At 44.2% G+C, this 144,179-nt stretch overlaps 1 protein-coding gene across 4 annotated transcripts; it reads left to right on the top strand.

Annotated features, from left to right (window-relative positions):
- The first annotated feature begins 28,725 nt into the window (after positions 1–28,725).
- On the top strand, positions 28,726–131,207 carry CYRIA (CYFIP related Rac1 interactor A). Of its 4 annotated transcripts, none has more exons than XM_070379145.1 (12): positions 28,726–28,828; positions 72,368–72,519; positions 103,373–103,452; positions 114,615–114,736; positions 115,969–116,074; positions 118,327–118,463; positions 118,931–119,008; positions 119,184–119,300; positions 119,389–119,468; positions 120,886–121,012; positions 125,467–125,537; positions 127,939–131,207. In XM_070379145.1, exons 3-12 carry the CDS (start codon positions 103,383–103,385, stop codon positions 128,000–128,002), a joined length of 972 nt encoding a protein of 323 aa, XP_070235246.1. In that variant the 5' UTR covers positions 28,726–28,828; positions 72,368–72,519; positions 103,373–103,382; the 3' UTR covers positions 128,003–131,207. The 4 variants fall into 4 exon arrangements, with proteins under 4 accessions (XP_070235246.1, XP_070235242.1, XP_070235245.1 ...); XM_070379141.1 differs by lacking the exon at positions 127,939–131,207 and adding an exon at positions 126,947–127,914; XM_070379144.1 differs by lacking the exons at positions 28,726–28,828; positions 127,939–131,207 and adding exons at positions 55,736–55,757; positions 126,947–127,914.
- Positions 131,208–144,179: the final 12,972 nt, after the last annotated feature.

The raw sequence follows: 144,179 nt of genomic DNA, 5'->3' as shown, positions 1-144,179 counted from the left end.
TGTTTGGCTTTTTCTCTACGATATTACAGAAAAACCCAAACGATTTTTTTGGCCAACCCAATAGATTTCTAAGGGACTTCCCTGGAAGCTCAGTTGGTAAAGAATCCACCTGCAATGCAGGAGACACCAGTTTGATCCCTGGATTGGGAAGATCCCCTGGAGAAGGGACCAGCTACCCATTCCAGTATTCTGGCCTGAAGAATTCCATGGACTACATAATCCATGGGGCTGCAAAGAGTCAGAGCAACTTTCACTGTCAATAGATTTCTAAACTGCTAGCATGGTTTGAAAGTGTGCCTGTGACTTCATTTCCTGTCCTGAGGACTCCAGGTGAGTAGGTCTTATCCATTACTTCTTCCACAAAAACTCATGAAAAGGGCCATATTCAGGGAAACATTTTTATGATTTAATTTTCAAATTTTGAAGTATATTTCTGAACTAAAAGTCATTTTTCCCCCCTGAAAATCTGTAGGCTATACAAGATCAAACCAGTCAATCCTAAAGGAAATCAACCCTGAATATTCATTAGAAGGACTGATGCTGAAGCTGAAGCTCCGATACTTTGGCCACCTGATGCGAAGAACTGACTCATTGGAAAAGACCCTGATGCTAGGGAAGATTGAAGGCAGGAGAAGGCGATCACAGAGGATGAGATGGTTGGATGGCATCACTGACTCAACGGACATGAGTCTGAACAAACTCGGAGAGACAGTGGAGGACAGGAAAGCCTGGTGTGCTGTAGTCCCTAGGGTCACAAAGAGTCAGACATGACTTAGTGACTGAACAATACGCATAATGAAAAGAAAAGGTTTAGGATTCTGAACCTAAAGCCTTTAGAACCTTAAAGGTGCCTGAAAAATTGAGAGAAAACTCAGAGCATGTCAGAAAGAAGTTGCCCAGTACCCCAGAGATATTCCCTGGGCAGCACACACTGTACAGAGGAAAAGGCAAGCCCCCTTTACCTTCCCCATGTTCCCTCATTCCCAAATGCCAAGGTTTTGGAAACTGCAGTTATTTCATTGCTCCCTTAATCCAATCCAGTTTGGAAGAAGACAATAAAACATGGAACATATAAAAACCTCCTCTAAAAATACATTATTAGATTAGCCAACATGGGGCAATTTTCTACAAGCTTTTATGCGGTCAGTCCTTTCCCATCCCCAGTTACTTATCACATCCCAACATCTGGCCCTGACTGCAAATGAGTTGGGTTTTGGTCCCCCACCTCTATCCCCCATCAAAGTCAGCCAGCTCCAGACAATAAAAAAAGGAAAAATTACCCAAGTGTGTGTCATATCTTTCAATCAATGCACAAACATTTCATTATTAACATGTAGCTAAAAGGTTCCCAACAAGTTTGGCTTTATAACTGGGTACAGAGAACAGGCCTGTGGTTTGCCTACTGCCAACAAACTGCGGTTTGCCCCAGCCAACCTGCCCTTGGTTTTTCTGAGAATCTCAAAGCCATCTAGCCAACCAATGCACTCCATCCTCAATTTCTGCAACTCTACCTCTGCATTTTTCCAAATCCTCTTCAACTCTTGGGCTGGCCTGCCAAGTCAGGAGGACAACACCTACTGTTTGGTAGATGGAGCTGCACAGCAGCCTCCATCTGAGGGAAGAAGACTGGCTTCTTCTCAAAGTTCTCAGTCTCATCTTTTCCTCCTCTTCTCTCCCATTCACCCTCCACCCTACCCTGTACAAACAAGTTCCCTCTCCAGCATCCTGCAAAGATTCTCCACAGCCTGCAGCTCTTCCCCTCTATCTGCCACAGAGCATCTGTCCAGGGTCTGGTTTTCCAACACCATCCGGGTTATGGTAGACCGGAAGTGAAATGTATAGGGTAGAAGGCTGCTCGTGTGTGTGTGTGTGTGTGTGTGTGTGTGTGTGTGTGTGTAGAGTCTGGTGTGGGTTCTGGCTGAGGAATGAGTGATGGCCACATTGCAGGACCAGTCCTGGTGATAGCACCTGGACACCTGACTGAGAAGCCTGAAGCTAGTATCTATCCCTGACTACCGACCTTTTTTTTTTTTTTTAAACTTCTCTATTTTTGGCTGCTCTGGGTCTTCCCTGCTGCACTTGGGCTTTCTCTAGTTTCACCAAGCGGGGCTACTCTCCAGTCGCGGCGCACAGACCTCTCACTGCAGTGGCCTCTCTTGCTGTGCAGCACAGGCTTTAGGTGTACGGGCCTCAGCAGCCGCGGCACAATGGACTTAGTTGTTCCTTGGTATGTGGAATCTCTCCTGGACCAGGGATCGAACCCATGTCCCCTGCATCAGCAGGCAGATTCTTAACCACTGGACCCTGGAAGTCCCCTACCTACCGTTCTCATCACCACACACCTGAATACTGCTCTCTGTGGGCACCAGTTACTTCCCCATTAGTGACTTCCTAAAGCTTCTTTTGACTTCTCAGTCCTCTTATCACCTCTTTCTGTGGCATCTGACCATGAGGACACCCCCTTCCACTCTCTCTGCCCTCCAGCTTCTATGCCATCACAGCACCTAAGCTCTCCTCCCTTCTTGGCAAGTGCTCCTTTCCATTCTCCCTCAGTGACTTCTCTGCTCTGATATTCCCCTTCCTTTCTTCTCCCGCTCCTTGCATCATCCTATTGCTTCAGTTTCAACTATTACCTTACTATCCCCTCAAACTCAAGGCGCCGCCAATGAGACTAAGCAGTTCCTCCAAGTGAGAGCCTCTGATAAACTCGTGTGGGCCTTCATTGCTCAAACAGTTCACGATAAGCATCCGTCCAGCACTGGGGAGGCAAAGATGGCAGAGCAGGGCCCCAGGTGCTCCAAGTCACCCCCCAGGTCATCCAGGCTCGGACATTAGCAATTACCTGTGACATCAGCCACCCCTTCCCTCCCTCCCTTCCTCCCTCCCTCCTTTCCATCCTTCCATCTACCATCTCTCCAAGCACAAATTCAAGCAACCATGCCAGTCTCCCACATCCTACCCTTCCTTCCCATTCAAATATTCTAAGCCCCTTTCACCTCACCCCTGGACTCCCCTGAGTGTCCCAAGCATTCTAGCTCCTCCAAGGTCCTCTCCCCACGATCACTCTTATCCTTCTAAGCACAAGTACAAGTCACATTGCCTCCCAGCAGAACTTTGGATGGTTCTCTGCTGCTGCTGCTGCTGCTGCTGCTAAGTCGCTTCAGTCGTGTCCGACTCTGTGCGACCCCATAGACGGCAGCCCACCAGGCTCCTCCGTCCATGGGATTTTCCAGGCAAGAACACTGGAGTGGGTTGCCATTTCCTTCTTCGTTGGATGGTTCTCTGCTGCCTCTTAAATAAGACCAGATTCCTTCACTGGCTTTCAAGGTCTGGCCCTTTTTTTTTTTTTTTTTTTTGCTGAGTTTTGTATTTACATGCTGTTTTATATGTTGGTTATATATATAGTTGGAGAAGGCAATGGCACCCCACTCCAGTACTCTTGCCTGGAAAATCCATGGACAGAGGAGCCTGGTGGGCTGCAGTCCGTGGGGTCGCTAAGAGTCGGACACGACTGAGCGACTTCCCTTTCACTTTTCTCTTTCATGCATTGGAGAAGGAAATGGCAACCCACTCCAGTGTTCTTGCCTGGAGAATCCCAGGGACTGGGGAGCCTGGTGGGCTGCCGTCTATGGGGTCACACAGAGTCGGACACGACTGAAGCGACTTAATATAACACATATATATAGAAGTATATACATATACTACTAGTATATACATATACTATATATATGTACATACATATATATAGTAGTATATACATATATACATATACTACTGTATATATAACCAACATATAAAACAGCATGTAAATATAAAACTCAGCAAAAAAAAAAAAAAAGAGTTTCCTAAATAGAGATTTATAGGCCATAGTCTAAGGCAGCATAAGCATACTGAAACAAAGCAGAAGACCTCACAAGGAACTACGTTTGGTATTTTGTAATAACCTATAAGGGCAAAGAATCTGAAAAACAATATATCCATATATATGACCAAATCATTTTACTGTACACCTAAAACTAACTCAATATTGTAAAACCACAGCATTTTATTAAGAGTTCAATCAACAAAGCTTAAAATAACACAGCAAGAATGAAGTCATTGTATCCATTATCCGTAATAAGTGTGAATGGAGTATGAAAACAAAACTATCAAAGGCTTAAAATAAAACAGCAGATTAGATTATACCAGGAAAATGTAAGCAAAATGCTAGTGGCCACATTATAATAATAAAGTGGAATTCAAGGTAAAAGGCAGAAAGTTGGGGCATTACAAAATACTGAAATACATACTTCACAATGCTGCTGAACTTATGAACCCTTAGAAAGAATTTTAACAAAAGTCCCTCAGAATTTGCTGTGACAAGGAGATCATAAACAATAACATAAAATAAAGTGTATATAAATTGAGTTTAATTACACATTTTTTATACTGTGCACAAAATATTGATTATGTGGTGACGTTGATTTAGTCACTCAGTCATGTCCAACTCTTTGCAACCCCATGAACTGTAGCCTACCAGTTTATGACCCAGGAATTGAACCCAGGTCTCCCACATTGTAGGCAGACACTTTACCATCTCAGCCACCAGGGAAGTCACTGATTATTTAAAACTGAGCAAAAAAAAAAGTTTCCTAAATAGAGATTTATAGGCCATAATCACTAACCATGCTACAACAAAACAGGAAATTACTGGCAAAAAAACAGCAGTTTTTTTTTAATTGAAAAATCACTCTTTTAAATAACTTGTTTCTAAGAGAAAATCAAATTTGAAATAAAAATTATTAATAAATTCATAATTGATGACAATAATAACATAGCATTGCAAAATCTATAACTTATATAGGTGAAGGAGATCCCTCATTTTAAAGGTCTTTATTAAGTAAGAAAGACTAATAAAATAAGTGTCAAGCTCAAAAAGTTAAATGAAGGAAAACAAAAACTAGGGATAAGTTCATAAAAATAAAAACAATATATTATGAGTTAGAAAACAACAAAAATTATTATGTTTAGAAAGTTTTCAAAGCAGAATTAATGGAAGAAACCAATAAAATGACAATTTTCTAGTAAATTATATCAGAGAAAAAAGAGAGAGCAGAATTAAAAAGCCACTAAAAGCAGACCTTAAAGGATATTTCAAAAGTATAAGACAACTCTATGTATGGCAGATGTTAAAAAATTTTAAAGTCTCCTTGATTTTAATGAAAAACAAAATTTGAATGGACCAATAACTGAAAAACACTTAAAACTGTTCCAATAGGATGGCACTAGTGTAAAATATTTTTTAAAATAGACTTTTAAAGATTAAATAACTTTTATGTTATCACATTTTTAGAGCACAGAAAGATAAGGAGCATTTCCTGATAATTTTTACTGCCAAATATGATCGTCAAAATGTTACAAATGTACTGAAAATAAAACCAAAGACCTAATAAATTTGAAAACAAGTGTGTATCTCAATAAATTACATATTAGCAAACCAAAGCCTATATTTCATGATTTAAAAACAAAACTGTGCAGTAAGGTCATATTTGTTTTCAATTCCATACAAATATTTGAATCCACTTGTTACGTACTATAAAAAAAAGTCTTGTTGGGATTCTAAACAGGGCTTCATTTAGTTTGTAAATTACCTGTGGCAAAGTGATTTTTAAAAATAATATTAGATCTATTCTATTCAAGTGTTCTTTTCATATCCTTCAATAGTTTTCTAATTTACTTCACATGGGCTATGCAAATTTTTGTTAGAATTTTCCCCAGGTATTTTAAAGTCATTTTGTATTTGTAATTCATTCATTTTAATTCATTTTCCCCTTATGATTTCCGAGTAATAGTTACTATTACTGGAATTTATTGAGGTTTTTATGTTAGAGTTCGGCCACCTAACAAAATTTGCTATTCTTGTATGGTAGTTTTATCATCTAAATTAAGAACACACAAATATGTATTTTTGTTGTCTAATATTTATTCCTCTCATTCTTATTTCATTGAGTGAATTGTGTAACTATGTAGATTCATTTTATGGAAGTAAGGATGTTTCCTTCTATTGTTAGCTTACTGAACAGATTGTGTGTGTGTGTGTGTGATTAAAAATGTCTCTGGACTCTATTATAAAGATAATCCCTGTGGTTCTTGTCCTTCTGTGTGCTAAACAGTGAATTTCATTGTTTTCCTGATGGGCAAAAATTATTATACAGCAAGGATAGTAAGGGAGAAACCTTAGTTATCAGAATGCAGGATTCTTTTAATTCACTGCAACATTCAATTTTATAAGTGCTCGACGTCTGGGTTTTGCATATATTTTTGAGATTGGCCAAGATAGGTGAATGTGTGTGTGTATGTATGTGCAAGTGTGTGTGAGTGCTAGCCTCGTTCAGGCTTTTGTATCTGTATATCATTAAATTGGCTTTGAAGTATCCACTCTTTTCTGTGTTCCAGAGTAGTTTATACAACACAGACTTACCTCAGTTGTAAAAGCAGCCTAAGCAAGAAGGACTCTTATAGGGTGAGAGCTTGACTACATTTTCCTATTTCTCTCATTTTAATAGACAGGTGTGTAAACTTCTATTGATTCTATTTTTCTAAATCACATTCTATTAGAAAAATTACCCATGTTTTTCAGCTTCCCTCAAAGCAAATTAGTATTATTCTATAATTTTGATCATTTTCATTTTCTAATATCCACATTTGTTCCTTTTTTTTGGTTGTTTTTTAGATTAATTTTCCAGAGATTTTCTGTTTTATTGATGTTTTCAAAGAAGCATCACTTCATTTAATTTTTCTTTTGGGTCACTTTTTTTCTAATTTCTGTATTTTTGTTTTTATGTTTATTAAAGTGCTCTGTTTTATTTTTATTTGTTTTGATGTTTTTCTGTTACTTAGCTGTATGCTTGCTACATTTTTCTAAATATTTCTTTTTTCTATGAAAATAATATTATATATTTTCCTATGAATACTACTAAATCAATATTCTACTGTTTTAAAATGTAATACACTCAAATTACAAAACAGATATTTTTATTTTCTCTTTAATTCAAAACATTTAAAAATTGTAAATAGCTTTTTATTGAAACATAACATTAAGTTGAAAAAGTACACAACAAGTATCAGGACGGTATATAAATTTTTTTAAATTTGAAACTGTAGTTTTAAATTGAAATGTATTTTTAACATAAGCCAACCTTTTGTTTTCTAATTTTATTACATTATAGCCAGAGAATAAGGCCTAAATGGATATTTCATTTTTATATATTTTATTAAGATTTTCTTTGAGATGTAACACATTGTTAATTTTTGGTTTTATGTTTTTTTTTTTTTTAAAAAAGAATGTGTCCTTCCTCTTTATTGGGCTTCCCTGGTGGCTCAGACTAATGCAATAATTGTGGGCTCGATTCCTGGGTCAGAAAGATACCCTGGAGACTTGAATGTCTACCAATATTCTTGCCTGGAGAATCCCATGAAGAGAAGAACCTGGCAGGCTACAGTCCACAGGGTCACACAAAGAGTCTGACACAACTGAGCGACTAACACTTTCACTTTCCTCTTTATTGATATAGTTTCACAGAAGTTATATGTAAATACATAGAATGCAAATATATGTAAGATATATACACATGTCTCGCCGTATCATGCATTGAATTCTAGTTCATTATGCTGTCATTCCCAAACTGATTCAGATCAGAGCACCACTCACACAGAAATTTGCTCAGATGGCACCTTGGGAAAATGAACAAAGCTGACTGAAATCAGAGGTGACTGAGTGGAGGCTGTGGCTGTCTCAGGTCCCACCAGGCCCTCCATGCTGCAGGGATCAATATCCTAGCACTTGAGTGACCCATCTGTGGCCCACGCTGTGGGGAGGGCTGGAAAGGCTGGCTTTCAATCCCTTTTTATGGTTTCTTCATCTGCTAATTTCAGAACAATGGGTATTAAAATGTCCTACAGGAATGTAAATTTCCTTTATCATGTGTCAGTTTTTCTTCTCATAATTTGAAGCAAGATTGTTAGAGGGCTAAAAATCCTTGGTTCATTAACTACTTAAGGATTATAATTTTTATTAAATATTTCATGTCTCTGTTGTCTTGCTTTGAAATCTTCACTTTAAATTCTCTCTTGCCTAAAATCAACATTTCTACTTTGGCATTTGTATCACAACCATGTGCCTGTTATAGATAAAAGAGTCGCTTTAAATTGTGTGGTTTGTTTCTTTCCATTTCAGGTGTGCTGCGTGCAAGCAGTTCAGAGCTGGCATCCTATCTAAGGATCTCTTCATATTCATATTCTTTGAGATTATATCTGCTGGAATTATTTTTGCACACATATTTTCTATTCAAAGTTTCTTTTTTATTTTTTGTCCTGTTCTTATTTTAATCAATTGAACTTTCTTTTTTCATTTTGTTCTCTAGTATGTTTTTTAATTGAAGTACATTTGACTTACAATATTACATGCAGAGACATTACTTTGTCAACAAAGGTCTGTCTAGTCAAGGCTATGGTTTTTCCAGGGTCATGTATGGATATGAGAGTTGGACTATAAAGAAAGCTGAGCGCCAAAGAATTGATGCTTTTGAACTGTGGTGTTGGAGAAGACTCCTGAGAGTCCCTTGGACTGCAGGGAGATCCAACCAGTCCATCCTAAAGGAGATCAGTCCTGGGTGTTCATTGGAAGGACTGATGTTAAAGCTGAAACTCCAAGTACTTTGGCCACCTGATGCTGAGAGCTGACTCATTGGAAAAGACTCTGATGCTGGGAGGGATTGGGGGTAGGAAGAGAAGGGGATGACAGAGGATGAGATGGTTGGACAGCATCACCAACTCAATGGACATGAGTTTGGGTGACCTCCGGGAGTTGGTGATGGACAGGGAGGCCTGGCCCTGCTGCAGGTCATGGGGTCGCAAAGAGTCGGACACCACTGAATGACTGAATTTTAAACTTTAAAAATTACATTAGTTTTAGATATACAACATAGTGTACAGAAATACACACTTACAAAGATATTATAAAATGTTCATTATATTGCTTTTGACTATTTTATAACTCTTAATTCCCTCTTTATTCCTCTTAATTTATACCTCTTATTTCCCTCCACCCATTTCACCATTTCCCTAACCCTTCCCCTCATCTCTGACCATGAATTAATTCTTTGAATCTATGAGTCTACTTCAGTTTTATTATATTTGTTCATTTGTTTTATTTCTCTCATATATTAATACTTGTACTTCCTATTTACCTTTTGAGAGTGAAAACTCTTAAATCATTGCCTTATATATCAACCTCTGAGCTTGCTGGTATCCATATACTTTACCTCAAAGATTAAAAACCCCAGGAGAGTTTTACTCTCCTCTTCTCTAACCCTAACGTCTTTCTAGCATAAGATCCAGATTGGTGCTTAAATATTTTTAAAATATGCAAAAATGATCACTTCAACTGTAAGCTTCATTGGTTGCTGGTGTTTGTGTGGTATCATTTTGTTTGGTTATTTATTTGTTTGTTGCAAGGCCAATTTTTTAGAAACCTGTATCTTCTTCTTTCCTGAATTTATTACCTATTTTGCCAGAATCCATGCTGGAAGTTTTGCTGAGTGGTAAATTTTATGAATCCTTGCATCGCCCCAAACATCCTTACTTTGTTCTCTCATTTAAATTTTAGTTTGAAACAGTTCTAGGATTCCAGTTTCAAAAAAATTTAGTCTCATAGCTTTGAAACACTGTGTGTGTAGTTTCTTGCATCCAACATTCCCAAGAAGTTAGGTGATAATCTAATTTTCAAGCCACTGAAATGTCCTGATAACTTTTTTTTCCCCTGTCTTTAGAATCTTAGTAGAATTTCTCTTTTCTTTTTAGTCTGAGATTTTACCAGCATGGCTCTGAATGTCCATCATTATTTATTTATTTATTTATTTAAAAATTCATCCCAAGCAGCACCTTTTGGGTCTTTAGATTTGAAGATTCTGTCCTCCTTTAACTTCTAAGGAGTAAGATGTGAACTGTCCCTTTGACATTTCTGCAGCCAACTGCTTAAAGAGCAGTGGTTTCTTAGGTAGGACCAGGTGCAACTTCAAGGAACAGAATAATACTAGGGTCCCCAGCCCTCCCAATGCCAGAGGCCACGTTAATTTCCCCCATCTGCCCAGGCTCTGTCCCAGTGCAGAGGAGCATGGCAGGGAGGGTGGGGTGGGGGTGGGGCGGGGTGGGAGGGAGTTCCCCAAATAATCGAACAGTTTTTATCAAAGAGATTGAATAATGCCTCAAGAATGATTTAAGTTTTAAGATCATACAAAGCTTTATACTAGACTGAAATTTAGGTCTGGAGAGTTTTTGTTTTGTTCTATAAGGTGTGCGTATAAGGAATGAGTTTGGCATGTGAGTGGGTGTGGCTTGCTTTTTTCTAACTAGCCAGCATGTAGAGATTGGGCAGCAAAGCTGTTTAGTTACATGCAAATTTGTTTAAAAAAATACAATTTTGTCTGCAAATCCAAGTTGCTTGTGCCTTCCTCCTATAGTAGCCTTTCAAAATAAATTGTACTGAGGAGAAAGATGAGTAGGAAGAGGAGGAAACAGGGATAAAATCCTGGGAAATGACTTAACCTGATATTTAGCTAACTTCCTGATCTGTCCCAGGGCTTCCCAGGTGGCTCAATGGTAAAGAATCTGCAGGAGACTCGGGCTTGATCCCTGAGTTAGGAAGGTCCCCTGGATAAGAAAATGGCAATCCACTCCAGTGTTCTTGCCTGGAAAATTCCATAGGCAAAGGAGTCTGGTGGGCTACCAGCCATGGTGTCGCAAAGAGTTGGACTTGACTGAGAACAGACACACAATGATATCCCAACCTACCTTCAAGTATTTTCTCATGTCTTCCTTTAATTGACCCAATCCTTTTCCAAGGGTATTTTGTTCTTCCAAAATTAAGAGTCTCTCACAAGATACAATACAGCTTCCTAACCAGGAAATAGCTCTTTTATTGGAAACAGGGGCCTCCTCCTCCTCCCATCTGTCCTAAAGCCTCTTCTCAGCCCATTTGTCTTCCCCTCTTTGTTCAGAGTTCTTAGACCCAGAGTATTGAGGGCTGAGTCTCAGTGCAGACTGAGAATGGGAACTGGAAGTGGAGATGAGTAGAAACTGGAACATCCGCCTGGCAGAGACAGGAGATCAGATAAGAACCAGCAGACAGAAAAAGCAAGAAGGGTCTCAATACAAGGCACACAATGGCTTTTGTGTAGAACTGTCATTACCTGGGGCTGAGGAAATAGCCCCCTGTGGGCTATTTTCAGGAATTCCAGAACATTCCACCAATGGCCTCTGGCCTTGTTTGCTGGTCAACTTTCTCTGTCCAAAGGTGTCAGGCTCCAGGCTCATATGGGCTGGGGCACTCGGCAACAGAGAGAAGAAAAAATCTGGTTATGAAGCAAGTTTCTTTCCGAAAAAAATTTGAGAAACTTCTAAATCTGCATTGAGTGTTGGCTGCTGTGTGTCCGGCACTGTGTGTGCTGGGAGAGTCAGCTGGAAGTCATCTTTACCAGTGGGATTGTGTGTGGTGGGGCTGGAGTGCATTGATAGGCACAGATCAGAATAAACTGGCAATGACATTGTACCACTGTGTGAACAGAAAATTCCTAACCAGAGATGAGTTTTCCTGAACTCTCTTCTGAATTATTATTTATTGTTGTTGTTGCTCAGTCGCTAAGCTGTGTTTGACTCTTTGTGACCCCATGAACTGCAGCATGCCAGGTTCCCTGTCCTTCACCATCTCCTAGAGTTTGTTCAGACTCATATCCACTGAGTCAGTGATGCCATCCAATCTTTTCACCCTCTGTCTCCCCCTTCTCCTCTTGCCCTCAATCGTTCCAGTGAGTCTGCTCTTCACATCAGGTGGCCAAAGTATTGGAGCTTTAGCTTCAGCATCAGTTCTTCCAGTGAACATTCAGGGTTGATTTCCTTTAGGATTGACTGGTTTGGTCTTCTTGCAGTCCAAGGGACTCTCAAGAATCTTCTCCAGCACCCATTAAGGTGAGTCTATCTGGGCTAATGCCTTGCTCAGGCCACCTCCTCTGTTTCTCTCCTCTGTGCCCCTACAGAACCCCATTCCCCCATTCATTCCTCTCCTGCGTCTGTGCTATTTTGTCACGAGGATGACAAGGTAGTTCCTGAGATTCCTGATTATCAGTGTGGTTGCTTTAACACAGCTATTTTGAAAACTAGCGACATTTAAGTTGTTTTCCTACCAAGTAATAGCAGAATATTTTCATCCAATCCCCCAATTTCATGTCTCCCAGATGACTACCTATCCTTGAGCCTCCAGGGAAAATCTGAGGGTTGGCATTGTGATCAAGGCACAGATTTTAAGGCCTCCAGGTCTACAGAAAAGTTGTATCAGATGCATCAACATATCCTGCTTCCATCTTCAGTTTGGGCCTATTCCTTGACTGCTTCTGTGCCAGTTCTGAGTACATGGGCCATCTCTCCTTAGAGGGCTGAGCTGTATGTGTCACAACTGGGTGGGTGGTGTCTGTGCCCTCCCAGTGATGCCCTGAATGGCTTTCTCAGGCCTCTGCAAAGATGCATGAAATTGGATCATAAACCAGAAGTTCCATCCCACCACCCAGTGAACTTGGCAGGGACAGAAACATTCGTTCATCTTGCCTGGATCGTGTTTGCCCACGTGGAGTCTCTCCTCCCATTCTGGGAATGGCTCGGACTTCTTCTCCCTTCCCCTCTACAGTGAATGCTCAGCCAATTGGCTCTGGCCTTCCATCAGAGCCTCATCAGCATCCACCTTCCTCCATCCCTCATCCCTGCTAGCCCAGGCCACTGCAGCCTTCTCTCAGATAACTTTGGCCCCCTGGATCCTCATGTTGCTGCCAACAGTGTGTTTCCAGACCTGTATTCAAGTTCAGGATGACCCAAATCCTCTCCCTACCAGCTCTCCCCACTCTCTGATGCTTTTGAGAACCCAGAGAATCTCAACGACAGAAGGAGCTGACCCAGTGTAGAACCTACCCACAGCCTCCCTGCAACCCGACCCAGCAGCCTTTCCAGGTGGCCAAGCAGCCCTGCCTGAATGTCTCCAGTGAAAGTGAAATTCCTGCCACACTAGCTATTCCTCTCCAATTTGTGTTGCTCTAGCAGAAAGTTCTTCCTCAAAATCAAAAGAGAAGTAAAAAGGACCTTGAAAAGTTCTTAGAACACACATCTATTGTGGTACATGCATGACATGGGGCCAGAAAGCTACAAGGAGCTGCCCGGTTACTCAGCCAGTCAGTGCAGTTCAGGGCTGGAACAGCTATGCTGCTTTCCAAGCCCCAAGTGGAACACTCAAGTCTGCCAAGATCGGCCTGCCTCTAATGTCACCTAGCCATGTTGCTGTCCTCTGGGCCACAGCAAGCCTAGCTTCCTTCCCTCCCTGACAGACCTTGCACAACTGTTCTTTATGGAAATTATTGTCATGGGTTCCTGGCGCCGCCTTCTCTTCCCCAGGCTCAGCTGACAACAGCCCCACCCAGGCTCTTACTCATGCCTTCACCCAACCTGGAATCTTCTTTTTACTGGTTCATAGGCTGTCCTTCTTTTCAGATACGGTTCCCAGGACCTCCCTCTGGAAGCCCTGCCTGGTAACTTCTCCAATTCCTACCTAATTCTGTAGCTGTTCAGTAACGTTAGACAGAAATCCTTCTAGTGTTGTCATTGTCTTGACTGTGTCACTTCTGGTTTTTGTTTTTCTTGAATACACAGATATTCTTAGAGGCAGGGACTCATGGGGGTATTGCCTATGTGTAAAGAAGCCAGGTATGACTTTTTCATTGGTAATTGTTGTCTAACTTCTGAATTTTGTCCAACTTCATGTGAAAGAAGTGAAGCCCAGAGAGGCTGGGTAATTCCCAGTTCTCTTGGCTGAGTGACGTCAAAGCAGACTAAAACCCAGTTCTCCTGACTCTCATTCCAGTATTTTTTTTAAGACATCCCCTGATCTATACAGAATTTCAACACATCAGGTGTTCATGTAAACGATTTACCTGTTAAGGTTTCTGTACAATCTCTGAGTAACATGATCATCTCCTTTTAATAATGACAACAAGTTCATATATCATTGCTAATTGAGCCTTTGTTTATTTCCAGACTTTGTGAAGAACTCTGCATACATGGCCACGTAATAATTGTCTTTTTGGTTACAACAGTGATTTTTACCAAAAATCTTCATTTAGGATAAGTGGGCAAATTGAGAACAAGGCTACAGTTCTTAGTCACATTCCCACATGTACTATAAGCAACTTCAAAGGAGGGCTATAGTTGAAGCAACGCCCCTAATATTGCAATTTAAGCTTTCTGCGCTCAGTTCCCTGAAACCACACTCAAATTTTCAGTTCCCCAAATAGAAATGAACTGAATAGACATTAACAAAGTAATCTCTCCACTTCTTTGAAAGTTGCAAACTCGCAGCAGTTTCTCTTACAGTTGATCATAGCCATAACGAAACTAATCATAATTCCTTCTCCTCAGCCTCTGAAATACGTCATTTGGAGAATCTTTCCTTATTGAGAAATAAAAGGAGGATAAAAATCATATTGGAGACTAATAAACTCACATGGTGGTGTTTTCATTCCTCTGCAGCCTCAGGGAATAGATAATTTTCTTTAAACAAATTTTTTAAATGTGAACTAAAAGGTACATTTTTTTAGTTGAAGACATCAGACATCACACTAGAGTGATAACTTTTCCTTTTGAAGTTTATGAATTTGGGGACAGAAAAAGTCTTCTTTATCTTCAGATATCTTTAGCTACATCACATATTGTAACTAACATCATTAAGTCCAGGGACTGACCCAGATTGAGAAAAAAATACGACATGTGTTCTAAAGGCATAAACATCTGGGACAGCTGTGGCTGCAGCTCAAAGAGGAGGCATCGCGTCCTCCTGTGGGGACAGCCAGGGCTTCACAGGGGCTAAACACACACAGCAGGAGGAGGTATGTCCTTGGAATCAAATAGGGTACCAGACAGAGCAGGCATTTGTTGAATGCATCCTGGAGAGTCAGACATGATCTTCAGTGAATTCTGAAGCCAAAAGAAAACTGCATGGAAGTCTTGGCTGTAGCATCAACAAGGAAGTTGCTGTTTAATTGTTAAGCTATGTCCGACTCTTTGCGACCCTATGGACAATAACCCATTGGGCTCCTCTATCCCTGGGATTTCCCAAGCAAGAATACTGGAGTGCTTTGCCATTTCCTTCTCCAGTGATATTCCTGACCTAGGGATCGAACCTCCATCTCCTGCATTGGCAAGCGGGTTCTTTACCGCTGAGCCACCAGGGCTGACTCTTAGCTAAATAGGTGGCATGATTTGAGAGTCAAGAGTAAGCCACCTTCAGACTAGAGTTTCCAGTGCACCTACAGGTGGTCCAGCTGCCCCCAGGAGAGCCTTCCTCAAGGATCTGCTCAGAGATGTGGTGTATTCCTTTCAGAGGATATATGTCCCCCATCCTCTGACAAGGAAGGCAGGCTGAGCTAAAGAGGAAGACACTCCCTTACTTAAAATATGATAGAAATGTTGGTGTTAAGATGGAAAAATAAATTACCTAGTAATTGTAAATTCATAGCCTGGGACCAAAAGAGAAAAATTTCCGAACTGAAAAAGAAATTAAGAAAGGAATCCCTAAATGGGTAAGTGGCAGTTAAAATGAAAAGTGTTATAGGGAACTTGGAACTCCTTGCATGCCTTAACAGCTGGGACTAGGGATTAATGCCCACACAGAGAGGGAAATTCATCCAGGAGCCCCGTGTGGGTGGGCAGCTGGAACTCAGTGGCCTGAATTGATTCTGCAGCCCTTAACATTGCCGTTTGTAAGAAAATCACTGCCTGCCTAAGCCAAGAAAGAGGTAATAAAGCTCCCTACCCACCTAGGCCAATGGATGGAAACAGACACACCTGCAAGTCATCAGGATACAGGACAGGGTCCAAATTTAAGCCAACTAAGTAGTTCAGGACCCAAAAGGAATAAGTCAGTGTAAACATTAGACCAGTTCACTCAAATCCATAAAGTCCCAGCAAAATGCAAATGAGAGACTGTCACCAGAAGCAAATCACAAGGTTTGTCTACGTAAAATATCCTCATGGACATTGTCTATGTAAAATATCCTCACGGAGGGCAAGATTATAGCCAAAATCATAAACCATATGAGAAGATGAATGAGCCGGAAGACGAGGCAAGAAGAACCATAATCCTAGAGATAAAAAGGCAACTTTTAAGACTGTTTGCAGAAATAGAGAAGTAAATAGAAATCACACTGTAAAGAAAAAGTCAATATGAGAAAAGAAGAACAATAAATTCTAGAAATATAAGTCAATGAAAAACTCATGACACCCCAAACATGGTTTCTCTTCATTCACTTTAGGTACATAAGAACTGTTTCTAAAAACTGACTATGCTGTGATTAAAAATAATAATAATAAAAACAAAACTTTAAAATCTCAGTAGCATAAACAACAAGGATGTATTTAAAACTCACACTGTCTGCCATGCATTGTTGGTGGTGGCAGTGTAGCTTCTCAATGTCATTCTTATTCTAGGACTCAGGATAATGAACATTGTATTTTGCAACAAGAGGATACAACTTGTTGAAAGGTCTCACACTGTGTTAAATGTTCCAATCAAGAAGTGACATGTCTGCCTACAAACCATTGGCCAGAACTGGTGATATGGTGCTACAGGGGGGAGCAAAGAAATGTTAGCCTCCTGATGGCCAGAAGGAGAGAACCAGAAGTGATTTAACATTAGAATTTTTTTTCACCCATGGGAACATAAGAATTTCCAGTTGATCATTAATATCCTACTGTTTTAAAAATATTATAGTGCTAATTACAAAATGCTAATATTCTGGGTGATGGTAACATAGCTATCTGTGACATTATTCTTTGTGTACATGTTCTCTAGAATGGAGTAAGCATGTCTCCATCATGACTCTGATGTAGTGGTGCCCAGCATTTTTGGCAGCAGAGACGGGTTTCATGGAAGACAGTTTTTCCACTGAGGGGAGAGGGTGGTTTCAGGATGATTCAAGCACGTTAACATTTACTGTGCACTTTATTTCTATCATTATTTCATCAGCTCCACTTCAGATCGTCAGACATGAGACCCCGGAGACTGGGGACCCCTGATAGAGTATCAGTGCTTTGGATCAGGATAAAAGATAGGAAAGAAGAAATGGATGCATGGTAAAAGCAAGCTTAAATGAAAATTTCCTGTTCACTTTCAGCAACTGGTATAAGCTCCTTAGAATATCAGAAAACCTCTCTGTAATGACTACTGTAGAAATCTAGTCTCATTTCCCAATCTACTGTCAAACCAAAGTATTCATAATGTTGATGATGCCATCCAGCCATCTCATCCTCTGCCACCCCTTTCTCCTCCTGCCCTCAATTGAATTCATTACAGTATTGTTTCTGTTTTATGTTTTGGTTTTTTGATCACAAGTCATATAGGATCTTAACTTCCCAACCAGGGATCGAACCCCGAGTGCTGGATAGCAAAGTCCTGCAATGCATTTGTTATTACTAACTTTCCCTTTTCTTCCCCGGATCAGTACTACTCAGGAAAAAATACAATTTTTACTGAAAGCCCTTCCCACAGGCTAGGTTAAATGTTAGACCCTAAACTCCTAAACATCCTTCTTATACTAACAGCTAACTTCTTAGGGGTTTTTCATGTCTGCTTCCCCTAAGGGCAGTGAGTTTACAAGAGTATCCTTGTGTCATTGGCATCTATCAAAATGTCTAGTATGTAGTGCTAAATAAATCCTTAAATGTGTGAAAATGTAAAATTTGTAACAAACCTCAGTGATCCTTGGTAGGAGAAAAAGCAAAGGCCAAAGAAAACTTGACCACCTGCAGGAAATCAGCATCAAATTACCATGCATGCCACTTTGGCAATTAACAAAAGCAAAATATTCTACCCTGCTTTCTGTTGCTACATGAGATAATGATGTTTCATTTAACTTTTCTTACAATCTTTCCACATCTGTCATTTCACTGGATTCTCTCAAAATTCCTCCCTGGTAGGCAGACCAAGTGTTTATTTTCCATGATGAACAAAATAAAACATTGAAACAAGAGAAGTCTACTCACCTGCCCTAAATCATACAACAAATAAAGCAGAACTGTTTTTAGAACCTAGAATTTAGGACAACAAGCTCTTCCCACTAGATCACACTGTTTGGTTACAACGGCAGTTTCAGAGTCTTGTCTCCAGAATTGACTTGGGTCTTTCCCTAGGCAGGGCTTCCATGGTAGTTTAGCTGGTAAAGAATCTGCCAGCAATGCAGGAGACCCTGGTTTGATTCTTGGGTCAGGAAGATCCCCTGGAGAAGGGATAGGCTACTCACCTCAGTATTATTGGGCTTCCCTGGTAGCTCAGATGGTAAAGAATCTGCCTGCAATGTGGAAGATCTGGGTTCAATCCCTGGGTTGGAAAGATCCCCTGGAGGAGGGCATGGCAACCCACTACAGTATTCTTGTCCGGAAAATCCCATGGTCTCATGAAGTCAGACATGACTGAAGCGACTAAGCATACACACACAGTCATTTATACACTCTTAAAGGGCTTCCTTGGTGGCTCAGATGGTAAAGAATCCACCCGCAATGCAGGAGACCCAGGTTCGATCTCTGGGTCAAGAAGATCCTCTGGGGAAGGGAATGGCAACACACTACAGTATTCTTGCCTGGAAAATCCCATGGACAGAGGAGCCTTATGGGCTACAGTCCATGGGCTTGCAAGGAGTTGGACAGGACTGAGCGACTAACACTTTCACATTCCCCAGACAGATTCAGCCCTCCTGGGGACAAGATCCAATGCAGCCCAGTAAAATAGCTTTGGGATTTATGAGAAACTGGATCATCTATGTACAGGAGGCCAGCATCCTAGATATATGACAGAGTGAAAACTTCAGTGTTTAAATCAGCATTTGGGTGAAGATTTGTTCAGTTTTAGGGAGAGAAACCAGCCTGGAACCAGCACACTATATTTTAAATCATATCTCTTCCATTCATTTCCCATATGACCTTGGGAAATCACCTTTCCTTCCTGGATCTCCATTTCTCTAAGGCCCTTCTGCTCTGACGTTCTTTGAAGATCCTAAAATGTCTAAATATGTTATAAAAGGTAATGTTCCTTTTATTCTAAAAAGCATTAAATAGATTCAGGAATACCTGGGTATAGATGAAATGTGGAAATCAGAAAACCAATTGCCTTTATGTATATAGCAACATAAAAATCACCATATTTTAAAAACGCTTCCATTTCCTCTCCCATTAACAGATGGGAAGCAGTTTGATGGAGTTTATTGGATGAAGCAGCTGCCATCTGAGCAGTCACACCACATGAGTGACACTAATGAGACCGGTGAAATATTCAAGAGTCCAAGACTCCCCCCCAAGAAATCACTGCATCTCTATCAGGGTCATAGTGGGCATGTTTGTGAGTTAGTCCTCAGCTCTAAAAATAGGCTGTGTAAATAATAAGGCTTATAATGATGATGACTATTATTTATAGCTTGCCCCAGCCTCCCAGGCAAATGTCTGGGGAAGAACAAAAAGATGCTTAGTATAATTAAAACAAAGAAAATACAGAGGTGCAAGCATATGAGGAAATGAAGCATTTGAACATCAGAAGCTGAGAAATATTTGTTGGATTTGATTAATAATCACTAATGTGGATTTTATTTTAAGATCATTCAGCTAAAAAAGCAGATTGCAGGAGTTTTGTTTTATGCATAAAAAAAGCATCCTGAAACTGACTTTTCTATTAAAAAGTTCCTGTATGGCTAAACCTCTTCTGAGCTTGACTATATTTTTATACTTTACTTTTTCAGAAATAACTTGAAAGAGCAAGTTTTTCTAATCTCCAGATCTTGAGGGATTCCATTTGAGATTAACTCAAGAGATACTTACTACTAAGTGTACTAATGTCCACTTTTCAAGCACACAATTTCAAGCACTGAGAATACAGATATTTTATATATATGTAATTTATGGGCTGTCTCATTTAATATGTGATATATTATATATCATATATATTGCATATAACATATATTAAATGAGATAGCTCATAAATATGTATAATTCATAAATTCCAGGGGCTCAGGAAGGGATGGAGAATTAAAATACTCTGAGATAAACTGAGTTACAGGATCTGGGAATGTTGGGGACCAGAGTTCTGAAAAGACTTACTACAGAGTGCTATTGATATTTCTCCCACCTGAAAGGATATCTTGGACTTCATCCATTTAAGGGAGAATGGGGCATTCCAGGAAGAAGAAATAGCAAGGACAAAGGAAGAGAGGAGTGATATAATACTTTAAGAGAAGAAAGAAATGCAACAGAAGGAACAACCAAAGCAAGATTGCAAATGACCACATGAGTCATATGGTGTGACCATATGAGTTCTCCGAAGAATGTCTGACTATCCTGGGGTGATGAGGAACCACTGGGGGTGTGAATAAAGGGGCTGCCATGATCATATGTATCTCTTAGAAAGATCACTGGACAGTGTATTAGATGATCTGTATATGAAGACAGAGAGACCAATCATAATGCTGTCAAAATAACTCAGGCAAGAGCTGATAAGGGGTTGATCTGGGCAGTAGTTCAAGGGAGGATAAAAAAAGAAGATAAATATGAGACCTAAATATATCAAAGTTCCTGCTAGTATCACTACTCTAAGGCATTGCTCAAGTGATTAAAGAGTCAAAAGGCAAACACAATCAGGTGAAACCATTTAAAAAGGCCACTTTTTGTAATTATTATATGTAGTAGCTATGTGCATTTAAACATAAAACATCCATGTACTGCTCTCAGGGCTTGTAAAGAAACTCTGCAGAGTCAACCATTCTGTTTGGTGGGAAGTTTCACTCTAGTGTCCAGCGGTATTCTCAGCTCCCTACATTGAACACAATCTCTGATAACAAGAGAGAGTCCTGGTCTACGTCTGAATCAACCTGTCTGCTTGCTCACTGATAAAGCAAAGAAACTATTTGCCAAGAAAAGGAAGATCTGGTAGTCCAAGGAATTCAAGGTTTGATCTTAAACTGTGATCCATGACACCTGTTTTATTTTCGTGACTGTGGTTAGGACTCAGTTGACGACTTGAACAAGTTACATCAAGCCTTAATTTCCCTGGCTATAAAGTGGGTGTAGTCGGAAGTGATCCCTACTTAACTGTTTGTGATGCTGCATAGATGACTGGGCTATGCCTATTAAATGTTCTAAGCCTTTGCTCAAAGGCCGTCTTACATGTGTCATTACTTTGTTGACAGTGATTGTGGAGTTGGTGTGAGCTTTGTGGGTGGTGAGGTTGAGTCCCCTAGAGGGGCTGACTCATTTGGTCAAAGGTGCCAAAAGATGATGGAATCAGCAAAACCTGGACTTACCTGGTCCATCAAAGATCAAGATCAACTGACCTATGAAAGAGTATTAAAGGGTTTAGGAGAGAATGGTTAGAAGAGAATGGTTTGATGAGAATGGTTTGAAGAGAATGGGTCAAGTCATATATTCTTGCAAATCAGAGAAAGAAGCAAGAATCAAAAGCAGAAATAAGTTTATAATGCAAATAACTAAAATTGTTTTTAAAATTTGCCTAACTATGCACTGTAGCTTCACGTTCAATATCTCATTCATGCTTCCAACTGATACACAGTTCAGTTCAGTTCAGTTTAGTCACTCAGTCGTGTCCAGCTCTTTGTGACCCCATGGACTGCAGCATGCCAGGCCTCCCTATCCATCACCAGCTCCCAGAGTCTATCCAAACTCATGTCCATTGAGTTGGTGATGCCATCCAACCATCTCATCCTCTGTCATCCCCTTCTCTGCCTGCCCTCAATCTTTCCCAGCATCAGGGTCATTTCAAATGAGTCAGCTCTCTGCATCAGGTGGCCAAATTATTGGAGTTTCAGCTTCAACATCAGTCCTTCCAATGAACACCCAGGATTGATCTCCTTTAGGATGGACTGGTTGGATCATCTTGCAGTCCAAGGGACTCTCAAGAGTCTTCTCCAACACCACAATTCAAAAGCATCAATTCTTCGGTGCTCAGCTTTCTTTACAGTCCAACGCTCATATCCATACATGACTACTGGAAAAACCATAGCTTTGACTAGACTGAACTTTGTTGCCAAAGTAATGTCTCTGCTTTTTAATATTCTGTCTGGGTTGGTCATAACTTTTCTTCCAAGGAGTAAGCGTCTTTTAATTTCATGGCTGTAGTCACCATCTGCAGTGATTTTGGAGCCCCAAAAAATAAAGTCAGCCACTGTTTCCACTGTTTCCCCATTTATTTGCCATGAAGTGATGGGACCAGATGCCATGATCTTAGTTTTCTGAATGTTGAGTTTTAAGCCAACTTTTTCACTCTTCTCTTTCACTTTCATCAAGAGGCTCTTTAGTTCTTTTTCACTTTCTGCCATAAGGGTGGTGTCATCTGCATATCTGAGGTTATTGATATTTCTCCTGGCAATCTTGATTCCAGCTTGTGCTTCCTCCAGCCCAGTGTTTCTCATGATGTACTCTGCATATAAGTTAAATAAGCAGGGTGACAATATACAGCCTTGCTGCTGCTGTTGCTGCTGTCGCTTCAGTCGTGTCCAACTGTGTGTGACCCCATAGATGGCAGCCCACCAGGCTCCTCCATCCCTGGGATTCCCCAGGCAAGAATACTGGAATGGGTTGCCAGTTCCTTCTCCAATGCACACATGCATGCTAAGTTGCTTCATTCGTGTCCGACTCTGTGAGACCCCATAGGCAGCTCACCAAGCTCCTCCATCCACAGAACTCCCCAGGCAAGAATACTGGAATGGGTTGCCATTTCCTTCTCCATATACAACCTTGACGTACTCCTTTTCCTATTTGGAACCAGTCTGATACACAGTAGACACCCAGTAAATGTCAGTTGCATAAACGACTTTATGGTAAGTCCTATTGTTCTCATTTTATATACAAGGAAGAGACAAGGGAGAGGGAAGTTCTGCCCAAAGTCATTGTGCCTTAAGTGCAGAAGAGCCCAGATTTAAACCTGACCTCTGCAAAACTCCTACAAGGCCCCCAGGTCTCCCTGCCTCCAGATGTCACTTTCCTTCCCTATTACCACTCTGTGCTTCATTGCTGGGGCTGCCTTTCTATTTCTGAACTAGGTAATTTTTCTCCATTCTTGACCATCGTTTGACACTATTTCTCCAGATCCTGAGAATTTATTGTTCCTTCTTCCTTTCTGGGGGATGGATGGATGGTGCTGTTTATAACCTTTTACCCATTTTGGAAGTCAATGTCTGTATCACCCACACTTGCCACACAAGAGGGATCTACTTCATTAGGAATGTTCTTTACATTCAAAAGGAGGACTCTTCTTAGTAACTGACAGAAACCTAATGAGATCCTCATTCAATGGGAGAAGATCTGAGACATTTTGCTGTTTTATTAACAGAAGTTTATAAATGGTTGGGAAAAATCTCTAAAGAAATACAAGACTGGATTGAATACTTCACTCATTCAATTGTCATTTATTGAGCATCACTTTTTTTCATGTATCAGGAGTTCTTTAAGATTCTGGAAAGATACAAAGACCAATAAGACAGAGATCCTGGAGGCAGAGTTCATAGACTCATTTGGAGGCGCATACAGTCTACATTCATCATTTGTGGATTCTGTATTTGCAAATTTGCCTACTTGCTAACATCAAAATTACTACTCTCAGTGCTTTTGTGTCATTTATCAACATGCACCAAGCAACAAAAACTCGAGCCACCAATGAGCATGTTCCTAGTTGAGGTCAATTGAGAAAGCTCTACCTTCTTGATTCACGGCACACTGTAGACAAGTGCCATGTTTTGTTGTCTATGTATTAATAGTACCGTGTTTTCACATTTTTGTATTTTTTTGTTGATTTCACTCTCTGGTCCTCAAGCATTGCGATGAAGTGCTGCTGGTGTTCCTAAGTGCAAGAAGGTGGTGCTGTGCCTTAAGAAGAAAATGCCTGTGTTAGACAAGCTTCACTCAATCATGAGTTACAGTGCTGTTGACTGTGAGTTCAATGTTAATGCATCAACAGTATATATTAAATCAGTATTTTTGAGCAGATTTTGGGCTCCAAAACCACGGCATATGGTGACTGCAGCCATGAAATTAAAAGATGTGTCTTGGAAGGAAAGCTATGACAACCCTAGACAGAGTATTAAAAGGCAGAGACATCACTTTGCTGACAAAGGTCTGTCTAGTCAAAGCTATGGTTTTTCCAGTAGTCATGTATGGATGTGAGAGTTGGACCATAAAGAAGGCTGAACACCAAACAATTGATGCTTTCAAATCCTGATAAGACTCTTGAGAGTTCATTGGACCATAAGGAGATTGAAACAGTCAATCCTAAAGGAAACCAACCCTGAATATTCATTGGAAAGACTAATGCTGAAGCGGAAGCTCCAATACTTTGGCCATCAATACGAAGAGCCAACTCATTGGAAAAGACCCTGAAGCTGGGAAAGATTCAAGGCAAAAGGAGAAGGAGGAGGCCTAGGATGAGATGGTTAGATAGCTTCACCAACTCAATGGACATGAATTTGAGCAAACTATGGGAGTGAAGGATGAAAATGTTATCACCAGAAGCTCACAGGAGCCTAATCTTGAATTTTTCCTAGGAGCAATGGTTCAATATTTGTTAGGTCAACGTTTGTGGTGATTTCATAGAACACAGTCACTGGGAATAACAAAAATCAACTACATATAAATTTATCAGATTCACACAACTTTTTGAGTGATATGATAAAGTTATGAATGCAATACTATGAAAGCCCACAAGAATGAACATTTGACTTGGCCCTGGAGAGTTGAAGGAAGCTTTTCAGATGGGTTGTTTTTGGACCAGGATGTTTAAAATGAATAGAAACTCAATAAATGGAGCAGGCTGGAAGGTCATTTAAGGGAGAGAACCATGTGCAAAGAAGGGGAGCCTGACACGCTGTGAATTAAAACATGATGATTTCGGCCGTCTTAAGTCATAGGCTCCAATTCAGCCACAGGCAATGATTTTCAGCCATTACCAAGTTTCTGTACATAGTTTGGGCTGTGATTTTTTTTTTTTTTTTTTTTCTACAACAAGGAAGTGTGCAGCGTGTCAGCTGTGAAAATTGGCTCAATATTCATAATCAAATCTATTACGCTCCCTCTGAAGCCAGGGCCATGTTTCCTTAGAAACACTCAGTTACATAAAAGAAGCCTGGCCTGTAATGGGCAAGAAACCCCACCACCCTTGGAAGCCATCATCGTCATACTAGAGGGAAGGAGCGATATAATTCCTGAGGAACTAAGTGAAGTGGGAGGGCAAAATAAAGATTTCTCCCTGTGAAGTAGTAGGCAGAGAGCGCTGCAGGGGTTCAGCCTCCATTCCAAGTTCTAATCTATGAATCAACGCACCAAACACCAAGTCTGAAATGAGCACCTACTGAATGCCCAGTTAGTTAACGCACTAGGAGGAAAAGCACACATACACACACAAAACTATTCTTTCTTTCACAGTTTCAGAGCTGACATCAGCTCTCCCATCTATCTGCTGAGATAAGTTTTATTATTCTAATTTTAGAGATGAGAAAACTGAAATTCCAAAGGATTAAGTAACACAGGTTCGTACAGCCAGTGAATGACAGAATCAGAATGTATGTTCAGCTTTGACTCCAAATAAAGTGAAGGTTTTCTCTGTGTCTCAGATAAGATCCTTGTCCTCAAGAAACTTGCATATGTGATGAAGCAAAGAGTGAGTGGATCAGATTGTCAACTTCACAGAAGTTTAGAAGAAAGAAGTGTGAGCCTATAGTTCACCATTGTCCTGAAGGCATCATTAGCCTTGGAACCAGTGGTCTTTGACAGCTGGAGATGGGGCAGTAAGTCGTTGGAGGTGTGTATATGTTTATATACACAATCAAAAGATCAGAGAAGAAATGTCTTTGGAAGCACCAAGGGGAGCTATGCTGAGAAGTGAAGTGAAGTGAAATTCGCTCAGTCCTGTCCAACTCTTAACGACCCCATGGACTTAGTCCATGGAATTCTTCAGGCCAGAATACTGGAGCAGGTAGCCTTTCCCTTCTCCAGGGGATCTTCCTGACCCAGGAATCAAACCAGGATCTCCTGTGTTGCAGGTGGATTTTTTACCAACTGAGCTATGAGGGAAGCCCATGCTGAGAAGGGAAAATCTTATGTGTCCAGGGATTTAGAAGGAATGTTCCACCTGCCCTAGGATGAATCTCAGTGGATGGAGAGGAGCCCTGGGTGGGATCAGCTCTTGTTGCTTTGTCTCCACAGGGGATCACTTGTACCCATCACTTTCAACCTTATTGCTCGCTCAACAATATTATTGGAGACCAGTTTGTGCCAAGTATTGCTCTCAGCACTGGGGATGCTTCAGAGAATGTGTTTCCAAATGTCAGAGAGTAGAACTGGTCCACGGAGGGCAATGCAGAGCCCCTGGATGATGATGGCACTTCTCTCCTGGTCTTTCTCTTCACTGTCTCCTTTTCTTCCTCCAAACTGCAGTCAGTCTTCTTATTTGAGGTTCCAGTCAAGGCTGCCCAGCCCATGGGAGTTCCCAGAATCAAGTGTAGCCTTCTCAGGTTGATTTTCAGGGTCTCCATTCTCAGCCACACTTTCTCCAGCCCCTGACATTGCAACCACACCAGACCTCTTTGTCCCTCTACCTGGAGGGACCTTATTTCCCTCTACCTTGACCTCATTTCCTGCCTCCTGAAGTCTAGTCATCCTTCAAGGTTCAGCTTAAAAGAATCTGAACCCAATTTTCCCCAATCACAATGAACTCCTTGTCCTGAGCCCACATGAAAATATGTGTTTTAGCCTATTTTCTCTTCTGCCTTGTCATAAACTGGGCTGGCAATCAGTCTGTCTACTTCTCAGGCCAGGGGCGTGTGTTATGTCACCATCATTTGGTTTAGCACAGTGCCTGGCCCTTTGTCAAAGCTCAAGGTATCTCTTTAAAAAAATACATACATGACAAGGATGTCCTTAAAATTAGAACAGTCTGGTTTAAATTTAATTTAATTAAGGTTCATTTTAGAAAATGTATATTTTGAAGAAAGACCACTGAAATTTCATCTCAACCTACCTGCCCCCTCACTGACAGCTTAATTTCACTGTAATCTTTATTATAGTAAACTCTAAACTTGTTATTAGTATTACTGACAAAGTTGAAAGACCATTTCATCCGATTATTGTGTCTTAGGAAACACATAATTATTAAATTCCACACTAATAATTAGAAACCCTATTATTTCACAATGGGCTAGGCAACACCACGCAGGTAGCCCTCAATTACTGAAACAGAAGCCCTCTTTAAGTGTGTGGAAGTGAAATTTCATACATCAAATAGTCTCTTCTCACCAACTTCAGCTGTGTTATTAGAGACAGACGAGTGTAAAGTAAGGAGTCCTCCCGTGGTCTGAAATGACGATGTCGCATGGGGTGAATGGTGTCTGTGGCTGGCTTGTCCTTGCCCTCCTCAGACCCTGACCAGGTTCACGGTGGATTGAATAAGTCAGAAACTTTGCTGTGTATATGTACAGGGGTGGAGCAAGAAGGATTTTCCAGTAGAGCCGCCCAAAGATAATACAGGTCTTTGCAGGGATTGACAACATGGTCTGGTTCAAGTACAGGCAACTTGACTGGCAAAAATAAAAAATGGAGACCTGTGCATTCTGATCCTAAGGTCCCCTACCAATAGGAAGACTATTTCATTCTAACTAGACTGTGCCTTCCTGGCCCCTGTCTGAATTCTTGCCAAAACTCAGAGCAGGAGCTCCCTCAAGAAGAAGAACTTGACCGAGGTCTCCTGAAGCTTTCTAACTCCAGAACCAGGACGGCCTGATGCGCCCAAACCACACATTCCTGGAGCAACTGCTGCAGCCCCCAGCACGTTCGCGGCCTGACCCCTTGTAGGGGTTTAATAAAGTTTCACCGATGCTCTGGCTGATTGACTGGGAAAGGAAGCAGGAGAGGCCTGTGCCTGCAGGAGGGCCCCCCCAACAGGAGCTCTGACTCACAACCTGTTTGGCAACGAGCAGCCCTCTTTGGTTTCCTGAATCTCTCTCTCTTAATGGCAGATGTTTTAAAACAATGATCGTGACAATGACACTGTAATCCCCTACTTTCCCTTGCATCATAGGGTTTTTTCAAGTGTTTTTGCAGACTTGCTCTGAAGGGTAATAACATTTTTTGGACTAAGCATTTGCAAAGACTTTTGAGGGTCCCTTCAGATAAGGGCAGTCCCCAGGGCTGGGAATCTGTTAATAGTCCGTGCCGGGAGGGGCAGGGAGGAGAACTGGATTCAAAATCGAGGGTAATTTGGAAGGGGGTGGTTGAGGCTGGGATGGTCCGGCTGGGTGCATGGGCGCACATTTGGAAGTGCGGCTAGAGATTAATCAAAAGACCGGTCCCCGTCCTTTTTCTTTTTAGAGAAATAGTTGGTATGGTGGAATTCCGTGTGTAGAAGTAGCAGGGGCAGATGCAGACTTCCCCTTGGAGGGCAAAGCCAGAGGCCAAGGCCGAAAAAAAGAGCAGGAATGACCGCGTGTAGAGGTGGTCAGCACTATGGGTCTGGGAAGGGAACCCGGCCGGATGACGGCGGGGGTGGGGCTCCCTGGGGGCCGGGGCGGGGCGGCCGCAGCGGGCGGGGCTGGGGGCGGGGCTGGGGCGGGGCTCGGGGCCGGCTCGCAGGCTGCGGCGGCCGCGGGAGAGGCGTCCACAGCGGCGGCGGCTGGGGCAGAGGCGGACGGGCGGCGGAGCAGGGCGGCGGCGACTCGGGGTGAGCGCGGTGCGGGCGCGGCGGGGTTCGCGGCCGGGGGCCTGCAGGGACGCGGACTCCGGAGGCGCTCGGAGAACCCTGCCATCCTTCCCCAGCTTCCGACGCAGCCTTCGGGGAAGGGCGGGCGGGAGGGCGAGCCGAGGACCCAGTTCTTTTACCACGTCTCCGGCGATCGCCGTCCAGATGTCCGGTTGGAGCCCTTTTGCCCTTCTGCGGAGCACAGCCTCGTGATTGTGCCCCGGATCATCTCTCTCGTCGCTCAACCGCTCAACACCTTTCCCCTTCAACCCCAGCGCCAGGTAGCTTGGGCTCCAAAGCCAATTCTTCCAGAAGACCCCCAACTCTGCTTCCCCGTTCCCACCACCAGAGACCCGGCTCCCCACCACTCCCTACCGCCCCCAGAGGCAGGGACGACCCCCGCTCCCTGGGGCCTGCACACCTGGACGTTTGTGCTGCCACCTGCCAGGGAGATTATTTGCCAGCCAGACGGCCCGCAGCTGTGCGGGGACCCAGACCGCCTTGCCATCACCCTCCCCCTCCCCCGCTTAGAATCCCAGTCTGAAGAAAGGGACTTCACCGGATCCTTAGCTTTGGGAACAATTTGACCCACTTCCCAAAAGACTGGTCCCAAGCCAGCCAGGCTGTTTGGTGGCAACACCTGTCGTGCCTGCCAGCCGAAGGACTGAAGAGCCTCTGTTATACCGGGCCAGAGGGTCCCTGCGTCCTTCTCCAGGCTCCCCTGATTTTGTGACCAGCGTTCCCAGAGACTGGGGCCACGAGCTTTTGTCATTTGCCGACCCCACCCCGCGTTCTCCAGAATTCCCCTCCCCTGTAGGGTCCAGGACTGATGGGCAACAGTACTGGCCCTGGCCTCTCCTCCCTTGCCCCTGTTTCCCCCTCCGCTCCCCCCAGGGAACCCAGGGCAGAGTCCTGGAGCCTGTATGCAGGGCCTTTATCTCCCTACCAGCCCTTTGGCCCTCCTTCCCTTCCCTGTTAGAAACTTTCCCCTTCTCTCCAGTCACCATCACTCTGGTCGGGCCCAGGGCCATCTGCACAGCGCCGTGTCCCCAGGGCACTGAAAGCTGGGCTGGGACCGTGGGCTGGGACGTGTGCTGGGCCAGTGTAAGGAGGGTGGCTGACAGCCAGGTCAGGCTGGGCATCTGGGCCCGAGTGTTGGTGCGGGGGGTGGGGACGGGCAAGGTTTAGGGTGGGCCATTGGCTTTCCCTGAGCACTGAAGGAGGTCCAAGAGCTTGCTTTGCTGTAGAGAGAGAAGGCAGAACAGGGGCTGTTTTTCCTGCGTGCTTCTGACTGTCTTGTGTTGCTATGGTGACAGTTTTGCCTCTCTTCCTTCTTCTGACTCTTCTGGGAGCTGGTTTTTATTGGTCTGTTGTCCTGTCTTTTATGGCTCTAATTTCTCCTTTCTATTTGCTCTGAAATAAACAGTCGTAAACCTGGGCCCCAGGCCGGGGGACTGGCAAAATCTCACCTCCTCCTGGCCCTCAGGCTCCAGTGAGGGGAGGGTAGAGGAGAGAGGTAGAGACAGACCTGGCCACACCATCTCCTGCCCCCAGCTCTGGGATGGGGGCTGTGGCATCACAGCCTGGGGCTCACAGTGGATAGCACCAGGGCCCCAGTGCTAATAATAGACCCAGGTGTGATGCAGAAGCCCGGGATATTATTTCCTTTCATCTTCAAGGCAGTTCTGTGGTGTAGGGTCCGTCTCCACCTTGCAGATGCCAAGACTAAGCTCAGAGTGAGCTATTTCCCTCAGGTCACTCTGCTTTCAGCACATAGTGGGCACTGAGCTTTTGTTGAATGGATGGAAAAGTGATGGAGCTGGTGGGCAAACACCCAGCTCACTCCCTGGCCTCCCCACAGGCTTCCAGGTACTGGTCCCAGGAGAGGGAAAACAGAGTTCCCTAAACCTTCGTGCTGGGAGACTCGAGTGGGAAGGGTGTTCCCTAGTTTCTCTGGTAGACCCCTCCAGAGGCCCCTGCCAGAGAGCTACCTGTAAGGTCCTTTGTGTACCCTTGACTCTTCAGGTTGGGGGAGCTGAAGTTGGGAGGAGAGTCAAGCCACTTGGGACTTCCTGTTTTACTTAGCACCCAGAAGCATTCGGTTTGCTTTTACTCTCAGAGCCGGGTGAGTCGGGGACACGGAGAGCTCAGGAGATCTTCCCAAGCCAACCCTGGGCGAGGAGTTCAGAGCTGTCCAGGCCATGGGTCACCAACTGTCAGCTGTCAGTGACACACTCCCAGAGAAGCTGTTCCCCCCTTTTATTTTTCCCTTCACCACACACTCTTTTCTTCCCCACCCTGCCCCCCCACCCTTTACTTTGCGGGTGTTCTTGGCCTGTTAGTAATGAGCTGGAAAAGCGTCATGGTGGCAGGAAAAAAACAGGGAGTCAGCAGCCCATTGTCAAATTCCAGTCCTGGGGCAGTCACTCATGTGGACCTCAGTTTTAACCTTTAAAATGGGGTTGATAGCATCTCTCCTCCTGGCCACAGTTGGCTTGTTTTTGTAGCTGGAATGCAGTAGCTTACAGGGAGTACATTTTTTTGCAAAATTGAAAGCCTGGGGAGCCCATCATGTCCTCTTCCTGTTGGGAGGTCTCCATGTTAAAGACACCCCCAAACCACTGCTCAGAGATGAAGAATTGATTTAAGAATAATTAATCTGTGAAAGCTTAGAATCAGAGGCATTCTCCAGTCTGCAGGTCCAGACTTGATGCTGGATCAGTCTGTTTCTTTAGTTATGCACCTTCTGTTAACTGAGCATATACTCTGTACCAAATATAGTTTGGGGAACTGGGGATTTTAAAAAGTGAACACTATTTCTGTTTTCAAAGAATGTAGTCTGAGGGTAAAGACAGATGTGAAAGGAGAGCCTTGCAATCCGTAGGAGAGGTGGGTGATCAAGGAAACGGTAGGGTGATGGGGACCCAGAAATGGTGACTTGACTTGGCCCCCATGTTAGGGTGAATCATTCATCCTGTGCTTTGTGACTGAAACACAATTCTCTTACCTCTGCCCACGTGGCAAGCCCTCGGTCCAGCCCTCCCAGCCAGAGGGGATGGTTGCTGAGTCCCTTATTCAGCTCTGTGAGCAGTGTCAGGTTTGTGGCAGGGGCCAGTCCTGCCTTCCTTCCTGACTTTGGACTCATCCACTCACCGTAGCCTCTGGCTCCGAGTTCATCTTGGTCAAATCCTTTCTCCAAGGCTGCAGGAATTACCTGCCAAGGCAGCATGGTGACTGGAAAGAAAGTGGACTTTTGGAGTCACTCATAAATTCAAACTCTCCTACTGCTGTGTCCTAGGGGTGGGCTCCTGAAGAGCATCTGACCTCCCTGAGCCTTGGCTGTTGCACCTGTAAAATGGTAATAATGAGACTTGCCTTCTAGGAAGTGAATGATCTTATGCATTTATAGGGTCTGGCCTGGTGCCCACCTCACACTTGCTGTTATTTAGTTATATTGATTAGAAAGGAGTTCTCAGTTACTGGCCCTCTGGGTCCTTTTAGAGCCACGGTGGGGAGCTTTTTGATCTAATTCTGACCTTCAGAGATTCATTATTGGGGAAAGTTAAAAATCGCCCACACTCCTGTTCTAAGCACTGCTGGTTAATCTTTGAGTTCTCTCTCACCAGATAAACTATGCTGAGCAACATGGTGTTTGATGTCCTCAAAAGGGAACAAATTTGAAACGGCAACAAACACCCTGGGTTTAAGAAACGTGTCACTATGAGAATACTTTGATGTAGTTCCACTGTTTCTTTTTGGTGTCAAGTTCCAAAAAAAAAAAAAAAATCATTGCCATTGAGGAGATTACTGCATATGTTTTCTTCTACAAGTTTTATGATTTTAGGTCTTACATTCAGTCTATTTTTTGAGTTACTTTTTGTGTGCAGTGTAAGATAGTGGTCCAGTTTGGTTCTTTTACACGTGGCTGTCGTTTTCCCAACACGATTTATTGAAGAGACTGTCCTCTCTCCATTGTATACCCTGGCTCCTCTGTCAGACAACACTTTGAAATGAGTGCTTCACATTTTTATTCTGGGCCTGTTTAGTTTCCTTTTATTTTCTTAAGTTACACTACCTATGGAAATACATTTTCTCAAATCATCACTGCAACTCTGTGATATTAGTATTTTTTGTGCCCTTTGGACAGTGAAGGAAATTGGCAAAGGTCTCTGGTGCAGAGTCCAGCAACTAGTAAGTGGCAGGGCCAGAATTTAAAACTGGGTCCTACTTGCTCTTCGTGCCAAGGTACACAGCACTGTCATCTCCTTGGCTGGTGTGTCAGTGACCTAAAATAATTGTGTTTGGAGCATGGGAGCAGATTTTAACAGGGGTGGGACCGGTCAGGACTGTAACTCAGACCCAGGCTCATAGTAAGTATTTAGAGACTTTATTGGGGTTTTGCTGTCATCACAGCATTATCAAGGTTTTTGGCAGTTGGCTGAGGTGTCATTCCTAGAAGTGGTGAAGAGGAGAGGAGTTTGGCATGTGCAAGTTCAGAGAAAATTTTGATGATGCTTGAAATAGCTTTCTTTGCCTAAGAGTGGGTTACCGGTTTGTCATTGACATAAATTGAACTGATTTTCGGACTGAACGTATGAATGGAAAGTATGACAGGCGCATCCCAGGGATAGGGGGACAGAAGCAAGAAGGTCAGAAAACCTGGTCAGCGGCCCAACAAATACAGGGGTGGTTGGGATTCACTCTATTGGTATAACTCATGGCTGGGAGATGGAGGTAGGAAAGTGATTACAGAATGGCCCCCTCCTGGCATTTCTTTCCTGGGTGATTTAGAAATTGAATTTCTTTGGCCCAGGGACCCCATTGTTCTGAAAACGGTGCCATGTTTGCCGGCAACATGCTTCCTGGTCCAGCTTAACTCTGCTGACAGATCCGTTTCTATTTGCAATTATCTCAAGGCCTGAGTCTGGTGTCTGCTTGTTTAATGACTTCACTTTCTAATAAAAATTCTATGTGGCATAGATAATTAGATCTTTAAAATGAAACTGGGGAAATGGGATGCCCCCGAAGAGTTGAATTGCAGTTTTATGATGGATCAAGCGTAAAAAATGGGATCATTCACTCATTCACTTAGCAAATGTGTATGAGACTGGTTCTTGCCCGGTGCTCTGCTAGACAGAACACAAGGATCAGGATGGTTTTGCCGCTGCCCGCAGGTAGTGCTCACTCCAGGACAGGCAGGGAGGAAACACACACCTGAGATGGAGCTTGGAGAATGTCATAAAGAAAAGCAGTGCAAGGGGGTGGGGAGTGGGGAAGTGTCATTGTTTCAACTCTTATTGCAACACAGTCCATTTTGCTCCCCATGGGTGTTGTCTGCAGTACACCTCTATCACACCTGACACTGCAGGGAGAAGAAGCCTGGAAGAGAAAAGTTAAAGCCTGGATGGTGAACGACTCAGCTCTATTCCTAGCTTCCTGCATTGGGGAGGAGGAGCGGTTCTCTGTAGGAGACCGCCCCCCGCCCCCGGCCCATAGCTACAGTTTCCGGCTTCCCAGGTGGCTCAGTGGTAAAGAACCCGCCTGCCAATGCAGAAGCCACAGGAGATGTGGGTTCGATCCCTGGGTCAGGAAGATCCCCTGGAGAAGGAAATGGCAAACCACTCCAGTATTCTTGCCTGGAGAATCCCATGGTCGGAGGAGCCTGGCAGACTCAGGCTGCAGTCCTTGGGGTCTCAGAGAGTCAGACGCGACAGAGTGATTGTGCAGGTGGGCACACAGCCATAGTTTCAATTACCCATTCTCAACCTCAGTCTGAAAATAGTAAATGGAAAATTCCAAAACTAAGCAATTCATAAATTTTATGTTGGGCACCATTCTGAGGAGTGTGATGAAATCTAGCACTTTCCGGCTCAGTCCTACCTGCAATGTGAATCATCCCTTTGTCCAACATATTCCTCCTATTAATCACTTAGTACCCATCTCAGTTATCGGATAGACTCTGGTGGTATCGCATTACTGTTGTTCAAGAAAGTCTTATTTTACTTAATAATGGAACTAATGTGCAAGAGTAGCGATGCTGGCAATTTGGATGGGCCAAAAAAGGAAATTGTAAAGTGTTTCCTTTCAGTGAAAAGGTGAAAATTCTCAACTTAATAAAGAAATAAAAAAAAAATCTTTGCTGAGGTTGATAAGATCTAGAGTAAGAAATTCATGCTAGTTTTGCTGTCACACCTCAAACTGCAAAAGTCACAGCTACATGAAGAGTGTTTAGTTAAGATGGAAAAGGCATTGAATCTGTACAATAAGGTACTTTCATCAGAGAGAGGCCACATTTCCATAACTTTTATTACATCAGATTGTTATAATGGATCTGCTTTTTTATTAGTCATTGGTGTTCATCCCTGACTGTGACCAATTTATAAACTTTATCACTGGCACATGTGTATCGGAAAAATCATGGTATATATAGCGTTCAGTACTATTTGTGGTTTCCACTGGCAGGCTTGGAACAGATGGATCCCCTGAGGATAAAGGAGACTCTCCACTGTACTTTCTGTTGGTAAAACAAGAAGGCTTATTTGGTGACTTAGAAGGGAGCTTCCACATCTAGCCGATGATTTGAGCTTCTGTCCCAAAGTGATAGGTGAAAAAGCAAAGCCTGGCAGCCTTAGTCAGCAAGGTTTCAAAAACAGAGCTGGAGTGGAAAGAACCCTGGGTGTTTTCAAAGAACACAGAAATCTTGCTCTCCTTCGTAGAAAGGGGGCCAAGTCTGATTGAACATCCTGATACATAGTTGAAGGTCAAGGCTGATGACAAAAGGGAGACACAGAAGGGCCCCAGGAGGTCAGTAGAGGTGGGGAGGACCCTTACCAGCTCACTCCCACGTTCCAGAGTGTCCACCAACTGGAACGTGGAGGGTTGACCTCCACATTGTGACCACATTGAATGTGGTCTGTCCTCCATATTCCAGTCAGTAGAGGATGCTTTGGTTCCTGCAGAATGCTCTCTGTTTTAAGTTGATAACCATTTTAAAATCATTTAGTCTGATGATTTCTGGATTTTGGAATGCATTAAAATGCATAATCGCTGTGGGACCTCAGAAGCAGTGACAAGCACACAACTGCCTCAACACACCATCAAACTCTCTCATCCCCAGTGTCATCCAAACTCAGGATCTTCCAGTTGCAGTGATGAGGCCAAATCCCCTGCTTCTGGAGTAAAGAAGCAGAGAAGACCCACTCAGAGCTGCCTGGGCTTTGGCAAGTTATTCCATCTTTCTTGAGTCTCGTGTTTCCCCAGTAAAACACAGGCAGCAGCAGTACCTTCTGAATAATGAGCATTTAATATCCATTTTTTTAGAGGACTTCCCTGGTGGCTCAAATGGTAAGAATCTGCCTGCAATGCAAGAGACCTGAGTTCAATCTCTGAATTGGGAAGATCTCCTGGAGAAGGGAATGGCAACCCACTCCAGTATTCTTGCCTGGAGAAGCCCATGGACAGAAGATCCTGGTGGGCTGTGGTCCATGGGATCACAAAGAGCGACGGTCCATGGGGTCGCATGACTGAATGACTGACACTTCCACAAAGAGCTTTAGAAGCAGATATACCCATTCTATGGATGGGAAAACTGAGGTCCACAGGTGTTAGGAAACTTGCATAATGTCACATCATTCATTAGGAAGATTGCATAGCTGGTACCTGAAACCGTGTCTGTGTGCTTTCAAAGTGTGGTCTGTCTTTACCTTCTACCCTAGAAATGAGATGATGCCAACACTTTGAGGTCCAGAGAGGTGAGATGGGCACATGGACATTACCTGGGAGCATCCCAGGGCTGCAGCATGAGTGCGTCTGAAGTCCACAGACCTGGGTGGAATCCTCCTTTTCCCTTGGGCCGATCCCTTAAGCTTATTGAGTTTTCCAAGTTTTGAACTGAAGTTAATAATATTTGTGGCCCAGAAATATTGCAAAGAATACAGGCATACCTTGTTTTACTACACTTTCCAGATATTGCTTTTTTTTTTTGACAGATTGAAAGTTTGTGGCAACTCTCAGTTAATCAAGTCTGTGCTGTTTTTCCAGCAGCATTTGCTCACTTCCTGTGTCCCTGTTACATCTTGGCAATTATGGCAATATTTCAAGCTTTTTCATTATTATTGAATTTGTTCTGGTCCCCTGTAATCAGTGATCTTTGATGTGACTGCTCCGACTGGCTGAAAGCTCAGATGATGGTTAGCGTTTTTTAGCAATAAAATTTAAATTTTGTCACTAAGATATGTATATTTTTTAGATATAGTACTTTTGCACACTTAATAGTCTACAGTTTAGTGTAAACATAACATTTATATGCACTGGGAACTCAAAAATTTCAGGTGACTCACTTTCTGAGGTGGTCTGAAACCAAACCCACAGTATCTCTGAAGTGTGCCAGAAATAAACATGTCAGTCTTCATTTTGCCTGATCTTTTGAGAAAAGTGTGTTTGAAAAGTTCATCTACCTCCTTGGCTCCTCTTGTTGTTTTTGGTTGGAAACAGGAGGGAACTTCTTTCTCTAAAAGATGCGTTCCTGAATTGCCTTGGCAAAGCCACCCAAGTCCACTCTCCTGGACCTATGTTTCTAGCTCCTAAGCCTTTGTTTTATACTTTAAATGAACCTGACCATGTTCCTTACTGGAGTGTGACAAGGATAAGACTTCCAGTTGACATCCAGCATTACGCCCACTGTATGATCAGGCTTGCATCCTGTCCTTCCTTGATTTTGTAAATGCATATGTATTTTTTCCTTAAAGTGTTGAGGCTTCAAATCTATGCCCTAGAGCACCTTCAGAAGTAATCAATGGAGCTGTAAGCTGTTTTCTTACATTCCCTTATTTGCAAGTCGAAAATCCAAAATGCTCTGAAAATGCAAAGTTTTTTTTTTTTTTTTCATAACTCATGTGGGTGCAAAAGCTGGCTTGATGGTACATGAGACTATTTTTAGTTTGCATTTATCCCACTTGGGATGAATACGTTTTTCATCAGAAGAATGAATGCTCCAGACCCTGCTGGGGGTTCGTGTAACATGGTATCTGTACTCTATTACCTTTCTAAAATATGAAAAATTCTGAATTTGGCAGCACATCTGAGCAAAGGGTTTCAAAGAAGCGTTTATGAATCTCTCTTTCTGAAAGCCCGGAGGAACTCACAGGACCCTTGGTGTTGGGGAGACACCAGAGGGGTCCTCCAACGTCTGCCTGATTCCAGATGCTGTGGTGACATGGTTTGTCGTGTGCTCATCAAAAGCCTTTGTGGCCAGTTTTCTATTTCCTCAATTTAAATAAGAGGATATAAATTAAATGACCAGGCCTGGCACAAAAACAAAACAAAATAAAAAAACAATAACAAAACCTTTTAAAGCACGGGTTCCAAAGTTTCATGGGGACCAAGTATTTTTTTTTTAATTCCATAGAACTAAAATTAAGCTGGGAATTTTTGGTCTAGAGTGGCTTATAATTATTTTGTCATCGGCCTTGGGGGGAAGGTACGAGGGAGTTTTTCAATCCTACTCATCCTTTTAGCCTTGTGAGGAGGAAGCAGGCCTTGGAGAGTGAGCAGGAGGAAGTCAAAAGGCCTGAGTAGGCGTGAGAAGGTCTCCATTCTTATCTTGGTTTCGCTCTTGATTTGTTGAGGGATTTGGGCTCCTTGCCTCCCTTCTCTGGGCCCTCGAAACTCCATTTCAAAGTCAACTAATTCTTTCTTTCTAAGAGTCTAGGAGTTGAAGCTGGGGCCCTCAAAGAGAGTAAAAAGCGTTGATCTGCCTCCTTGACTTCATCCTCCCAGCTTCCATCTGGCTCAAGGTGGACTGGAGGAGGCGAAAGGCTCTGCTTTGGTTTCCTCTGGGCCCGTCCTCTCCGCTTCTCTCACAACACGATCCTTTGATACTGTGGCCTGGCTTGTGTGGGACTCACCTTGACCCCTGCACCTCCCTTGCTGCCTAGGGAGGGCTCGCAGGATGTTTAACCCAGCCGTGCAGGTGACACTGCCCTGCTGGTGATGGTCAGCACCAGGGCTTGCTCTGCATCACTGGGCTACGGTCAAGGCCATGCCGGGCACGAGTGAGGGGGTGTAAGAAAGGAGGGAGGGAGTTCCCTGTTGCAGAGCACAGGACCAGTGCAAGATCTGCCCAGGGAGACGGAGATGGAGTAGGTCCCTGCCATGGCCTGTGTGGGCAAGGGGTTGAAATGTAAAACATTTAGGTAAAGGATGCTGGGGACCCGTCTAATTCCTGTCCTTCTCTCCTTTCTCCCTTTGTTTCCTCCTTCCTACCTTCTCTTCCTTCTTTCTCACTTTCTTTCTCTTTGGAGTTTACACTTAAAGTACCATCATTCTGACTTTTGCCAGGTTGAAAGTTTCCTCCAGAGTCTGACATGGTTTAAAAACTTGGTGTTTCTGTCTCTCAGAGGCCCCACCCTGTTCAGCCAGGAGATACTCACTTGAAAGTAACTCATATTAGGAACTGGGGCCTTGACCTTGCACAGGGGGCTTTCCCCAATGGAGAAGTGATCTTGACTTTGGGGATCCTGAAGTCCTTCAGTTCACACGGACTGTGGGAGCCACTGGGCAGTTGTAAACATCATTGACACCAGGGCATACTGAGAGGAGGGCAGCCCTGGAGTGGCTGATCTTCATAAATTAACAAGGCCTGGGCTCCGGTGGGTGAGCGTGTATGAGTGTGAGTGTATGCCTGGTATGTGGGTGTGTGAGGGTGCATGGTGTGTCATTGTGTGCATGGTATGTGCTATGTATGTGAGTGTGTGTAGATGTGTGTGTGTCAGTGTGAACACGTGTGAGTGCATGGATTTGGAGGTCCTTTCAGATCCCGGGAGATGCTGCCAAGACTTGGGTCTAGCTCCTTTGGACAAGGCTCCCCCTCAGTCTGACTCCTGGCCTTTGTGTAGCTCACAAATGGAACTGACCTCCCAGAGGGTCCCTGGGGCTGAGGGACCCCTGATATTTCAGGGACTAATGACCACTGACAAAAGCAATTCAGAGCTTAACTGGCAGGAAGCAACTAAATTATGTTTTCTTAGGGAGAAATATCTAATCTTTCAGCTTTGGAAACCCAGACCGCTGTCAAAGCTGATTTTATACATGTTTGGAAAGATGCACATTATTTGAGGATGCGACTTTAAAAATAAGAGAAAGGCCTAATACAGGTTTTGAAAATGAAGGACTAGAGAAAATAGAAAGCAATACATCCAGTGTTATTTAGCAATCGGTTGGGGGAAGGTAGGAAAAGATTGTGAAAGCAAAAAGCAAGAGAAGCAGAAAGAGAAACCGAAGAGAAACTGAGCTGCCTTTGCCCTGTGATAGGCGGTGGGCCCGTCTCCTGGTCCAGATTCTTCTGGGCCAAACCCAGGCAGAGCTGAGAGAGTCAGGAGGCTAGAGGCGAAGGTGGGGGAGGAACACGGGGAGAAATGGGTAGAGAATCCTTGCAGAGTTTGCTTCTAAACTTCCGAGGATCAGGAAGACATCTAGGGTGATGGAGAGTGCCCTGTCCAGGGAGTCCCCTAGGGGCCAAGGTCTCCCACTGACCCAGCTGCTGCTACTGCTGCTAAGTCGCTTCAGTAGTGTCCGACTCTGTGCGACCCCATAGACGGCAGCCCAACAGGCTCCCCCATCCCTGGGATTCTCCAGGCAAGAACACTGGAGTGGGTTGCCATTTCCTTCTCCAATGCGTGAAAGTGAAAAGTGAAAGTGAAGTCACTCAGTCGTGTCCAACTCTTCGTGACCCCATGGACTGCAGCCTACCAGGCTCCTCTGCCCATGGAATTTTCCAGGCAAGAGTACTGGAGTGGGGTACCATTGCCTTCTCCGACTGACCCAGCTAACCTTCTGTAACCATCTGTCTCTCGCTGTCCCTCTGTTCCTCAGCCTGCAGCTGCTGAGAACGTTCTTCTCCATGGGTGCAAATTGCAGACTTGCTCCCATGGGACTGGGGGTGAGTGTCGGCATCTGTGGGTGGGAATGAGATGCTCTATGCATCTCCTCCATCTTCCCTCCCTTTGAACCACCTGTCTGAAGGCACTTTTCCCCCTGTCCACTCTGTAACCCGCTAGTAAGGCTGTGGGCTGTGCAAATATATCTGTTCCACCTCAAATTCAGGAAATGATTTGAATACCTCATATCAGCTAAAATAGCAGCAGTGAGCTTGCTATTTCATCGTATATATGCATGAGTTATTTTTTCTACATAGTTATTTACAGGTTACCCTATACCGACATGGCCCTAATGTTTCAAAGTCTACCACATTTTAAATTATATTTGTAACAGTGAGTTGTGATCTTTAGCATGCCTTTAATACCCATCAGTTCTATTTTGCTAGACTATCTGTATACATTCCTCACCCTACAGACAACCTTGCAAGGTAGATATATTTCTGTCTCTTTTACAGATAAAGACTGAAACTAAGACAGTTTTATAAACTTGCTTTAAGACATAGGATTGAAAGTGGGGCACCAGGATTTGGATTCAAGACTGTCTGGCTCTCAGAGTCCTACTCTTTCCCACACCACATACTTCATACTGCTTCCAGGCCACAATTTTATTTTTTTCTTAGGAAAATCAAATCTTTTTTTTTTTCCTGACATGGTTCTACTTAAGCCTCAGAAAATGCAATCATAGCTGGAGTTCTTCGTCTCTTTCCAGTGGAGTCCCATGCTGCCCCCTACCTTAGTGTAAACTTTGCAAATAATGTATTTCCATATAACAAACTTTTGCCATGCATGTGTCAAGTTCTAGAAACTTGCCTGTGTCATTTATTGGGAGAAGATATTGTGACTTTATTTTACAGAGGTCAAAACTAAGTCTCAGAGAGATGCAGTTATTTATTTTATTATTTATTTTGTGGCTTGCTTTGTGAGTTAACATTTTGGAGTATGGCTTTGTAGGGGGCTTGGGATTTTTCCTTTGGCTGAGGACCGAAGTACCCCATGTTGAATCATGAAATGGAGCCCCAACTGACCCACCCATCTCTCAGCCTTGTTGTCTCTGTCTGCTGCGGTCAGAACCCAGTCTGGTGGTTGTGAAGAAAGACCTGGTTCCTCTTGTCTTTCCCCATCTTGCATCAGCCTGCACCATCCTTGCCCATTTGAGCTGGCCCCAACTCCTGTTCTAGTTTCATGGCTCATCACTGACTTGCCAATATTATGCATTAGCTTCATACTATGGAAGGGATCATGGTGATGTGTTTATCCAAGATTGCACATGAGTTACATATGCTCTTTCCTTTCCTGAACAGATCCTCAAAGATTCACTTCCAGTTTTACATTTACCTAAAATTCATCCACCCATCCATCATCCATCCACTTATTCAACAAAAACTTATTGAGTACCCACAGTGAGTCAGGTACTTCTTTAGGTCAGTGCCTGGAGAGTCAACAGTGAACCAAACAGCCAAACCCCCTGCTTCATGGAGTTTACAATCAATCGGGGAAAAATGGATCATAAATAATACAACCAAGTAAAACAGAGGATAATGTAGATGGTTGCAAGTTGATGAAGGAACATGAAGCAGAGAGAGGTGTACACAGTGAGGGGTCAGTGGGGAGAGTTTGAGGGAGAAGAGTTGCTATTTTAAGTTGGATGATCAAGGAACATCTCAGAGAGGGTGATGCTTCAGGGAAGACCTGCAGAGAATGAGAGGGTGAACCACACAGCTCACTTAGAGAAACATGTTCCAGGCAGAGAGTCAAAACCTCAGAACACGGGCAAGTGCAGGACTTTAAAACCTGGAGTGGGTGATGCCGGCTTGGCGATGGAACAGCACAGAGGCCAGGGCTGTGGTTGAGTGGACAAGAGGCAAGTGGGCAGGTTGGGAGGTTGGGGAGACAGCCAAGGGCTGGCCAGCAACTTCAGAGCTTCTCCTTCCAACTGAGAAGCTTTGCTGTCTTTTTACAGCCTGCTTTCCCCACCCAGCCTGTGCATCCTGGAGGGAAGTCGCTTAGCCCCAGGCCTGGGCTGGAAGGAGAGTGCAGCATTAATGATAACTGTGCGCATTTTTTTCTCTTTGTCTTTTTTTTTTTTCAGTTTTGATTTTTTTATTGGCATATAGTTGACATACAACGTTGTATTACTTCTGCTGTACAGCAAAGTGATTCAACCATACATATATATGCATTCTTTTTTATATATTCCTTTCCTTTTTCTAAAAGCCAAGAATGCTAATGAAAAGTGTATTTGCGATTCTCTGGATAACATGGGAATTTTGAATGCATGCCGCTTCTGAACTCCCAATTAGTGAGTTCCTTTTTGGACAACCATCAAAGAGTTGCCAGGGAAAGAAAGAAGGGGCAGGAAAAAGCTGGAAGTGGAAACTGTGGTGAGGAGAGTGTTAACTGGAGTCGAGAGGAAGAGCACTTCACCAGAAAGTCCCGGGATTAGTGGGGCTGCCCAGATCTCTGCTGGGGACCAGTGTTTACAGAGAGTGACCGCAGGCTGAGCAAGGAGCTCTTGAGAAAGCCTCAGAGTGAAACCCTCAGAGCGTGTCGGGAGTCCAGCCAGGACTTTCCACTCATCACTTTGCTGACTCAGAGGGACCTGGAAGGCCTTGTCTCTGGAGACCTTTCAGGAAAGAAAAGAGCATTCTCCCTGGTAGGGAGTTTCCCTTGCAGAGCTCCACGCTGGTCTCTGAGGGGCCTGGGCTGTTTCTGAGGCAGAGAAAGAACACCTAGGAAATCAGCTAAAACAGGGGTGAGAAGAGGGCTGAGCAGAAGCCTTGGGTCTCCCATGGCATGTCAAGGTCAGGGACCTCCCCTCCGCTGGCAGCTCCTTCATGAGTGTGTGCATGCTAAGTCACTTCAGTTGTGTCCAACTCTCAGCGACCCTATGGACTGTAGCCCACCAGGCTCCTCTGTCCATGAGATTCTCCAGGCAAGAATACTGGAGTGGGTGGTCATGCCCCCCTCCAGAGGATCTTCCTGACACAAGGATTGAACCCGCATCTCTTAGATCTCCTGCGTTGGCAGGTGGGGTCTTTACCACTAGCACCACCTGGGAAGCCCTCCCACTTTCATATCTGCTCCTAATTCGAATCTTGCATCTTCAGGATCCTTGTAGGACAAAGCTGTCCCAACTCAGAGCAGTTGGTCCAAGTCACTCACTAGGGTTGGATTCTTGGGGGGATAGGGTTGCAATTCGTGGATATTGAGGCTAGAGGATGTTCTGAAATCACTTGGAAGCTGTTATGGCCTTTCAACAAGGCAGTGATGAAAGAGGGTTTCCAGCCAGATGTGTGTGTGTGTCCAGGTGTGTATGACATAGTTGGAAATGACTGTTCATTCACGAGGGATGCTGGGGGGAGTGATTTTTTCCTCACTGGTGTGTCAGAGGATGGGTTGGTTTAAAAATTTAAAAAAAGAAAAAGCAAAGATTTTTCTTGTTATTTGGATGTCTTATTGTTATTCAGCAACTCTTTTTGGACATTGGGCTATGCTCAGGCATCAAACCAGGTGCTCACGTAGACACAGCATATCAACACATTCCTTATGCGCCTTGCTAGAGAAGCCATACTTCAAAACACAGGGGATAAGACCCTTTGCATGACCTGGCTTCAAATGCATGTTGCAGAGGTATAAAGGTGGGGAAATAAAAAGTCACTGTATCTGATAGTAAAGGGCTGGGGGTTTACTTCTGTACCTGCTAGTGATCTGTGTAAAGTGAGTGACAGCCTTTCAGAGCCTTCATCTCCTCACCCATTGGTGGACTTGATCTTCAGCTTTCCCTCCCAGGGATATTAGGAACATAACAAGCTTTGCCAACAAATGAAAAGGTCTGTACAAATTGCAAGGAGTTACTCACAGGGCTGTGAGAGACCTCTGTTAGTAATGAGGGACCTGGTGAGAGGTTTGGATCACATCTAATATTCATTCACAACTTAATTTTTGTAAACTTTGCTGCTCCTGCCATGTCTCTAACTGCCTGTTTGGGCTTTCTTCCAGCTTTCAGAACTGCTTTTCCTGACGTTTTATTAGCGTCTGGTTTTTGCAATTCAGTGCAATACTTTAGAAGTGTACACATGTATGTATTTACCTAAACACCGTGGGGCCGATTGTTTTTTGACCAACATTATAAAAATGGAAGAAAAGGGTCAGGATTGATGCTCAGAATATGAAAGGACTTGGGTTTTGTATGAAAACAGCACCGGTGGATAAGTAGGGCGTGGGAGGTGTCAGAAGTCAACCTTGCTCTGGTCAGGGTAAGAAACCAAAAGTGTGAATTATTATCTTGTAAAAGCATGTAGGATGCCAGCTCTGTCAGATCCCCCCAAAAATAGCTGTTTAAAATGGAGCTTTCTGGTGAAAAGATCAGTTGCTGCAGAATCTAGAATGCTTTCCTTATATGTCAGAGAGCTGGGACAGAGCATTGAGCCAGCCTGAAATGTGTCTAAATAAATGATTAAGGTGACTCACTCATTCCCCATTGAAAAGAGCTTTGTGAAAAAGGGAAAGTAAGAGGGAAAGAAGAGAATAAAGCAGAGGCAAAGAACAATAGGATTTTAATTTTGAACAATAGGAAAAAGAAAATTGAATTAGTCACTCGTGTCAGATCCTGTGAGCCTCTGTTCTGAATGACCACCACCCTGTGAAGGTTTTAAGGTCAGGGTCTCCTGATGTTGAATTTCCTGGTGAAATAACACACCATTCCTGGGGCTGGTCCAGGGTCTGTGATGGGCATTCTGGGGATATTTGTCATGTAAGCCACTGCAGGGCTACACTGTCCAGTCCAGGAAGCCTTCCCTTAGCCAGAGAACAGTCTCTCAGCCGTGGGCAGAAGGTCTGAGGCTTGCCAGTTTAGTTCAATAAAGATGGAAGCCTTGTCACTCGGTTCTGCATGTCTTTTATTTATGTATCATGTTCTTTGACTACATCATCCCTGATACCAGGACCTGACCCAGAGACCAGTCAGATCTTTATGACTGGCTAGTGTTTGAATTGATCTGCAGTTTGCAAAAGAGATTTTTACACGAAAGGTGAGCCAATCTTGTTTTTGATCATATGCAGCAGTGATAAAACATATAGTTTTGTTCCCATGACTTACATCTCTGCTGTTTAATTCTGGGCCATCACTTAATCACTCTTAAGTCTTTGGGACCTCAGTCATAGAATGGACCTGATTCCTTCTTTGCTGACCTCAACATAATACCTATGAATATGAAATGACTTACTATGCCATCAGGTGGTGTATTAGTCAGTTTTGCTGCAGTAAGAAATAACCCCCAAGTTTCAGTGGCTGGTAGCAACAAGCCTTTCACTTACATCATGCATCAGGGGGCTGCTGTTTGGCTTTCATGGTGCTGACCCACAGTTCTCATTCTGAGACAGAGTCTAACTGGGCAGTTGCTTCTTGGAAAGTGTCCTCCTCTTGACAGGGAAGAGAGTGAGCAAGGTGGCAGAGACCTGATGCTTCTTGAAGCTTCTGCTCCTCACATCCTTTTCCTAAAAAGGGCAAATGGCCATGTCCTGTATCGATTGTGTCCCACTGCCATGGGAGGGAAGGTGGTGTTAATACATGAAGCCATATGGCAACCAGAAAGGGTGTATATTCTTTCTACAACCCCAGACACTGTAAACCTATTAAACCAGATGTGAATGTTATGTTCTTAGTAAAATAATAATTGATGGCCTAGTAGGAACCGAGCTCATATCGGGTGTTGATATTTACGTCAACTGGTCTAGACTGTGCCAGGACATTCAAATGTAGTCTCTCCAGGAGAAGAAATTTGAGGTCATTTACTCCCATCTGCTAGGGGTAAAGCCTAGCAGTGTGCCTGGCAAATAGTAAGTACTGGATACAGACTAGCTGCTCTGAATAATTCGACAGAGTCACAGCTACTCCAGTACTCTGGAGCCAAAGAATCAAGTAGGATTAAGGTTTCCAGCCCATTTAAGATGAGAACATTTGGCAACGCATGAATTTTAACTCTATGCTAGATCAACAGGTTTATCAGTTTAGTTCTTCACTTCAAATATAATCACATTTCTGAAGCCTTGTTGTCCCTTACACTGGAACTCATATCATGACATCAAAGAAGGTTCAGAGTGCAGACATAACCCAAGATCCCCAGCATTGTTCACGATCAGTGTCCTTGTGAGCGACAGTAATAACCACAGTTTTGACTGTTGTCATGTCTCTCTTTGGGGCTTTCCAAAACACTATTATTCTTCATATCTTGTTTAAAGAAATAAAAACCAAGGCCCAAGGATGTGAGGGCGGGCCCAAAGATGTGAGGGCGGGCCCAAAGGCCAAGCAGGAGATGTGGACACCAATCCTCCCCTCCCCAGCTGTGTGACCTTGGGCTAATGACTTGGCCTCTCTGTGCCTCATCGTTCACATCTGCAAGATACATGTGTTAATCCCTGCGTCTTCCTCCTGGGGGTGCTGTGATGATTTAGTGGGGCTGTGCTTGGCACAGAGCCAGTGCTCAGCACACTCGATGGATTTTAGGTTTTGGCCCCGGGCACAGGAGAGAGAGTGGTAGGCAGAGTAGCACAGCGGTCTGGTCTTCCCTGTGACTGGTCTAGTGATGAGGCGTTTGATTGAGGCTGGGGTGTGGGACTCTGTGAACTGTAGAGGAAGGAAGGGATGAGGCCATGCTCCTGTACAAACAGCCCCCTGATGTGGTGCAGAGACTGGAAGATTCCTCAAGGTCCTCGCGTGGGCTAAACCTGAGCCTAAGGGGTCTTGGGGCCCGCTGGGCTTCCCATTTGGGCAGGACTTCTAGTCACTTCCGGTTGGGGGCCTCCAACTGGCACTGCCCCATAGCACAAGGGACGGTCACAAGGATGCTTGTTCTGGGCCCCTGATCGTGTCTTGCTGACAGCCCAGGTCAGGCAGTGTCCGACCAGCTTGTCCAAGGCATGAGGCCTCTACATGTGAAGTGGAGCTCAAGAAGCACGCTCAGAGCCAACCTCAGGCAGGAAGGCTCAGGAGACCCCCGGGGGCCGGTTCAAAGGCAGGTGAGTGCCCTGCAACCCTCTGGGGGTCCTTGTAAATAAACATCACCCTCTATTTCCCCGTCAGACCTTAAGTAGACAACTTCTAAGAGGCCAGCGTAAATTGCATTTTTAACCTGCGAATTATGAAACATTGTTTTGCTTTTTATTCTGTAATTGAGGGTTACCTTTTCTCTAACACCTTTAATTTAAATAATTTCATCCTGAGCATCCAGGAATTTCAAAATCCACTTTAGCATCTAAGCCTTTTGTCACCAGCACTAACAGGTTTTTGCAAGACACAGCAGCTCATTTAGAATGCTGTGTTTTATTAATAGCTGGGAAAATACAGACCTTATTTACATCTTTATCACTTTCCGATCTGTTGACTAGTACGGGAAGACATTCTGTATGTGGCTCTGATGTAGCATTCAAGTTCAAGGACACAGATTTTCAGGAGGATTCCCACCTGCGTGGTCTTCCTTCCTCTTCCCAACAATCCTGGACATCACGCTTTATGATTTAAGCACATTTTATAGAATAGGAAACTAAGGCTCAGGGGCTCATAGGAACATTCGACCCAGGTTATGGTAGCTGCTAAATGGAGCAGCCATATGAGGCTTGAGCTCACTGGCCAGGGCTGTGCCCAGAACCCTAGCTCCCTGTGCATGGACCAGCTTCTCTGGATTTCTGAGACTCTGCTTTTAGACAGTTCAAGACCGCTCCATTTTCAGGGCTACACTCGACCTCTGCTTTATAGGTTGACCAAACAGGCAGGATTCTTTGAGATCATCTAGACCAGGGATTTCCAATGTTCGATGTCATAGCCACTTGGGAAACAGTAATGTGTGTACAGCACACAGAGGAAATGGTGTGCTTGTGGTGAAGCTGCTTGTGGTCATAAGAGAGTGGCCTGGCCACCCTGACCTCATCAGCTATCTTCCTAGACTAAGGACATCTTTGCCACACACGGTTGGGTCTGTTTTACAGATGGTAATACTGACACCTGGGGAGGGAAACACTAGAGCTACCTGGTGGCACTTGCGATTACATTCCATGGCTTGCCTTAACATTTTAGTCACTCCAAATCTCTGAATTATTCATCAGCCATTTGTTACAAATTGTCAGGGACAGCTGACTTGACTGTGTGTATATGTATATTCACATGATCTCTTCCCAATTGGTTTATACATTATCTAGGGACAAGGTCTTGGTCTTGTTCCCTTTCTTTTCTTACTGCCCCCCCACAAAAAAAAGATGCTAAGCATAATGACTTGGACTTTTCTATGTATTAAAGTGTAAATAAACTACCATCCGTCCTTTTCCTTTAAAATAAACTGTGGCATCCTCCTACGTCAAGTATCTCTTCTTCCGGAACACATTCCCAAATGCCCCTGGCTGTAAATAATCTCTGCCTTGTCTCACCCTCCAGCACATTTTCTTGGTGACATCTTGAGCTTTTACTGGTTTTTATCTTATGTTAGAATCGTCGGTGAATGTATTCCATCTCCTTTTCCAGTAATACGACCACTTTGAAATCAGTTTCTGTTACGTGTGGTTCACATAACAGAGTGGCATTTACTTAACAGGCATTCAATTCAGATTCAGTGTTTTCGCAAGCCTCTATTAGATGCTGCACCAGGGCTGTAATATGGGAGCTCACTTAAATTTTAGCAGCCATGTGAGATGGGTGGCGTATATTAGCTTCATTTTATACTGTAAGGAGACTGAGACTGCAAGAGAGGAAGTGCCTATTTAAGGCTGTTTAAGTTGAAGTCAGGACCCTGCACTCCAAATTCCACACCCTTAGCTCCTCGTCCTTGCTCACAATGAATGTTTGCTGAGTAGAAATACAAGCCAAGAAGACGGGACTTCATTAGTTTAGAGGCTGATAAAGGCCCGGCATAAGGCTTGTGTGATTTTTGTTAGTGGCCGGAAGAGTACCCTCGTGTTGGGGAAAAAATGAAAAGAATGTTGGTTCTTATGAATGTTTTCTGCTTGCCTGCCAGTTGTCCCCAGAACATCTGCAAGTTCAGATGAAATATGACTTTCAGATGAAAGAATGTTCTAACTGACCCAAGTCTTTCTTCCCTGCAATGAAAACAATGGGAATTTATACCTTTTTGTTTTGCTGTTAACCAGATTCCTTGAGAATCAGTTTCCTTGATAGATGAGGTAAATCTAATCAGCTGCTGATCTCCAGGAGACTTAATGGTTGTGTCTTTGTGTGTGTGTGTGTGTGTGTGTGTGTGTATGTATGTTTATGTATGCAGCAGAGCTATGAAAATCCTGCTTTATTTTTCTGCTCTACTTTCCCCTTATTTCCCATGGCAATCACTGACCCCATTCCAAGTTAAAGACCACACCCCCAAAGGTAGCAGAAACCATGTACAGTGATGCTGGATTCATCTTCCATGTGATTATCTAAGTGTGGCCTCCAAGGAAGTCATTTCTCCAGCCCTGTTAATTCCTGACTCTAATCAGAGCCCCAAAGCCCCTAATTAAGCTTCTGAGTTTGGTGATGGCAAGTGCCTTCATGACCATCTGCGAAGAAAACATGCCAAGAGGAAGCTTCTGCCAGATGACAGTGGTTAAGCCACAGCACCTGCTGGACAGATGCATCTTGAATAGCAGGATAAGCCCCTTCTCCCTGGGGAACGTGGCAGAGAGTGCCCAGAGGAGAAATGATCATCCATGGCTAGAACTCAGTGAGGCTAGTTTTCCACGGGGTTACCAGTCCTCTTGTGGCCCCCTGGTATGATAATTCTCATTTTAGAGATGCATACACTGAGTCATCTCTGACTCAACCCTTCCACTACAAGGACTGACTGTAGAGTCTTTCTGGGTCCAGTCCTAACCTCCTTTTATGGCAGGGTGGACACCATGACCAAGAGGTTCACACCAACTCTACCTTGGATCAAATCCCAGCAACAGAGTAGAGATGCTGAGATGCTGGCAGGGGGTAACAAAGATGGATGTGCCCTGGTGCCCTTGCCTGCTTCCAGGTCTGCATGTAAATGAATTTGACTTCTAGGCACCAGATCTTTCCAGTGTAAGGTACTGGGTGGAAATGAAGGGTGATATATATTCTGCCTTGAAGACACGTCTCAAGGAGCGTTCTTTCTTAGAGTATATTCTTACATCAAGGAACTGGTCCTGGTGGGAGATGATCAGAAGGCAGTCATTCATTTCCTCATTCATTGAACAAGTCATTTAAAAACACTATGCCTGGGTGGGCCCCAAAGGTATGACAGGGAGCAGGGCTGACATGGGCTAGGTTCTGAACATGCACTTACAGGATGTCTAATTCTGGGTGAATATGGAGAGAACTGGGCTTCCCTGGTGGTTCAGAAGGTAAAGAACCTGCCTGCGGTACAGGAGATACAAGAGACCCGGGTTTGATCCCTGGATTCGGAAGATCCCCTGGAGAAGGAATGGCAACCCACTCCAGTATTCTTGCCTGGAGAAGTCCATGGATAGAAGAGCATGGCGGGCTACAGTCCATGGGGTTGCAAAGAGTTGAACACGACTGAGTGACTAAGCTCATAGCATAGCATGAATAGAACTAGGGATAAAGTCTTTGTAGGGAAAAAGGTGTGTACTGTAAATAAAATTGTACAAGGGATGTTTCTACACAATTATTTATCAACTTTTGTATATCTCGTTTCATTTTTATTGTATGTCTTTTTAAGAAAAGAAGCATGCTGTCCATTGATGTCCCTTGAAAACATCCTTGGCTGGTCTGGTTAAGCTGGAAACTGCTCAAGTCTGCTTCTTTCATGGTTTTGTATCATGCAGGCAGGCTTGCGACACTGTCAAATCCTAAGATGTTGGTGAAGGTTCTATCTCTAGGCCCTGGCTTTTTTGTTCCCCCTGCCTACAGATGCCTTTTGGCTGTGGCTGCCTTTCTCTGGGCTAAATGCTATTTATTGTTTAAGCTGCAGTTCAGAGATGACCAGCTAAAACCATTCATTCATGCATTTGATAAATATTAATTGAATGCCTACTTTGTGCCATGCAGAGTTCCATGTACTGGGCCTGTGAGACATTAGTGAGAAAAAGTAGATAATAAAGTTAGTATCACTCAGGCAAAAGTAATAAAATAATGTTTATTGCCTTCTAGCTTATTAGAAGGTCAAAAGAGCATGGGACAATGTGGAGTAAGGGGATACATTTGGATCTGTGCTGGATGTACTTTAAAGGTAAAGCCAAAAGAACTTCCTGGAAGGTTGGATGTGGGCTGTGAAATATAGAGGAGGCTAAGATGACTCAATGTTTTGTGCTAAGAAACTGGATGGATGGAAATGTCATTAGCTGAGATGAGAAAGACTGGATGAAGTAGGCTAGGGAGCAGGGAGAAGTGAGGAGTTCATTGTGGGGCCACATTAAGTTTGAATTCAGCATCCAGGTGTGGCGTTTGAGCAGACTGTGGTTAGTGCAAGCAAGGAAGAGGTCCAAGATGGAAATACCCATTTAAGATTTATCAAAATATAGACAACTTGAAAGCCGTGAAGCCGGGTGAGGTCACTAAAGGCATGAGTCCTGATAAGGAAGAGGAGGACTAAAGATGTGAGTCCTAGGGAATGCCAATGTCAAGAGTTCTAGAGAAAAAGAAAGGGAACCAACCAAGGAGACAGGGAGAGACAGAGATTAACTAGGAGGAAAAATAAGAGACTGTGATCTCCTAAGATTTTCTAGAAGGAATGATGACTCAATCATGCAGAATTGCTGATGGTCTAGTAAAGATGCAGGCTGAGAATTGACCATTGGATTTATCATCAAGGAGGTCATTAGCGTCATCCACCTCTGACCCCAGCCCACCCAGCTTACTTCCTCTGCATACCACATGGTCCTTTCATGATGCGCCTCTAGGCTGTACTCATTTGATCTCTTTAAATAGCTGTGCCTGCACAAAATAGCTGCATGTTTGCAGTCTTGAGACATCTTCACATGGATGATTCACTTACGTAACATAAATGAGCACCTACTGTGTGCAGGACTGATCGAGATAGAATAAAGCTGCTAAGTCAATCGCGTTGTCCTCTGCCCTCTTCTTCTAGCCTAAGGAGTACAACAAGACTTATACAGAATCTGTTATCACAAAAGAATGTGATTGATACAGTAAAATTATGGGAGCTCGGAGGACAGAGAGATTTTCCCTGGGGGTCAGTGTTGAAACCATGTGCATGTAGCTTTTGAGTTTGGTCTTAAAGGATGAATAGGATTTGGATTTCAGGAGATGGAGTGGAGAGAAGACTATTTTAGATAGAGGGAAATATAAGAGCAAGGGCATGCAGGTGGGACAGCTGGAAGGGTGACACTGAGCCTGACGGCAGGGTACAGGAAAGAAAGAAAAGAAGGTGAGGCTAGAATTTAGGCTGGGACCTGGTGAAGAGGACCTTAAAAATTAGAAGCTGGGCTTTTATTTTTTAGCCCATGGAGAAATCATTAAAGGTCTTTGAGCTGTGGAGTGGCGTAATCATAGCTCTGCTGCTTCAGGAAGAGTCATCTGGCTGCCTGTGCAAAACCATCCAGGAGAAAGATAATAAAGACCTAAATTAGGGCAGCTGCAGTGGGAGGAGGGGGAGGGGCCATGTGAGAATCCACAGAAGCGGAATCCCCAGGACCTGGCGTTGGAGAGTGTGGGCTGCCTGGATTGTAGCTGGGGCTCTGGGCCCTCCCTAAAGACCACATGCATGCGTGTGTGCTTGCTGAGTCGCTTCAGTCATGTCCCTGTAGACTGCAGTCCACCAGGTTCCTCTGTCCATGGGATTCTCCAGGCAAGAATACTGGAGTGGGTTGCCATGCCCTCCTCCAGGAGATCTTCCTGACCCTGGGATCGAACTTCTGTCTCTTATGTTCCCTGCATTAGCAGGCGATCCTTCACACTAGTGACGCCTAGGAAGCCCCCTTCTTCAAGTGCCAGGTGGCCTTGGTGGCTGCTCTTGCTTATCACCTCCACCCCCATCCTCTTCCAAACTGTGGGTGCTCAACCTTCACCTCTTTAATGAAATGAAGCTGGCTTATTTTTGGAACTCTGTGATGCCCATGGTCTCTGCATTTAAGAAACAAATTAACGCTGTGCCTTTTAGGACTCTCCACCTGCATGGTGCCCACTCAAAATAGGTAATTGTGGAGATGTGAGCAATGTGCGCTCTGGCAAGGGCTCCTCTAGGTCACCTCCAACCTCCAATCTCTGATCTGTTTCATCTGATCAGTTGCATACAGCGTTTTCAGCAATAGTTGAGCAAAAGGAGTTCTCAAAGCCTCAAGAGGGTAATCTGCAGTGCCACCCCCACCAGCAATGCCCTAGGAAATGCCAAGTGACCCAGATGGGGTCCAGGCAGCCTGCCTGATTATTCTTCCTCTGAAAATGCAGCCTCAAGAGCGTAGCCTTTGTACCAGAGGATAGAAACCCCCTCTCTGCCCAGTGATTCTTTCAGCATCAGCTAGAGTGGGCTGAGACACGGCAGGTAATAATGCCCAGGGGATCATTACTGAGTTCGGCTGCGAGGATGGAACCCCAGGCTGTAGGGGGAAGGGCCTGGCCTGCAGCCAGTCCCAGGATCCCAAGGCAAGTGGCAGCGACGGTGGGGGAGCAGCCTTTGGGGCAAGGCTGGCTTCCTCCTGAATCTGCCGTAAAAGGATAAAAGTGCTGCTATCTCATCCGCATTGGGTAGCATTGCTGGATGATAAATTTTTTAAAAGTGTGGATTTTCCTCCCTTTTTGCAATGAGTGTGTGTGTGTGTGTGTGTGTGTGTTTATGCGTGTGCACGCTTTCATACAGTTTGCAGCCTATATGTGTTAACAGATGGATTCAGCCTCATCTTTATCTAGTGTTACAGAAGATAAAACTGAAACCGGGTGATATGCTGCCTTTTCAATTTAAGAGGAAAAACACTTTTTAAAATGCCTTTAAGGGAAGCCCTTCTGGTAGAAAAGAGCGGTCCAAAATATGGTCTGGCTTTACCCACAAGGCGGACCACAACAGAACCATTTAAAAGTGATTTTTCTCCTTCTTCCCGCCTTCCACCTGACTTCTCCAAAATATATGATCCCTGTGTCAGAAGTAGGCCAAGCTTTAAGGCTGTCATGAATTATGTATCAAGAGACATCCTTACCCAGGAGTCTTGAACGAATGCCCCATGGTTTAAATTTTATAGACTACCTCACCTCCCCCACAGTAGCAGCATTTTCTGTTGCTGCATTCTTCCTGAGATGGAAATAGAAAGTGTTTTACAAAAGGCAGGACAAAATGTTATGCTAATAAAGGTAATTGTGCAAGGCTTGGAAACGCTCCCCTGTGAAGGCAGCTTTAAGCCCTGCGCTCCAGGTACTCGGGTGAGCAGCCTGCCACGGCTTTGGTCTTTCCTGATTTCAACAGGAGTCAGACATCCCCAGGGTTTCCCTGGTGGCTCAGACGGTAAAGAATCTGCCTGCAATGCAGGAGACCTGGGTTCGATCCCTGGGTCTGGGAATATCCCCTGGAGAAGGAAATGGCAACCCACTCCAGTATTTTTTTTTTTAATTTTATTTTATTTTTAAACTTTACAATATTGTATTAGTTTTGCCAAATATCGAAATGAATCTGCCACAGGTATACCTGTGTTCCCCATCCTGAACCCTCCTCCCTCCTCCCTCCCCATACCCTCCCTCTGGGTCGTCCCAGTGCACCAGCCCCAAGCATCCAGTATCGAGCATCGAACCTGGACTGGCGACTCGTTTCATACATGATATTATACATGTTTCAATGCCATTCTCCCAAATCTCCCCACCCTCTCCCTCTCCCACAGAGTCCATAAGACTGATCTATACATCAGTGTAGAATCCCAAGGACAAAGGAGCCTGGCAGGCTACAGTCCATGATGTCCCAAGAAGTTAGACACGACTGAGTGACTAACACAACAGCCATTCCCAGAGGCAGGACTGGTGGAGAGGAGAAACAGATCCACTGGGCAGGTCTCCCTGCCCACCTTTTCTGGTAAGGACTTTTGCCATTTCATCTGAATAGCAAGTATGTTTTACCCACCTATGTGTTCTGTAAGATTCAAGCTGAGGGTTGTGAAAATAATTATTTTATCTGAAACTGGGGACATTAACTGGATAAACAAAAAAGTTGGGTGTTTGGTGTTTGATTTTTTTTGCCTCCTTATTGCTAACCCGTGAATCGGAAAGTGAGTCCTGAACACACAGGTGCCCTGGGCGAGACGCTCCCTGGGTGCAGAATCCCAGAGGGCCTTCCGGACAAGAAGGCCTGGGGCTCGGGCTGTGGTCTCCTCTGCTCTGAGTGCCATGACCTACTCTCCGTTCATTCTTCTGGGGAGTGCATTTTCATATTTGATAGCCTTGAGATAAGCTAGGGGTCATTCTTCATAGAGGCTTCTCATTTTTTTTTAATCTTTAATAAACCTTTTATTAAATATCTCATTTCATCCCTGTAACACGCTGGGGATATGAAGCACACAGTGTGTTTCCCTCATTTTAGAGGTGAAATAATTGACAGCCAGGATGGAATAGTGTGTACACACACATGTGCTCATGCACGTGTGCACACACACGCAGAGGCATGATGTAAAATATAAACCTGACCGCGTCACCCTGTCCCTGACAAACGGTGAAAGGTGAACAGTAGGAACCAGCTGCCACGTGAAGGGTAGATTCCCTTACAAAGTTCTGCTGGCCCCTGTGGTCTGGCTCCCATTTCAGCCCAGGTTTCCCTCCCACCTGACCTATTATTGTCTCATAGTCCAGCCATACAGCAGAGGATGAGATGGTTGGATGGCATCACCGACTCGATGGACATGGGTTTGAGTAGGCTCTGGGAGTTGGTGATGGACAGGGAGGTCTGGCGTGCTGCAGTCCATGGGGTGGCAAAGAGTCAGACACGACTGAGCGACTGAACTGAACTGAACCAGCCATACCCAACTCGCATCGTGTCTTACATCAGGAGCTTCATCACCTCCATTCATTTTTATTGCCTTATGACCTCTGTCCTCTTTCCCCCCTCTCCTTCTCAACCCCCATGTTGGCCTGGCTAAGTCCTGTGTGGATTTCAGACTTAGACATTGACCCCTCCACGAAGCCATGACTGACTGGATTCCCACCACGCGGATGGAGTTCGGGGTCCCCCATTAGTGCTCCCACACGAGCCTCTGCTTCCCCCTTACAGCAGTCACCAAACTGTATTTTAATTCTTGTTTCTTGTCTTTATCTTTCCTGCTAGCTCCTGAGTTCCTAGTAAACACGGATGAGGGGGCCATACTTTGTTCTCAGAATCTTTATCCCCAAATGGAAGAAACACAGAAAGCTAGTGACAGGCGGCAGGGCAGACCTCAGTGGGATTCCTTCTCCTTATTGCTGTACCTCTGTTTGGAGGCACCCCCATTCAAGGGGTCAGCCCACTAGGCAGGGTTTTATACTGTCTCCTGTGTCGTTCAGTTGCATAGCTGCTCTCAGATTCCAAGATGAGGTCCCAGGAGGCATCTTATTTATCTCCTCTACTGACCCAGGCCCTTGGGGCCACGTCTAGAAATATTGACCATTTTCGTAGGAATTTTTTAGTAGGAAAAAAAGTCAAGCCTGCTTTCAGGTCATTCTGAAGATGATTAATAATGAAGCAAAATGATTTTTTTTATTTTGTAAAATAAAATTCAGGCGTTACTGAAGACATTATTGTACTGTTTCTTTCAATATTAGGACTGTAAATGAAAAAGAAAATAATTTGTTTAAGGCAAGAACATCGGAATCAAAGGGATTCACTAGTTTCAATGCCTTCCTTTGGGCTTTAGTGCCTTTCTTTACTTCTCTTAGCCTGAGTCATGACCTGTTGCTGGGTCATGGACATGAGAAATGAGTGAGAGATGAGCATGGAAGGGGCCAAGTTCAGCCAAGGATGGAGCCAAGTTCTCACCGAGTGGTGGTTACTTTGTAAATTTCTTTCCCTGAAACTACCCTGCTTCCATCCTGTGGTCCCAAGTCCTACCTGGACCACAATTAGCTTATGCCTACACTCCAAGAAGACTCTTGAGAGTCTTTTGTGTTGCAAGGAGATCCAACCAGTCCTGAATATTCATTGGAAGGACTGAAGCTGAAACTCCAGTCCTTTGGCCACCTGATGTGAAGAACTGACTCATTGGAAAAGACCCCGATGCTGGGAAAGATTGACGGTGGGAGGAGAAGGGGAAGACAGAGGATGAGATTGTTGGATGTCATCACCAACGCAATGGACATGAATTTGAGTAAGCTCCGGGAGTTGGTGATGGACAGGGAAGCCTGGCATGCTGCATGGGATTGCAAAGAGTTGGATACAACTGAGCGACTGAACTGAACTGAATTCTCCAAGTTTCATCATTTAGAGTTCAGAGACCTGAACAAAAAGACTCACTGAACAGTCACAAAAGTGCCCTCAACTAAGAGTCAATAGAAAACCCCACAACAGGCCTGGGGCAGTGCACCCCTCCCCTGGGCCAGGGGCCCCTCATTCTTAAAGAGGATTGGGGGAGGGGAGCAGGTACTCAGGTGGCTTCCAGCCCTGGCATCCTGCGAGCCTAATTGGTAGCTGAGTGAGCTGTCATCAGTAAACCAGGAGAAATCAATAGACCCTCGTCATTCTGCTGGCAGCTCTGGTGCCTGAGAAGCCACTGGGTCCAGCTACATCTAGAACTAGCTCTGAACCCTTGGGGTTTTAATTACAGGGCTTTGTGAGTCAGATGGCTCATGGTCAGGGAGACACTGAGGGGGGTCCCGTCCTGTCACCTGCTCCCTGAGAAATGGGCCGCTTCTCCCAGTCCAGCCCAGGGACAGGGAACCGAGAGGCTCGCCGGGGGTCTTCCAGGAAAGACTTGTGGCAAAGCTTCTCCCCACAGCCCTGCTGACTTCAGGCCCCAGAGGAGTTGGGACAGTTGGTATGTGGCATGTCATCGCTTTTCTCTTGTGAGCATCTGGGCCATGCCAGCCTGCTTCCCCTGGTGCTTGGAGGGTTTCTTAACCAACGCTGTTTCTGCTTCGGGTGGTTTGTGCTAAATGCATTTGCAGTCCCAAGTGGTACAAGGGATAAAAGGATTGTCTTTAAAAAAAAAAAAAGTGGTTTGTGAATGTGTGGAAAGCCAGACTGCCTGCTGTGTGTTTTTAACAATCACCTCCCCAGAGAGGGTTCAAAAACTTCACCTTTCAAGATGCTTCAACTCCTATTAGAAAGTGACTTAAATAAGGTTGCTTTTCTGACCACGGCTGGCTGCTGTGACTGTCAAGCTGGCGATTATTTGTTGAAGCTGAGTCCCCGGGGCTGGGATGTCACACCATTTCCTCCCATCTCCCTCCCAGAGGAGGTGAAATCCCTCTTGTCAGTTTCTTCTAGCTGGTGTCCCTGTGATGGAGGGTGCACACACACGAGTGTGAGTCTACTAGAGAGACTACACTTTGGGTCCCAGCTAGACTCATTGCTTTTCCCACAGATCATTACTGAGCACCTACTGTATGCCAGGCACTGTGCTGGTGCAGAAACTCATATCCCTGGGCTGTCGCCCTGTAGCACTAACCACCCTGTTCTGCACCCACTGACCCTCCAGGGTTCCTCCAACTGACCCGAGTTGCCTTTATTTTCCTCTTGGATGCTGATGTGTTCAGGGAACTTCAACAGGCCACATGTTTAAGTATCTTTAGTTCAGGGCTTCTCAACTTTGGCACTACTGACATTTGGGGCAAAATAAGTCTTTGTTTTGGAAATGTCCTGTGCATCGTAGGGTGTTTAGCAGTATCTCTGGCCTCTACACACAAGACGCCAGTCGCACTGCACACACTCCAGCTGTGACAACCGGAAATGCCTGCAGACGTTGCCAAATACATCCTCACAACTTTGAAAGTGAAGATGAAAGTCTGTCAGTCGTGGCCGACTCTTTGCGGCCCCATGGACTCCTCCAGGCCACGGAATTCTCCAGGCCGTGGAATTCTCCAGGCCAGAATACTGAAGTGGATACCCTTTCCCTTCTCCAGGGGATCTTCCCAACCCAGGGATCGAACTCAGGTCTCCCGCATTGCAGGCGAATTCTTTACCAATGGAACCACAAAGGAAGCCCAAGAATACTGGAATGGGTAGCCTATCCCTTCTCTAGCAAATCTTCCTGACCCAGGAATCGAACTGGGGTCTCCTGCATTGAAGGCAGATTCTTTACCAACCAAGCTATCTTTACGTTTACTCAAATGCACTTAGGTCCACCGTCCTACCTTATACAGTCGTGTGTCAGGAAAGCAAGGATTCTTTGCTCCCAGTCTACAGTTAAAGTCATTGAGGATCAAGAAGGAGAGAAATGTGCTCAGGCCAAATGGTGAGTTGGGGGCACAGCTGTGGCTACAGTTTGAATCCCCCATCATCCTAACTCAGTGACTTCTGGTGGATCCATTGAGTTGTGCCTGGTTAATGTTTAATAACTGACCCTCTGGGGAAAAACATAAACAAACCTGACTAGGAGTGTTTGCCAATTTCCACAGTGTAAGTATTCCCACATGGGCGGTTTCTAATTATAAGACCTCACTGAATGTGAAGTTGGGAAGATATAGGTATAATTGGCTCTGGTGAGCTGGCGCCGTGGGTGCTTCTGTCCACACAGCATCCATACAGTGGTCTTTCTGTCTTCCAAACCTTGTTCTTCTACGCTTTCTACCATAAACACACACTCTTATGACTGTGAGGTATGATTGGGGGTATGATTAGGCTAGTCAGGGTTTCTGATCACCTCTGGATAACTATAGAACAGTTAGAGTGGAATTTTCTCCCTTTTCTTTTAGATGGACATCCAGTTTCACAATCTTTCCATCTAAGGAGTTACAGGAGCTCATCAGGAGGGTCTCCTGGACAGAATGAACTCTTAGGCAGGAACGAAGTGTTTTGCTCAGCATCAGACAAGTTGAATGGGAGGTACTTAGCGGTACAAAGTAGTGATGGCCACTGGGCTGCAGGGTTCCATATACCATTCCAGAATATCTAGGTGGGATCTTGGCTGGAGTTTTAGTTCAGGCATGAGCTCAGCTTCTGTAAGCCTCAATTTCCATGGCTGTGAACATTGCCTCATCACTGTGGTTGTAAAGAACAAATGAACTGTCTTATGTCCCAGTCTCAAATGCCTACTCTCCCATTGGCTGGTCAATGGAATGGCTGAAGACTACATTGCTGTAAGCTTATTAAGATCAAGAACCTGGTGGGCTACAGTTTATGGGATTGCAGAGTCAGACATGACTGAGCACTTAGTTGGTCTTGACTCTTTTTACCTTGGTCATGGTTCAATGCCATTTGCTCCTAGCCATCTTCTCTGTGGTCCAGCATTTGACGTGGGGAGTGGACCTTGAAACTGTGGGAGGAATTCTCAACTGAGTTCTTATCCCACTCTTGGTACCACCTCAATATATAAACTCAGGAGTACTTTGGTGTCACTGGAGCGTAGGCAGGCTCAGCGGAGGGGCGGGAGTATGCCGTGACATTTGAATTTGACCTTAGAAGTGGTAGGAAGTACTAGCAGAGTTTTAAGCAGGGAACACACATCATCTGATATGCTTTAGAAAGCTCTTTCTGCAGAACATGGGTCTGAGTCCAGGCAGGATGAAACCAGTTGGGAGGCTGGTATAAGAGAACAGTCAAAAAGCGATGAAGTAAAAACGCTGACTGGTGCAGGCTGAAAGTGCTATGAGAGTTCAGACAAAACAGAGGTCCGTGTGGACTGGGTATCAGAAAAGTATCAGAGAAGACTTCTTGGAGGAGGTGAGACTGCTGCTGGCCTGGATGGATGGTAAAAAGGAGGGAGGTGTGTGGAGAGGTAAGTCTGGGCTGCAGAACAGGGCGGAAGAACACTGGGCTTAAAGTGAGAGGTTATATAATGGTGGTTCTCTTTCAGTATGGACCTGATCATGGAGAGATTTGAACACGTCTTAGGAATATGGGTTTCGTTAGAAATTAATGGGTCTCAGAAGGACGATGCATTTTTCTGTAGTCAGTCTGATCTCATCCCAGGCATTTTTTATGTCCATGGTTCTCCCTTCTCTCCCCCTAGGGCCAGGTGTAGGGTGTCTGGGACCCTGATGGGGAGGTGTGTGCATTTGCCCCCTACATCCCTGTGCTATTGAGAAAGGCAGAAGCCCTGTGCATCTTGAGGATGAATGCTGATTTAACGATTCCTAATTTGCCTCGCAACAGAGGGGGGCCCAGGAACTGGAGCAGCTGTGCTATTGTCTGAGGGTCCCCAGTATTTGTCTGCCTGGGCCAGGGTTACGGGCATCTTGTCATCAGCTCAGATAAGCCGGCTCCCAGCTGTCACTGCAGCCCGTTCTCATCACTGTTGCCGCTGTTGACAGGGACCCTCTCCTCTTCCTGAGCGTAACGCACGGCCCCTCATCTCTCCCATCCCTGCTTTGTGAAGGTGTGTCTGGCTCTGTCTGGGAGGGTGGAGTCTGACTGGCCTCATCACGTCTGAGAGAAAGGAGATTTGTACTTTCTTTGAAGTTTTAGAAAACAGAGCTTGCTGGGAAATGACATGAGCAGAATGTCATTACCACTGAGTCTCACGTGAGGAAAACTGAGGCTCAGAGGGGTAAAGCAACTCACCCAGGGTTGCACAGCAAGAGTCAGTGGGGTGAGAACTAGAACCTGTTGGATTTGGCCTGAGGTGTCTGCAGGAGGACCTCCGCTTTCACAGCTTTCAGCAGAGGCCTGGCTTGTCAGAAAACCACTCTCTCCAAGGGCAGTATATAATATATATCCCAGGCTAAGTTCTTTTAGAAACACTCCACTGAAGGGCTGTCTTAGACCTTGAGAGCCCTGAGTTCCAAAGACCTCTCCATTCGTGATGCAGATAGTGCTGAGTGATGTGCTTGGGCTCTGAGAGAGATTTAGAGTCAGAGCAGAAACTGGAGCCCAGATCTCTCGCTTCTCAACCCCCTGTGCTTTGCCGCCTCCTACCCCTACCCCAACCCTACCTAGCCTCATGGCGTAAGCAAGGCCTCTGTAGAACAACCAACCCAAACCACTTCAATGGTGCCTTGTGTCAATGACCAGGGGCTGCTGGGAGTTTGCAGGTGGTTTGTGGTCCTTGGGTGGTACTTGCCCTGTGAGACTCTTGTGGCTTTTGGGTGCAGGAGTGCGGCCAGGCTTTGCACGAGGTGCTGGAGTGCAACAGGGTCGTTGGGAACTTGGACAACAAATGCCTCCAGCCAGACTGGCTCTCAGGCTGTGCTCAGTCCAATCTGGCCGTGGTACCATTTCTTAGTTACCTCCAGGCAGCACTGACTTCGAACTTCCATAACAATCATTGACTCTGATAGCCCAGGTCAGTTTTTTGCTCCACTTATTTAGGGGGCAGTTGTATTTGCTGAATTTGAGGGCTTCCCTTATGGCTCAGATGGTAAAGAATCTGCCTGCAATGCAGGAGATCTGGGTTCAATTCCTGGGTTGGAAAGATCCCCTGGAGAAGGAAATGGCAACCCACTCCAGTATCCTTGCGTGGGAAATCCCATGGACAGAGGAGCCTGGTGGGCTACAGTCCATGGGGTCACAAGAAGTTAAACATGACTGAGCACACATGCACTGCACGGACCACTTTTTTTTTCTTTTTGGACTGGCCACTTTTTATGTTGGGTCGCCCACATGCCTAAAAGGGAGAGATCATTACCATTGAGCAGACAGGGCAGCCAGGTGTCCAGGTGTCCAAAAATTACAGCTCGTGACTGTTGGGCACAAGACCCCAGGCTCTTTCCACAGCTCCGTCCTCCCACTAGTACAAAAACATCTGATAGACGAGCTCACTACTTGGCCACACAGAAAGGATGGGCATGTGTAGGGTCCTCCACAACCTGATGCCAGCCTCTTTCTACTGTGTTTCTGCTGCCTCCTTCTCCCTCTCTAGCCACCCTGAGCCGTTCACTGCCCCCAGGGAGGCTGGATTTTACAAACTTGGCCATGAGTGTTTGTCATTTGTGCAGGACTTTGAGCTCATTGTGATAGCTTGTGAAAATTAGGAAGACGTGGGCCCCTCCTCTCAAGGCACTTTCGCTCAGTGGCAGAGAGAGCATATGAACGTAAATAGCTGTGGTGCTTTCGAGGCTCATTTGATCTTCAGAGTAGCCCGGAGAGGCTTGCTCATGTATGTGGCTCTACGGCTGCACTGAGCGGACTTTGCATCTGAAGATCAGAGAGGTAGTGAGGGACCAGAGGTCACGGAGCCCAAGCAAGACCCAAGTTCAGGCTACACCAAGGTTTCCTGGCTCCACCACGAAGCATTCAGTGTCTAGGCTTGCACCACCGCCGATGGCCGTGCATGCAAGCTTGTTAAGTTGTGCCCTCGTCCTTCCAGAAAGGGGGTGTTCCTGGAGTTGTAGCCTTGGGAAGGGAGGTAGGAACATGAAGGAGCCCCAGAGATCTGCGATTTGACTGTGCTGGTGCTCAGGCTTGTCAGGGAGAGGAGGCTGATCTCCTTGGATCTCTAAGGTGTCTCCCACTCTCTGACCCCAGGGGATGACCTGATGGAACCAACCTTGTGATTGTCACACATGAGGCAGTCACGTGATGTGCGCCCGACGTCCGGCACCGAGTGAGGAAGAGTGAGGGTTGTGTCGCCCCTGTCCCCCTTTGCTCTCTGACGGTCTGGGATGGCCTGAGCCCAGGTTCTGTCACTGTCTGTCTATGGGCCGTTTCCTGCTCCAGTCTGGGCTCCTTGCCCTTAGCCCCTAGCGCAAGGGGGTCACATGCTGAGATAGAAGAAGCAGGAGTCAGTCAGGAGAAATGTGTTCTGGTCTTGGTTTTGCCATCTACTTGCTGGGTGCTGTTAACTAAGTCCCTTCCCTCCCTGAGGTTTCAGGCATCCCCTAAATGGCACGACCAATAATTTTAATAATAGTAATAGCAATAACTTGATAGCAGTAGTGGGTTGAATTGTGGTTTATTCTCTCAGTTGTGTCCAGGTCTGTGCGACCCCGTGGACTGTGGCTCCTCTGTTCATCAGATTTTACAGCCAAGAGTAATGGAGGGGGTTGCCATTTCCTACTCCAGGGTATCTCCCTCACCCAGGGATTGAACCCACATCTCGGCGTCTCCTGCTTTGGCAGGCAGGGAACCCTGGCCACCGGGGAACCCCAGAGAGTTGAATAAGATAAGTGCTCCACAAAAGATAAGTCCATGCCCTAAACCCCAATGGCATATGAATGTGACCTAATTTGGAAAAAAAAAGTCTTTCTCTTAATCAAAAATCATCACTAGCAGACACTTCTATGCAAAACAAGAGGCTGGCTGTGTGCGTTATTGCAGGGCCCTGCGGCCTGTGTCTTCACCAGTCCCTCTGGGGGTCTCTGGGCTCCCCAGCACCACTGAGCTTTCCTGAGCTGTCAGAGAATCACTGGACCAGAGGTCCTGGGATGCCCCTGATTAAATAACTGCAGGAAACAGCTCTTAAGAGAATGGACTTAGTGCCTGTTGCTCTCTTGTTAGCATTTCACTTGTATTGATGTGTGAGATTGATTTAAGACTGATTTCCTGTTTCAAAAGAACAGCAGATTCTTTTTTCCTCTTGATCAGAGATTCTTAAGAAGGCGGAAAAGAAACAAAAAGCTTAAGAAACAAAAAACAAGCTTTAAGTGCCGCCTCCCTCCTCCCCAGGCTCATAGAGTCAGAGGAGAGATCCCTGGACAGGTGGGTATAACCCCACACCCTCCAAGGGTTGGGGGATCGGTGCCTGCTGGCAATGGAGACAGGGCACCTGTCCCAGCCCTGCACCCCCTTCCAAGGAAGCAGGGTCTTGGGTCCTGTCATGGGTGGCGGTTTCTCCAGCAGGACGCAGCAGCTTCTCTTTGCAATGTTTCCTGTCCTGTTGCCTTGGGCCGCCGGAGATGAGAGAGACGCCGAGCCCTCAGGTCTGGGGGACTGGCTGGTTATCAGAACACCTGCCTGTTGAGGTTCTGGGTGCGAGGGCACCAGGCGCCCAGCAGTGCTTTCAAAATCTATTGCTGAACAAGTCACACCCTTGCTTCCCAAATCATAGGATATCCGCTTTATCATCAGCTTGCCTGTTTTATCCGTAAGGCCCATGAGGCCAACAGGTGTAGAAGACTTTCTGGTGAGCAAAGGGAGAGTGGATTGTTGCAGAGGAGTGTGTGGGTAAATTAGAAAGCAGGAGATCATGCAGTAGCATTCTCCACCGAATCAGTGAGGCTTAAAAGAACCCACCCCCGGGACTGTGGTTATAGCAGGGTGACAAAAGGTCTTTGTGTGCCTGGGACAGGACTGGTTAATGCGTGTTGTCCCAGCGGCACGATTATTATTTTAATTTTTTCCTGTTTTCTGATTCATTGATTTCTGTTGCAGTCCCTCAGTTTATTTTTTATTTTTTTGGCTGCACCATGCAGCACGTGGGATCTTAGTTCCCTGACCAGGGATCGAACTCATGCCCCCTGCATTAGAAGAGGGGGTTCTCAACTGCTGGACCACCAGGGGAGTTCCCCAGCAGCATTATTAATAGGCCCTTTTCACTCTGGCAAGAACCCAGGTTTGGATCATAAGCTGCTTGATTACCTTAATAGTATGTAACCATATAGGTGGATACGTAGCATGGATACATAAGTGGATACATAGTATGGATAAAGTGTGGATAATATGTCTAAGTTTAAAGACCTGTACCTTTGTGCTCTAACAGTTCAAAAGTTGGTTGTGGGTTAGCACCATCAGTCATGGGCAGAGCCTGTCACCATCTCATGACACACGTAGCTTAGAGGTAAGACCATGGACCAAAATGTCAGACAACAGTTCAGATCCTTGCTCCTAACCAACTAGCTACTTATCCTTTAGGATATGATTTAGCTTATCTCAACTATAAATTAAGAATAATCATACGGCCTTCTTAGAGTTGATGTTATTACCATATAACCTATATAAAGCATGTAGTTCATTTCTGATAGATGACAGGTGTCAGTAAATGGTGGCTGCCATGATGATGATGCTGACGTCATGACTGTTGTTATTTTGGCTCTAGTCTCCCCGTCTGTGAAATGATGAGGGATGTTCTCTGTCCTTTCTTGCTCCCCAGTTCCTCCTGAGTCTGAATTCACCCGGCACCCTTAGAACCCAGGCTCCCTGGTAGTGTGTGCACTCACTGCTCTGGGTGAGAACTTTTGGCAGAGTCTCATTCACCAGCTGCCCAGTGGGTCCCTCCCTCTGTGACACGGGCGCTGAGTTCTCAAGAACACTATCCCTTCCATCCACCCTGATGTCTCTCCCATCTTGGGTCCTCCCTCAAACCCTCCGCAGCCCACCTCACTTCCTCTTCCCACGAGTGGTGCTGTGTCAATACTGAAGCCAGGAAGTCCTTTACTGGTGCTGGCTGACACCCAGGGGGTGGGGGCAGGGCTGACACCCAGGAAGGGCTGGGGACCAGAATCCTGGTCCTGCCTGCTCAGCACCTTTCAATCACTATTTCCCGCCCTGGAGAGTTTCCTCCTTTCCTCCACCTTTGGCATGAAGGCAGTGTCTGCTTCTAGTGCGCCTCCTGTGTTCCCCGTTTCTTTCCACTAAGTGACTGTTCTGTGTGTCTCTTTCTTTCCTTTTTTCTTTTTTTTTAAAATGTAACTGCTTTGGGATGGAGTATGTGCATGCTAAGTCACTTCATTCATGTCTGACTCTTTGAGACCCTATGGACTGTAGCCCGCCAGACTCCTCTGTCCATGGGATTCTCCAGGCAAGAATACTGGAGTGGGCTGCCATTCCCTTCTCCAGGGGATCTTCCCGACTCAGGGGTTGAACCCACATCCCTTAAGTCTCCTGTATTGGCAGACAGGTTCTTTACCACTAGTGCCACATGGGGAGACGGAATATTAACAGCATAGTAGTTAAGAGCAGGAATGGAGCCAGACTGCAGGAATTCAGCTCTTGTCTCTACTGCTCAAAAGCCAAGTCCCTTGGACAAGGCCTCAGTTTCCTCGTCTGTAAAAGCAGCTGGAAGAACACCTATCTGTCCAGTGTGTCAGGGAGTCACCAGGTCTCCAGTGTTCAGTGACGCCTGATGCACTGTGGGAACCTGATGAGCAGGAGTCGTATTTTTCTTCACACTGACCGGGGCTCCTGCTGCTGTGGGAGAGAGCGTTCTGAGGTTCCCTGACTCAGGGTGTAGGCCCTGCCGCTGGTTAACCTGTGGCTGGAACAAGTAGGCTTTGCCCTGCTCTGGATTCTGAGTCCCCTCAGCTTGGAGGGCAGGCAGGTGGTCTTCCAGGCTCTCCAGTTCCCTCACCGTCTATAGGTATCACCTTCTGTCTGTCCAGTGGTTCCACTTTCAAAACCATTCAAAAATGGCAGACACACAGACGTCCTAAGCTATTTCTCAGCCCTCCCCTGAAAGGGGGAGGCGAGGTGGGCGGTGGACAGGAGGCAGTGAAAAGGTCCCAGGTCACTAGACTGGAGAAGGTCAGGAGATGCCCGTTCTGGTTTCGGTTCTGTCCTGTGAACCTGGAGAAGTCATTTTATGTCTCTGGGTTTTAGCTTCCCCATTTTTAACATGGGCTAATAACACCATGCTTTGTCCCTCTCTTAACACATTATTGATCCGGGAGTTTTTTGCAGAAACTGATGCCTGTGACCAGCCATTTGTAATGTAAGTGAATATTGGAACACTCCGGTCAATAATGTTTGGATAACAAAAGATGTATTAATACGTCTCTGGTCAAAAAGCTGTTAAAATGACCAAAGAAGACAAGATATTGACAAGAGAGGCTTCCCTGGTGGCTCAGGTGATAAAGAAGCTAAGCTGCCTGCAATGCAGGAGACACGGGTTTGATCCCTGGGTCAGGAAGATCCCCTGGAGGAGGGCATGGCAACCCACTCCAGTATTCTTGCCTGGAGAATCCCATGGACAGAGGAGCCTAGCGGGCCACAGGTCATGGGGTCGCAGAATCAGACACCGCTGAGCACAAGCACTCAGGTGCTGCCACAGCGCCGCCTACTGGTGGCTTCGGGTGGTGCTGGTTTCCTCCCTGGGGCAAAGGGACAGTGGCTGTGGCTCCGGTCATTTGTAACCATGGCAACAGAAGCAGACCCGTGCTGATGTTGTGTGAGGTTGGGCTGCTGGTGGGGACCAGAGGCGGAAGTTGTCAGTGTCTTTCTTCACTTGACTCTGTGCTCCCTGACGGATCTCTGGCCTGTGGGTGACTCAGACAGGAAACCGCCAGCCGTCCCTTCAAAAAGCTTGGACTCCTCTCAAAGATACGCTTGCTTTTCATTGCTCTGTGTTTGTTTGGATGGTGGGGGAGTAGTTTACAGAATCAAGGCCAGAGCCCTGGAGCAGGCTTCTCCTTGGGAGGGTCTCCGTGATTGAATGGACAAGATGGAAGGAGGTAGGACCCTGTGAGGGCTGGGTGAGGATCCAAGCTATCTAAATGCTGGTCTGTGGGCCAGAGCCAGTGATGACACAGATCTCTCCAGAAGCTTGGCCCCAAATCCAGGTTGGGCTGTACTTTTTTTTTTTTTTTTTTTTTTTTTTAGCTTCTCTAGATGCACAACAAGTTTGGGGAACCACTGGAGTGGGTTGGACTGGTATCTAGGACTTGTCTTTGGGGGGGACCTCTGTATTCCCTGCCTACCATCTAGTACCCATTCGGATCCTGTAAAGTATTATTAGTTTTGATATTACAAAGTGATCAGGTTATTAGTTTAGCTTTCTATTTGTGTGGATGTTCAGCTTACCAGGTGACTGCCAGCCTCAATGGTGCCCACTGGGAGTTGGGGGACTTTCGTTGTGTCTGTAATTAAGTAAAGTGAACAAAAGGAAAAGATTCTGGAAGTACTTAGAGTCATGGTCTGGAGGAGACCCAGCATTCTGCTGGCCTTGACTCTCTTAGTATTGCGATAGAAGAAAGTGTGATTCTTGCCGGACCCCACTGGGGGAGATCAAGTCCTAATCAAACACATGAAAATGGTTCTAAGTTTGAGAGCATTTGAGCAGGACAGGGGTGGGGACGGGATCACACCCCCTGATACTGATTGCCTCGAAAGTTCCCAGGTCCTTTTGTGACACCTCTGGCTTCAGCCACAACCAAGAGGTGAGAGAGGTGGTCTCCCCTGGATTCTTCTTTAGAAAGCCACTGTAGTCAGGGGCCCTGGCACACAGCACCCGTGGGGGGCACCCTTCTCCTTGGCCTGTGCTCTGCTGGGAATTCACGGGCACGACCCCAAAGGTGGAGGAAACTAACTTCTCTCCCCGGCCCGACCCCGATCCCCCCACTCCCCACCCCGCTACCACCATGACCTGGTTTCCCAAAATGCAAGGCTCAGAAATCCCTTTCTCATCAGGCAGGAGTTGCTGTGTTTTCTCTATCATTTCCTTCCCTTCCCCCGCCACTTCCTGTTTTTTCTTCCCCTTTCTCCACCCCCCATCATCTCTCCAGCCTGTCACTTGTTGTCCAAGACCAGGAACAGAGGCCGGCCGTTGATAATCATGATTTCCTGACAGGCCCTCTGGCTGCTCGGGGCCAGGGCCAGCCCAGCATCTCTGGGGCACGTGAGTCCTGGTTGGCAGCACACAGGAAGCCAGGGCCCTTCGAGCCTCTTGTCTGAATGAGAATCTAACGAGAATAACCCTTCATGTCCTGACAGCATTAACAGCTGCCAGAGAACTTTCGCCTGCCTTCAAGCTAACACACTGGAAAATAAGACAGCTCCTAGTGTTTTTTGGCCTAATAACTGTAGTCCAGTTTAGATGAACAAAACACGGATTTTGGAGTCAGAGATGAGTCCATGCCTCATTCTGCACCGAATTTTCTTTATGACTCTGCAGGGCATTCTAGTTCTCTCCAACTCAGCTCTAGGTCTAACCTTTTGGGAAAATGGAACTCATGGTACCTTTAGGGGAAGTTTTTGAGGATAAATTAGGAAACTATATCTATAAGATTCACATGATATGAATGCTTTGCTTCATGAATGTGGGATCCCTTCTTTGGTTTTGATGTTTTGCATAGAGGAGTGGCTGTTCAAATGTACACTGTTCAGAAAAATCACATAATAAAACAACAAGGTCCTACTGTGTAGCGGAGACATTGTTTTGCTGACAAAAGTCTGTCTGGTCAAAGCTATGGTTTTTCCAGTAGTCATGTATGGATGTGAGAGTTGGACTAAAAAGAAAGCTGAGCACAGAAGAACTGAGGCTTTTGAACTGTGGTGTTGGAGAAGACTCTTGAGAGTCCCTTGGACTGCAAGGAGATCCAACCAGTCCATCCTAAAGGAGTTCAGTCCTGGGTGTTCATTGGAAGGACTGATGTTGAAGCTGAAACTCCAATACTTTGGCCACCTGATGCGGAGAGCTGACTCATTGGAAAAGACCTTGATGCTGGGAAAGATTAATGGTGGGAGGAGAAGGGGATGACAGAGGATGAGATTGTTGGATAGCATCACCGACTCGATGGACATGAGTTTGAGCAAGCTCCGGGAGTTGGTGATGGACCGGGAGGCCTGGTGTGCTGCAGTCCTTGGGGTCACAAAGAGTCAGACATGACTGAGCGACTGAACTGAACTGAACTGTGTAGCACAGGGATCTATGTTCAATATCCAGTAATAAACCATAATGGACATACTCAGATATATGTATATATGTATAACTGAATCACTTTCTCTGGTAGCTCAGTTGGTAAAGAATCTACCTGCAATGCAGAAGATATGGGTTTGATCCCTGGGTCAGGAAAATCCCTTAGAGGAGGAAATGGCACCCATTCCAGTATTCTTGTCTGGGAAATCCAATGGACAGAGGAACCTGGCAGGCTACAGTCCATGGGGTCGCAAGAGTTGAACACAACTGAGTGGCTAAACTACCACCATAACTGAATAACTTTGCTGTATACCAGAAACTAACACAATATTGTAAATCAATTATAGTTTAACAAAAAAAAAGGTGGGGGGAATCACATAATGGATGATATCCATGGGAGGAGAGTCCATGTGTATTTCTGTGTTTTCTTGAAACATGTAGTGACAGATAGACAAAAGAGACAGAGACAGATCAGCTGACCTAGGGGCTGGGTATACAGACGACTCTCATTAAAAAACCAACTCCACCCACCACTGTGCTCATGGGTCCCTCTCTTCCATAACAGTATTTTTCTAAAGGGAAACAGGGAAAACCATGCCAACCACATGCCTGAGGTGGACTGTTTTACTCATTCAGCTCCCAGGGGGTAATACTACAAAAAACTACAAAAACAGCATTCTGGAAAAAGTGCCACCTCTCTTTTGGAAAAAGAAAAACAGAGAGTTCCATTCAGGGTCAATGACCACTTGTTTGAGAAGTCAGATGGGTCACGTGGCTGCTTTTTAAAAATTTGTTTTAAAATTCCAGAGGCCAAAGAGTCAGAGACACGTTCTGATCTGGAGTCTTCCTCCAAGTGGCAAGACCCTTGAGTGAGGCTCTTTTCTTCTCTGAGCCTCAGTTTCCCCAACTACATGTGACAAGGTTGTTGTGTTTCTTCCGTCCCTGGTAATCGGTGATTCTGGGGCTGTCTCTGCTCTGCGTAAATGAATGTGTTATGGCCAGAGTAGAAGAGGAAATGGCCTCTCCTAGTAACATGACTTGTGTTCCCTTTCTGCAGATTATCACTCACCAGGGACAGAGAAACCACAGGACTCTCAGGGGCCACAGCCCTGATCTGGGGAGCTAGACTTGTCTTGGCTGAACAGCTGCTCATCTGATTCGTTCCGTCAGCCTGGATTGGTGACTCCAAGTCACGGGAGAGATCTCCAGGTAAGAAACAACTGTCTTTGCTTTTAGCCGACAGCACGGTGATGACCAGCATTTTTAGTGCAGAGAATCTATGATATTCGGGCTTCCAGAATACCCAGAAGTCTCAAGGATGGTCCTTCGGCCAGAGATCTCATCTCTGATTGGAACTCATGCTTCCTTACACCACATACATGTACAAGGAGAAAAAAGAAAAAACAAGGATATAATAAAGAACTGATGTGTATTTCAAAGTAGCTCATTCTGAAGTGGTCAACTGTCCCCAGGTTCTGTAACTGCATTTTGAGTGGGAGCATTTGCTACATGAGTCTTCTGAGTGTTTAGGCAAGAAACAGAGGAGCTTGAAACATGGAGGGGGAGCAGCTCAGAGCTGTTGTTGTAGGTTGCTCTGTCCCTACAGAATCCATCTGAGGGTTTCTTTCTGCCCATCCTGGCCATCCAGATTAAGACCAGCAAGGAGAGAAGTGGCTGACCTGGCATGAATTTAAGCCTCATGCCAGAGGCCTGGTTGGTGTCTCACTTGCTGTAACATTTTGGGAGGTAAAACCAGCTGAATTTCCAGGTAAATTTGGCACCGCGGTGCACCACTACGGACTATGGTGCCCTTGCCTCTTCCCTCATCACCAGCACGTTGGCTTTTTCTCTCCCACCGCCTCCCAGTCAGTTTTGGATACTTTTCTTCTTACCTGGAAGGGGAGAGGGTCACACCTACTTGAACCTCTTTGAACATCGGCCTGACACAAGCTGACATTCCTCCCAGGTGACCTAAGATCTGCTGATTTTGTCTGCTGGGACTGTGGGGTATCAGTGCATCTCCTTTAAGCTGGCCCAGGGCACCCACACATCCGAGGTCAGCAGTCACGAAGGAGGTGACAATACACCCTGATGACCACACGCCCGTTTGTTACTCTTTCAGTGTTTGCTGCTGTTACCTTCTGCTGTCTTCTCCTAAAGCTCATCTTTTTCATTTACATATTTTTATTTTCCCCTGAAAAGCAAAATCAGAAGCATTTCATAAAGCTTGACAGTACAGAAGGTAAGGCCAGGTGATTTCGCAGGTATTTTCCAGTTCTGAAGTCCTGGGGTTATTTTGTCCCAGACTTGTTCCTTATGCCAGATTCTCATTCTTGGGGGAACTGATTTGTCTTGTGCTCCTTGCCTTTCTTCCTCTTATGATTTCTTTCCCCCGAGGGGTCCCTGAGTTGTAGCATAATTCAGAGGAAGGAGAAGAGCTTTTGAAATTAGACAGACTTGATTTCACATCTCAGTTCTGCTATTTATTGGTTGAGTGATTTTTGCTTAGATCATCGTAAATTCCTGAGCTTCAGTTTCCCCACGGTAAGATGGGGACAGTCCCTGCTGTGATGAAGGCTTGTGCTTAGGCTCCAAGGAGACGATAATGCATTGCCGTGGGTTCTTGCAGATGGTAAACCTCAAAAAAATGTCAGCTTCTTTCCCTGGTCATCCTTATTCAGAGGTATTTCAATACAGCTTTGAGCCCCCATTGAGCTCCCTTTGAACCTGTGGCCAAAACCCTAGGGACAGGCTAGTCTACACACACAAGTAAAGAAGAGAACTGTTAACAGCTCTCGATTTCAGCATTCCTCTTCAGTAGCAGCCTTCCCTCTTCTAGCTTTGACAGACCACCTTCTGCAGTTCAACTATTTGACGGTTTGCTCTGTTATATCTCACCACCCTCCCAGCCTCTTGAGTACATCCTTTGTCCCATCAGATAGTAGCTGAAAACTAACTCATCACCAGCAGCTTTCCCACTTCAGACCAGCGTACTTCCAAGATCCAGACGAATGTCCTTACAGCTAGGATCAGCTGATTTGGGGGCAGATTTCCTGGCCCCTCAGCGAGACAGTTAGGTTTCAAGCACATGTTTGTCCAGGCCCACAGTGTTGGTTTTCTTCCTTAACTGTTAGCTCTTATGGGGCATTCTTTTATCCAGCCATCCATGCATTCCACAAATATGAATGAAGCATGTCTACACAGCAGGGGCATTCTTGGGGTTAGGGTTCTGTACAAAACAAAGCAAAATTCCTGTTTCCTTTGAGCTTGCATTCTGATGGGATCAAGGGCGTGTCAGTAAATAAACAAGCATATATTATCCCAGGTAGTACTAAGTGTTATGGAAAAAATAAAGCAAAAAATAATGACCATAAAGCCAATTCACAGTGATAGCAGTACCTGTATGCCTGTAGCCCCCAGCCTCCTGTTTTCAACAGGATACCAGGGAAGCCCCCCTGACTGGGTGTCACTGGAGCAGGATCCGAACAAAGTTGGGGACGGAGGCTTGAAGGAAAGTGGGAACAAAGGCTGTGAAGTAGGCATGTGCTTGGGCTACAAGGAGCTGCCAGTGGCCAATAGGATTGGAGCAGACGGAACGAGGGACAGTGGAAGGAGGTGAGGACAGGAGGCGTGGGCAGGTGGTGCAGGCCTTGTGAGCCACTGTGAAGACTTGGGCTTTTATGTTCTGGTTGACTTTTCCAGAGCCTCCTCTACCCTTCCTCCTTCTTCCCCAGAATATCTCAAGGGCCTCATCCCTGAAACATCCTGCAATAGAAATGAAGATGGATGTTCTTGCCCAATAGAGTACTCACCATTCATTCCCAAACCTGTATTGGGCACTCGGTAGTGAGACTCTGGAGATAAATGAGACTTGGCCCCGTTCTAGGAGCCTGTGGCCAGGCACTGGTTCAAGGCTGCTTGGAGAGTATGCATGGATAAATCAGGTCCAAGTGAGCAGTTGTCCTAATTTGGTTACTTTGGAAGCAATTGCCAGAGTGGGAATTTTCTGCTGGTACCTCCCACAAGTTGCTGGTACTAATTTTCTTGGAATTCATTCACCTAGACTGTTGCCAAGCCTGGCCTTTTGGGTTGAGGGAGGATCAATCCATTCAGCAAACCTGTGAGTGCCTATTCTGTGTTGGTACCAGTGCTAGACACCTGGGGAAAGATGCTGAGATCCAGCCCCTGCCCTCGGGTGGTTTATGGTTTTCCTGAGAAGCCTGCTAGTAATTATACAGCACACTACTTATCAGATGAGAGTGGGTGTGAGGGAGCCAAGAGATGGAGCATTTGGGGTAGTGAGCTCCCCGTCCCTGGGAGAATGTAAGCAGAATGAGGGGCATAGCTGAGGAAGCTTCCTAGGGACACACTATCTCCACTGAGTCCTGGAAGTGAGAGGAGTAGTCTGCCAGGTGAATAGCAGGGAGAGCGGGAAACTTCAGGGAAAGGTTAGGCATTTCCAGGCAGAAAGGGGGCGTACACAAGGGCTGCCTCTCGGAGGACCTGTGAAGGTGAGGTGAAGGTGAGGTGAGTCTGAGCAAGAAAGACTCATTCAGAGACAGAAGGTGGGAGGACTAACCAGGGGCCTTGAATGTCAGGCCGAGAGGGTTGGGTGAATCCTGAGGACAGCTCAGAGCTGGTAACAGAAACTTAAGTGAAGACGGATGGACCTGACGAGGAAGTTTTACAAAGCAAAGGGTCAGCTTTTATTTGACCCCCTGTTCTGTAAAGTGCTGATTTTACGTCCACTCCTTATAATAGTATATGATCATACCTCAGCTGTAAAACAGATTCATACAGACCAACTGAGTGAGATGCTTGTGAGGGTGCCCAGCCTTTCCACCACGAGGTCCCTGGGAATGGTGAGTGCTGATGGCCCTGCACCTGCATCTTGGTGCACAAATTACTGGGAAATGGTTAAAACACGAGTCTTGTGTTCTATTCATGGGTCGCAAAGAGTCCGACTCTTTGCAATCCCATGGACTACAGCACACCAGGCTTCCCTGTCCTTCATCAATTCCCAGAGCTTGCTCAAACTCATGTTCATTGAATCGGTGGTGCCATCCAACCATCTCATCCTCTATCGACCCCTTCTCCTGCCTTCAGTCTTTCCCAGCAGGTGAATGGAATTGTACACATGCATTAAACAGACAATATCTGAACCCTCATGATGCACCAGCCACCATGCTAGGCCTGGGAGCATCCAGACAAATGAAGCCCGATCAGCCCCCCAAGTAATTCATAGCTCGTGACAAAGACAGAGGAACCAGCAGTAACAGGAGCAGATGGTGGGCAAGAGCCTCAGCATAAACAAAGTGATGTGGGTGCGGAGAGGGAGCCTGCCCTCTGCTCAGGCAAGTCAGGGAATTCTTCCAAGATGGGCCATGTGAGCTAGGTTTTGAAGGATGAGTAGGAGTTGGGGGCTGGGAGAAAGTACAAAACAGGACTCTCATAAATAAGGGCGAACACTCAGTCCTCTGTGATGACGCTGGGGAGGAAGTAGCACAGATAATGCCTCAGCTCTGCTTTGAAAAAAAAACAGTAGTCGCTACCTCCTCATCCTCCCACCTCATTCCCAACAGAAACTAAAAATAATCATTGACTAATTTGAGTTCATCCCTTCTCTGACTGCATGGAGATTGTTAGTGATCAGAATTGGATGAAGGGGACCAAGAAAAGAAGTACAAAGGAGGAGGCAGGAGATTTTTGAAACTGTATCTGTCCTATGTTTCTCTTAGAAAAAACAATCTAGATATAGATGTTATGTATATGCACACTCTCATGTGTAAATGGATCTGATACATATGAAAGTACATATGTACACATGTATGTGTGTGCATGCATAGTCCCGCAGTTGTGTCCAACTCTCTGCAGCCCCTTTAACTGTAGCCCACCAAGCTCCTCTGTCCATGCAATTTTGTAGCAAGAATATGGGAGTGGGTTGCCACTTCCTACTCCAGGAGATCTTCCCAGCCCAGGGATCAAACCTGCATCTCTTGGGTCCTACACTGGCAGGCAGATTCTTTACCATCATGCCACCTGGGAAGCCAATATACAAGTATGCACACATTCGTATTATATAGAATTTGTTTTAACCGAGCACAGAGCCTGGTGCCCGTGACCTTCAGGCACGCTTGCTGTCTGGAGATGGATGCGGGTGAGAATTGACCTCGCTGACTTTCACACATCCCTGGTGTGTCAAGGTGGCTGAGGGTCATGGTATTGTACGTTCAGAAGCACAGCAGGAGGGAGTCTGGATGCTGGCCGTGGCAAAGGAGCCTGCAGCTCTGGAAGACGAAGCGCCTCGCCCGAGGCCCGCAGCTATCAGCTGGTCAAGATTCAGGCCCTCTTCTGACTGTCCCTCTCCCGCAGTGCCATGCTGTGTGTCACCCTGTCTATGAAAAGGGAAAGTGTGCCTGTGCGCTCAGTCGTGTCCAACTCTTTGTGATGCCATGGACTATTGCCCACCAGGCTCCTCTGTCTGTGGGATTTCCCAGGCAAGAAATACTGGAGTGGGTTGCCATTTCCTGGATCTTCAAAACCCAGGGATCAAACTCACGTCTCCTGCATCTCCTGCGTTGGCAGGCGAGTTCTTGACCACTGCGCCACTGGGGAAGCCTATAAATAGAGCTTCAGACTGCAATAGCAACTCATTGTGGAGTCAGGGATACGTGTGCCCGGAAATCCTCTGTAGATCCCTCTGGTGCTGGCAACACACTATACCTTGCTGTGCAGGGGAGGAAGAAGGAAGGAGGGAAGGAAGGAAGGGAGGGAGAAGGAGGAAAAGGGAGGAGGGTAAGGAGGGATAGGATGAAAGGACAGACATCAGGGTGAACTTGGGTTCTAGTCCAGGCCTGGCATAGACACACCTTTGACCCTGGATACCCCTTCCCTTCTCTGTCATCACTAGGAGGGTATTGGGCTTGATTGTTCAACTCCTGTTTCTGAACTTGTCCCCAAGGAGTGTCCTTGGATTCATTCCCCTGTGGTCCCACAGGACCCCACTCGAATTTGCATCACCATCACCAGAAAGCTCTAGAAGGTGAGAAACGAGAGCCCCCACCTCCTTGTGGAGGGCCGGATCTCCCCCAGCCCTGGAATCAGAACAGCTGAGCCAGTACAGAGAACATGGAGGGCTCAGCTGCACCCTGTCCTCCCAGCCTTCTGCTGGGAGCCCCAGTGTAACTGCTCCCTTGTTCTGTCCCCCTTTCCAGTGCCCCAGCCTTCTTGCACCTCAGTCTTCCAGCCTGGAGAAGTTCAAGTGCTGGGCTTGGCCCTGCACCTTTCTTCCCTGGGGACTTGTAAGCTGCCAGCCCAGATGTCCCAGGAGGGAGCCTGCAACTGACCTGGAAAGCAGGAAGGAAGCCGGGGGCAGGAGCAGGCTGCAAACTGGTGGAGAGAGGAGTCCTGTGGAGTCGTCCATGTGGGTGTGGCTTTGGGCATCAGTGCCCCGTGGCTTCTCCTTCCTGCCAGTCAGCTCTCTTTGCCCTGAGCCTGCTGCTAGCCAGGGTTCTGGGGCAATTTGTCATTCAGTCGATTAGTCGTGTCCGACTCTTTGCGACCTCATGGACACGCAGACTTTCTTGTGCTTCACCATCTCCTGGAATTTGCTCAAAGTCATGTACATTGAGTTGATGATGCCACCCAACTATCTCATCCTCTGTTGTTCCCTTCTCCTGCCTTCCATCTTTCCCAGCATCGGGGTCTCTTCCAGTGAGTCAGTTCTTCGCGTCAGGTGGCCAAAATATTGGAGCTTCAGCTTCAGCAGTCATCCTTCCAATGAATATTCAGGGTTGGTTTCCTTTAGGACTGACTGGTTTGATCTCCTTGCTAACACCTCACTTCAATATTCTGTTCCATTTCTGGGCTGAGCTGCAGGTTCAATCATTTAATGGCTGTTTATTAGGCATCTCCTGCTTGCAGAGCTTGTCCTGTGAAAAAGTGAAAAAGTCACTCAGTCGTGTCCAACTCTTTGTGACCCCATGGATTTTATAGCCCTCCAGGCTCCTCTGTCCATGGAATTCTCCAGGCAAGAATACTGGAGTGGGTTGTCATTCCCTTCTCCAAGGAATCTTCCCCACCCAGGAATCGAACTGGGGTCTCCTGCATTGCAGGCAGATTCTTGGAATGTCTGAGCCACCAGGGGAAATCCACCCCCCCCAACCCCCAAGCAGAACTTTCCCTAGATGATGGCGTTTCAAAGCTGAAGTCAGCAATGCAATAAACACAGGGAGACGTCACGAGTGTGGGACACCTCCTTCTGTCCAATGGAACAAGTGGAGCCTCGTAGGAGACCAGAGGCTGGAGAGTTCCTTGAACCAGGTGGCTTCTCAGAGGAGCTGGGAGTCTGGAGAGGAGCGGGTAGCAAGGAGGAGATGGAGGCGGGAGCCTGGGTCGGGGGAGTGGAAAGTAGGCGGAGAGAAGGATGGAGGAGCTGACTAAGGATGAATAGGGAAGGGGCTACTGTGCTGAGTGGGAGGAACAGCTTAGAGGGTGGATTTCTTGTGGGTAGTTTTCTGGCGTGGGTGTGGGTGGAAGCTCTGCTTTAAGCCCTTTTGGTATAAAATACCTGCTCACCAAGTAGAAATCCATCCACTATGCTCAGCTCCGATATCAGGCAAGGAAGAGGGCTCAGGATGCCCCGGTGAAGGGCCCCCCAGCTCTGGGCAGAGCTAGCACAGGCCCCTCTGTGTGCGGCTGGAGAGCCCGGGCTGGGCCTCCTCCTTGAATGGCCTGACAAAGACTTGCTTGTTCTCCCCTGACATCAGACCTCACCCTCAGGATTTCTCTGTTCTTCTGGGGCAAGATCTCACACAGTGATAATAGAGTGAAAGGGAAGGGAGGAATCGAGTGAAGAATGTCTCAGGCGTCACCATGCCAACCGGCTCCCCAGGCAGAGGGTAGGAAGGGGGCGCCAGCCGTGTGCGCCCTGAGCATCTTTTGGGTCACACCCTGGCAGGGACAGCCCTGAGCTGCTGACAGCCTGGTTGGAGATGAACGGGAGCTGCTGATGTTGGTTCTGAGAGATGCTAGTGGCCTGGTCAGTGACAGACAAAATATTAGTGAGTCACGTTGATTAATTGCTGCACATAGTGGTTTGCTTGTTTTCTGTTGGTGTGTGTGTGTTTTATCTTAAGTAAGTGTTGCATTTAAACACCTGGTTTTCTATTTGTTATTTTAACAAAGATGTATTGAGAGAGCTCTGCCTTGGAAATTTCATAAAATTTGTCTTTAGAGGGTTCTGTGAGATCACTCAGTCTTGCTTCTGTCTGATCCTTTTTTCAGATGAGTAAACTGAGGCCAGGAGAATGGGAGGCATTGTGGAAAGTGGCAGCAGGAAAGATGGTATAGCCTTCTTGTCCAGGCTCCAGGATGCACATCCTGTGTGACAAGCCCTCAGCCTAAGACCTGGTCCGAGGTGGGGGATTACTGAATGCCATCCCTGCTTACCTTCTGTGCCGTGATTTGTGCCAGGCGGTGGGTGGTGGGGGTGGGAAGGGGGCTGTCAATAAATGAACTCACCCTTAAAACAAAATGAATATGAAACTAGTACAAGGGGAACCCCTGGTTTCACTTATCTTAAGACAATCAATCCTAAAACAACCATTTACTTGTGATATACAGGATGGAAGGGAGATTTGGCACTGGAACTTCACATCCTTAATCTAGTGCATGCATGCATGCATGCTCAGTCGCTTCAGCTGTGTCCAACTCTGTGCGACCCCATGGACTGTAGCCTGCCAGGTGCCTCTGTCCATGGGATTCGCCAGACAAGAATACTGGAGTGGGTTGCCATGCCCTCCTCCAGGGGATCTTCTCGACCTAGGGATTGAAGCTGTGTCTTTTATGTCTCCTACATCGGGAGATGGGTTCTTTACCACCTGGGTCAGATTCATGGCCAAGGCCATAGGCTAGTAAGTGAAAGGGAAGCCAGGGTCTCCACGGTCTCTTCAGTGTGTTTCCCACATTCCACCCTCCACTCCACCAAATGACCTGGGATTACTTTGTTGAGCTGGGTTCTCAGCTGCTAGGAACTGCGGAGCAGCCCCTGACCTGGTGGTTGAGTTAACAATTTGCTATCTTCAAGTGGAATTTAGGAATAGCCTAAACAACACTTGATCTGTCTGTGAGAGCTGGCAACCCTGGAGCATATGCAGGGCACAACTTTCAAATTTAGTCATTTGTGGCCACAGACACCAGCCTGGGAACTCTGGCTGCAGGGTCAAGTTTAAACCAGGATAGCACATGGTTGAGTCATCAAGGGCAGGGCTGGGCTTAAACAGAAATCTGGAGATAAACTTGGTGAGCTTGTTTGTTTGGTTTAATTGTGGTCTTGCTGGATCAGCCCAAACAGGGAAGTTCCACAGTCCCTCTGCTAACTCCTCTGTGTATGTCGAGTTTCCTGCCGGAGCATCCTTTGTGAAAACAACACTCTACTTCAGCACACCTCCTGACTGTTTATACATACAGGGTGGGGTAACCGATCGCTAACGGAGGATCGCCTGCTGTCCCAGTTTAGGCTTCCAGAGAATTTTCCAGATCCGCAATATAATTTTAAGCGGATGTTGCATGAGAATGAGCGGTCAGAATTCATTCTGATCAGCTTGGATAGGATTTCAGCCCTTCCTTCCTTCCTTTCTTTCTTTCTTCCTTTCTTTCTCTCTCTCTTTCCCTTTTGCAACTGGAGTCAAGTTGATTCAGCCACCAGATCCGTTTCCCTGGGTGGAAAAGGTAATTTGAGAAATTCAGGGGAAGAGGCTGGGAAGGAGGATGCTTACACCAAACGGGTGAATCTATTCATTTTTCTTTCCTACCAAATGTCACGGCTCCATTTCCAGCAAAGTGGTCAAGACCAGTGCTTTCGACGTGCCCGTGAACAGGGATGAAGCCAGTAAATGTGTTCAATGAGCGCTGGGTGCCACAGCTGTGAACGTGAGCCCATTTTACTACCAAGAGGAGCAACATTTAGAATATATTCAGGGCGTTGAAACTGATCCCTCTGCTTTGTCCATTTTGTGAAAAGGACAAACTTCTTTTGTGAAAAGTGTTAGTCTCTTAGCAGTGACTCTCTGACACCATGGACTGTAACCTGCCAGGCTCTTCTGTCCACAGAATTCTCCAGGCAAGAATACTGGAGTAGATAGCCATTCCCTTCTCTAGGGGATCTTCTAAACCCAGGGACAGAACCTGAGTCTCATGTCTCTTGCATTGGCAGGCAGGTTCTTCACCATCTGAGTCACCAAGGAAGCCTGACCGGCACTTTTAACGGGAGATGAGCACTCCCCTTAGTGGAGAAAGTACTTAACTGCAAGCTCTTAACATTTGCCCAAAGGAAAGCTCTTGGTTGTGGCAGAAATACATAGATTTAGTATCTCTGAAAGCCAACTACTTATCTACATTGGAAAGTTATTGTGAGAAATTAAGTGAGATTATTTGTGGGCAGCGCTTAAAATGGCATTGAGTGAAGGACTGAGGGTCAGCAGCTGCTAATTCAGAGAAGGAGATGGCACCCCACTCCAGTACTCTTGCCTGGAAAACCCCATGGACGGAGGAGCCTGGTAGGCTGCAGTCCATGGAGTCGCAAAGAGTTGGATACGACTGAGCGACTTCACTTTCACTTTCCACTTTGCTGCATTGGAGAAGGAAATGGCAACCCACTCCAGTGTTCTTGCCTGGAAAATCCCAGGGACGGGGGAGCCTGGTGGGCTGCCATCTATGGGGTCGCACAGAGTCGGACACGACTGAAGTGACTTAGAAGCAGCAGCAGCGGCTAATTAATTGTGTTTATCTGAGAATGAGGATTTGGGAAGCAAGGGGCTGAGTGACGTCATTTGGGGAGTCTTCAGGGCCCTCTGTGCCCACACTGATACCTATTGGGAAAGATGAATGAAGAGTAGTGGACAGGACTTACCTGGGACGGGACCCACTGCCAGCCCACCTGCTCCAAGGCCAAAAACAGTGAGGACCACTTCAGAATGCAGGCCTTCTTGTCTTGCCAGAGCTTTTATTTCACAGAGCATCCCACAGTGCAATTCCAACCCCACTTGGTGAGGAGACACTATTCCTTTGCCACATCTGTCCTTGACCTTGGACTTCTCCCAGCTCAGCTTCCCAGTGATGCTGAGACAGCTCCACAAGTCTCCTTTTGTGAAAGTGACTCACTGGCCAACTCCTCCTAGCTGCGGGAGGAGATGTCTTTTTCAGAAGTTAATTTGGGCATCACCGAGGCTGTATTTTGCTCTTCTGATGACTCAAGTTTTCTTTCTTTTAATTGTCAGACCTAAGATGTGACTCCTAGGAGTCTGAATCCAGTTACAGCTTTATTAGACTAGATGTGAGAGTGGGGGGAACAATTTTCCTTCCCTCTCCCCTTCCTTTATTCTTTCTTTTCTTCCTTCTTCCCTTTCTTCCTTTCATTCATTCCTCCCTCTCGCTCACATTTCCCTCCTCTCCCACTGGCCCCTCCTCTTTCCTTCCCTCTTGCTCTAAGGTGATGGCCGGCACTCCGGTGAGAGGTCCTTGGATACACACGTTGGCTCCCACACCTTCTTCTGTCCACTCACTTTTCCATGTATTCGGAAATACGTATTCACTAAACAGCCTATTTTGAATTCAAACATGAGTCAGTCCCAGTCCCTTTGCTGTAAGGATTCATCCTTTAGGATGAGAGGCAGACAAGTGAACAAGAATGGCAAGATTGAGGGAAGGTGCTGGAAGAGGGCTCCCAGGGGGGCGGAGGAACAGAGGGCAGGCCCCTGCCCTGGACCAGCCCGGGACTGGCACCAGCAGCGGCACCGGCCCCTGGCTGGTGGTGGACGTAAGTTTGCTTGGCAGAGAACCACCTTTGTAGCAGTTTTAAATGCCACCTAGGAAGACTGGTCCCACCACTTCATCATAAGCCAAAGATGGATGTGCCAACAGGTCTCATGGCCAGGCCTCTGCCCAGCTGTCACTCCAAAAGCCTCTCATCTCTATCCACAGAGAATGTCATTTCAGCCACGGGGGACTTAGAGCTTCCCATCCTCCCAACCCCAGACCTCCACAGCCACCAAGGCCCACTGACAATTGAGTGAGCAATTGTCCTCCCACTCCATAGCCCCCTCCTGCAGGAAGCCTTCCCAGGTCCTTCCAGCGAGAGAGGTCCTCTCCTGTCTTCCACCCTCTTCCCAGACACCGGTCATCACTAGAACCTTCCAGCCTTTGTAGCCACCTCTCTGTATTTGGCTGCACTGGGTCTTCGTTGCACACATGGGCTTCTCCTGTTGTGGAGCACAGGTTCCAGAATGCGCAGGCTCTCCAACTGCAGTGGGCAGGCTTTGTTGCCTCACTGCATGTGGGATCTTAGCTTGTCGGCCAGGGATTGAACTTGCAACCCCGCATTGGAAGGTGAATTCTTAACCCCTGGACCACCAGGGAAAGCCCTCTATAGCCACCTTTAAACATGGCTTCTCTCTGCTACCAGGCCACTGCAGGGGCCATGGCTTACGTAGCTCTAGTCTAAGAAGAGCAAATGTTTGTGCCTTTACTGACTATGCGCCAACTTTCCTGTCCTCTGTTAAGGGCTGTGCTGGGTATGGAGGCTGGACCACTGATTAACACCTGCCTTCAGGAAGCTCAGGAGACACATAGGAATATTATATTTTGATAGAAATATTTACAGCATATACAGAGTGTATATATTAGGACCAGAACAAGGAAGAGGTCAGGTCTAACTTGGGAGCTTGTGACAAAGGAGAAGAGGGATGTTGGATTGGGTGGAGGTGGGCATCAGCTGAATCAAGTCACATGTGAAGTGAAACGTAGGTGGATAGATCACTCAGCAGAAACAACAGAGTTTTGCCAACTACACAGAATCTTCAGTGTTACTGGTAATTTCTAGAAATGTTGAAAGAATTCATTACTTGTTTCAACTGCCATTTCCTGGGCAAAGTAAGTAGACTGCCAAAGTCTCAGCAGTTAACAGCATCATTTCACCATCTCTTGGAATTTTTTTGAGTCAGCGGACATAGCTTTGGTGTTTTCAAATTACCCCCTACCTACTCCCTTCATGTTACAAATTTACTATTATCGTCATTGCAGTGAGACCTGATTTGGACTTCAAGGGCTGTCAGGTCATCAGTTGCTTCTGGAATTCCCAAGGAAAAAAGTTGGAATTAAAGATCACATTAGACCTTTGAATACACGTGATAGATGAAACCCAGCTGCCTAAGCATTGCCTTATTAGGTACTTTGGGAGCCACTTTATCTACGTATGAAAATTAGTTGTTGTTTAGTTGCTAAGTCGTGTATATGACTCTTTTGTGACCCCAGGGACTGCAGCCCACCAGGCTCCTCTGTCCATATGATTTCCCAGGCAACAATACTGGAGTGGGTTGCCATTTCCTTCTCCAGGGCATCTTCCCAACCCAAGGATCAAACTTGCGTCTCCTGCATTGGCAGGCGAATTCTTTACCACTGAGCTACTAGGGAGCCCCTGGTTATAGTGAGTGCATTTGCATACATCATGATGTTTGATGCTTCGGAAATACACAAAGACTTGAGAATAATTTCTCTTGGGTCATTTAGGTGTTCTACCTGATTTTGAATTACTGCTTTTTCTCAGAGGTAAACTCTAGAAGCACTCTCTGTCTGCAGCAGTGGCCAATTTCCGGATAGCGTGTTGCATTCTCCAGTGTTGGGAAGCTGTCCCCACCATCCTTCCCAAATAGCTGGAAATCCAAAGGGCTCCATGGACCAAGACCAGGGAGGCTCTGTGGAAGAGCAGTCAGCACACAGTTCTGTTTCTTAAATGGAAGTCTCGTCCCGTTTCTAATTAACTTAGCTCCTGGTGTGACTTTAGGTTGCCTGAATACATTTTTAGAGATTGTTAGACATTCTCATTGCATTAAAACCTCAGGATGCTGGAGCAAGGAGTTTTCCAGGTCATCTAGCCAGTCCTAGAGGGCTAGAGACCATGAGGATGAGACTCAGAGCTAGAGCTGGGGGGTGGAGGCAGTGGGAAGGGGATGATGACCCTCCCCAGGGTCTCGTGGTGAGCACATGGCTGAAAAGAGATTAGGACGAGAGGCAGTGACTCCCTGTACCACTCCAGTGGGTGGGCAACCCACTCCAGTATTCTGGCCTGGAGAATTCCATGGACGGTATAGTTCATGGGATCACAAAGAGTCGGACATGAATGAGTGACTTTCACTTTCACAGTCATGGTAGCTTCCATGACCTTCAGGCCCTGGGTTACACAGTAACCGTCTAACCCATTCAAGCACCAAGCTGCATTTCTTCCCAGGAGTGTCCTTGTTCCTGCTTTCTGGATTCAGAGTTCCTATGTAATCAGTCCTCAGAAGATTCTCCTGTCTCTTCCTCTACTTTTCCCCCAAAACACAATGTCTGTTTTAGAGGTTCATACTGTTCCTCACTGGGACCAGGCTCACTGACCACGCACTTTCCCATCCCCTGAAATGACTACTTCTCCCTTTTTGTTATCTAAATAAGAGTATCCAACCTAATGCACACACTCCTGTAGTTTAAATGGAAAACAACAAGGGCTTACTGCATAGCACAGGGAACTCTGCTCAGTGTTAATGTGTGGCAGCCTGGATGGGAAGGGAGTTGGGGGGAGAATGGGCACCTGTATATATATATATGGCTGACTCCCTTTGCCGTTCACCTGTTGAGACTATCACAACACTGTTAGTTGGGTAGCTTTTCCCTTCTCCAGGGGATCTTCCCAACCCAGGAGTTGAACCCAGGTCTCCCACATTGCAGGTGGATTCTTTACAGCTGAGCCACAAGGAAAGCCCAAGAATACAGGAGTGGGTAGCCTCTCCCTTCTCCAGCGGATCTTCCTGACCCAGGAATCGAACCGGGATCTCCTACATTACAGGCAGATTCTGTACCAACTGAGCGATCAGGAAAGCCCTAATTGGGGTTCAAACACAAAATAAAAAATTCAAAAAACAAACAACAGAAAAGACTGTCTGACTGAAATAACAGATGACCTGAGAGCCTCTCCTTCCATGAGAGGCTAGTGGAAGAAACATGTTCTATGGGAGGAGAAGCTCCAAGGGGTCATGGGAGTTGTGTTTCTGAACCGATGACTTCATTCATTCACTCTACGTATGGAGTTCCTATTGTGTGTCAGGCCCTCGTCTAGGAGCTGGAGGGTATATGTCAGTGGCGATAGAGATTAAAAAAATAAAAATAAAAACAGTGAGTGGGGAGTCGGTTAAGTATGATGTTGGAGAGGTTGGTTAGATTGAGCTCCACCGAAAAGTAAGCCCTGGACAGAGGCCTAAAGAAAAACCATGCAGACATATTGAGGGAAAGCATTCTAGGCCTAAAGATTAGCAAAGCTCCTGTGTCAGAAACTCATGTGATAAGTTAAAGAGTGAAAAGGGAAGAGGCCAGAAGCAGTGAGTAGCCAGTGATGGAATGAGGAATTGCAGGCAATGAGCTATCTTGTGGAAATGTCACCTCAGGCCTTGGTGACTATGATGAGAATTGTGTATTTTATTCTAAGTGAAACAGGGAGCCATTGAAGGGACTTTACCAGAGAGTGACATGCTGAAACTTAAAAAAAAAAAAAAAATTATTATTTTCAAATTTTTTTAATGGGAGGATAATTGCTTTTACAATATTGTGTTAGCTTCTGCCATACATCAACATGACTCAGCCACAAGTATACATATGTCCCCTCCATCCTGAACCCCCCTCCCCACTTCCACCCCATCCCACCCCTCTAGGTTTTTACAGACCACAGGGTAAAGCTCCCTCTATCACACAGCAAATTCCCACTTGCTATCTATTTTATGAGTGATTAGAAGCTGGGAAATCTTTTAAGAAGTGAGTATGATACTCCTGGCAAGAGATGGGATGGCTTGTGGGCTGGTCTAGGGCTCTGATAACACCTTCATATCTGAGAGATGTTCAAATTCAAGCTGTATCCTAAAAGGAAAGCTGATGGGATTTGTTAGCTTAGATATGGGATGTAAGAGAAAGAAAAGTCAAGGATGACACCGATGTTTTTAGAATGAGTGTCTGAAGACAAGGAAATGCCATTTACTGAGAGAAGAAGGACTGGAGAGGGGGCAGATTCCTGGGGGAAAAATAAAAACTTTAATTTTGGATGTGTGACATGTGAGGTGTCTGTTAGAAGTCAAGCAGTTAATCAGATAAATGAGTCTGGAGTTCAGGCAAGGGGATCAAGGTCAAGGTGACAGTTATAAATTTGGAAGTCATCCGCATACATCTTCTAACATGGTATTTTAAGCCATCAGATATTAATAGTTGTGTCAGAAAGGGAAATTCTTCTTCTTGGCCAGAAGGGCAGCACTAAGACCAGTGACTAAAACAAGAAAAATAACGATAGTAACCATCTAGTCAAGGCTATGGTTTTTCCAGTGGTCATGTATGGATGTGAGAGTTGGACTGTGAAGAAAGCTGAGCGCCGAAGAATTGATGCTTTTGAACTGTGGTGTTGGAAAAGACTCTTGAGAGTCAATTGGACTGCAAGGAGATCCAACCGGTCCATTCTAAAGGAGATCTGTCCTGGGTGTTCTTTGGAAGGACTGATGCTAAAGCTGAAACTCAAATACTTTGGCCACCTCATGCGAAGAGTTGACTCATTGGAAAAGACTCGGATGCTGGGAGGGATTGGGGGCAGGAGGAAAAGGCGACGACAGAGGATGAGATGGCTGGATGGCATCACTGACTTGATGGACATGAGTTTGGGTGAACTCCGGAGTTGGTGATGGACAGGGAGGCCTGGCGTGCTGCAATTCATGGGGTCACTAAGAGTCGGACACGACTGAGCGACTGAACTGAGTTGAATAGTATTATGCTCTCAGTCGCTTCAGTTGTGTCCGACTCTTTGCAACCCCATGGACTGTAGCCCACCAGGCTCCTCTGTACACGGCATTTCTCAGGCAAGAATACTGGAGTGGGTTCCTATTTCCTTCTCCAGGGGATCTTCCCGACCCAGGCATCAAACCCGAGTCTCCTATGGCTTCTGCGTTGCAGGTGGAATCTTTAGCACTGAGCCACCCAGGGAATTATGGCAGCTACTGTTTATGCATCTGGTCATTTATATATGTTGTGTCATTATTTCTAAAAACCAGCCTTGAAGAGGTTGCAATCATCTCTGTTTTACTCATATTGAAGCTCCGATTCTGGGAGGGTACATGTTGTTAAATACATTGATTAAGACCACCCAGCCAATAAATAGTTGAGCTGGGATTCAAACTCAAGTTCGTATTTTTGTGGCTATGCTCAACATCACAGCTCAGTTTAAGAAGTCTTTTATCTTTGAGAAAGATAACTTAGCTCAGAATTTCGGTCAGCTTGTCCCCCACCTTTGAGGAACTTGTCCGGAAGATGGGGCCTTTCAGATGCTGGGTAAAATACTGCATGTCTGGGCTGTCCTTGCCAACACGGAACACACACGGAACACTGTGAAGCAAGGAAGGGAGAACAATTTGAAAAAGAGACGATACATCAGAAAGATAAGTCACATGCTCTTAACACATCTGAACACTGGACACAGTTTAAGCCAAGATGTTACCCTTGATTTCCTTTCCTAGTTCCAGAGATCAGATGACAGTACCCACTCTACTGGAGACAGGTGGAGAAGGGGAATACAGGTATTTCTTTCACACTGGCTGAGTGTATCTGTCATATCCTTTCAAGCTTGCCACAGCCAAATGGGGCTTCCCAGGTGTCACTAGTGGTAAAGAATTCGCTTGCTAATGCAGGAGATGCAGCAGACACAGGTTTGATTCCCTGGAGGAGGAAAGGGCAACCCACTCCAGTGTTCTTACTTGGAAAATCCCATGGACAGAGGAGCTTGGCGGGCTACGGTCCATGGAGTCACAGAGATGCAGACACGACTGAGTGACTGAGCACGCGTTGCCAAGTAAGAGCTGAATTTTCCACCTAGGAAAATAAGACCTGAGGGGTGACAGGGCTCGTCCAAGGACCTGCAGGCAACGCATGTTATAGGCTTTCCAGACCCCAAAGTTCATGCCCGTTGCACCGTTGTCCTTAAGAGAGAAGAGGCTGGATGGAATGCTGAGAATGGCTTGCGTTATCCTCCGCCCCTTCCCGGCTGCAGTTCCAAGGACGGCCGGCAGAGGGCGCCACGCCCCCGGCTCTCGTAGCCGGCGGCCTGAAGCCATGTTGAATGAGCAAACGTCTGCAGCCGCCTCCGCGAGATGGAAATGTCTCCTTGGCAGGAAATCCGCGAGGAGCACCGCGGGGTTGTGCAAACAGCCTCACAATGTCCGCTTGTGTGTATGCACTCGGCTTCGCCTGCGTCGCCCACAATGCTCTGGTTTTTTTTTTTTTTTTTGGATAATGGGCCTCTGTGGACCCATAGGCCTTGTCATGCAAAGGGAGTGACCTGTGTTTGTCATAAATGGGCTCTTGTATGATTAATCGCCACGCGAGCGCGCCCGCAGCCGCCGTGCAGCGCCCGCCTCACCTCCTTGCCGAGGCGGTGGTCTCAGGCGCTTTCTTCCCTCGCTCCAAAGCAGCCGTGCAGAATTTATGGCTAAAAGGGAAATGACTTGTTTGCATTGTGGTTGCGGTTTTTTTCATATGCGAGACAGGAGTTGCAGAAAACGACCATTTGTTGCTGGAGGCTAGCTGCATGCCGGATGCTTTCCTCGTTGCTTTCTGTACATTATCTCACTCAATAACGACACTGCTTGGGAACTATTATGATGTGCATTTTACAGATGAGAAAAGCTCAGATTCAAAAGAGTCGAAAACCTAGGACTTCCTTGGTGGTCCAGCGGCTAAGACTTTGTGCTCCCAGTGGAGGTGGGGCCCAGGTTCAGTCCCTTGGTCAGGGAACTAGAGCCCTCATGCAGCACTGAAGACCTGGTGTAGCCCAAATAAATACATATTTTAAAAATAAGCAAACAAAAGAGAGTCCCCCAAAACAGAAGAGTACAGGACTTGCCCAAAGTCTCCACAGTCTGTGCAGTTGCCACTAAAGGACTCCTTTTGTTTTTCATCGTGGTCCACTGTCCACGCACTTGGAACTGTCTCCTGCCCTGGCCGCCCATATGATGGAATCGGCGATTTTAAAATAAATGAGAGAGTTCTACTCTTGAGTGTCAGTATGTGTGTTGTACTTCCTGGAATCACGTGAAGAAACATGTAGGTCTGAGCATAGGTGCGTTTTTCTAAGAAAGCTGCTTTTCATCAGATTCTCAAAGTCATCTGTGATCATAAGACAGCAGAGTTGAGCCTCCCATAGTATCTCTGTTTTGGGAAATGCTTATTTTCTTCCACCTATTCCTCTGTTAGTCACCTAGTCGTGTCTGACCCTTTGTGACCCCATGGACCTTATGGACTGAAGCATACCAGGCTCCTCTGTCCATGGGATTCTCTAGGCAAGAATATTGGAGTGTGTTGCCATTTCGTTCTCCAGGGGATCTTCCTGACCCAGGGGTTGAACCCAGGTCTCCTGCATTGTAGACAGATTCTTTACTGTTTGGGAAGGGGATGACAGAGGACGAGATGGTTGGATGGCATCATCGACTCAATGGCCTTGAGTTTGAGCAAGCTCCAGGAAATTGAAGGACAGGGAAGCCTGGCGTGCTGCTGCAGTCTGTGGGGTCACAAAGAGTCAGACATGGCTGAGCGACTGAACAACAATTCCTCTGTTGGTCTTGTGTGCAGCTGACAATCATATGGTTGTAGATATGCAGTGACTCCTATGGAAACTCCCATTCTGTTTCAGTAGCCATCAGTACAGAGGCTGTGTGCCCGACCCCTGCTTGGAGTTTGGGTGGGGAGGGGTGAAGGGGGAGAGGAGTGGACTAGGAGGAATGGGGTAACATTCTGAAGATGAAGAAGACACAGCCCTTGAAAGAATTCACAGCAAGGCCAGGAGGTCAGGGAGGAGGTTTCTGGGAGGAAATGTTTGATTTGGGCCTTGAAAGATAGAACCTCCACAGGCTGAGGGGAGGGGAAGACTTAACAGGCAAAGGAAGCAACATGAGCCAAAAAAACAGAAGCAAGAACGAGGCCAGAGCTCTGGGCACCATCTGTGTTCTGATGTGACAAAAGTAGAATGTTCCGAGGAGCTGAAACTTGAAAGAGCGATTCAGATCAGGTTTCAGTACCAGGTGAAAAATTGGACCCATCTAACTCTGACAGTCAGCTTGGGAAGTGCTTACTCTGAAGTGCTTTTCTCCTTTCACCTGGCTACCTGGTATCCCTCCTGGCCAGGGTGTCACCTTGAGAAGCAGCTCCCTGTAGGAGAGGATCTGTCTTTGGGAACTCAGCACACCCCACCCCTACCCCACCCAACCTTTCCTGTCCCAGCTTACAGTGATGGTCTTCACACCTTGCTTGGGTTTCAAGTGAAGGATTTTATTTTAAAACTTTACTTGGGTTTGCAATGAAGAGTACTGTGAAATCAAGGCACTTGCTCCTTTCAGAAACTGGAGACCAAAGCAGAGCCTCTCCAACCTCTGAGATTTCAAAGGAGGTTTTCGGCCCTTAGGATGAGTTTGAGATGTGATGAATCACACCAGCCCTTCCTTGGCTTCCAATTCTTCAGGTTTTCAGTATATGAAATGGCTTTTGTTGACTTGTTGGTACTTCTGTAATTTTTGACATTCTCTCTCCCCAACCCTGGGCTTCCCCGATGCCTCAGTGAATAGTCTGCCTCTAACACAGGAGACACAGGAGACCCAGGTTCAATCTCTGGGGAGATCCCCTGGAGAAGGAAATGGCAACCCACCCTAATATTCTTGCCTGGAGAATCCCAGGGACAGAGGAGCCTGGTGGGCTATAGTCCATAGGGTGGCAAAGAGTTGGACACGACTGAACAACACTACAAACTATAAAACCCCCCAATAAATTTGAACTGGGAGGTAATACCCCTAATGCTTTGACGTTCGAGTCAACTCCAAAGTCTCCTTTGGTGCACAGGTCAACCTCCATTTAAGAAAGTTCAGGATCTGATACCCTAGCCTTACGAATCAGGTCAGTCCCTGACTCTGGGAGGGTAGGAGTCTTCAGGGGGCTTTCACTTCCCAGAAGGACCCCCATCTATGAGCCCCATGCCTGACAGTGCCCTCATTTGAGAAGTCATGTTTTACCCCCTGACAGTGAAGTATGGAGGCAAAGAGACCTCAGGCACAGATGTGTGGACCAGCTGCCTATGACATGAGAGCCAGCCAGATAGGGACTGGGGCTGCGGGAAAGTTTTTTTTTTTTTTTTTTTAGGCGGGATTGTCAGATTGCAGAAATAGAAGAGATTTAATTCACCAATGTGCATTTTACACAAGACATTTCCTGTAATGGGCACAGAGTCTGCTATGTAATCTGAGGTGCTTGGGGTATCGGGTGTTGGGTTGAGGGAAGACAAGAGAAAGCCTGAGATAGTGACCAAAGATGATGACCAAAGATTGCACCAGGAGAAGGCCTTAGAGAAGTGTTGGGGCTCGGGTCAATGTGGAAAGTACCTGGATAGAGTTTGGTTTAAGGGGGGCAGCGGATGCAGAAATCTCGGGGACACTTGGGTTGTTGGCTCATAATTCATTAGGCAGTGAGGTATTTCTTTGAACAAGGAAGGAGGAGGACATTTGGAAAGAGCAGAACTTAAGGATATCAGGGCCTTTCCCAAATTGCTACGCTTGCAGGATATTCCCTTAGAGTTACTGGCCTGGAGTTGAGGAGGGAGGTCCAGTTTGGGGCTAAAGGTTGAGAAGTCTTCTGCATATGAATGAAAATCACAGTCCAGGGGGTTTCACCTGGGAGCAGGAGAAAAGGTGTAAAGGATGATCATTGGAGACAGACACTGAAAGGTTAGATGGAGCCAGAGGAGACTGCAGACGGACCACTCAGAGATGAGGTGGTGCAAGGAGGTCCTCCAGCATCTCAGGGAGCAGGGCTTGGCCAACGGCGCGCAGGGCAAGACTTGTTCTCAGCCCCAGCTCCGAGCAGCAGGAGCCTGGCTTCTGTCAGTTTAAGTACCTGAGAAGCAATTCTGGGAAAAGGAGATCTGTAATCCAAGAGAAACTCAAGTCTGTTTAATCTAAGTCATTTGCCCGTTAGAGCAGCCCAAACTTTGGGCAACTTCCCCGAGTTCCCTTTTGAGTTCTAGAACTGAAGCGAAGCCATTTGAGAAAGGGAATATATAGCTTTCCCAACACCCCTCAGTCCATGGAAGGCATTTTCAAGGCTAGAGCTCAGGGCCCTGGGCTGCTGCAGGGGTCACTCTCCCTTTGAAATTGGGAAGTGACCTGGGTGGGCTTCCCTGGTGATTCAGATGGTAAAGAATCTGCCTGCAATCCAGGAGACCCAGGTTCGATCCCTGGATCAGGAAGATCCCCTCGAGAAGGAAATGGCAACCCACTCCAGTATTCTTGCCTGGAGAATCCAGTGGACAGAGAAGCCGGGTGGGCTACAGTCTTTGGGGTTGTAAAGAGTCTGACACGACCAAACAACTAACACTGCTACTACTGAGCGGGTTACGACTGTCAGCCTTCTTTCTAGGAAAGGGGAAAGCTCATCCAGCAGTCTCCCCATCACCAGGTTCTTGATTTCACAAGTGGAAGGGAACAAATTCACTAACGACGCCCCAGTGGTGGGCTGGTCCATAATGAAGCAGGTTGATTGTTTCCACATTCACTAGTACTGGAAATTGGGGCAGAGGGGAACACATTGACTTTCATTCCCTAAAAAAGAATCTAATTTTGCCCTCATTTCTTGGAGACTTTTTGCTGCTGTAATATTGATGTTTATGGGGAAATTAGCTCTGATGAGGTAATAGTCTATTTTAGAAAACTGAACTCAGATATTGAAAGGACTATTTTAAACCTGCGCTTAATCGTTCTGCTCCGTAATGGTCTCTGGGTATTTTTTTGGAGAATTCCCATGGATTGCCTTACAACTCGACTCTAGCAGCTTATATTCCGGTGGGAACACCCAGCCCTTTTGAGGGACACCGTGGTATTAATGATGGATGAGAATATTCAAGGCATTTTCCCATTTGAGTGCCATTACTTGTGGTGTTAAAACGTTTCAAAAACACATTTTAGCCATTAACTCATTTTTATTGTCAGATGAAAGTGCTTAATAGACTCACTCTAGTTTCCCTCCTTCGTCTTGGAATGAAATCATCTGTTGGATTCTTGGCACCACATTCGGCAATGGAACAGAGAACGTTACAAATTCATTGCAGAAGTGGCAGCTGGGGCGGGGAATTCCAGCCCAGCCCAGCTATCTAAAATCGCTAACCTGGTTTAGCAGATTCAGGCTCCTGGAATTTATAGGCTGAACTACTTCCGTGCATTCCATTGGTACATTTTTCCCTCCCAGAAAAACAGGTGCTTCTAACATTTAAGAAATGTACCTTTCCCTTGGTTGAGAAGTAGTTTTTTAAGCCACCTATTTTGTATCTGATATATTATAGGCTGATGGTCAACCAGTTTTGCTTATCATTCAAAACAGTCAAGGAGTATAAATGGTGTACGATGGGATTATGTGATCACTAGGAGAAAGTATATCCGAGTTGTGTGAATAGTTGATGTATTGGGGTTGTACTCTCCCCTCCCAGATGGCTCCCTGGATGGTTCACGGGAGATAAGCCAGAGGGGTCACTCACTTTTGGGGGGTGGTGTGGGAAGCCTGCAGACCTCTTCTGTCACTGGCATCAGCTGCCACCCTGGCTGCTGTCAAGATTTCGCCAACTGTGAACCTCACTGATCAGGTTGAAGAGCAAATTGTCTTAATAGCCCTCCTAAAATCACATCCAGTCACCAGAAACACTCCGAAAGCCAGAACTGGACTTCTTTCCACCACTCTGGTGGGGAAATCTCGAGGCTTCATTGAAGTTAGGAGGTCAGACTTCTCGTAAAAATAAGTAAGGCAGGTCGCAGGATGCCCCTGGAGGTACCAGCCTCAGAGCAGAGACCAGCAGCTCAGCTCCCCAGCTGGGCTGAGTAATTGACCAGGTTAACGACCTCTAGTCTTTAGAATTTCATAAACCAGTAAAATTTCAAAATAAACTTTGGGGATTTAGGATGTAACTATCTCTATCATCTTATAAAGTAAATTAAAACACTGTAGCCTAGAGTTGTTTGCATAACTTCAGCTTTCTGCAGGATTCATGGTGTAGCTTGTATTCCTCATTTTGCTTGGGAATCACTGGACAGAACCATCTTAAGGATTTCTTGCCAGTGATCACTGTGTGTTGATGCCTAGTGCTAAGTGCTGGGCATACAAAGAGGTGTAAAATCAGCCCTGCCCAAGAAGGCTTTACATTCAGAGCTGGGGAGAAAGTGTGTAATTACCATCCACACTGTAGGCCGTGTGACACAGTAAAAACAGCATGTTAGGTGAGCAAAGAGAAGCAGAGCTCACCCAAGGGAGTGGGTTTTGTTTTCTTTGAACTGGAGTCGAAGAGGAGGGAAGACTTAGGCGGTTCCTTCTGAAGGCCCTTATTTCCAAACTCATACTTGAAAGGAAATTCCGGGGAGGCAGTGGTCGAGGGCCAGTGCTTAGAGGTCAGATGAAATTGGAGTCCAGACTCAGTTCTATGACTCTGGGGCTTGAGAGACTTTTTAAATCTCCAAGATTATTTCTGTATCCCTAAAGTTGGGATAATAACAGTTGCTTCCTCATATGGTGGTTGTGAAAATTAAAATATGATAATACATGAAAAGCTCTCATTACTATGGCCTGCAGATCATTTTAAAATGTTAGCTGTCATTCTAATTGTAAACAGAAGGAGCAATGTGAGCAAGGGCCCTGAGGCAACAAAGGCAGGCTGCTTTTGAGAAGTGCAGGGTGTGATGAGTGCTGGGCCCACTGGCCCAGAGGAAGAGAAGAGACAGAGGAGCCGGCAGAGGCTGGGGGCCAGGTTTTCTGGCCCCATTTGCATGCCTTGTATCCTGTGGGTCCTGCAGAGTCTTGGAAGTATATTAAGCAAGGAAGGAACACTGTCAGATTTGTGTTTAGAAAGCTGGAAATGAATGGGCGAGAAATAAGACTGGAATTAAGAGGATCAGTCTGGGGGCTCTCTGTAGGGTGCAGACGAGCTCTGCTGGGGGTCTGAATTAGGATAATCTTTGGCCACCTCATGCAAAGAGTTGACTCATTGGAAAAGACTCTGATGCTGGGAGGGATCGGGGGCAGGAGGAGAAGGGGACGACAGAGGATGAGATGGCTGGATGGAATCACTGACTTGATGGACGTGAGTCTGGGTGCACTCCGGGAGTTGGTGATGGACGGGGAGGCCTGGCGTGCTGAGATTCATGGGGTCGCAAAGCGTCGGACACGACTGAGTGACTGAACTGAACTGAACTGAACTGAGACAAGGAAGGAGAGAAGTGTGTCCAATGCAATGAATCACCGGTGGAGATGTCCTTGTTTAGTAGCTGTTTAGCATGTTCTGGGGAGACCCTACTACCGTGGAGCAGAAACTCTCCAGGGGCAGCGACACACTGCACCTTATATTTTAATGTCTTTAAAAAAAGGAACTTGATGTCCTATTTACTTTTTGCATTAGTGGACAGAGCAAGAGAGTGACAGTCAGGAAACCTGTCTTCTGAACCTTCTTTGAACTAATGTCCTGGGGCAAGTACTGCTTCTTAAAACAAGAGCTTTAAAAAGGTGGCCCCAGTTCTAATGTGAAATGTGTTCTGATGACGTTTGGGACTTCCATCTGGATGACTGAAAAGGACATTTATTGTACCTGATCCACAAGTTCTTGTCTGTAAAATGGGTCCAATATCACCTTCCCTGCTTTTGACACGTGTTCATGTTGAGAATAAATGAGTCCAGAAACATCTTTGACAAAGATATGATGTTATATAAATAAATGTCATTGTGTATTTGTGATTTGTCTGGGGCTTATGTTGGTTCAGACTGGTAAAGAATCTGCCTATAATGCAGAAGACTTGGGTTCTATCCCTGGGTTGGGAAGATCTCCTGGAGGAGGACATGGCAACTCACTCCAATATTCTTACCTGAAGAATCCCATGGACAGAAGCACGTGGTGGCCTACAGGTCATGGGGTCGCAGAGTCAGACATGACTGAGCAACTAATACTTTCACTTTCACTATATATTAATAATTATGTTACAGAAAAATATTAGGCTCAACAGAACTTAATCTCCAAACTATGGAGTTATAGGTAAAAGAATCTAAGTCTTTGATTTCTTAAATTTTTGTACCAGGGATGCTGAAAAATTTGTAGCTGCTGGAAGCTATTGTCTCACTCAAAATGCTAAGAAAACCCATGTCTCTAGTAGAGGCATTGAGTCTTTACCATCTTAGACCTTAAGAAAAATACTAGCAAATAAAACCATGTAGGGCTGTTTCTCTGTTTTTTCTCACTTTCTGTTCTTTATTGATGAAAGGTGGTATTGGCTTAGAAATACTCCTTTGCAATAGTTGTAGCTACAAAAGAAATTTTCTAAGTGCTTGTTCTCTAATCATGAAAATCAGGCATTGAAATGTTGGTGTACACAGGCAAAAGTCAGAATTCACAATGCCCATGCCCTGCCCTTGAGTTTTGCTATGTCTTACTTCTAGAAAACAAATTTCCTCACCAGAGATGGCCCTATTTTTTTAAAAAATCACCTGTGGTTGATTTTATTTGGTTTTACACTCTGGAAATACAGCTAATCCTATTGTTTATTTATTTTTTTCTTCCAAACAAGAGCAGAGTTATAACTAGGACAAAAAAATAATTGCACGTGTGTGTGTGTATGTGTGGTGTCTGTGTGCATGTTTTGCTTCTCTTCTCATTTTTGGAACTGAAGTGTTAGCAGAAGACGACTTCTTTAGGAAAACCATCATTTTCTACTGAGCAGCCTATGAGCCAACTCCCATGGAAGTGGTTTTAAGCTAAGAGCCAAGAAGGTAGTCATAGAAAACACCAGTATACATCCCAAATCATCACCACTGAGACATGAGCGCCTCCCTTGGCAGAGACACGCGGGCTGCCTTTACAGACACTGTTAACGCTCCTACCGGGACTAGAGAAACGCCCTCCTTCAATTTGCAAAAAAAAAAAAGTGAAAGGATCCATTTCAAAATTGTATTAAGTAAATAAACCTTGAGGAATAAGCCTTCTGTTTGGGGAAGTCACCCAGATTGTGTCTGCTGTTCTGTTCTCACCCCTCATTCCCCAGCTGGGGGCCTCCTCTGTGCCATTATAGATTCCCAGGGTCCTTCATGCCTGGATGGAGTTCACTTCTTCTATGAAGCCAACTTTTCTGGAAGACTCCACCCCGACATGGTTTCCTAAAGAAAGCATGAATTCCTCAAGAAGTATGTTTTTCCCTGTACGTGGAGCAATACTAGTGAGAAATAGGCTGCTTTGGAATCTTAACAGAAACTGTAGACTCTGTCCCCAGAAAAAGGAGCATAGACCTACAGTACTGTATTATCCTGCAGACACTTTCTGCAGACCATGGACTCTCAGTGTTCTCAGCCAGGGACCTGCTAGGGGTCTGAAGCCCCAGGTTCCTTCTTGTGGGGAAAAGAATGTGAACATTGGGTTCCCAGACCCTCAAGTTCAAATGTGACTCCATCTTTTACTCTCCTGTCATCTTTAGAAATATACTTAACCACCTGAACCTCTTTTTCTTCCAACAAATGAAGACAGTTGTAGCTACCCAAAGAGTTGGTGTAAGGTTTTAGTGAATTTAAGTGTGTGAAAGCTCCAAGCACAGTGCCAGGCACACCATGGGCACTCAATAAAATGTGCATGTTCTTGTCCCCTTGGAGGGGAACTTTTTTTTTTTTTTTTTGCCATGAAGGAGGTGAACTATTTCTGTATCTGTTCAAGAAGTTTGTATTGAAATGCGTGTTTTCTAGGTTCCATAACACTACATAAGTTCCCACAATTTTATCATTCCAGACAGTTCCTGTTTGAGATGTCAACATCTAGAAATCTAGAATAATTCCAGTTAACTGACCTTGGCTGTTGTTAGAATCACGTCTCAAGATATTTGACCACATCAGCCAACCAGCCTAAGTAACCTTCTGAACAGATAGCACTCTGCAGCCGGCTAATATTTGGATGTATTTCCATGTGTGTTTCAGTCTGTTACTAATTTTAAAGGCTTAACGTATTTCCCACCCAGGAACTCTGACAGTAAAATCCTACACAAGGCAGACTTTTAGGAGGAAGCTAAACTCATTCAGGTCTCTTGTGACATGTTAATAGCACAAAACTAGGGAAATTAAGAATATTTAACTTCCATTAAGGCATTTTATATGCAAGTCGGGGCTGCTACTAAACAGTAGAATCATCTTCCTGCAAGATTTGCCTTGGGGTCTGAGTTGGAATTGTTCATTAAATTGGAAACACATTGTTTCCTAGAAACCCAGGAGGGTTTGTGAATACTGCCCAGTGATAAGGATGGACTACACTAGTTGTGAGTTTCAATTTGGCAGAACCTGTCTCACACAGGGCTTTGCTCAAAAATATCTTAAAAGGAAACACAAATCAAGACAAGGGAGGAAAAATTAAACAGTGACAGAAAGAACATAAAAGAGGGAAGATTCTTTTGGACAAGACGAGCATGGCGTTTGCCTCCTACTCTGTGTCTGTGTGCTCGTGCACACATGCCCAGGTGACGCTAGTGATAAAGAACCTGCCTGTCAATGCAAGAGACACAAGTTCGATCCCCTGGAGGAGGACATGGCACCCCACTCCAGTATTCTTGCCTGGAGAATCCCATGGACAGAGGAGCCTGGCGGGCTACAGTCCACAGGGTTGCACAGAGACGGACATAACTGAAGCGACTTAGCACACACACACGCATGCCCAAATATTCATATACTTCAAGATCGGCAAGGTTGAAGAAGTATATATACTTCCCAATCTTCCGCCCAACTCATTTTCACAATGTTTTTAATTTCTACTTCACCACCAGAAGTGACAGGAAACTCAGTATTTCACAGGGCAGATCACCAGTAGTCCGACAACCCTAATGGTGAGAAATGTTTTCACAACATTGAATGAAGATCTTCCTCATTATTCCCTCATTGGTTCTAGTTCTCTTCCCTAGAGCCACATAACGCCTCTCTGATTTGTCTTCCATAGGAGAATTCTGAGTAAGTATTAGAAGGCGTTAAGATAATCATCATAATGATGACAGTGGTAATTATCACATATTGTTTCTTGAGCACTTCTTAGAAGCACTGTGCTAGGCATTTTATATCTTTAACCTCATTAATATCCATGAATTGATGAAATAGATACGTTTCAAAAACTCTTTTTATAGATGAGAAAACAGGCTTAGAGAGTCAGTGCCTTGCCTTGGATAACAGAGCTAACAAGAAACAGGTAGGATTGCAAGCAGTCCTTCCTAAGTTCTTCTAGCTTCACATTAGTGACATGGGTGACTTTGGGTGATATCTCTAAGTGAATGTGAGTATTCTCTCAGAGGGAGGAGTATGGAGACTATATTATACCACCAGCTGCACTCAAGAGAACTGCTTGTTATGTATTTTTATTTTTGTTTATTCTCCTTTCACCACATCTTTCTTACAATGGCATTTTTGTTGTTGTTGTTAATTCCTACAGCAACATAAACACTATCAGGAGCCATGTGCATAGAAAATTACAGCCCTGAGCTTCATTATCCCTCACAAGCTGAGGTGTCTGAGTCACGAATTAGAGGAATGCCTTCAGCACCCAGCATGAGATCGCAGCTCCATCAGTTCAGTTCAGTTGCTCAGTCGTGTCCAACTCTTTGTGACCCCATGAATCGCAGCATGCCAGGCCTCCCTGTCCATCACCAACTCCCGGAGTTCACCCAGACTCATGTCCATCGAGTCAGTGATGACATTCAGCCATCTCATCCTCTGTCCTCCCCTTCTCGTCCTGCCCCCAATCCCTCCCAGCATCAGAGTCTTTTCCAATGAGTCAACTCTTCCCATGAGGTGGGCAAAGTACTGGAGTTTCAGCTTTAGCATCATTCCTTCCAAAGAACACCCAGGGCTGATCTCCTTCAGAATGGACTGGTTGGATCTCCTTGCAATCCAAGGGACTCTCAAGAGTCTTCTCCAACACCACAGTTCAAAAGCATCAATTCTTCAGTGCTCAGCTTTCTTCGCAGCTCCATAGATATATGTAAAATGAATGAAGGCATTCATTCATTCACATAGAATGGCCTCCTGAAGAAGAAGTTTTAATGACTAGAGCTGAGAGCAATAGACACGTTGCTATTTATTTAAATCAGTTCAGTTCAGTCGCTAGGTTGTGTCTGACTGTGACCCCATAGACTGCAGCATGCCAGGCTTCCCTGTCCTTCACCATCTCCCAGAGTTTGCTCAAACTCATGTCCATTGAGTCAATGATGCCATCCAACCCTCTCATCCTCTGTCATCAATAATGACTACATTTCCCTATTCTTTCAGCTTGGGGTTGCAGATATGTCACAGATTTGTATTTCTCTGTAGGGTGGATTCACCGTTGCCAATGCCTCAGGCTGCAGTTTCATTGAGAATAACTTTTTGGATGTTATACCTTTTCATTTTAACACTCATGAAGTACTAATCTCATAACTATTGAAATGTCAAATCGCAGGAACCTCTGACTTACCTGGGAAACAGGACCTCTTGTACAGGCTAAAAGGGATTCCTGGGAGTGTAAATCTGTTTTCTAAACTCTTTTCCTTGGGAACTTTGAGAAATTTACCTTTCTGGATAGGTAATTTAATAATGCCCTCACTATTCTGCTTCCATTGACATAGTATGTTCCCACACCAATGGGACAGAAATCAAGCAAGGATTAAATATTAACTGTAAGGATTCTGGGGATTAGTGAAAGGGAAAGGGGAAAAAAAAAATTCTAGAATACACCTGAACTCTGCCTCCTATGACCATTACCCAGTTCTTTGAACAATAACTCATTGCTAAGTTATCACTTGTCACCTAGCATAAAAATACTTTCTATTAGGTCTTCTGATGTAGTTATAGGGGTTCAATGGTATTTATGCAAATCATTCAAAAATATCTAAGCTTTTAAAAAGTATGTTTTTTATACTGCTAATGGTGTTTGGTTTTGTGTTCCCTCTCCTAGGCTTGCTGGGATGGGAAACCTGCTCAAAGTCCTTACCAGGGAAATTGAAAACTACCCACATTTTTTCCTGGATTTTGAAAGTAAGTTCCAAAAATTAAAAGATTATGATGAAAAAGCTTCACTTTCTTTATAGTTTGTTGATAGGGGAGTTATAAAGATTGTTATGTAATTCTTAAACCACATCCAAATGTCTCTCTACATTTCTCTGAGTCTTCAAAGACCATTTCCTCCTTTCTTTTCATATATTATTTTTTAAAAAACAAAAAATATCTTTTTAATATGCTTATGCTTTTCTTTGATTTTAGAAGCAGTTATTGTAAGCCTAACATCAATCATCATCATGTATTTTCCTAATAATTTTCATGAATTATTATGTCATAATCCAAAGAAAAATAGTATACATAGTAATTTACACAGATTAATATAAAACAAATATCACTAGATGTAAAAGAAAAAGCGATAGATAGCAGAAATGAGACTTAGAGGTTTTGTAGTTTTGAGTAATCTCTGTCTGCTCTTTGTGTATTATTCGATAATACAGAACTGTTTCAGAATTTTGAGATGTAGCTTTCATTTGAAAGATTTTTTTAAATCAAAAACTTTAAATTAGGGAAAACGGCTTATGAATCATGACTGAATACATACAGAGATTCTTTCTTATATTGTTCATGTTTGAATATGTTTATCAATGAGTGACACATTCATTTTAAGCAACTGATCTCATGTATCTATACTTATTCTTGTGGTCTCCTCCTTTTGAATTGCAATTCCACAATACCAAGCACAGTTAAATGTCCTTTGTCCCAGTAGTCATCATCTGTTGCAAACCTTAATCTGCTTTAAACTATAGTTTCAAGTATTGTATTCATATTAAAAATAAGTTGAAACTTCCTTGCATATATATTAAACCTTCTAACAGAGATTTTCTAAGTAAATGCTAGAATAACTTTCTAAGACACAGCAAACCAAACTATGAAAGATCTCTGGAGCTATCTTTTTAAAATCTTTGTTATGCCTAAATACCTACTTAAAAAGGAAAAGTATTCCCAAAACTCATACATTCTGAAAAAAATTTTTAATGCAAGTTATATTCAATTAAAGAGATCTCACTGGTGATTTAACTCAGTTTGTTATTGTTCTTGTTATTTTGCTAAGTTTGGCTGGATTTGATTGGGTGTGGTTGGTTATGGTTGAGTTGAGCTAGGTTTGGCTGGGTTTGGTTGTGTTTGGCTGAGCTTGTCTGGGTTTGGCTGAGTTTGATTTGGTTTGGTTAGGCTTGGTTGGGTTTGGTGGGATTTGACTGGGTTTGGCTGGACTTAATTTGGTTTGGCTGGATTTGTTTGGGCGTGGTTGAATTTGGTTGGGTTTAGTTGGTTTTGGCTGGGTTTGTTTGGGTTTGGTTGGGCTATGCTGGGTTTGGTTCAGTTTAGTAAGGAGGGCACCTAGGAACTCAAGAGCCAGATTGATATGATACTTCAAAAAGATTTTTTTTTTTAAACTGGTGTGATTTTTGCTACTCTTCTATAATATACATATCTTTGTTATTACAGGAAGATTTATTAATAATTTTTAAAATTGTTGCAGAATGAACTAGCTATTATTCCAACACTCTAATTTTACTACTTGCATCTTTAGTTGGTCCTTTCCACTCCTTGTCATATGTATTTTACACTGTTTCATTCAGCGTGCACAAAGGCCAAAATAGTGGTAAAACAGCGTTCACTCACAACTTCAGGGGCATATAAACAGCTAAGGGAGTTTCATGCTTTACTTTTTTGGAAGTTCAAAACTCCACATGCATGTGTACATGCTTCTCACAATGTCACTCAGAATTCAGTGGCCCCATTTGCCTATGTAGCTGTTCTTGAACTTTGGCCTTCCCATGCTTCCACAAAGAATAATATTGAGTTCTTTGTCAAGTCTAATATGAAAACCCTTTAAAGTGATAAAAGTAAAATACAGGAATTTAAAGCATTAGTTTTCAGCTGGTGTTCTCTGAAGCACCAGAATTCTGAGGCAAGATCTCAGGGCATCCCCTTCCCCAGCAACATTGCAAAGGGGCCTCTCTTCTTCTCTCCTACAACCCAAGGACTCTGACCTACTCAGTCTTGTAGTTTGGCCATTTTCTTAATATGTTATTTAAAGAAAGATCATGGTGGCCAAAGAAAACATTTCAATATTTTCAATTTTGATAATGACTTATAGTATCAAAACTCCATTTATAGATATGCTCTAATTTCTTCAGGAAGGGGAAATGTAGACTGGATTTTCATGTCTGGTGGCCTATTACTAGGACTAGAACTAAAGTATTTAAGGAAAATATAAAACTATAAATTTATAGACATGTACAAAATCCTGTTTATATCCCCCTTACTACCAAAGAGAAGATTAACATTATTTCACTGAGTCTGAGAAGATGAGTCACTGGGCTGAAGTCACACAGGGAATGATTGGGGAATTGAGGTGGGTGTATAGATGTCTTTGGCCTTCTTCCTCCCTTTGCTTTGATTCCCTTAAGTGCTCATCATAGGCAGCTTCCAGGAAGTAATACAGCCATCATCTTCTGCCTAATTAGAGAGGGAGATGAGATGTCTCAAAAAAAAAAATTGTTTTCATTTCTTGATTCTTCAAATCTTATTTCCTAAAGCTGGCTTTCAAGAAAGAAGGATGATGGACTGGAAGGGTGGGGAAGATGGGCTGAGGTCATAATTTTTCCTTGAGTATGTAGATTTCAGTTTATTATGGCAATAGTATGTTGAGTATGGTCATGAGCATCCGTGTAAGCCTGGTGACATCAGGGAGACAGAACTAACAAGAGCAGCCATTGCCTAATGAAGCCCCAAGCTGGTGTGGAGGACAATATAGGCAGACAGTTCAAAGATAAAATAAAATAAGGGGCTTAGAAGAGGCATGGTGCGGCCTGAGAATAGAGGGAGAAACTTCTGGTTTCAAGAAATGGATGACCTCAGGAGGAATTAGAGCAGTTTTCTTGCAAAGGTGGAATTTGGAATGGACTTAAAACAATGTGTATTTTTTTCCGAAGACCTAGAAGACCTGGGTTCATTTTCTGGATTGGGAAGGTTCACTAGAGAAGGGAAAGGCTACCCACTCCAGCATTCTTGCCTGGGGAGTTCCATGGACAGAGATGCCTGGTGGGCTACTTACAGTCCATGGGGTCGCAAAGATCGGACATAACTGAGCAATTAACACCTTCACTTTCAGAAGACTTTTCCAAAGAGAATAGTTGAAACCCCTGAAGGAAAACTACAGAAGATTAAGAGCTGAGTGGATGAGAACTTCAGGCATGCTTGTGTTTAAAGGGAGCTTGAGTAGGAGAGAGGCTACATTGAGGGAGAAGCAGGGCAACTTAATTGAGATTCCTGATGGCAGGGCTTGGGCCTCACCCAGTTTGGTGACCCAGCCATCAGCTTGTGCTGAGTTAAGAGACCGAATGAGCCCAAGTAACAGATGCTGGCCATGTGAAGAAACAGGATAGAACAGGCTAGATAAAACAGCCAGAAGACACAGACTTTCAAGAAGGAGGGAATGTAAATAGATTCAGATGCTGAGAGTAGTCAAGAAGGCTTGAAAAGGGGATGATGAGTTGGGCAGTTAGCTGCCTAACAGATTCAGGATTTATTGCTTTAAATACAGAGGTTGGATTGCAAAGAGTTAAGGAGGGAGTCAGCAGTAAAGGGAGGAAGGCAGGCTGAACAGGGTGTAACAACAGCTTAAATGCATGTGGCACCTCTGCTTTGAGTATTGAATATTCTTTTTGAAGTCAGTGATGGAATATAATTGAACTGGGTCAAATAGATATAATTAAGCTGGGTCAAAATTTAATACAAAATTAGACACATCTGTCCTTAGGTTTTCCAGTTGTGTAGATCTGATTTAAATTTGTTTGACCTTTGTAGTAGGTTCTACAGTCTATGCTCAAATTTCTACAGTCACTTACCGTCTTTTTATTGTTTTTTCATCCCATGACTACTTTCTTTCCGTGAACAGAAATGTTATATTTTGATGAAGTGTGATTCATCATTTTCTTCCTTTTTCAGTAAGTGCATTCTGTATCCTCTTTAAGAACTCATGCCTATTCCATGGTCATAAACATACTCAACTACATTTCCCTAGGAACGCTTTAGAATTTTAAGCTTTACCTTTAAGTCAATGATCAATCTTAGCAAGTTTTTGCATATGTTATGAAAGAGATATTGGATTTATTTCTTTTTTCATGTGATACAAAATTATTCTAGCACAGACGGCATTGCTTTAATGCTCTTACCATAAATTTGTTACTATTTATAATACGTGTGGGGCTACTTAGGGACCTTTTCTTCTCTCTCATTGCTTCTTGATCCATTTCACCAATTAATGCCAAAACATAGCAACTAATAAGTTAGGAAGTCAGGAAAAGCAAGTGCTTCAACTCTGCTCTTTCTCCAGATGTTCTGACTATTCTGGCACCTTTACTTCTCTGTATAATTTTATGTATCCTTCAAAACTAGCTTTTAATGTCCACAAAAAACCTTGCTGGGATACTGATTATAATTATGTAAATCAATAAATCAGTTTGGAGGTAATTGACTTCTAGGCAATATTAATTTGTCTCACCTATGCATATAGTCTTTCCGTTTGTTTAGATATTCTTTAATTTCACTCAGAAATATTTCATAGTTTTTAGAAATCTGACATATCTTTTGTTGAATCTACCTTTACTCATCTCATATTTTGACTATAACAGTTTTCTTACCCTCAGTATTTGCAGCAGTATGTATTTCCCTATTTTGTCTGCTTTTCTTTATAGCGTGTTTCTTATAAACAATATGTAGTTGCCCCAAGCTTTTTCATCAAAGCTGAAAATATCAACCTTTTAATTGGTATGTCTAGTCCATTTACTTTTAATTATTGTATGTGCATTTAATTAATGTTTGTATTTCTGTATCTTGGTGTGGTTTCCATTCGTTATCTTTTCCCTCTTTGTTTCTCAGTGTCTTTCTGTCTTTTAAGTGAACCAAATAATTTTTAGTATTCTTTTGTGTCCTTTCTGCTGACTTTTTAGTTGTGCTTCTTGGTTCTTACTTTAGAGATTATTATATACACCTTTAACTTACTGCCATCTGTCTTCAAAATGCATTGTTTACTTCATGAAGAATTTAAGAAACTTGTCACAGTAGACTTCCAATCACCACCCTTCCACTCACTCTTTGTGCTATTGTTACATGTTTTACTTCTGTGTACATATGTTATAAACTCATTGCAATGTCTTTATTTTAAACTTTAAACTCTTGAATAGTCTCTGTGTGTTTATTTTTGTAATCTTAATAGATCTTTTATATTTACTGACATATTTTTCAGTGTTCTCCATTCCTTCTGACATAGCTAGGTCTCTTTGGTATTATTTCACTTTAGCCTAAAGAACTTTTCTGTGGAAAAGATTTAGATGGCATCTTATGTTTATGTCATGTGTGACCTATTCAATATCTGACATAGACCTGGGCATGAAGCATAAGCTTAGGAACCTTGGCTTCTTCATTGATGCTAATTCAGTAACTATCTGCAGAGCATCTTCTGTATCCTAGCTTCAGGCAGGACCAGCAGAAGTGGGGGTCGGGTCTTAGTGGAGCAGAGGGGCATGAGGGGGAATGACATAAAGTACAGGAACATTAGAAGAGCACAGACTCTTTTTCAAGGAGTGTGTAACTATTGGGGAGATCAGATGCAAGCACAATGAAGAGCCAATAGTACGGTAGCAGAGAAGAAATCTGCGATAGCTAGAACAAAGAGAAAGTGATGGACTAGCCAAAAGAAGTACAGGTTCTAGGCTGGGATGAACATACGTTTCTTAGGCTATAGTAACCGGAAAGTGACTTTCTTATAAGAAAAATCCACCTTTATGAGCATAATAGGGATGCCAAAAACCATAATGGTGGTTGATGGGGTTAGTCAAGAGGGAAATTCTAAAGCTCCCAAGCCATGGTACTTCCAGAAAGGCTCTGTGTATTTTGACTTGTTACAACTACAGTCTCCTACTCTTTAAAGCAAGGGTGTGGGTGCATGTCAGATTATGCAAACAGCTGGAATTTCTTTGGGTGATGCAGAATACTTCTTACTACTACTGATCTCTTCTTTCATCTCCCCCTCTCTGGTATGCTCACATCTGCTGCGGTTGTGCATAGGGGGCTAGATAATCTTGGAAAGGGAAAGGAGGAAAATAAAGGATGTTTTTGGTCACTTTACAAATGAAAGCAAAACAAACAAAAAGCAAAGGAACAGAGCAGACCTGGGAAGCAATTTGTTTATGCCAGGGCAGGGATTCATTCAGAAAGATTCTTTCAGTTTCTAGCACTTTTACTTTTTAAGTGCTTTTCAGCTGTCAACATCCTCTTTATGATCCACAGACCCCCACAGGACCATATAGGGAGGAGACGAGGTTCTTGCTAGCTCCCCTCCCTCTACCAAGAATTCATCTGAGACCAAGAGATTAATTGGCTTGCCCTGAGGTCTCATATTTAGTGAGTGAAAACTTATGATAGGATCTGGTTCTTCAAAAATTACATCCCTGGAGCTCTCTTCCCTCCATGACATCACAGGGATGCCTCAGCATGTGAATGAAATAAACAAGCCTTCAAGTGCCTTAAACCTCGCTGCTTTTTGCAGTCCCTCATCTGACTGTCCCTTGGGAAAGGGTCTGGCATAGGATGACTGATGTTCCTGTACAAATAAATATGTCAGTCCCGTCACACTTACATCTTCTCACAGACCTTTGCAATTTTAGATTGTTTTTTTGTAAGCAGTTAGTATCGTGCTATAAATCGTTTCCATTTTTACATCCCCCAATGTTCGTATCAGGGCTTCCTTGGTGGCTCGGATGGTAAAGAATCTGCCTGCAATGCAGGAGACCCAGGTTCGATCCCTGGGTCAGAAAAATCCCCTGGAGAAGGGAATGGCAACCCACATCACATCAGTGTTCTTGCCTGGAGAATCCCACGGACAGAGGATCCTGGTGGGTTACAGTCCACGGGGTCTTAAAGCATTGACCTGACTGAAAGATTCACACACACACACACACACACACATAATGTTAATATTAAATAGTTATTACACTTCCTAGTTTATCCTGAAGGGGTGAAGGGTGAAATGAGGAAGTGGGTGGAGAAGGAGAGCTATGGATTTAATTTATGGTTTGGCAAACCCTTCCTACTCTACATGTCTTTGGTGTTTATACAACAGCTGGTGGGTGCAGAGATAGGGATGTATCCTACTGATGAAATGCCAGGGCTTCCTTCAAAGCCAAAGACATCTCCAAATAAATTGTTTTCCGTTCACATTTTCTTCAGTTAATTTGTTTGATTCTCTGTCAGCTTTTCCACACAGTCTTGAATAGGTCTTTAGGGGTAGGTGTGTGTGTTCCCCGGGCTTGTGGAGACAGAGTGCATCCTTGGCTGATTTACAAAGATAAGAACTCTTTGATTTGACAGCCTTGCTCAGGGTTGAGCCCTGCCGCCTGTGCCCTGGGGTATGTTCACCAAAGATGTTCCTTTCTGACAAACAAAGCTGGTGGCCACCTTGCTTTGCATCGGCACAGTGGAATGCCGAGAATTCTGCTCTCAGTAAATATCACAGTCCGGCACGAAACCTCCCCCTGACCCCGGTGACTCTAAAATGCTGACAGTTAATATCCACTGTCACTGGGAAATTGAGTCAAAGGAGGATAAATAGGTCCCCTATAAACAAAATGAATACTGTTGAACTTTCTTAATTGATAAGATGGTGCTTTTTCCATTAAAAATTCTAGGCACTTGGAATTCAGCAAATTCTTGACAATAAATGTATGTATTCAAGGTCACAGGGCACATGATACATTTTCATTCTTTCCACAACAGCTAGAATAGGGGTTTAAATCACTGCCTGGAGAAAGGCCTGGAGAGGCTTGTTCCAGGGCTCCTAGAAGTGTTGGTTTCTGAAATTGCCTGTGTAAATCACAGGCACTTTTAACAGCTTCATTGTTAGACAGGAACAGTCCAGCTTTCTGTAACCATTCTCCTCAATTTCGATGAAATAACTGGTGATGATTAGGAATTTAGAATGTGATTCTTAGAAGAAACATCACTAAACAATTCACTGGCTAGAACTGGAAACAGAGACCCATTTCCATCATCATCATTATTATTAATGTGTGTATGTACCTTTGACTTAAGATCAATCTTTGCTTTAAAAATAGAAAAACAGAAGCCTTAATTCAGAGTTCCTGTTCACTCAGCAAATGCTCTAGGAGGTTGCTGATAGGTTAAATAGTAACCTTTCCAATCACTAATTCTTCTGGGTCTTTTTCAAGATGTCTCTCCTTGACATCTGAAGACACAATACATTTTAAAAGCATGGTGACCAACTGAATCTCAATTTGGAGAATGCCGAAAGTGCAGACCCCAAAGTCTCTCAAAGGACTATTCCAGAAAGTGAAATAACAGCTTTAGAATTAGGACAATAACATTAATGCAGTTTTGCACTCATCAAATATTCTATTAATATGTTAACCACACTGAGGAAACGTTGAGGCCATAGATAAATGATGGAGGATTTAAAAACACATTAACTAAAGTGTGAATAGCCAGTCTGATTATAGGTAAATGCATATTGTCTTCATGGTGATAGTGAGACATGCAACAGTGGTAAAGCCATTTCAGGAGACAAGACAGAGGAGAGGATCTGGAGTAGTAAGATCTTTATATTTTTCACCGCTTCTCAACACCCGTGTTCTCTGTCATATGGTCAATTTCATCGTTTATCCATTGAGACAGACATGACACGTTTAGTAAGTTTCTCCAATGGGCAGGGCATATGGGAGCCCGGAGGACAAGCAGCCAGGCCCTATCTTCAGATAGCTTGGTATTCAAAGACGAACAGGAAAACCATCACAAAACAATATGAATTGCTGTTCAGTTGCTAAGTTGTGTCTGATTCTTTGCGACCCCATGGACTGCAGCAAGCCAGGCCTCCATGTCCTTCACTATCTTCCAGAATTTGCTCAAAGTCATGTCCACTGAGTCAGTGATGCTACCTAACCATCTCATCCTCGATCACCCCCTCTCCTTTTGCCTTCAATCTTTCCTATCATCAGTATCTTTGCATCAGATAGCCGAAGTATTGGTGCTTCAGCTTTAGTGTCGGTCCTTCCAATGAATATTTAGGTTTGATTTTTCTTTAGGATTAACTGGTTTGATCTTCTTGCAGTCCAGGGGCTCTCAAGAGTCTTCTCCACAACACAATTTGAAAGCCTCAATTCTTTGACACTCAACCTGCTTTATGGTCCAACTCTCACATCCGTACATGACTACTGGCAAAGTCATAGCTTTGACTCTATGTTTCAATCATTCAGCCCATTTTTCTATTGCCATTACTGTGTGCCAGGCACTGTGTTAGATCCTGAAGATACAGTGTCAAATGAGACAAATAAGGTCTGAGTCTTACAGTCTTGTGGATCAGATTCTCACTTATTAGTCCTGTCTGTTCTTTTAGCTGGGGGATCAAACTGGGGTGAATTATGAACTTAGGGATATGGGCCAAGACCACATGTCCCTTAGGGTTACATGGTCCTTTTCCCATTTGAAAACCAAGACAGACAGATTAGGGCTTCTCCCAGCTGGTACTTTCTGTCTCGAAGTTTATGCCACTTGTGATTTGAGTCCTCTAGACTCTTACAGCAACCTGGCCCAGAAGCCAGGGACTATGTAGTCAACACCGAGGGCTTAATTAATAGCTAGAAGAAAAGATGACTCAGTTCCCTGACAGAGAAAAGTGGAAAAGCCTAGGGCTTGCAATAAGCCTAACCAATTATGGAAGAAAATGAGCCTGTAATTCAGGAGACGCGAGTTTGAATCTTGCTTTGGAAGATTCCCCTGGAGGAAGGCATGGCAGCCCACTCCAGGATTCTTGCCTGGAGAATCCCATAGACAGAGGAGCCTGGCGGGCTACAGTCCATAGGGTTGCAAAAAGTGGGACATGACTGAAGTGACTGAGCACGCATGCAGGTACCCTTTCATTAGTGAAGTCTGCTGGGAGAACTCAGTCCTTAGGACTTGGATTTTTAAAAACAGATTTTAGGAGATGACATCTGTCCTCTTCCTGTATTAGCAATGCCTTTGTTTTAGATGGAGATTAATTTCCTAACTAGCCCAGGCAAGAAACCTATTTTATAGGCATTGTGAGATAAATAAAACCCTATCTTTACCACCATTCAACTTCTACCCACCAGCCCTCACAAAATATTCCTGCAGGCAAGAACATACATTGGCTCCAGGAATGTAAACAAGCCAGAATTCATTGAGGAACTAAGTGGATGTCTCTGTGACTGTTAGAATTTGTTCTTCAGCATTTAAGTTTAAATGCATTACTTATTTTTGTGGATAAGTTTCATGGTTAAGACCAAAGATGAACAGTACAGGAGTCTTTAAAATGAACTCTCTGCACTTCTTGAGCTCATGTTCAAAAAGGAACTCCATTGCTTTCTACATCACTATGTTCTGCAAAGATACACCTATACCATAGCTCTGAAGGATTAATTACAGAAAATCTTAAGTGTTTTTTAGTATGGAAATATAAGGGGGGACTACTTTCCCATCTAGACTCAGATTCACAGACTTTCAGTCACAATAGCTTCTATTAAATATTAGAATTGGATCCCAAAAGGTAATGTTTATTCTTTCTATCACCCAGTGTACCACTTGACACATAGTATATGTGCAAAAAAAAAAAAGTGATCTATACAAATAAAGGGGTGCCTACAATGATTCCATGGGCTTCTTAGGTGGCTCAGTGGTAAAGAATCCACCTGCACTGCAGGAGACATGGGCTTGATCTCTGGGTCAGGAAGATCCCCTGCAGAAGGAAATGCCAACCCACTCCAGTATGCTTGCCTGGGAAATCAAATGGACAGAGGAGCCGGGTGGGCTACAGTCCATGAGATCTCAAAGAATCAGATACAATGGAGCGACTGCGCATGCACAATGATTCCAACAATCTTTGTTAGATGTGAGTGAAATATTTGTAACTATTTTGAACTCAGTAATGGCCAGATCTTCTGTTAGTTTTCATTTCTTTGCACCTTATTATGTTAAAGAGGAAATACCATGCCTGCAGGAGTCACATAGGATTGTCTAGCGGGTAGAATTGAATGCCGAGCCTCTTCCCAGGCTGTTTATAAACACAAGCCTCTGTGTCTCTTGGTTTCCTGTCTGCCTAGATGCCCAGCCCACAGAAGGAGAGAGGGAAATATGGAACCAGATCAGCGCCGTGCTCCAGGATTCCGAGAGCATCCTCGCAGACCTGCAGGCGTACAAGGGCGCAGGGCCAGAGATCCGAGATGTATGCCAATAATAACACTAAGCTGACAACGCCCTTGGTGGAGAAGGGAAACCCACACACGCACACACACAGCAAGATTAAGTAATAGCCCTAGTTTTTCCTAGCATACCAGGAAGAACAAGGAGGGTAATGTGTCCTTAAAAATGTATGAATGGTCCCTTTTATTCAAGTCCACTGATCTGAGCACATAGTGCTGTGCACCATGTAAAGTGCAAGCCATTCTCTCCTCTGACATGCGTTTGAAATTGTGGGACTTACATTTAAACAATAATTTGTCAATATGTTGCTTCGTATAAGAGAAACATGAAATCTGTGAACGGTAGTTGAAATATGAGTCATGAAGTCTGGGTGTATGTGAACTTTCCAACATTTTGTAATGATTTTTGGCAGGTTTCATGACTATCACAATCAAGAGACATAAACAACCTCCCTTAAGGAGCCTGCTCATCTGTCATCCTGAAATGATGTGTAAGATCAAAATAATAAGTGCAGGAAAAAGAAAACAGTGACCAAAACAACAAAAAAAATGGCAGTGTGGCTTTTGAGAGTTTGTCATGCCTTCAAGGCAAGAAACCTCACACTCCTTTTGTTTGAAATAATTAGCTTTGTGGAAGTATCAGCACACACACACATTGCCATCACCATTTTCTGAAAAAAACCAAGACATAGCAACAACAATAAAATGCCGCTAGCATCATAATCCTCAAACTGCTGAAACCCAAGCAAAACAGCATTTCAAAGAAAGTAGCAGCCTATTAAGAGGTTATTTTTCTACTTAAGGGTCACCATTTAATTTAGGCAATTTAGGTACCATCTCAGACTGTCAGGAATGTAATACATATTATAGAGAAAGGAAAACATCTACAAAATCTGCACTTCATAATGAGCACTAGCTCTACTTTAGAAGAATCAAATGGTCATGGAGGAGATCTGAATTGCTTCCAATTAGACATGCTTTTTTTTTTTTTTTTTTGCATTGAAGATACAAGAAGTGAGTCAAATGACATGGTGTCTAATTGTTGAGCCATTTGCATTATGTTCAAGTGCTAAAATCACCATCCTAATTGAGCATCTTGGACAATACTTCCATGAACTGATTTAGGCAGTATACATTAGCAAAAGACAGCAGGAATTTTTTTTTTTTTAACTCAAATTCTTTCTCAATCTTAAGTCATTTTGACGTGGAGCCTACCGCTTCTTTTTAAGCAGAAAATTCCATCGTGTTTTGGCAGGCCATCCAAAATCCCAATGACATTCAGCTTCAGGAAAAAGCTTGGAATGCAGTGTGTCCTTTAGTCGTGAGACTGAAGAGATTTTATGAGTTTTCCATCAGGCTAGGTGAGTATGTGTTTATGATTTTCATGTCCCTCTTGTGAAACTCTGTGATGGTATTTGAGAAAGTAGCAGGAAAAGCTCAGGGGATTGGAAACTGCCCCACATCCACTCTTGTGCATCATCAGAGGCCACTCAAATACAAAAACAGCGGTCAGGTCCATTTCTGACAACATGCCTCAGAGTTTCTTCCCCTGCATTTATTGGCATGTTTCGAGTGTCTTTACTAATGGGTCTTCCTTTGGTTTTGTTCTCAGCTAAGTTCTATTCTTAACAGTATTACCCTGTCTGATCACATTTCCAAAGGACAGAGAAGTTGGAAAATCCATGTTACCTGCTAACCCAAAAAGAAGTTGGTTGGCTGGAATCATGTGTTAAATTTATTTGGTTGGCCAAAAAATGTTAATTTGAATTTTCCAGATGATAGCACAGAAAAACCCAAATGAGCTTTTTAGCCAACCCAATAATATAGCAAAATATAAGAAAGACAAATATAATGTTCTTTTCTTAAGCTTAAAAACAAAAAAAAAAAAAAAAAAAAACAAAACCAACTCTGTGCAGGTACAGGATGGCTTTGCAGAGTTCAGAGTAAAATCAAGTCTGGTTGACAGTAGTCTCCATGTGACCACTGATATGATATAACCCCTCTCCCAACAGTAAAGCTATCTGAGGTTTCACTGGTTAAAACGTATGATATGTCTAGAATGAGGAAGGGGGTTTTACTGTTGTTCCATCGCTCAGTCATGTCCGAGTCTCTGCGACCCCATAGACTGCAGCACGCAAGGCTTCCCTGTCCTTCACTGTCTCCTGCAGTTTGCTCAAACTCATGTCCATCAAGTCGGTGATGCCATCCAACCATCTCATCCTCTGTCGTCCCCTTCTCCTCCTGCCTTCAACCTTTCCTAATATCAGGGTCTTTTCCAAAGAGTCATCTCTTTGCATCAGATGGCCAAAGTATTGGAGCTTCAGCTTCAGCATCAGTCCTTCCAATGAGTATTCAGGGTTGATTTCCTTTAGGAAGTGTGTGATCATGTTTTATTCTACTTCTGCCATAAGTGAGTGCTACATTTTAGGAATTAAACAGAGAAAGTAAAGTACCCTGGGGGAATAATAGCCGTGATGTTGAGAGAACTTGAAACTGAGACTCCAAGGGAATAGTTCAATGAACTGAACCAGTTTTTCAAAAAGAGCTCCTGAAGACTCTCAGGTTGAAGAGGGATCGACTTCTCAGTTTCCTCAAAGTGTGTGTCTAGACCCCTTGAACTGAAATCATAAGGAGCCAAGTGTCAGCTCAGCAGACGGAAAAAGATCCACCAAGGTCAAGTGGGCTGCCTCAGAAGACAGTGTGTTTCTGTAGATAGAAAATGCTAGTGATGTCCTCAGAAAGAAACTGTAAAAGACCTCTGGGGATGATAAAATCAGCACTAGCGAACCCTTGTAAAGAGCCAGATAATAAATATTTTAGGCTTGTGGGCTATCCTATCGTTGTTACAGCCACTCAGCCCTGCCATTGTGGCACAGAATGAAAATATTAATGAAGCATGGCTGTGTTTTAATAAAACTTTATTTGCAAGAAAAAGTGACTGTGGACCTGATTTAGCCTGTGGGCCAGAGTTTGCCTACCTCTTCTCTAGAGGATTGATAAAATGACTTGATGCCAAGAAAAATATATTGAAGAAAAAGCAGGAAGGAAGGTTTAGAAACAGACAAGTGAGAGTAATGAGACTGTTTTCAGGATAGTAATGGAGGTAGATATGGCAGCAGGTTTGCAGAAAAATATTCCTGGGATTTGCTAAGAGTGTCATTGCAGAGAAGGGCTGGTGTGGACTGGAAGTCTCTCCCTGCAAAGCAAGCAATGTAACCCATGCATTCAGGGCCACCTCATCTCATCCTGGGTCATGGATGGCTGTCTCATCCATCCATGGATGGCTGTCTCATCCATCTCAACCACAAAATCCTATTTGTGGTTTTCTACAGTGTTAGGATTTGGAACAGCTGAACATGGGAGGGTCCAGCTGAGCTTTGGGACCATGGGTCAGTTCTGCAGTGGAGGCAGCCTTCTCAGGCATGGAGGGCAGGGGGGGTCCTTTTCCTCCTTATCCACACACATCACATTTCACACTGTTCTGTGGGGGAAAGGTGGAGAGGAAAGACTCACACAGGTCATCTCTGAGAATGTCAACTGGGGCTGCAAATTGGGCTTTTTGAAAAATCTCTGTGGTCCACCTCAAATATGTATGTATCCCTTTGACTTTTAGAAAAAGCTCTTCAGAGTTTATTGGAATCTCTGACCTGTCCACCCTACACACCAACCCAGCACCTGGAGCGGGAGCAGGCCCTGGCCAAGGAATTCGCGGAAATTCTGCATTTCACCCTTCGATTCGATGAGCTGAAGGTTAGGCCATGTGCGCTTGGACAATTTACCAGATTCACACTGAGCACCTGCATGTCCAGGTGCTTTGCAGGGCTGTGGGGTGGGGAAAAAAGATGAGGGAAGTAGCTCCTTTCCCCAAGAGACATGTAATGTGGTAAGAATTCACACTCCTTGTGGTCAAAGTGATTTACGATGGTGGTTTGTATGTGGAAATTCAAAATCTGCCAAATACAACCAGAGAAAACATCTCAAGTGTCTGTTCCTCTTTGGAAGCAAGTGTGCTTTCCCTAAAATCTAGCCTAGGGTAAAAATAGGGTGTATTCTTAAATAATGAAGCTCTGAGTCTATTTTTAACCCAAAGTTGTTTTAACTCTTGGGTAACAAAGAGAAGTCCTGGTATCTGTACAAAATATATTGCCTGGATTTTGGGTAAATAACCCCCCTCTGATGCTGAGAAATGACCTTCTTTCCTCTTTTCTGAACTTCAGATGAGGAACCCCGCTATTCAGAATGACTTCAGCTACTACAGAAGGACCATCAGTCGCAATCGCATCAACAACATGCATGTGAGTCCCTGGATCTCCTGGGTCGACAGCCCCAGGTTCCAGATCTCTTTTAATTTCTGCATCAGGAGGGGCACAGGGAGAAGACAGAGCCTTTGTGATTCATTTTCCAGAAGACACAATTTGAGCTGTTGACCGTCTCTTTATCAATCGCATCTTCTCATCTTCTTTTCATCAGCTAGACATTGAGAATGAAGTCAACAATGAGATGGCCAATCGAATGTCCCTGTTCTACGCAGAAGCCACGCCGATGCTGAAAACCCTCAGCAACGCCACCATGCACTTTGTCTCCGAAGTAAGTGATGTTGAGCAACAAAGTGCCTTCCGCCCAGTTGCCCATCAAAGCTGCTAACAGGCTAACACGTTTTGTGTCTCCCATTTAGAACAAAACCCTGCCAATAGAGAACACCACAGACTGCCTCAGTACGATGACAAGTGTTTGTAAAGTCATGCTGGAAACTCCGTAAGTTAAATCAGAGGTGTATCCATGTCAAGAATTCACGTATCTCTAACAGTGATGATGGTGGTGATGACCGCTTCTAACGTTTGGGTTAGCACGTCAACATTTCCTTATATATTAACTGAATTAATTTCATAAAGAACTCTGGTGATAGGTGTAGTTATCCCCATCTTAAAGCTAAGGAAGACAAGGCTGAAATTGGTTAACTGACATCTTCCCAAAGATCGCATGGCTTGTTAGATGGCAGAATCAAAACTTGAATCAAAGATGCAGGAGAAGTTGTATGCAGATCAAATGGTGGATTGAGTTAAATGACTGGGTATTGTTATAAGTATATTGGAGAAAAGATTTGAGAGACGATATAAGTATGCTGGAGAAAAGATTTGAGAGAATATTTAAAACCAAGAGTAGAACTGGTAAGACTATTATAAAAATGATAATGAAAATCTCTCTCTCAGGCATGTGGCAGTTTCTTTGTACTTAAATTAGTTGCTAGATTTTAAAAATGCTTGAGTTGTTGAGGTGAGGCAGTATGGTAATGAGGAAATCTTCACTCCAGTGTCAGGTTTCCCCTTATTCTATTTATTTTGTAGCCCCTTCTGTGCCCACTGACAAGTGGTCTGACCTTGGTTTCCTCACCTGATGAGATCCCCATAATGCCATCTACAAGGCAGAAAGTTTGGGAGTGCCACAGGCATCAAGAGTGCCTTCTAAAATGTGATGCTCTGTTCAAATGTAAGAGGCATTCCTTCCAGATATTTCATTTATATTTAAGTCAATATTTATTCCAAGATGGAAATAATCATCATCATTGTGGAGCCAAGTCAGAATGAAGTTGATGTTAAGAAAGCCTCTAGAATTGGCCTGAATTATCTGAATCATCAATGACCCTGTCAAGGTAAGGGAACAGAATTCAAGCTCCACAAATACTCTCAACCCAATGAATGGTGTGTAATCTCTTTTAGGTATCTTTGCCAATCTAATTCAATCTGCAGCCTGTATCTTAACAAAGGAAGTTACCCTGACTGGCGACGCAGTAGCTGCTCTATAGAAATGAGCTTGATTCGTTTTCTCCATAATGAAGCCATTATTCTCTATAATCTAGGACAGCCAGAGAGACCTGCTATAAAATATTCATGATTGATGGGTGGGGGGGTTTTATATGTGATGAGCTGGCTCGCTAAGGGCAGAAGAGAAGAGAATTTACTGCCCTCCAATTTACCTTGTTTTCACACTGGTTGGATAGATTCAAGGAGAATTATCATCGCCAGTTTCTTTAAGAGCTTATTAACCTGGTTCTTGCAGGTCTAGGATTGTTCTCAAGAGAGGATTGGAGGAGGCTAAACTAGCCAGTTGTGGAGCCAAAAACAAATGGATCTGTCACGGAAGTAACACCTCTGCCATTTCTCCTCTCTTCCAGGGAATACAGGAGTAGGTTTACCAGTGAAGAAACGCTGATGTTCTGCATGAGGGTCATGGTGGGGGTCATCATCCTGTACGACCATGTGCATCCCGTGGGAGCTTTCTGCAAGACATCCAAGATCGATGTAAGAACAGTTATGATAGGTGATTTCCCAGTAGGGGCTCGTGAATGTCGCCAAACAGACCTTGCTTCTCTCTCTCCCTCCCCTCCGTCCACCCCCCACCAACTGCCCATGAGTGAGCTCTCCCTGTTGCAAATCCATCAGGGCATCTCTCCTTGTAGCAAAAAGTCCAGTCCTGTTCACGGGCATACAACAAATGCATCCAACCTCAAAGACACAGAAAGAGAATGGAGACGCTGATCCCCTCAGCTTGTAGAGGGGCTGAGGGGTGAGCAGTCACTTAGCTGCTAGCTGCCCTTCAGCTTTTCCACGTGCCATATACGTATTTACTTGTATATATGTATCTCAGCGTGAAAAGCATTAGGAGATAACTGGATTACAAGACACCATGGTCAAATCCCAAACAACGTTCCAACTTCCTGTCCCATTGCCCAGCAGAGAGCACCACCTGATTCTCATGCTTTTTCTTGTCCTTGGACTATGCTTGAGCCCTGCCCAGAGCGCCCGGCCTCTTCTCTGGTAGGGGGATTCCTTTAAGACACTCCTCACATGTCCCCTCATGTGGAGCACGTCTCCCGCACCCTGCATGGAGTAGAGCCTTGCTTCTCCTCCGGCCCCAGAGCGCCCGCCATTTTGGATTTTCTAACTCCTTCACAGACTCTGGTGCTTCCCTGGTAGCTCCACAATAAAGTATCTATCTGCCTGCAGTGCAGGAGACACAGGTTGATCCCCGGGTAGGGAAGATCCCCTGGAGAAGGAAATGGCAACCCATTCCAGTATACTTGCCTGGGAAATCCCATGGGCAGAGGAGCCTGGTGAGCTGTAGCCCATGGCGTCACAAAGAGTTGGGCACGACTTGGCAACTAAACAACAAACACAGATTCTGAGTTTGTTGACAAGAGCGGAGACCAGGATGTATACACCTGATGCCCACTCCATTGCCTAACAGTGTCTTTGGTCCATGGAGCATAGTGCTCATAAAATTTTTGCTGAGTGAATGAATAGGACTGGAAAACAAATGATGGTGGTGTGCAAGTGATTTCCTGTTGACTGTGAGATAAAGACACTCCTCTCAGCCCAGTGTTTGCCTGCAGCAGCACCCAGCAATGTATCCCTGTATTAATTTAAAACCTTTTAAGTACAGAATAGCACCTTTTGGTACTAACTTATTCTGAAACAGCTAAGTAGGGGTATGCACACTCTAGGCTCATTCATGCATAGACAGCAGCATCTTTGATGCTCTAGTTCTGTGCAGACAGAAGGTCCAGATGCCCAGAGGGGCTGTGAGTCTGAAGAGTGTAAGAAAATTTTTCAGTTTATAATACAATTCAGTTTACTCATGTTGAGGTTCTGGCTTCCTAGCATACATAGCTAGCCATAGTTCTCCATAGAGTTTTCCTTATTTTTAATATAATTATTTTTATTTCTCAAGAAAATAAATATTTATATAAAAATTTGGGGAAATAAAGGAAATTAATATACAGAACTTTAAAGATATCTGTGGTAACCTCACCATGGACATCATGTGTCATCAATATGTCACATATGTTTGTCCCTTAATTTTATATAGATGTTTGGGTGTCTGTGTGTATGTATTAATACTTAACAGATTAGCACCCTGCTATAATTGTTATTTAAAAACATTTAATTTGCATAACAGTATATTACAGAGTTTTTTCCATACCAATAAATATTTTACTGTATTCTTCGTGAGGCTTTAACATTTTTATGCTATAGATTGAGCATAAATAGCTCTATTAATAACCCATGAATATCATTTGAATATGGATTGAATTTATTACCTGGTACTCATAGGACATTCTCATTTACCACAGCCATTTGTTAACTTGTCAGAGAGTCAATAATTAAAAATACACTGAGTACCATTATGTCTTGTAGCCTTAACTTTTAAAAAAAGCTCGTCCTTGCTTGTCATTCACTGACTCTTTCTGTGGAGGCTGTAAACATTATATGATGTTAGTTCTAACCCTCCCCATTCCTGATGAAGTCTGTTTGTTCAAGTTGGTCTCACTAAGAATGGCTTGCTTGTACTGAAGCTCACCCATGTCTCTAAGAAAGTTTCAGGTTTACAGAGCACAGTATGTATACTATATAATGGGTCATTTTTCTCTGATGACATAAAGGCTCTCCTTCCAGATACCAGTCTGCTTCGAAGTCAGCAGTTACAGGCACGGGGTTTATAAACCCTCAGGGTATCAGCATCAACTATGAAGAAGCAGATAATGAACTAGATCCTGTCCTTACAGAGAACGTGTTCTGGAGCCCAAAATGGAAGTACTGAGCTCTAGACACCCAGATGAGGGAGAAATTCCTTCTGTAGAGAGGCAGAGAAAGAGGGCGATGTTTCAGGTGGATCTGGGGAATCTTACCAAGTGGACGGAGAGAAGGAAGAGTACTCCGAGCAGAGGATTCATCCCAGCAGAGTCATGGCGGCCCAGAGGGTTGGTCATCATTTAGAGAACAGATCCTGTTCGTGGGTGTGAGGGATGCAGGCTGGAATGAGGTGGCATTTTCAACTGATTTCCTTAAAACTACATGGAGCGATCCAATACAGTATCACTCTTTAAGCCCGGTCCCCAGCCCACACCTCACCCAGAATCCCAGACCCCCACCTCCTCTGGACACATGAGGTATGGCCAGCCTCAAATCAAAGGTTCTCACTTTCACACAGACCTGCTCCTCCTCTTGGGCTCCTGTCTCAGGTATTTCACCTCCTTTCAACTCAGGGTCAAAGCCAAACCTGGGGTTTTTCCGCAGAACCTAGGAACAGTCTTCTTCGCTCTTCACCTTCACACCTCCTCAGACACCAAGTCCTGTGGCCTGGACCTCAGCGCATCCTCTCATCTCGCCCTGACGCTCTGTGCCTACTGCCGCTCTCACAAGCTCACTCATGCTCTCCCTCACACCGTCACTCACGCCCTCACTCTCAGGGGCTCCCACCAGGCCTCCCATCTCCAGCTCTACTTCCTCAGATCCCTTGCAGTATTAACCGCATTATTAGATCGTTGAACACCTATCAAGGGTATTTTCCACAGGTCAAGGCCTCAAGTCCTGAACATGTTGTTAAACGCACGTTGAATATGGTCCAGAATGCATCTCTGACTGTGTCTTGTTAGTCACACCCCAGGCTTTTATCAGCCTGAGATCGAACTAGAAATTCCCGTAGAGTATCCACCACACTTCTGCCTCTTTTCTAATCTGTGTCCCCATTTCTCCCTGGGCACTTTTTACAAGAACACATATCAAAGGATGACAAGGAGCTGTTTGTCTCTCTTCTCCCACTGGGCTCTGAGCTCTCTTGGGAGAGGGACTGAATCTCTTCATCCTGTGCTTGTCCCCATCCTGCACCTGTGACAGGCATCTCTGATTGACCACGACATTCTTTTTGGATGAGGCTAAGCATACCCCCAAATGACTCTAAGCCCTGTGCTTCAGGCTGCCCCCATCAATCCAACAAGCTTTATCCAGTCTTTGGGGAAAAGCTTTCAGCCTACAAAAACATTTTCTAAGTGACCATTGTAAGAGAGGTCCTTAGTACTGTTTACCCAATCAGTGCATGAATATCTGTGAGTTTAAAATGACTGACTGTATTCTTTCCAGAAGGATTCTTCCTTTGCCAAAAAAATTCCCGTATATGAGTAATATAATGTGATCTATTAAGATGTAGATTTAGCTTTCATGTATTTCCCAAATGATGAATAAATTATATTGCAAGGACACAAAAAGCTAAGAAACTTACCCGGTTTAGGAAGATGCTAAATAAAGAAGGATGGATGAAACCCAGGCATTCTGCCTCCATGTGCTTCGTATTCCTAACTGTTGTCCTTTACTGGCCCTCTCCTGGCCTGGGGAGGGAGACAAATTAACCTGAGCACTAAGATCTCTTAAGGTTCTCTGAGAAATGCCAGTGTACTATTAGGGATACAAATATGTGGTGGTTACTTCTACCTGGTGAAGGTAATGAGATCAGAAGAGGCTTCCTGGTGTTGGTGCGCTCCAGCTGAGTCCTAAAAAAGTTTTAAAGAGATTACCGGTCAAACAACTAAAGGAGGAAATGCATTCTGGGCAGAGGGTGGTGTAAAATGATCAGGTTTGCAGTTCATTTGGTCAGCCTCCCCTGAGCACAGACTAGAGAAGCTCTGCTCTTGGCTCTGGTGTCCAAGACAAGAAAATCAGTCTCAAGTCTTTGTCTCCAAAGGCCAGACACAGAAGATATTCAATTGTGGTATAATATGAAAACTGACAGAAGCTTCTAGAAACCCACAGAAGCAACTCACTGGCCCGACGGAGGAGGAAGGTTTATTGGTCATTTCAATATTTGCTTTCTATGAACACAAACAATGTAGTATTATTACAGGCAGATATTGTTATGGACAGATACTATGATGGGCAGAATTGCTAAGGTATTAACCAAATCTTGTACTTTCTCTTCCTAGATGAAAGGCTGCATAAAGGTTTTGAAGGAACAGGCCCCAGACAGTGTGGAGGGGCTACTGAATGCCCTCAGGTGAGCTTCAGCCCTGTGGGGTAGCAACCCTTCAGATCCACTGCTAATTTAGATGCTGCTAGGGTCCAAGGGCTAAAAACACCAAGCTTAACCTCTTACGTCTGTTAACACATGTTGAGGTCAGCCCCATTTTTATCATCCCCTTTTCACAGATGGAAGAAACCGAAATTTAGAGAAGTCAACTCACTTGGCAAAAGTTCTCACAGCAGATGGCTGAGCCAAGATTAAACCCTGGTCTGGGTGACCCTGCAGGTCAAAGACCAGATCCTGGCCACACTGCTTTGTGGTTGGTGGGGACTTGTCAGGAGAAGAAGCCTCCTGGGTCTCACTTCCCCCTCCACCCCTGCTCCCCAGACCTGGCTGCATATGAGAATTAGGTGGGTAGCTTTTGCCAACACTGATGCTTGGGTCCAACCCAGACCAGATTAATTTTAATTGCTGGGATAGGGGCTCAGGCATCCATTTTGGGTTTGTGGGTTTGTTCTGAAGGTCCCTGCATGAGGCATCTGTGGAGTTGCCAATACTGAGAACCCTGCTCCCCTGTCTGGATGCCCTTGTATCTGGCCAATGCCCCTGACAGCTCCTCACTGCTCCTGAGCCATGCTAAAGCACCTGCTCTTCCCAAGGACACATGCACTTAATCCACTGCAGGGCAGGACTCTTATTTGTTTAGCTGTGACACATCTATATAGTTTGTTGAATCAGGCCAATTGGATTGCCATCTGGAAAAGTTTATGGCCCCTGCTGTCTTAGTCATTGGTGATTTCCCTCTGTTCCTCTCAATACCATTCATGTAGTGAATGTTCAATAAGTGAAATGAAGCAATGATACTCTATGATGTACAACATGTATGTTTCATGTTCTCATTTAATCATCACAAGTCAGAATGGTAAGATCTATTATCCCCATCTAATAAAGGAAGAAACTCGGATGCACATGACATGAATAAATTATACACTGAGGCTGATCCTTTTTGCTGCAGCTGCTAAGTCACCATTCTTCAGAACAGATGTAGCATTAACCTAAGAGTCTTTCAAATTCTGTGGGTAAACCAAGGTTTTTTTCCATTGATGCCCATTTCATAGAAGGCAGACTTTCCACACTCACTAAGAAAACTTTTGGCTTCTGACTTTTTTTTTTTTAAGATTTTTTTGATGCAGACCATTTTAAGTCTTTGTTAAATTCATGACAATATTGCTTCTGTTTTATGTTTTGGTTTTTTGGCCATGAGTTGTGTGGGAATCTTGGCTCCCCAACCAGGGATCGAACCCACGCCCCTTGCATTGAAAGGTTAACCACTGGACCATCAGGGAAGTCCAATGTCATTCTGTTAAGCAAGGCTTGGAGACCAGGGCACTGTGGTAGACTGCAAGTTCCACTGAGTTCTTGGCATTTTGTGTCTCTTCTAGGCACTGTGATGGTCAGAGGGTACAGACTTTTGAGGCAGCCAGACCTGGATCCACATCAGAAACCACAAATTGTTCATAAATCATGCATTGTTGTATTTGTCATCTGGAATGGGTCATTTAACATCTCTAAATCTCAGTTTGCTCATCTGTAAAATGGAAGTAATAACCTGTCCTGCAAAGAGTTAGTGTGAGTGTGAGTGAAATAAAAACTTCCACAGTGCTTGGAACACAGTCAAGATTTTACTACATGTTAATTTTCCTTTCCTTCCTTTTCATGACCAGTAAATGTGAAGATACACATTACACCACTTTTCTTTCCTATATGGGTCTGCCTTAGTGCCCCCCTGCGGTGGTAATGAGGATAAGCACTCTCACAAAAGGAGAAAACAGTAACTAGAGAGTTGGATAATGTTGTTATGGTGACTGGGTGGTAAAGAATCCTCCTGCCAGTGCAGGAGATGTGGGTTCGATCCCTGGTGGAGGAAATGGCAACCCATTCCAGCATTCTTGCCCGGGGAAGCCCATGGACAGAGGAGCCTGTGAGTTATAGTCCATAGCGTGGCAAAAGAGTCACACATGACTTAGCAACTAAACAGCAACAACAGTGTTGCTATATGCAAACCAAGCTTTTACAATCGGTGACTCAGGAGGTGTGCCAAGAGCCTGCACTCAAGCACGTGAAATCTGTCTCCCTGGAAAACGAGATTGCTTGTTTCTCCTTCATGTAATTATTTGATTAGGTAGAAGATCTATTTGTTTAATAACCAAAATATAAACTTCTTTGGAAGGAAGGATTGAATATTAAATCTGAGACTAAGTTGGACACTGAAGTGTGGCTCTTTGTGTAAAGAATGGATGCCAAGTTTGATTTCTAAATATCAGCTGTGCCTCTCAAGCCAAAGATGAGCTGACAACTCTGATCAAAGCTTTCTCAGAGCATACTGTTTGCACACTGTTTGCACACTGACTGCCGTCATTTTCTTTCCATCCAGGTTCACTACAAAGCACTTGAATGATGAATCGACTTCCAAACAGATTCGAGCGATGCTTCAGTAAAGCCTTGCTCAATGAAGAGGATCTTTGAACTGACCTCAGAAGATGTATATGTTTACATAATTTAATACAGATTGATGTTAATACTTGTGTATTTACATAACCGTTTCCTTCTTGTCACTGAAATATATGGACCTTCATTTGTATCCTGACTGACTCAACCCAGAGATCATAAATTGACTGGAGAGCCTTACCTTCGATGTCTAAAACAAAAACCCCTTCTCCAAAAGGCAGAATTTGGAGACGTTGATCTTTGCTACTGGAGTTCCTTACGCCTGTAACAATCAGAACTTCCCAACAGTTTGTGGTCATGTTTTAATTCTAGATTAAATTGATCTCTCTGGGAAGTATAGTTAGAGAAACACAAAGAGTTTGATTTCCTGGGTCAGCCCAGCTACAAGAAACACAACTGTTATCCTGACAGAGAGACAGGGGGAACCCCAGAAAAGAAAAATTCCAGTGGAGATATAAGCCCCAGTGTCTGGAATTCAGCACACCCCCTCTCTTTCCTCAGAAGGCACAGCACCCATCAACTTTTCTGTTTGCACCTATTTTATTTCTCAGCATTCTCTCTTCCTATTTTGATTTATACCCTGTAACATTCCCTTTCCATTTTTCAAGAGGAAAAAATCAGCATGTTTGCATCAGTTTGTGGAGGAGAAAGGAGAATAGAAAGATGCACTCTTGTGGCTGGGCTGGTGACTGTCGTGGAAGTGGGGACAGGTGGGGAAGAAGGGCATCCAAGCAACAGTGGCAGTCATCTCTCTGCTTCAACCCTCTGTCTCCAGGACCAGGAAAGTGGAGCTCTGGTTAAAATTGTGGGTGAGGTTGCTAATGTTCCAGTTGTCTGTGGAGTGCTGGGCACACAACTCCTCCTAATAGGAGCCATGGCCTCTGGGGACCATTCATGTGGCAGCAAAGATCTAGCTAGAACTTAACTAGTTATCAGAAAGCTTGGGGAATTTAGAGAGGAGATTTTTATTTTCTGATTACCTGATATTTAAAAGACAGCTCCTCCAGGACTAACTGCCAGCTTGTTACAATGTATAAACTCGAGCCTGAGTACTGGGATTAAATGGTAGACTTGTTGATTCAGAGTGAACTTGGAAAATTCACTTAAATTCTCTGTGTCTCACTTTCCTCATCTATAAAATGGGCAAATAAAATAGATAACCTCCAATACTCCTATAAGACCATGAGCCAATAAGAAGACTGACTCTCTCATCCTTCCTTTGTAAATAGAATCCGGTAAGCATCACCCCACCTTGCCTTGATGATTAGCGATATGACAAGGGTTATCTGTCTGCAGATCAGAGGTTAGAGTGGAATCTTGGAAATCTTCTATTTATTCTGGTCTCCAGTGAGGATGAAGTCAAACAGCATCACCCCTCTGTACTACTAGAACCCAGGATGCCTCATTGCTGATTCCATGTCCTTTTCTTTTCACCACGTGGCCTATGCATACATACTATAGGGTGATATTGGACACTTTTAAATATTCAACCTGGTCTGTATAATTGCTTGCCTATTTCTGATGGAAGCAGAGAGTTACCCAGGGAATGATAATGCCAGAAGTTGGGTTTGGTATATCAGGGTTTGATGACATTGTCCCAAGGAATGAGCTGTCACACCATTACTTTCTGGATTTTGGTAGCCAGGTGGCAGTCCCTTGAGTCCTCTAAGAATAGGAGAGACATATTTAGGTTTTATTTTTAACAAATCCATTCAGTGGCAGAACGGATTCCCTGGTCTACATCTAAATGTCAGTCAGTCAACAAAGAGAGGAAAAGCCCTTTTCCTTGGAGCTTTTCAAGCTGAACAAGTACAGCTGGTTGGATGAGGGTTCTGTCATCATAACAGAAATGCACTAAATGGCTTTCAAAGACATTTCCAAACCTAGGGATTCTAAAACCCTAGAGGAAGCCAGAAGTTGGGATAACACTGGGTGAACAAATTCATTAGATACTCAGCTTCTTTTACTTGGAAGCCACATGTTGTCTTTGGGCAACAACTGTCAAGACTAGAAATGTAGAAGTACTCAATATTTATTGTCATAGGGTCTATTTTCCTCCCATATCAGAGAAAGGACTTGCAGAGTAAATGGTTGAGCACATTTATAGTTTTTAATTCGACTTTCTCTCAAGTGGGACCAAACATATGGGGTGAGGAGTTGCTGGCCTGCCCCAATTTAGCCAGGCCACCTTGTTTCAAAGCCAAGATTCACCAGAACATGGACTCTCAAAAGCCCAGGGCCTGAACTATTGCCTCCGATTAGCAGCAGGACAGGTTAACTGAATGTCTGTGATCACTAACAGGTGGTGGGCCGTGGGTCCACTCCAGAGCTATAGTGGGAGACAGATTCTTTTAACAGGCTGTCCTTCAGGTGTCCTTGAACAATCACATTTTTGTATGCTGCATGCATGTGTGTCCAGGACCCATGAGCTGTTCAGGGGAAAGTGCTAGCCACGGTATCCATGTCAATGTTAGCTATATTTCATATTTGAGGTCTCATAATTTTCAAATAAAAGTGTACCCCATTATTCAGATATTTATTTTTGGGCAAGTGACAAGGTGAAAATGACATTTCTTAGATGCACTGCTACTTTGGCATTATAATTTTGTTCTCGGAAACGTTTTATGTGCCACTAGACATTAGTTTAAAAAGAAAGTGACCATGTTTTAAATTGTGGTGACCCATTGGAGCTGGAGTTTTAATTAAGAACCAGAAAGAAACTCCTGGATACTATCCTTTAACTATTAGTTAATATCATGCTTCATCGGTGTTTGCTCCTAGTCACCACCATTGTATCAAGATATTAATGGTAAACTGAGGTTTTTAATACATTATCACATTTAAGTAACAATAATTTCATGCTTCTTCAAAAGAAAAATGAAGCTTACTCAGTCTTGGGATCTAACTGTGCAGTAGACATCAGAGACTTTTCATTCAATCTTGTATCCCAGACAGCTACAAATTTTTGTAGATGTTAATAATAAACATTGGAATTTTGTCTTAAAGAAACAAAAACTTTGGAACCCAATTTTCCCACTACATCTATAAAGCCTGTTGCATACACAAAGCTGTTTAAAAATTGTCATATGTTGTTTGCTGAAGTCATTGTAATTTTTTTGCCTGCTTTGCCTCTTTTTGTACAGAAGTTTTGAGTGTGAAATGAAAATTAAAGTTTGGTACATATATTTAAAAATACACTTCTTTTATATGATGTTCAAGGTTGAGTGGGTAATAAGCACACAGTCATGAATACTTGCTGTGCTAAGTGTTAGTCGCTCAGTTGTGGCCGACTCTTCGCAACCCATGGACTATAGACCACCAGGCTCCTCTGTCCATGGAATTCTCCAGGCAAGAATACTGGAGTGGGTAGCATTCCCTTCTCCAGGGGCAAACCCAGGTGTCCTGCATTGCAGGTAGATTCTTTACCATATGAGACACCAGGGAAGCTCTAGATGCTTGCTGCACATAAATATTTGCTAAATGTCTGCTCTGGGGATCAGGAAATCACACCAATTGCCTTCACCTCTCTAAGCCTCCATTTCTTCATATACCCAAAGTCTGAAACATCCAAAATGAACTCCTCTTGGTACCAGATGTATTTATGCACTTCAACAAAGACTCCCATTATTTAAAAAGACATAAACTACAGAGATGCATGACATATCTAGAGATGCATGAGACCTACTTATTCAAGGATGTTAAGAAGTAAAAGAGCATTTATTTGCTCTTGTATTTTTTCTCTTCAGTGTAGTAGTACTTCCTTGGGTTGGCAAATTAACAATAACCTATTCCATAAAAGCATATTTTTCAGGCAATTTAAACTCTAAAGCAACTCTCCTAATGATTAAACACTGAAACTTTTCTAGACCACTACGTTTAATCCCTGAACCTCTTAAGCTGATCACCTAAGACCTAATTGTATGTGTTTTCAATGGGTCAGAGTCCCCAAGAGAGACTTTCCATGAGTCTATATGCAAAACACAAAGGGAAATGAATAAGAATAATTTTTCTGTAAATTGACACACAGACAAATTATAATGGACAAAAGCTGGAAAGAAGCAAAAAGAAAGGGGCCTTTGTGAGAGAAGAAAGGGAGAGAGAGACCCTAATTAAATAAATGCTGAGAGTCAAAAGACATGAAAAAAAATGAGTAAGCATATGTGTGATTGTCAAAAGGAACACAACTGGTAAGGAATTGCACATGCTTCATACCAGCCAGAAATTTGGTGGTTAATCAGAGTTCTCCTGGAAGGATGGTAAAGGAGAGCTCAGCTGATACTTTCCTAAAACCTAGTGAATATTTCGGAGAAGGCAATGGCACCCCACTCCAGTACTTTTGCCTAGAAAACCCCATGGAAGGAGGAGCCTGGTGGGCTGCAGTCCATGGGGTCGCTAGAGTCAGACACGACTGAGCGAATTCACTTTCACTTTTCACTTTCATGCATTGGAGAAGGAAATGGCAACCCGCTCCAGTGTTCTTGCCTGGAGAATCCCAGGGACGGGAAACCCTGGTGGGCTGCCGTCTGTGGGGTCGCACAGAGTCGGACACGACTGAAGCAACTTAGCAGCAGCAGCAGCAGTGAATATTTGCAATCAGTAGTCTATACTGATTTTGTACTTTGAGTTACCAGTTATCAGTTGTTCAGTCGCTGAGTCGCTGAGTCCAACTGTGCAGCCCCATGGACTGCAGTATTCCAGGCTTCCCTGTCCTTCACTATCTCTTAGAGTTTGCTCAAATTTATGCCCATTGAGTCAGTGATGCCATCCAACCATCTCATCTTCTATCATCTCCTTCTCCTCCTACCTTCAATCTTTCCCAGCATCAGGGTCTTTTCCAGTGAGTTGGCTCTTTGCATCAGGTGGCTAAATTATTGGAGTTTCAGCTTCAGCATCAGTCCTTCCAGTGAATATTCAGGGTTGATTGCCCTTAGGATTGACTGGTTTGATCTCCTTGCAGTCCAAGGACTCTCAAGAGTCTTCTCCAACACCACAGTTTAAAAGCATCAATGCTTCAGCGCTCAGCTTTCTTTATGGTCCAACTCCCACATTCATACACAACTACTAGAAAGACCATAGCTTTGACTAGATGCCAGCACTTTGTTGGCAAAGTGGTGGTGCTGCTCAATTATCAGTAAGCAGACAGAACTTCTAGATGTTTGCTATTTGAAAGGTATGTAAGGGTAATTAGTCGTCACAATGTAAATGACCAATTAAATAATACTGTATAGTGTTGATTGATTTATTTAAACTATTTATATTAAGTACATTAATATATCCAATACAAAAATCCTGGTCACTGCTGGTTACCTCCACCCTGACTAAGTACACCTACATGTACCACTTAGTAAATAGAAAGATCTTGGCCATTCTGTCTGCTCCAGCTCAAAGGTCAAATTCCAAAGAAGGGAATTTTTCTTCCTAGGTCTCATCAAGTTCCTAGGGCTGTATTTTTACTACTCTAGCTCATCCCTTGCCTGATGTCCCAGAATTTCATTTAGAGTGTCTTTTTGGCTGAAAGTTCTTGTAAGACTATCTTCAAGATAGTCTTTTCTGTATAAAATGTTCCAGTTTTCACTATCAAATTGCACATTTCCAGACTCCTCTTTCTCTCTGCCTTCAACTTTAAATTGTCCTTGTTTGCCCCACAACAGGCTTTTTCTCAAGTCATGAGCTATATTTTATTAACATCCCTAAGCCATCCAGGAGCTAAAGTCTTCAATATTGTGATTTGAGAACTGGTAGTTCTAAAAGCCTTCTTACACTTTGAAGAAGCTTATCTCTAGAAATTATCAAAAGCACTTGGAGGAGGCCATAAAATTCTTTCCTTCCAAATTTAAATAGATTTAAAAGGATTTTTTAATTCCTTTTATGTGACAGAAATAATGTAATCACTATGGGGAGAAGTTATGAAGGTTGTGGTGCTACATGTGAATATGAGTGGGAAGGATGCTAAACCTCTCTTTTTTGGTTCTTAATGGATTTAATGTATTTGGTGCTAAATATAGGCCACTTGCGAAGAGTCGGACATGACTGAGCGACTTCCCTTTCACTTTTCACTTTCATGCATTGGAGAAGGAAATGGCAGCCCACTCCAGTGTTCTTGCCTGGAGAATCCCAGGGACGGGGGAGCCTGGTGGGCTGCTGTCTATGGGGTCGCACAGAGTCGGACATGACTGAAGCGACTTAGCAGCTAGCATAGGCCACTGCACAGCAGTTTAAACTATGTGTTTGCTAGAACACTTTCTAACACCTTACACAAAAATAAACTCAAAATGGATTAAAGATCTAAAGGTAAGACCAGAAACTATAAAACTCTTACAGGAAAACATAGGCAGAACACGCTCAGACATAAATCACAGCAAGATCCTCTATGATCCACCCACCAAAGTAATGGAAATAAAAACAAAAGTAAACAAATATGACCTAATTAAACTTAAAAGCTTTTGTACAATGAAGGAAACTATAAGCAAGGTGAAAAGGCAGCTTTCAGAATGGGAGAAAATAATAGCAAACAAAAACAAGTGACAAAATATACAAGCGGCTCACGCAGCTCCATACCAGAAAAACAAACAACCCACAAAGTGGGTCAAAGAACTAAACAGACATTTCTCCAAAGAAAACACACAGATGGCTAATAAACACATGAAAAGATGCTCAGCATCACTCATTATTAGAGAAATGCAAGTCAAAACCACAATGAGGTATCATCTCATGCCCATCAGAATGGCCACCATCAAAAAGTCTACAGACAATATAAATGCTGGAGAGGGTGTGGAGAAAAGGAAACCCTCTTACACTGCCGGTGGCAATGCAAACTGGTGCAGCCACTATGGAGAACAGTGGGGAGATGCCTTAAAAAACTGGAAATGGAACTGCCATATGACCCAGCAATGCCACGGCTGGACACACACACTGAGGAAACCAGAATTGAAAGAGACAGATGTACCCCAATGATGTTCATTACAACACTGCTTACAATAGCTAGGACATGGAAGCAACCAAGATGTCCATCAGCAGACAAATGGATAAGGAAGTTGTAGTACATACACAATGGAATATTACTCAGCTATAAAAAAGAACACATTTGAGTCAGTTCTAATGAGGTGGACAAAACTGGAGCCTATTATACAAAATGAAGTAAGTCAAAAAGAGAAACATTAATACAGTATATTAACACATATATATGGAATTTTGAAAGACGGTAACAATGATCCTATATGCAAGACAGCAAAAAAGACACAGATGTAAAAACAGACTTTTGGACTATGTAGGAGAAGGGGAGGGTGGGATGATTTGAGAGAATAGTATTGAAACATGTATATTACCATATGTAAAATAGATGACCAGTGCAAGTTTGATACATGAAACAGGGCACTTAAAGCCAGTGCTCTGGGAAAACCCAGAGGGATGGGGAGGGGAAAGAGGTGGGAGGGGGGCTCAGGTTGGGGACACATGTGCACCCATGGGTGATTCATGTCAATATATGGCAAAAACCACCACCATATTGTAAAGAAATTATCCTCCAATTGTAATAAATAAGTCAATTTAAAAAATAAATTATTTGTTTTATTTGTCCATTAGACATTTAAGTTCCTGGGGGCAGAAAAATGTGTCCTAATGAGTGTGAAGCTCAACTTAGTTCAATAGCCAGTAGATGTCTGCAGAAGGAAAACTCCACGGTCCTGAAGGCTGAGGGTGCTGAAATGAGAACTTGAGAATTAATTTCTACATCTCACAGCCATCCACAGCCACAAATTACCTGATTCTCTGGCTGGTCAGCTTTATTCCTGGAGGAAATTTTTACCTACTTGTAAGGGTATTTTTAACCTATGTGAACACAGGGCCTGCAGCTTGCAGCAGATATGCCAGGAGTCCAGCTGAGAAATCAAGCTGTTGTCTTGATCAAAAGTCAGAGTCATCTAGTTCTGACAAAGGCAGGCATATTAGTCAGATTAAGTCTTGCTCAGTCTGGTGCTAGGCTGTTACTCCATCAGAGTTGAGCTTGAGGCAGAGGCAGAAAGACAAGAGAAGCAGTTTTCAGTAGTGAGACAGATTGGTTCAGCACCTTGGATAGCAACTGATGCTTGGTGCCCTGGCTGTCCACAGCCATGTATCCTGGAATCTATAAGCCCTATTCGTTGGTTCAACTTTATTTCTTGAACTCTGCTTATCAAAGACAATATGTCCTTCATAAAATTAAAGTTTTTTTGGCAGCTGGAAAATAATTTTTCCATGATAGGGAATTCTGAATATTACATAAGAAATAGTTTTGGAAAGGCCCATATATCATCTTGCATTTTCATATTCATAATACTTTTAGATTCAGATCAGACTCATACTAATCAATCTTTCTTCTTCTTTGTCCCTACTCCTCCAGCTGATAATTAAAACCTAACAAGTACCCTTTTTAAAGGAAAGACCTGTCAAATTCTCTTCACTTCATTTAGCTTTGTTTATACCATCTCTTCTTTAGAAGATCACGAAGTCTTTACTTTTTCCTTTCTTCAATTCATTTTACATACAGCTAACATTCATATTTCTGTGACATACATTTGACAATGTCTGTGCCATATTATTGCCTTTATCATGTTCCTTGAAATATCTTCTTGCAGATGCTAATTGGTATTCCATGAAAAGAAAATCAATTTTCAAGTACTGTGGAATAAGTTTAAGCAAATTATTTTATCTACTTATTCTTTTTACTACTAGAATTTTTTGTTCATTGTAGATCTCCACAGGAGGGTAAAGCACATGATATGTAGCAATTCTCAAGTGTATTTGTCTATAGAACTCATATGCCACAGACATCTATGATTTCTCATGGACATTAGCATTCTGAAGAAACACGGTTTAAGCAAACCCAAGATGGATGTGAGAGTTGGACTGAAGAAAGCTGAGTGCCGAGAAATTGATGCTTTTGAACTGTGGTTTTGGAGAAGACTCTTGAGAGTCAATTGGACTGCAAGGAGATCCAACCAGTCCATTCTAAAGGAGATCTGCCCTGGGTGTTCTTTGGAAGAACTGATGCTAAAGCTGAAACCCCAATACTTTGGCCACCTCCTGCAAAGAGTTGACTCATTGGCAAAGACTCTGATGCTGGGAGGGATTGGGGGCAGGAGGAGAAGGGGACGACAGAGGATGAGATGGCTGGATGGCATCACTGACTCAATGGACGTGAGTCTGAGTGATCTCCGGGAGTTGGTGATGGACAGGGAGGCCTGGTGTGCTGCGATTCGTGGGATCGCAAAGAGTCAGACACAACTGGGTGACTGAACTGAACTGAACTGACTGAAGAGCTTAATTTTTCCATCTCACTTACCTTCTATCAAACATGCACTTCACTTCCCCATGCTATAAAAAAACATTCATAATTTTCTGACATATGTATTTTTTCCATACTTATAACATTGATAATAATGCTGCTCCTTCTGCCTGAAACTCTATTTCCCCTACTTTTTCTTGTGAAATCCTATTCATGCATTTAAGACACTGCTTAAGTGACTCTTATTCTTTGACCCTTTCCATGCTTTCCCCAAGCAGAGTTAGTTACTCTTTCCTGCGTGTCCCCTGTTCCATTTCCATTACCCCAGTTTCAGATTTAGGTACTACTGGAGAGATTAATGGTGAGCACCTGTGCTTAGGTCTCATTTTTTTTCTCTTGGTCAAATAAGTCACTAAAATAATAACCCATATCTGAGATTTCTTCAAAAGACTTAAAATTTTTCAATCAACTCTATAATTTAAAAAATATGTATTATTTTGAAGATCTGAAATTAGTCACTTAAAAAATCATCTCAACTGACATTTTTAGGCAGATATTTTCAGTAAAGTCTTAATATTTTCAGTATTTGTGAAGCTTGTTAGTGTAGTCTATACATTTCATTTGGTTTTTAGTAACTTGCATTTTCATAGAAAATGGTACATTTTATCTACTTTAAAAAGTATTTAGCAAGACCTTCTACAAATTATTTATTATTTTATTATTTTCTCTTTACCTGTGGTTGTTTCTACTTCCTTAGAATAAACATTTTTGAATTTACAAATTATAAAATATGACAAATACATGATTTATCTGTTCCTATGTGTGTGTATATGTGTGTATATATATACACATGTGTGTATATGGGTACATACACATGGGTACATGAGTGTACATTTTAAGAAGTAGCTATTGGATAGCAGTTCATGGTTTATGAAAGGGAGTGTCACTCAAAGTCCAAAAAACACACTAGGTTTTCATTCAGGTTACAGGACTTACTAAATGTATAATCTTGGAGAACTTTATTTGTGCCTCAATTTTATCATCTGTGGAATTATGTTAATTATAAAAACATGACAAAAGGTCTTTCATGCAGTAACCAGTTAATAATTATTACTTATTATATCATTGAAAAAGCAAGAGAGTTCCAGAAAAAACATCTATTTCTGCTTTATTGACTGTGCCAAAGCCTTTGACTCTATGAATCACAACAAATTGTGGAAAATTCTTAAATGAATGAAAGTACCAGACCACCCGATCTGCCTCTTGAGGAATCTGTTATGCAGGTCAGGAGACAACAGTTAGAACTGGACATGGAACAACAGACTGGTTCCAAATAGGGAAAGGAGTACATCAAGGTTGTATATTGTCACCCTGCTTATTTAACTTATATGCAGAGTACATTATGAGAAACACTGTGCTGGATCAAGCACAAGCTGGAATCAAGATTGCCAGGAGAACTATCAATAACCTCATATATACATATGACACCACCCTTAGGGCAGAAAGCATAGAACTAAAGAGCCTCTTGATGAAAGTGAAAGAGGAAAGTGAAAAGTTTGACTTAATACTCAACATTCAGAAAATTAAGATCATGGCATCTGGTCCCATCACTTCATGGGAAATAGATGGGGAAACAATGGAAACAGTGACAGACTTTATTTGGGGGGTGGCTCCAAAATCACTGCAGATGGTGACTACAACCATGAAATTAAAAGACGGTTACTCCTGGGAAGAAAAGTTATGACCAATCTAGACAGCATATTAAAAAACAGAGACGTTACTTTGCCAAGAGAGGTCTGTCTAGTCAAAGCTATGGTTTTTCCAGTGGTCATGTACGGATGTGAGAGTTGGATTATAAAGAAAGCTGAGCACTGAAGAATTGATACTTTTGAACTGTGGTTTTGGAGAAGACTCTTGAGAGTCCCTTGGACTGCAAGGAGATCCAACTAGTTCATCCTAAAGGAGATCAATCCAGGATATTCATTGGAAGGACTGATGCTGAAGCAAAACTCTAATACTTTGTGTGCCTGATGTGAAGAACTGACTCATTGGAAAAGACCCTGATGCTGGGAAAGACTGAAGGCAGGAGGAGAAGGGGATGACAGAAGATGAGATGGTTGGATGGCATCACCGACTCAATAGACAGGAGTTTGAGTAAACTCTGGGAGTTAGTGATGGACAGGCAGGCCTGGCATGCTGTGGTCCATGGGGTCACAAAGAGTCGGATACTACTGAGCAACTGAACTGAACTGATACTTATTATCTATGGTAGCAATTTTTATCTTCATTATTTCCCAGTCTCTTAGTTAAAGCTCCTTATTTTACTTTTTAACCTCTTCATTTCTTATTTTTACAATGTCTTTCATAGACTATTTAGTGGTTTTTTCCCTCTGTTCATGAAAAAACTCGTTCAGGAAATGCATTTTTCTATGATAATACCTTTAGCTTCACTTCATTACCATTTTTACTAGATTACTTTATACTCTGAGTGTAAGTTTTCATCCATTTGTGCATAATTTAGGAGTGATTTTAAGTATATTAAGAGTTGAGGATTTTGTTGAGTTTTGTACTCTAGTTTTTGTCATTAATGTTAGTATTATCATATCATGATTAGAATGTGTGATTTATACTATTGCTATCATGGCTATGTTTTTTTCCAGTAGTCATGTATGAATGTGAGAGTTGGATTATAAAGAAAGCTGAGTACCAAAGAATTGACGCTTTTGAACTGTGGTTTTGGAGAAGACTCTTGAGAGTCCCTTGGACTGCAAGGCGATCCAACCAGTCCATCCTAAAGGAGATTAGTCCTGAGTGTTCATTGGAAGGACTGATGCTGAAGCTGAACCTCTGAAACTTAGGCCATCTGATGCAACGAGCTGACTCATTTGAAAAGATCCTGATGCTGGGAAAGATTTAAGGCAGGAGAAGAAGCGGACAACAGAAGATGAAATGGTTGGATGGCATCACTGACTCAATGGACATGAGTTTGAGTAAGCTCTGGGAGTTGGTGATGGACAGGGAGGCCTGGTGTGCTGCAGTCTATGGGGTCGCAAAGAGTTGAACATGACTAAGCGACTAAACTGAACTGAACTGATCATTTTGGAATTAACCAAGGTTTTCTTTGTAGCCTAATATCTAAGTCTGAATTCTCCCCAAAAGCAGATCCTAATGCTAAGACTCGGGCACAGGTAGTTTATTTAGGAGATGGCCCCGGGAAGCAGGGGCTGGGAGACAGACAGAAAGAGATGGGGCAGGAGGAGGATGTAATAGCAGATGCTTCATTGAGAAACTTACTTCTGAGGACAAGTGGAGCCCAGTCCTTCTGAACACTCTCTAGGGAACTATACAGAAACTCCCAAATATTGTCTCCCTAAAGGACTGAATGCTGAGGCTGCATCTGTGCATGAACTGAGCAACCTTTCTTCATTTCAGAGAAAATCAAGAAACAGAAAAGTGGAGAGAGAGTTCAACCCCCAGCAGGCCACCAAGCATGTACTTACAAATTGCCCATTGCAGCCACTGCTGACATCTTGGTTAGGCCTAAGCAATCTGGTGCGGGAACCCATCTTGTAGGTTGCACATAAAATCATCTCCATTTGTAAAGTGTGCCAATGGTAAGGATTTTTTTTTTTTTTTTTTTTTTTTAAAGACTCTTGGAGTATAATTTCCAGTCTTTGCTTCTAAATTTGTATCAAGGAGTAGCTTAATACTTCACAAGGCAGACAGCTCTATTCAGGAATATATGATCATATTGCCATTACAAAAGTCAGAGGTGCAGAGGAGTAGAACCTTCTTATTTATCAGATGGTAAATAATCAAATTTATTTGGCTAAGAGTTTCTTTATGTCAAAATGTAACTTGAATAGTAAATAACTCTCTCATACTGATTATGAACAGATGGAATAGATACAATCTGAAATCATCAGCATTAATAATTAACTGGAAGTGTATTTCCCCTATTATTACAAATAATAGCAGATTTATAGAGTAACTTATCTAGATAGAAATAACCCCATAAGAAATTATATTTTATATTATATTTTATAATCATAAAATTATATTTTATGATTGGAAGAGAAAACTTGAATGTCTCTTTTTACTTAAGAGATTTGGAATTTTTTCTTTAGTTTCAATGTAACTTGTTATTATATCCTATACTACTTCTGAAAAATCATCCCAGCGGGTTTTGGATTGTCCTGTGATATGATAAAGTCAGCATAAAATTAACTGTGGCAAGTTAAGAACATGCATTTATAAAAACAGAAAGGGGAGCTAAATAGAATATATCGGTTCAGTTCAGTCTCTCAGTCATGTCCGACTCTGCGACCCCATGAATCGCAGCACGCCAGGCCTCCCTGTTCATCACCAACTCCCGGAGTTTACTCAAACTCATAAATAGAATATATAAAGAATATCTAAAAATATTTAGGACAGATGATGGATTAACACTGCTACTGGTAATTGGGGATCTTATGTAACATAAGATGTTACAGATGGTAGGAATTACAGATATGAAAGGTCTGACTCTGACAGCTTTTGCCAGTGTTTTTAATAAATGTCTCCTTCTAGCCTTAGACAGAGTTGAGCTGTTTGAGAAGCAGCCATGCATGGTATGCTGACTTAAACTAACCTGTTATTAACTCATCTTGTAACCTCAAGAAAGTTAGACCATACCTGTGGAATTGTAGTTTTCCATGTACTATGCAACTTTTTCAAAGGGTTGTCAAATTAGCATCTCAGAATTCTTGTGGTGATAAGTGAAGATCACTGACCCTTGGATAAAAGGGAGGAGGTTCTCAGTGAAAACATCCTTCATTTCTTACCCAGAATTCAGTCACTTATTTCTCATTGCTCACTTACTGAGTTACTTACACTGAGTATAAGCCCCATATGCTAATCGCCAAGGATATGGTTATGAAAGTCAGAGAATTAACAGTCTAGTGAGGGGACATAAATATGATTCAATTTTATAATTATTATGAAAGAGATAAATGCAAAGTTACATGTTAGGAAGGACATGGGAAACCTAATCTTGCCTAATTGGTTTGGATGGAGTCACCAAAGTTACTCTTGGCAAAGGCAGCTGAGGTTTGAAAACTAGAGAGAGACCTCCAGAAGGACCAGGGCTAAGGCGAGATTGTTTCAGATAGGAATAGCGTCACATGCAAAGGTAAGAGACCATAATACCAGCAGGGGCTTTGTATGGATGCAGCACATGCTTTTGTTCTCCCCCCTCCCCGGGGGTGAGAGATAAAAGATGAGAACCCAATGAGAGGGGAGGCCAAACAAGAAAGTGAAAGGTTAAGAGAGTGATGGGAAGATACGGAAAGACTTTTTGAGAAGTGACATGGTCAAATTTATGCATTCCAGGGATTACTCTGACTTCTGCGTGGGAGGACAATCTGGAAAATATAGACTGAAGAGCGGAAACCAACAATTAGTAAGGGTACTGCTGCTAAGTCGCTTCAGTCGTGTCCGACTCTGTGTGACCCCATAGACGGCAGCCCACCAGGCTCCCCCGTCCCTGGGATTCTCCAGGCAAGAATCCTGGAGTGGGTTGCCATTTCCTTCAATGCATGAAAGTGAAAAATGAAAGTGAAGTCGCTCAGTCGTGTCCAACTTCTAGCAACCCCATGGACTGCAGCCTACCAGGTTCCTCTGTCCATGGGATTTTCCAGGCAAGACTACTGGAGTGGGGTGCCATAAGTATAAATGGTTATAATAGTACATACCAGGAGCTAGACTCAGTTAGTGAATTACATAGATTAACCTCTCTACACGATCCCTACTGCTTAATAAATCCCATTTTTACAATGGAGAAAATTGAGGCCCAAAGAGGTAAAGTGAATGATCCAGGTTCTCATAGATGTAAGTGGCAGGTCTGGGATTCTAAACCAGGCAGCTGAGTTCCAGAGTTCATGCTCTTAATCTCCATGCTAGGGAAATGTGCTTGTTTATGGGCTGTCACTGTGTGTAGGCAGTGGTTCAGCACTTAGCATACTTTATCACTCTTCACAGCAATGGCTCTGAGTAGGTGATAGTATTAGCCCCATTTTACAGATGAGGAAAGTGAAGCACAGAGAGGTTGGAGAAGTTTCCCAAGGGCACACAGCTAAAAAAAGGTCAGACTGAAGATGGGGACCCAGGCTGTCTCATTCCAGAACCTATTCTTTTAATTACTGTGATCTCCCCATCAACAAGTGGTTGATGGAATTTCAGAGACATTCTAACTATTGAAGCAGAAACTTACCTGATATAAAGCCCTCATCCATGTTAGAAATTTAAGGATTCAGAAAGAATTAAAATCATCTGCCAAGACTGGAATCTTTATTTCTTTTGACATGATTGGACTTGCTGATTTCCCTGACTAGAATCTTCCTTACTAGGTTCTGAGTTTTTTGAGGAAAGGGACCCTAAATTATTTATCCTTGTATTCCAAATACATTTTAAATAGGACATAAGAAATGGCAACCCACTCCAGTATCCTTGCCTGGAAAATCTCATGGACAGAGAAGCCTGGTGGGTAGCAGTCCATGGGGTCGCAAAGAGTCGGGCACAACTGAATGACTAACACTTAGTTACTTACTTAAGAAAGTTAATTAAGGCAACCCGACCTGAAGGTGTTTCAGCATAGGCAAAGAGGTCTTTGAGTAAAAAAGAAGTGTCTGACTGTTCAGGATGCTACAGCCACTAACCACATGTGACTTTGTTGTTTTTCAGTCACTCAGTCATGTCAGACTCTTTGCACCCCATGGACTGCAGCATGCCAGGCTTCCCTGTCTTTCACTGTCTCTCAGAGTTGCTCAAAATCATGTCCATTAAGTTAGTTATGCCATCCAACTATCTTACCCTCTGTGGTCCTCTTCTCCTCCTGCCTTCAGTCTTTCCCAGCATCAGGGTCTTTT

The sequence above is a fragment of the Bos mutus genome, chromosome 11 (assembly GCF_027580195.1).
Source record: "Bos mutus isolate GX-2022 chromosome 11, NWIPB_WYAK_1.1, whole genome shotgun sequence".
Taxonomy (NCBI): Eukaryota; Metazoa; Chordata; class Mammalia; order Artiodactyla; family Bovidae; genus Bos; species Bos mutus.
Note: the sequence above shows the minus strand (reverse complement) of the source record. Positions and strands in the feature narration are given on the sequence as shown.

Coding starts and splice junctions, on each gene's coding strand:
- CYRIA (XM_070379141.1), top strand. CDS start 103,383: ATGGGAAACCTGCTCAAAGTCCTTACCAGGGAAATTGAAAACTACCCA. Junction 119,301..119,388: donor CCATGCACTTTGTCTCCGAA/GTAAGTGATGTT, acceptor TCTCCCATTTAG/AACAAAACCCTGCCAATAGA. Junction 121,013..125,466: donor GCAAGACATCCAAGATCGAT/GTAAGAACAGTT, acceptor TTCTCTTCCTAG/ATGAAAGGCTGCATAAAGGT.